Source organism: Ruditapes philippinarum, unplaced genomic scaffold (assembly GCF_026571515.1).
Source record: "Ruditapes philippinarum isolate M1 unplaced genomic scaffold, ASM2657151v2 ctg4044_1_1_1_1, whole genome shotgun sequence".
NCBI classification, from domain to species: domain Eukaryota; kingdom Metazoa; phylum Mollusca; class Bivalvia; order Venerida; family Veneridae; genus Ruditapes; species Ruditapes philippinarum.
This window is the reverse complement of record NW_026863608.1, coordinates 1-115,749: the sequence shown is the minus strand read 5'-3', so window position 1 is coordinate 115,749 and position 115,749 is coordinate 1. Positions and strand designations below refer to the sequence as shown.

Genomic DNA, 115,749 nt, shown 5'->3' with positions numbered 1-115,749 from the left:
GGCATTATGTCTAGAGTATGACATTGTTCTAAATGATGTCTAAATATTACCTCTAATACATGGCATTATGTCTAGACTATGACATTGTTCTAAATGATGTCTAAATATTGCCTCTAATACATGGCATTATGTCTAGAGTATGACATTGTTCTATATAATGTCTAAATATTGCCTCTAATACATGGCATTATGTCTAGAGTATGACATTGTTCTAAATATGATGTCTAAATATTGCCTCTAATACATGGCATTATGTCTAGAGTATGACATTGTTCTAAATATGATGTCTAAATATTGCCTCTAATACATGGCATTATGTCTAGAGTATGACATTGTTCTAAATAATGTCTAAATATTGCCTCTAATACATGGCATTATGTCTAGAGTATGACATTGTTCTAAATGATGTCTAAATATTGCCTCTAATACATGGCATTATGTCTAGAGTACAACATTGTTCTACATAATGTCTAAATATTGCCTCTAATACATGGCATTATGTCTAGAGTATGACATTGTTCTATATAATGTCTAAATATTGCCTCTAATACATGGCATTATGTCTAGAGTATGACATTGTTCTACATAATATCTAAATATTGCCTCTTATACATGGTATTATGTCTAGAGTTTAACGTTGTTCTATATGATGTCTAAATATTGCCTCTTATACATAGTATTATGTTTAGACTATGACATTGTTTTAAATAATGTCTAAACATTGCCTCTAATATATGGTGTTATGTCTAGACAGACATAGTGTCTCAAGGATGATATGATATCTCAGATGACTTTGTTCTAATTATTGTAGGATATTGTGTCTATTAGTTGACAATATATCTACACATTATTCTTATTATGTTAAGTCTTAAGACAGTGACTGTCTAAAAGATGATGTTATATCTACATGTGACTTTTTTCTAATTATGTCTTTTAGATGACATTATATCCATATTACGAAATTTGTAATTATGTATGGACATTGTGTCTTATGACTAACTTATAACTTTGTCACAGTCTAGAAATACTGTCATCATTCTATAGATGCCTTTATTATATGACACAATGTTTGGACTATGACATTGTTCTATAGATGCCTTTATTATATGACACAATGTTTGGACTATGACATTGTTCTATAGATGCCTTTATTATATGACACAATGTTTGGACTATGACATTGTTCTATAGATGCATTTATTATATGACACAATGTTTGGACTATGACATTGTTCTATAGATGCCTTTATTATATGACACAATGTTTGGACTATGACATTGTTCTATAGATGCATTTATTATATGACACAATGTTTGGACTATGACATTGTTCTTTAGATGCATTTATTATATGACACAATGTTTGGACTATGACATTGTTGTATAGATGCATTTATTATATGACACAATGTTTGGACTATGACATTGTTCTATAGATGCATTTATTATATGACACAATGTTTGGACTATGACATTGTTCTATAGATGCATTTATTATATGACACAATGTTTGGACTATGACATTGTTCTATAGATGCATTTATTATATGACACAATGTTTGGACTATGACATTGTTCTATAGATGCCTTTATTATATGACACAATGTTTGGACTATGACATTGTTCTATAGATGCATTTATTATATGACACAATGTTTGGACTATGACATTGTTCTATAGATGCATTTATTATATGACACAATGTTTGGACTATGACATTGTTCTATAGATGCATTTATTATATGACACAATGTTTGGACTATGACATTGTTCTATAGATGCATTTATTATATGACACAATGTTTGGACTATGACATTGTTCTAGTTATGATTAGACATCTTGTCTTTCAAATGACATTATGTCTCGACTATGACATTGTCCTTATTATGAAATTTAGTATAGGAGCTATCTAATATTATGTTCCATAGCTTACTATCTATAGGAAACAGATCAAATATTATTTATAGCAAAACCTCACTTTTTATCCTTTATCAAATTACAATACCCTATTATATAATTGTATTTCTTTGTCTTCTGGTTTCAACACATTTTCCGTCTTATCTTACCTAACTGTCTTTCTTGGATAACTTACCAGTAATATTATTTATTGTCTAAGTCTATTAAGCGTTCTTTAGTTATTGATCAGAAACCATTTGGTCTATGGACCGATGGACAGACAAATGCAAAGCAATATACGCCCACTTCTTTGATAAAGAAATCCTGTTTTCCAAACTTTATGTTTAGTTACAATCTTAAGTTTTTTTACAGAGAGAATTGCAATTTCTATAAAGCATGAAAGCATTCATAAATCACCTCCTAAACTGGTTCATAATAACCTTTAATGTCAGCTGAATTTTTGGCCACTTTTTTCCATCTGATTTTCCCAAGGAAAGTTACTTTAATTGACTTATCTCATGGTAAGTGTACATTGATTTCAGGAACTTCTAGCACTTTTCTCCATGACTAATTCCCATTAAAGTCAGAACTTACACTACCTATACATCACTATTGTAGGGAATTGAAGCAAAAATTAGAAACTTAAGAGATTCAAATACTTTCAGACCCCAGTTTCAGTTTCTATGTCATTTTATCTTAAACTAATCGTTTACCAAAGAAAGAGCTGGCAGAACAAATTATAACCAGGCTTAATTTGTGTGCGGTTGACTCATGTGAAGTAGTTTGATACCACAATGATATAACTTTGCAGAATGTAGGACAAAACCCCACCAGTTAAAACCCCACCACTCAAAATTTTATAGAGTGGACAAAACCCCACCACTACATTTCATAGAGTGGACAAAACCCCACCACTAAATTTTACAGAGTGGACAAAACCCCACCACATCAGTCTTATAGAGTGGACTAAAGTTTCTTGTAAACATGTTAAAAACAAACAATTGTGCATCAGCAGAAACTCTAAATAATGTGTAAACAACTCATCAATAAGGAGTTACAGTTTGTAACACCTTTTTTGCAATCAAAACATCAATAAATAATCTGTTCTGTTCTTCAGGGATTAGAATTAAGTTTTTTGTGTACAGTTTGTAACACCTTTTTTGCATATTGCACATGCAAGATGTACATGCATTGTTAATAAAATTGTTCATTCTTATATTACACAAATGTTATATTGAAATTAAAAAATAAAATGTGAAAAATATGTGTATATTATATATATTATAATTCATCAAATCTTGCCAAATAAGTGGTGGGGTTTTGTCCACTCTGTAAAATTTAGTGGTGGGGTTTTGTCCACTCTATAAAATTTAGTGGTGGGGTTTTGTCCACTCTATAAAATTTTGAGTGGTGGGGTTTTAACTGGTGGGGTTTTGTCCGTCTTCCAACTTTGCAACCAGCGGTATAGTCTTATAAGTGGTTCATAAGGTTAAAACACTTATTGGGATATTATCTTATTGGAAATGGTCAATTTCTCTCCCAGAATATTGGAAACAGCCTGGTGGATGCTCCCAGATGTTGCGTAATTGTTAAAGCTGAATATAAGGAAAAGGACAAAAATCTTTTTTGATTAGGAAATTTTCATTTTGAGGCATACAATAGTTAACTAATGGAAATATTCTCAATGGTGATTGAGTCAATTTCACGAAGTATTGGACTAAATGTTTGGTTTGTACATATCAAACGTTCAACTCCTCATTGCTTGATATAGATGTGGAAAAAAATTAAAAAATATCATAGCAGGTTTGGTAGATCTGAACTTTTACTAACACTTTGTATCAAAGTTGTTCTTTCATTTTTATGAAAAGTGTCAGAAAGTTTATGGGCTTTGTTTTTAGTTGTTTTTTGGTTTTTTTTCACACAAAAATTTACTCAAATTTTGACATATCATGAAAATCAATAAACTATTTGTTACAAAATGTTATTATCATATATTGAAAGTTAGCAATAGTATCTTACGTTCTGAAAAGAATGGTTATAAAAATTGACAAAGTAAGAACAAGATCAGGAGAGCATTAATAGACTGTAACTGTTAATATATAGTATCATCTTTGACAGTATTATTATCTCTTATTGTAAACATATTTCATGTTAAACACCCCTTTCTTCTCTATTCTATCCCAAACATTTACTTATAAATATATTTATGATACTGCTCCATGTTTTATAACCACAAATTTCATTGGACAATCTGATATATTATCTATATACATGGCTCCAGCAAATGTATGAACTTTCTTCAATTTTAATCAAAGAAAGTAAATATATTTGTTATCTGGTATTTGTTTCCAATCTAATTTTGGGGAACAAACAAATCTTTACCATTAAAGCTTCATGGTACACTACCATTCACAATAAGGTTACATTTATTAAGTTATAAGTTTGTTGGCATACCAAAGAAAAATCTGAGTTTTGGAGTATCTCTATTGTGTAAAATTCATTACTGTAGCCTTTTGACACATAATAATCTAAGAGAACATACTAATATATAGCCAGAAAACTTTTTATAAGCTTACTTTACCATTTATACCTGGATATATAAACTGAAGAATTTTCCATATAGATTTAATCACTTTTTTTTCATTCATTGATTTGATCATAAATTAGTTGTTCAAAGATTTTTATTCTTACAATTCTGGCATCAACCAACAAGAGCCACCGCCGGGCGGGGGCAACGCTCAACTTCTTACTTTTTCTAAAAGCAAACAAAGAAACGCTTGAACAAATCTTAACATTTCCTTTTTATAAATTTAATTGGTCTGTCTTGTCACATTAGCTTTGTCAAAGTATTATTTAATCCTTTCCATATTATATCCCCATGTATATTACAGAAGAAAAAAAATAAAAAGATATATATTCAATAAATTAACCTTCAAGGTCAAGGTCATAAAAGAGCCAAGGTCAATTTGAGTTGTATATACATGAAGGTCTTGTCCTTAAGAATGTTCTGTTATAATATGAAGTCAATCCATTCAATAATAGCAAAGTTACAGCCAGTTACAGCCAAAAAAATGAAAATTTCAATAATTTGACCTTCAAAGTCAAGGTCATTTATGAGTGAAGGTCAAGGTCTGTCTGGTTATTTTAAAGGGCTATCCTTGAAGATTATTATGTTCAAGTTTGAAGACAATCCATTCAAAAATAACAAAGTTATAGCCAATAATTATAGTGAGCAAGAACAAGCAAAATTTGGACTTTTGACCTTGAAGGTCAAGGTCATTTATGGATGAAGGTCAACGTTAGTGTGGTCTACTGAAAGGTCTTGTCCAAAGGGTTGTTGTGGCCAAGTATGAAGACAATACACCAAGAACTAAAAAAGTTATGATCCAGGTACAAGTTTGGGGACGGCAATGGCACCGGCAACTGCAACCCCGCCAGGACTATAACAATACCTCTACTCTTTTTTTAAAAAAAAAAAAACAGTCGAGCTAAAAATGTTTAACAATCAAGGATCTTTCTGAGGATGCTATAAACACCAAATCTGACATAGATTCATTAATTGCTTCTCTCTTCCCCTCTGAGTGTGCCCGCCACAGAGAAAGCACAGGGCATCGGCAGAAGATTCACAGCTTGGCGGGTAGTGCACCCGTTAGCGTTTAGCGGGACTGCTACTTTGTCAACAACTGCGGACCAGCTGCCGGTGTCCTGACTAATGCCGAGGGGAGTGGCCCTACAAAGTAGGCTTATGGTCAACGAGGATTGTGTGCTAGGGTGAGTGAGCCCCTGGCACGGTTAGATGGCTTGAGCGGCAGGCCTTTTGCTGGCACAAACAGCCCTTTTCAGGGCTACCCTTTCATATTGTCTCAGGTTACTGTACATTAAGATTCTCATTGACCACCGTACAGTGACCTACTTTTGGCTCAAAATTCATATCTCTGGCTAATACTTCGTGGAAATTGCATGGAGATAAATTATCACCAATTTGTGCTTCAAAATTAACTCTTTTAGGGCATGACTGGTGACATGTCCGGGCTCCGTACTCAACAGCGAAAGCTGCATTTTGTGCCCTTACGGGCGGATGGACCTTCATTAAGCATTACACATACACACGATTCATTAATTGATTATGACAAGATTAAGACACAAGATTTTCATACTTAATAGCTTTTAAAACAAGCTAACTGGTATGATACAAGATTATGAGTACACATATTGGATGCTACAAGATAAATCTGAAGAAAATCTGTTCAATATTTTATAGTCATAAATAATAGTTGACAATTAAATGAGCATCAACCAAACATTAGCCATTATATTACTTAAAGTCAGTTAAAATTATGTCATAAATGTACCACATGACATTTTGTGATCTGTGTCATCAGAATACCAATACAAAAGAATGTTTCTTCAAAAGGAAAGCCAGTACATTTTAGTGGAGTGAAACCATGATTGTGCAGTTTCACTTTACAAAAGAAATACCTTTTTTGTGTCCGCAGATACCATGTGGTATAGGCACCTTGTATGTAACTATGTATCATCAGGAATGAATCTGGGATTATGATACATAATTTTTTCTATTTTAGTTTTCATTGACATCTTATGAAATTTCATGACACTTTCTCATTGCAAAATAAATGAAAAATTGGATAGAGTATAACTACAATCATCCCAGTAAAATAAGAGCACATAAAGAACTGCTTGACTTCACTGACATGAGAAAATTACCTTCATTTAAATCTTATCATTATGAAGCCTACACTTAAAATGACAAAGTGCCATCTTGTAAATCTTCAAGTTTTTTGTTGTTTATGGATATAATTTCAAGATTTAAATATTACTGTTTGAAAATTGGCAACATTGGGGGCTCTCTAATAACGTTTTTAAAAAATAAACAATAATCAACCTCAAACCATCACCTAAAGACTGATCACTGTAAGGTGCAGGAAGTACTGTACTGTAGTCAATGTTTTTTAAATGAGGGTCAATCCGCCTGTTAAGGCACTGAACACAGCTGGCACTGTCTGGTATAGACCCCACCCTTATCACAGTCATGCCCTTAAAGAGTTAATTTTAAATCACAAAACAAGCAATTTCCACAGAATATTTGACAAAGACATCAATGTTGTGCCAAAAGTATGTCACTTTATGGTGGTCAATGAGAACCTAAATCTACAATAACCTAAAACAATATGAAAAGGAGGTAGCCTTAATAAGGGCTGTTGGTGCCAAGCAAAGGCCAATATGCCTTTAAGCGGTCACTTCGTGCTAGGGGCTAATGCATATTAGCACCTGTTGCTGCCTACTTTGTCAGTCCACTCTCTTCTGTTTTAGTCAAGACATGAGCAGATGGTCAGCAGGATACAAGTTTCAGTTTTCTTTTTTGTCATCCAAGTTTTCCAAATCTTTTGCCAATGCACAGTGCCTTCTCCATGATATGAACTCTGAGGGGCAGAGAAAAGGGGTACATGGGAGGTACAACACCAGAAAATTTTGAGAAGCACATCTTAATTGTCTGTCCGGTTTTCTATACATCGTTTTAAGACATGTTTGGTAATAGTTTCAAGGTTGATTCACCTGGCTTTCCAGGATAACTTGCACTTAATTACCAATTTCTTCACATAACATCTGAATTAGCAGTAAGAGAAAAATTAATGACCAGTCTGAGATCAGTTGACAGAGAGAAATTTCACCTCTTCTAACATCAAAATAACAAAGCCCTGGAAAAAAAACATTGGCTATCCTTATTGAGCTCAAGGAGCATTAAATATCTAGATCATTCCAAACATTTAGTATTCTCTACATTGAAAAAATATGTGTATTCCCATGTGTTGAAAGCTATATTAGGAAGTGTATATATTGTAACCAAATGTAAGCTTTTTGAAACTTCTTATTTTGTCTGATAACGTGTTTGTTATGTTAACAAGCTAAATGTCACTTGATCAATCTAAACAATTAAGCTTACTGAAATCTAATTAATGTAAACAAGCTTACTGCAATCTAACAAATGTTAACAAACTTGCTGCAGTCTGATGAAGGTAAACAAACTTGCTGCAATTTGATTCATGTAAACAAACTTACTGCAATTTGATTCATGTAAACAAACTTACTGCAATCTGATTAATGTAAACAAACTTACTGTAATCTAATTAATGTAAACAAACTTATTGTAATCTGATGAATGTAAACAAACTTACTGTAATCTGATTAATGTAAACAAACTTACTGTATAGTCTGATTTTATTGACCCGTCAAAAAAGAATACTTATAGCCTCATTTAAAAATTCGATCCCCCTTCGGGTTTTTTTTCCGTTTTTTTACGAGAATTTAATATGGATATATCATAAAATTTTGGGAAAAATTCCCCCCTAACTTTTAAAGAAAGGGTTTGTAACATCCCCCAAAAGCAAGTGGGTTTAAATAACACCCCAAAGTAGAGAGGTCGGGTTCGATCCCCTTTTTTTACATTCTTTTAGACTTATTCTCTCTTTATTTTAGGTATATTTTAAAGAAAATTGTCAAGCGCTTGCAAAATTGTCTACACGGAATGAAACAACTAAGAAACACTGAATTGTCACATTTTGTATTGTATTTTACGGCACTGAAATTACATTTATTGATTATAATCCGTATGAATTTTCAGTATCAATTATATACAAAAATTTAGTATTTACAAAAGAGTACAAAACATATTAAAAACAGAACAACCATAACTTAAAAAAATTTGAAAATGGTTATGGTTAAGAAAAAAACCATGGACTTACACTGTCTCGATCTTACATGATGTAGGACATTTTGATTTTATATACCCGTGGTTTACCCTATTGCGCTCAGTGTAACTAATTTATAGAAACTAGATGAATTTAATCACATCTTACTGCGTACCTCTCACGGAATTTACCGAACATTTATCGAATATTAATATATTCTGTGCATTGACCGTATAATGAGTATGGAATTGACAGGTTAATAAAATCAAACAATAATCTGATGAATGTAAACAAACTTACTGTAATCTGATTAATGTAAACAACAGTTTAACAGTAAAACTTAATCTTATCAAGAAGACATATTCACTATGCTAGCGTCAGACAGAGATATATGGGAAATGACAAGTTTATTGCCTACCATGGTTTCTCATCTATTCAAAGCAATTGCTTCTAAATTATTTCTATGGATTTTCTATACAACTATTCCCCATTAATATCAGAGATATAGTTTTTTCCTGAAGTTCTAAGTCTAACTGAAGAATATTGACCCATTATTTTGAAATTTAAGAAAAATCTGTATACATGTATAACAAATCACTTGATAAGGAGAGATAAATAATACAAATATCGAATCTTATGTGATATTTAAGCTCAGTAGGAAAAGAATTATGTCTCAGTATTCATGAGTTTTGGTATGACTAAAAGTCTTGATGTAAGTATGCTCAGGGTTGCATGCTCTCTAAAATGAAAAGACTGGCTCTGCCAAATTAAGCAGTCATAAATAACCATATGCAATTAAAATCTTAAAGACTTCTTTTGGTGAAAAAGTCTGTTTACATGGTGGTTGATGATAGGTTAGATGACCAAGAAAATCATAAATTTTGAAATATTTTGATTCAGCAGACACACAATGGATGTCGTTGACAATGGTGCAGTATATATTTGCACATTTTACAAAGAAGTCCATCAGGACAGTGCAAGCTGAAATTCAAAGTGTATTTCAAAATTTAATTTTGTCAGTTAATTTCTCATTCTGGGAGTTCATGAGAAAGTCTCTCCCAAACAAATGCAAGTAAAATAAACATGCCAAATCTTTACCCTGACATTGCTTAAAGCCATTCTTCATTCACTGCTATCTCAATTATTTATTTGGAGAATTTGGCAGCTGCTTGAAATGATACAGCCAAGTACTAATATTATATAATTCCTGTTGGTATGGCTAACTTACCCTGCTAAACCAAAAGTGATTAGCCTACAGCCAGGCCAGCCTGACTACCACTGTGTAGTCTGACCAGGCTTTTTACTGTTACCTGACAAACTTCAAATTTTCATCTGGATGTTCCTTAAACTGATAATAAACAGATGAGTACACTATGAAGCAAATACAAACATATATGACAAATTGCTTAATCTAGAACAAGAGCACTGCATGTGGTGTAAACGCTCATCTGTTAAAATAATCACTTTTGTGTTAATAAGGGACATAACTCACAAAATAGCTTTCAGCAATATGCCTTTTGTCATAATAAGAAAGTATTTTAAGTTTTTTTATAGATATCTTTAAAAATTGTTAGAGTAATGTGTTCATAAATGTTTTTGTACAATGACAATAACAACAACGACCAAAAAAGCTTAACTTTTTTCTTTAAAACAGACAAGCTAAAAAAGCTTATGAATGATATGTATATAAAGCTATAAGATTCACACCCACAATGTTTAAGCTTTTTCAGATTACTGTGTAATAAGGTCTTCTTTTTTTTAAATTTCTGTACTTCATGCAATTGTTTTGTTTTTCAAATTCTTGTATTATTTTAATATAGTGTTTTCAGATTTCTATTTTTTTATTATATAGATCCAGTATTTTCTATAAAAGTTACAAAAATTTTGTTTTATGTGGTGTTTTTTTAGACTTTTGTACAACAACAATTTATACTTCACATAAAAAATTGCAGCAAACAAATAAAGCAGGTTTTATCACACTAGGGAGAACAACTTACTTTAAACAGAAATCGAACAGTCAGTATAAACACAATTACTTCTTTCTTTTAATTTTGTTTCATTAATACAAATGTTCACTGCACATGCAAATAACATCTCTGAATCTGTCTGACCATACTGTGCTAGAAAAGTGTGATGTATAGAAAGTTTATAGAAAGTCTTAGGATTATATAGGAAATCACAGTATTTAAATCATGTGAAGATAAGCCAATTTGTCAGTTCTGCCCTATATATCAAGAGAATCATTGATAACACTCATGGATGCACCCCTATATCAGTGACATATATTTTTTTAAGAAAAAACAAATACTCAATTTATAGTAGAGAATTTCAATTCAAATTTTAACTATAGAAATGTGTCCATAGGACACGGCGGCTGTGCCCCCCCACTCCACTGTTTTGTCAATCTTATGACTCTATGTCAATTTTTTTGGGCTACATGTGCCACAAGTGAAAACTAAAAATCTTTTACTTAGTATAAAGGGAAAGAACTTTAAAAATACTGAATAATTATATCCACAAGCGAACCCCAAGGTGCATAAGTACACATGCTGATCAACATTCCTGTAAAGTTTCATGACTCTAAGGTCAAATACTTTTTGAGCTACTTGCGACACAAAATGAGAACGGGCGGACGGAAGGACAGATGGACGGACGGACAAGGGTAAATCTAAATGCCCCACTTCCCTAAAGTGGGGGCACAAAATATAAACAATTTATTACCAACAATTCATTCAATACAATAAAATTTATTCTAGATTCTCATCTCACAACAAACATTACTATTCACAACAGTAGAAAACAACCCATATTTGCCAAGTTAGAAACATGGCCTTACTATGAGGAAAAAATATGAAAATCTATTTTTAGCTTCAGTAGCCTTGATCAATACAACCACACACCATAACCACGTCTCTGTGAGATAGAACAGGGAATGTGAGGCGTTTACAAGACAACCCAGGTTTAAATCCTGGCCATGGCACCTATATTTCACATTGGTATTGGTTTACATAATTAATAAAGACAAACTTCACATTGAATGATGTTTTTCCTTTAGAATTCTTATAAAGGTTCATGTGCCATTCTGCTCAATAAAAAAACATTGTAAAATATACATGTATGTATTTACATCACAAAACAATGAGACATCCTTTATTATGATTTAAAATTTTAAATTAGTTTAGAAGTACAGTTATTGTTAATGTATGTTTTTATTTTGTAATTGTTAACAGATGCAATTTCCTTACACAAAATAAGACAAAATACACTTGTTTTATCATTAATTACACTTTGAATGACTTATTTATGCAAGTTCTTTTTTATTTTTTTTAACCAGACATAAATCCAATTATTTTCAAGGGAAGAAATATTTATACTAGATTTTTAAGTTCTTGAGTTGTCAAAGATTCAAATATCCTTTTACAGCTGTATTCAATACTAAATGTCTTATAAAAAATATGCTGAAATAAAAACTTCAATTTAATGTTATAAAAACAATTGAATTTTTTCTACATTTAACAAAGACATGGGAATAATCTTTTTAACACTTAAACAGTATTTCAGTCAAAATCTGGACTAAACATTGGCCCTGTCAAGAGTTACAAAGGTTTGATTCTGTATCAACTTGTTTTCTTCACAAGTAACAGTCAACTTCTTCACATAGAACATTTGAAACATTGGTGAAAAACACAATATTGTAGTCAACCAAACATCTTAGAATATATAAGCCAGTTAAGTAACCTTACAAGTGCATGAGCTTTAGAAACTAGAATACATTGTAGACTACCTTTACTTTAATAAGCTGCCGAACTGTTTACTTTGTATCAATAACATTGTAGATGAAATCAATTTATAATTAGACAAAAAATGTAGCAGATTGCATCAATAATGTTATAATCAATTATCTGTCAGAGAGATCTACTGATAGAGAGCCTTGTTACCCCAATATACAGTAATACAAAAATCAGCAAGTCAATTATATAATAATTATCATGAATAATCTGAAATCCTTTAGATCCAAGAATATAAAATTTTGTGGTTTGCTGACAAAAAGCAATTTTGTGGGGTTGTAAATTCGTGGAATTCAGTTGCAAGGTAAAAAAAATAGGGGCCATAAATTTGTGGAAATAAAAGGAAATAATATTTAGCATTTGTGCTACTGAATTGTTGACATGTGCAAAAAAATGTGATCCCTACCTGTCCAAACAACTAAAGATGTGTTCCTATGGTAATTAACTGACAATCCATCTTTTCAATTAACAAGACTTAGTGTCAATTATATTTTATAATCTGTTGCACAACTGTTTTGTTGTTAAAGGGGTGTCAACACTGTCTTTATGAATTTAAAAACATGAGAAAACATTGACCTTTCACCTGTGATGATGCAAAATTATTTTAGCTACAAGACATTTGAATGATGTAAAGTTTGAATGTTGTGCTTGCTCATTTTGAAATGTGTTTTTATGTCTGTTTTAAGTTTCAGCATACTGACGATAGAAACAATCACTGATATTTTTATATCAAATACTTATGTGCTGTTTATGTTATATTGTATTTGTGAATGATTATAGAGAATACATGGTTGATGTGGGGATGGAGAAGGTTTATCCGGTGAGCGAGAAAGTGTCTCTTGGGAGCTTTAACGAACCAAGATTCACTTTCCCAGCGAACCGGATAAACCTTCTCCATCCCCACATCAACCATGTATTTGATTTATCCTGTTTTTTATCATGTTTTTAGAATAATTAAATGGTTTCATTCTTCTTTTTTCCCGATAAAATAACATCTATATGCAGTTTTGTTTTGCTGCTAAATATGTGATGTAATGACAGGAGATAGATAAGTTTATCCGGCAAAGCTTTATCCAGCTGATGATATAGACAGTAGCAGGATAAAATAAATGTTCCTTTCATGGCTGTTCTTTTTACTTAGAAGTAGTAGTAAAACCATCAGAGAATCATGAATAAGGTTAAAGAATGCAACAGACAAAAATCTAGTAGTCAATTTACTGTAAAAGGAATTTACAAATTTAAGATTGCACTAACGGAAGATGGATGCCAGACAAATTGTGATCATAAAAGCTCAACTTCAGCAGTTTCTCTGGTGAGCTGAAAAAAATCAGCATGTCCCTAAATCGTTTGCCTGAAAACTATTGACAGTGAATGACCTTGAACTTAACCCAGTACCTGCACCTGAATCTATTTAAGCTATAAATAAAAATACGGAAGAGCACGATTAATTGACGGATAAGATAATTTCATTTGCATATGTTTACATTGCAAAATTATCCAGTTCGCTATTCATTTTACATATCGCGACATTTCATTTTTGATAATCAAACACTCATACCACTCGGAATGTTCAGCTATTATGGCCGACGAAATGCTCGAGAAGTTGCAATTGCCCTTTCACAAAATCTGATTTTATTCCATAAGGGTGTCACGCTTCGGCACGGACGCCAATCATTAAATGACCTTTAGATTTGGAGCCAAGTACATTTTTGGTAATCTGCATTGCCCATTGGCCTGAGATTAATCGAATCTTGACATACACAAATAATTACCTGCACATTAAGGCAATTATTACTAAACAAATGACAAACCTCAGTAAAAAGTTATTAAAGTTATAGAAAATAAAACATGTTTATACATACATATACCTCAGATTTATATAAGACATCATTCACAGTTTTATGGTATGAGCATCAGCTGTATATAAGTAATCCCTTTGTGAGCCATTCAATTAATAAATGATATAAAACTTTGCATAAAGCATTGTTACGGAAAAACTGAATCAAATCAGGATAAAAGAACTCTATCATGGTAATTTACAAAACCATTTCATTGTGTATCATATAGACAAATTAAACTCTGAACTTGTCACAGCATCAAGACTATAAGACAAATAATTATAGAAAGGCAATCAGATTGTTATTCTATCAGATATCAATTTGTCAACTTTGCGTCTATTACACAGTAGGAGATGACAATCAATTCAATTAAACAAATAACAATTAGTGCAAGGAAATAGTGATGGGGAAAGGAAGCTAGATTGTTTTATTATCTATCAACCATTAATGTTGTGGGTTGCTTTTTATCATTTTATCCCACTAAGCACTTAGTTCTGACACTGCTATTTTGACAAATGCATCTCCTGATGCTGAGGAAAGGTAATTTTCAGAATTATACTATAAAAGACAACAACTCCTGCAACCTCTCTCATTTAACAGCCACTGTTCTACTTTTCTCAGGTTTGTTCCAACCCATATAAAACCCACTACTAGTATGCTACCTTTCTCAGGTTTACTCACTTTGAAAACCCTCTAATAGTATTTAATTTTTTTCAGTATGTTATCTTTCTCAGGTTTGCTCCCTTTGAAAACCCACTATTAATATGTTATCTTTCTTTGGTTTGTTCACTACTAATATGTTATCTTTCTTTGAAAACCAACTACTAGTATGCTACCTTTCTCAGGTTTACTCCCTTCGAAAACCCAGTACTAGTATATTATTTTTCTCAGGTTGGTTCCAATAGAAAACTCACTACTAGTATGTTATCTTTCTCTGGTTTGTTCACTACTAATATGTTATCTTCCTACTAGTATGCCAATTTTCTCAGGTTTATTCCCTTTAAAAACCCACTACTAGAATGCTATTTTTCTCAGGTTTGTTCCCTTTGAAAACCCACTACTAGTATGCTAATTTTCTCAGGTTTGTTCCCTTTAAAAACCCACTACTAGTATGCTATCTTTCTCAGGTTTGTTCCCTTTGAAAACCCACTACTAGTATGCTAATTTTCTCAGGTTTGTTCCCTTTGAAAACCCACTACTAGTATGCTAATTTTCTCAGGTTTGTTCCCTTTAAAAACCCACTACTAGTATGCTAATTTTCTCAGGTTTGTTCCCTTTGAAAACCCACTACTAGTATGCTATTTTTCTCAGGTTTGATCCCTTTAAAAACCCACTTCTAGTATGCTAATTTTCTCAGGTTTGTTCCCTTTGAAAACCCACTACTAGAATGCTAATTTTCTAAGGTTTGACCTTTTGAAAACCCACTACTAGAATGCTATTTTTCTCAGGTTTTTGTTTTTTGTTTGTTTCATTTTACGCCTTTTCCCAACAATATTTCAGTCATATAGGCGGGTAGTTTCCTCAACATCGTTCCTGGAGAGTAACACCAGTACTAGACTACCTTCCTCCATGCTAAACTACCAAAGTTCTCAGATTTTCTCCCTTTGAAAACCCACTACTAGTATTCAAATTTTCTCAGGTTTGTTCCCTTAAAAAAATCCACTACAAGTATGCTACTTTTCTCAGTTTTTTTTTCTTTTGAAAACCCACTACTAGTATGCTAATTTTCTCAGGTCTGTTCTCTTTAAAAACCAACTACTAGTATGCTAATTTTCTCAGGTTTGCTCTCTTTGAAAACTTACTACTAGTATGTTAATTTTCTCAGGTTTGCTCCCTTTGAAAACCCACTACTAGTATGCTAATTTTCTCAGGTTTGCTCCCTTTGAAAACCCACTACTAGTATGCTATTTTTCTCAGGTTTGCTCCCTTTGAAAACCCACTACTAGTATGCTAATTTTCTCAGGTTTGCTCCCTTTGAAAATCTACTACTAGTATGCTTATTTTCTCAGGTTTGCTCCCTTTGAAAACCCACTAGTATGCAGTTTTTCTCAGGTTTGCTCCCTTTGAAAACCTACTACTAGTATGCTTATTTTCTCAGGTTTGTTCCCTTTTGAAAACCCACTACTAGTATGCTAATTTTCTCAGGTTTGTTCCCTTTGAAAACCCACTACTAGTATGCTAATTTTCTCAGGTTTGCTCCCTTTGAAAACCCACTACTAGTATGCTAATTTTCTCAGGTTTGCTCCCTTTGAAAACCCACTACTAGTATGCTAATTTTCTCAGGTTTGCTCCCTTTGAAAATCCACTACTAGTATGCTTATTTTACCAGGTTTGATCCCTTTGAAAACCCACTACTAGTATGCTAATTTTCTCAGGTTTGTTCCCTTCGAAAATCCACTACTAGTATGCTAATTTTCTCAGGTTTGTTTCCTTTGAAAACCCATTACTTGTATGCTAATTGTCTCAGGTTTGCTCCCTTTGAAAACCCACTACTAGAATGCTAATTTTCTCAGGTTTGCTCCCTTTGAAAACCCACAACTAGTATGGTAATTTTCTCAGGTTTGTTCCCTTTGAAAATCCACTACTAGTATGCTTATATTCTCAGGTTTGTTCCCTTTGAAAACCCACTGCTATAATGCTATTTTTCTCAGGTTTGTCCACTTTGAAAAACCCGCTTCTAGTATGCTAATTTTCTCAGGTTTCCTCCCTTTGAAAACCCACTACTAGTATCTTACCTTTCTTTGAAAACCACCACTAGTATGTTATCTTTCTTTGAAAACCCACTACTAATATCTTATCTTTCTCAGGTTTGTTCCAATAAAAACACACTTCTTAAATTTGTTATCTTTCTCAGGTTTGTTCCAATATAAACCCACTACTAATATCTTATCTTTCTCAGGTTTGTTCCAATAAAAACACACTTCTTAAGTTTGTTATCTTTCTCAGGTTTGCTCCAATATAAACACACTACTAATATCTTATCTTTCTCAGGTTTGTTCCAATATAAACACACTACTAATATCTTATCTTTCTCAGGTTTGTTCCAATAAAAACACACTTCTTAAGTTTGTTATCTTTCTCAGGTTTGTTCCAATATAAACACACTACTAATATCTTATCTTTCTCAGGTTTGTTCCAATAAAAACACACTACTAATTTCTTATCTTTCTCAGGTTTGTTCCAATAAAAACACACTTCTTAAGTTTGTTATCTTTCTCAGGTTTGTTCCAATAAAAACACACTACTTGAATATCTTATCTTTCTCAGGTTTGTTTAAATAAAAACACACTACTTAAGTTTGTTATCTTTCTCAGGTTTGTTCCAATAAAAACACAATATTACTAGTGGTTTCTTATCTTTCTCAAGTTTATAAAAAAAGAAAAGGACACTGCATTTCAAAATGAAGTTTTTTTGTGTTTCTTACAATGAATAAAAATTAAAATTAATTGGCTTATTTCATTGGCATCAAAACAGTACCTTTTTCTACGAATAATTTGGGTGGTCCAGTTTTTTATTATAAATCATTACCTCAGAACTATCATTTCAGCTGTAAAAATAATATATTTGTTAACTAAAAAAAGTGAAAAGAAACCTATAATTTGAAGGTGTTAACTGAACAACTTGTTCCATTATGGTTCAATGAAGCCTCTGAACTGTCTTAACTACATGAATTTTTTACATCATGCAACAAGAGCTATCAGTATATGCTTAAAGAGGTTACATAGATTTTACAGATAGATAGATTGTGAATCCTGCAAGCATCTATCACTGACTAATGCTATATGATTTATACAGTAGAATATCTATTACAGAGAAATCTTCTATATCTATTGCATATTTATGGGTGATTATCCTTGTGGTGCAATTATATACCAGGAAAGGGCAAAAATAAAAGTACAGAATGCAGTTCATCAAAGTAAGGATATTATTATTTAGATAGAAAGCATTGGATGCCATGTGATTTATGAAATGTTTGTTTTAATGCTGATTAAAGTCTATGCCACCAGTAACAGCCAGATCAGCCTTCATGTCTGTGCGATCTTGTAAGACTCTGTGCATTTGGTAGATTTATTTTCGTATTTTAATACTGAAATCCCTTTAACTTTCAATGGATTATTCCAAATGCAAAGCTGGGCAAGTCCATTTCACATATATTGTTAAGAAATTGAGCAATCCCATTAAAAGGTCTGTAGTGTATTATTTGTAAAATCTGGCTAGTATAGTGACATTGACATAGTATGGCATAACACAATAAATGACAATCATTACAATTGTAGAAAGCAATGAACAAGGGTTACATATAAACTTACCCCATGAGATATGCTTGCATTTGATTGGACAGCCATTGTACAAAAAATTCTAAATATGTTGGAGTTTTTTTTTTAAGATGTTTATTTTCTTTACTACATGGTTGTAACAAAGAATCTTGATATATTTAGTTTCACCTCTACATCTGGATATTAATGTTTTGCATACAATTTTTGTAACAATCTATGATAGTTCATTCTATAAGTATTGATGTGATATACATGTTTCTTAATATCAACTAACACCTCTTGTATTCTGAATTGTACAAAAAAATTAAAGCAATAATTCATGCAAAATTAATACTAGAATTTATGCAGCTCATCAATTGATGACATTACAGATGAAGTCTCAAAATGTAGAATTCAATTTATACTATTGCAGACTTAAAAAGTCTTAACATCATTTTCATAGACTGGCAAGGGACATCATTGTTTTTTATTACCGAGACATATCATCTCAAGGGAAGATAATTCTATGGTTCGAATGAATGTACATCTCCTATATTCATATAACTGTCTAATCCTGGGAGGTCAAAGCAATATTTTTTTGTTATAACACAAGCATAACATCTGTCAAAACATCAGATGCAGTAGCTTAGAACATCAATAAAATGACAGGCAGACAATAATCTTTCTTCCACATCACATAACAACATAACACTTTTGATTAAGTTTTTTGACAACTGTCAATTATATGTTAATACAAGATTTTTTATTTCTACCAAAAAAGTCATTCTCCAGCAATTTTGTATGATGTCATGCAAGATTGACAGATACTATTGAGTAATATGATCTTAGAGGCTACTAAGGATTATCAGGCATTCTATCATTGCCATGATGATAAAGAATAAAGAACCTTTAATGACAGAAATTATTCTCTCTCCAAATTAAATCAAAGGAAAAAATAAGAGACAAAAATCATTTGTTATTTGACCTTTGAGGTCACTTCATGTGCTTAATACAAATTCGTTCGAAAGCAATTGGTCTGACTAGTTTCCAAGAAATCAAATTCCCATGATGTATAAAGGAATGTATTCTGTAGAAACTAGAAAATAGTATTTAAGAACATTTAATGGCCAAAACTTGGTGTTCTTTCTACAAAAATTTATTGGAGGTTAGCTTGGTCATACTTTCTTTGTGGTTATTTTACCATCATACAAAATTCACAGCAAAATTTTCAAAGATATGATTGCCAAACAGAAAGCCTAAAGGATGAAAAACTATTCTGAAAGGAAAACTTACATTACATAAGAGTTGGCATAATCAAGTAAATATATTACAATACCCATGTGATTTGATTTTAGTTTTCTTTGTTACTGTGGTAACATCAGTGTTAGAAAAGACATTGCTTTACAAACATGATGAGCACAGCAAACTTAACTTCAATAATGCTGTTCATTCATTACCAAATGCTTGACTTGAAACTTAAGGCACCATGCTGAATTACTTGAAAATGAATTTTATAACGAAATTGAACAGTTTGCATTAAAGTACAGTCTATGAATTAAGACTTTGGATTTTTGTTGAATCTTAAAATTTCTTTTATTGAAAACATCAGTATCTGATGCATTTTTTTTTTTCATAAAAAAACTAATAGCATGTTTTCCACACTAAATGCACTTTTGGAATATCAAGGGATGTTTACACTATAACTGGATATCTGATGGTGAAATGCATGCTGTAACCTTAACAAACTGTATACTCTTAATGAAATTGGTATGTACAAACATTACCATATTTCTTATGCCAAACATCTTAAAATAATTGCACTAGGTTTTGTTTTGTTTACACAATTCCTTTATCAAGAAATAGCAGACAAGATATTCCAGATTGCCCAGTCTTATCATTCTGTATATACAAAACTTCTGTTTCTCCCTCCACAATGTTGATATATACACACCACTCTACCTGTAATTAGCACTTAAAAAATAAACTGAACTTTTCATCCCCAGACATTTGTTTGGCAATGAACATAAATTTTGCGAAACATTTTCCTTTGAATCTATATGGTTTTTTTGTGTGGGGGGGGGGATTCATGAACTGTCATCATATCTCCACATCCTTTGTATTTTATAACTTTAGTCAAACCAACATTGTGAAAGTCTTAAAACTCACTGACGTTTGAACCTCAGCCATTAAATATACAGATTAGCAGCATAGAATAGCACAAGGGTAAATCTAAATGCCCGCCACTAAAGTGGGGGCACAAAAAAATAACCTGTGTGAGTTATTCAAGTTATGCAAACCTCAGCCATTAAATATACAGATCCACAGCATAGAATAGTAAAAAAATAACTTGTGTGAGTTATTCAAGTTTTACAAACCTCAGCCATTAAATATACAGATCCACAGCATAGAATAGCAAAAAAATAACCTGTGTGAGTTATTCAAGTTTTACAAACCTCAGCCATTAAATATACAGATCCACAGCATAGAATAGCAAAAAAATAACCTGTGTGAGTTATTCAAGTTTTACAAACTAGCTGCATTATTAAAGATTTGTCACATGAAACTACAATGCGGTTAAAGAAATAATGCAATGCAAGTATGGAATAATTTACCTTTATATATTAAAGAGTCTTCGTCTCTATATGCTTTTAAAAGAAATATGAAAAAATATTTACTTGATATACAATTTAAATGAATCTGATGTATGCATGTGTCTGTCAATTTAAATGGTTGTTGTTTATGTTTTTGATGTGTGTACATATTTGTGAATTTCATTATCTTGTTTAATTGAAGGCCATATTGTAAATAAGATATGTATTTCTTAATATGTTACCTTCATGAAATAAAGTGTTTATTATTATTATTATTATTATTATTATCATTATTATGTTGTTGTTGTTGTTGTTGTTTAACCTTTAGCCTGCTGCTGGCACAAGCCATTTAAGTGCAGACTAAGAAACATCAAAATATCTGTGCCATCTGATCATGCTTCAAGTTTCCCTAAAAGGATCAGGACTGATAGATGGACAAGTGCATATAAAATAGTTAGGTGGTAAGGATTAAAGAGATTTTAGGATCAATCCTTGCACATCATGCTATCACAAAAGTTTACTCCTGAGCACTTTATGCTCACACAAACTATAAGCCTAGTGTTAACGCTATATATATATGTCTTTCCTAAAATAGATTTCATCCTAAATATTTGCTTCTGGTGAGCTGTGCAGTCAAAGTTGAAAATCAATATTTCAGATAATCAAAAACATTCAAAACGAGTTGTTTTCAAGTATAGTCATTCTGTATTTAGAAAATAAGTTGATGAATATTTATTGAAGACAAATTATTTCTATCAATTTGTATCATCTGACAATTCAGAGGATCACATTTACAAGAAACTCAGAAAACCTCTTGGGAATAATATCTTATCAAATTTAGATCTACCATTACAAAATGGAAGAAAATACATATGTACAACAAAAAGCATTAATGCCTCAGTAAAATGTGTACAAGGGACTACGGAATAAACTGCTGAATTCTATGATTTAATTTTTATGCAAAAATTACATTTCTGCATGCAGAGAGAGAATCTTATATTATTATAGAGAAATATTTTAATTACTGCAGACTACTAAAAGAACTATACCTCGGTTAAAGAAAAGAAACATCTATACTCAACATTCAACATATACGATACATTTTAAAATATTAAAGTTTAATTTTTTTTATTTAATATTTCTATTTTATTTTATTTTTTTCATCATAAAATCATAAATTTCATGAAGTGTAAAAGTACAGATGTTCAAAGCTGGCTGGAAATTCTGTATCCCTGATGTATACTTGAAAATAACATACAACAATCTCTAGTACAAGAACTTTTAAATCTCCGCACCATTTCATTTATTCCGTTCTTTATAAAATGTTTATTATGTCTTATAGGAGATTACATCATAAAAGTGACATTGTTTTACAGAATTAATTGTTTCTTTTCTATTGTAATTACAATACACAGGATGAAAAGCACAACTTCAATCAATATCTAGAATAATTTTCTTCACAGGCAAACTGTTCTATTATCATTTCCCTCTAATTCCCTACTGTAGGCTATCATAGCTTGATGTGACTCTTTGTTAATACTTGATTCACCCAGTATCGATGAAACAATAACAAACCAACAAGGTGTTTATTTTAAATGGGATGTCGATTGTAAGGATCAATTTAGACGTGGTATTATAGGTATTTTACCACGATTTAACGATATTTTAAATAGCAATGTTGCGAATTCTATTGAAATAGAACAAATGGTTCTTGATTTTTCACATTTAGTTTCCGATGTAGCAGATCCATTATTTAAGCATATTTTTAGTAATGGTAACAACCGTTCATATCCAGAGAGCAAATGGTTTGATGCTGAGTGCGCTCAGGCGAAACGTATATTATATATAGATGCATTAGCTATATTTAATAATAATAAATCGACTGAATCTAGGTTTTCACTTTGCAATAAAAAGAAATCTTATAAAAATTTGATACGTAAAAAGAAACGCGCATATAAAATTAAAATGGCAGATGAACTTACCCGTCTGAAAAACAGTAAACCTAAAGATTTTTGGAAGCATTTTAAAAACAAGCGAGAGACTACTGACTCACAAATTCCTATTGATGATTTCCGCGATTATTTTAAAGGGATTTTTACTGATATTCAAAACACTTTTATAGAACAAGTTGAAAATTTCAATAGCAACAATGATTTCAATATCAATAATGCAACTTTCGAGGAATTAAATACTCCTATTACATGTAATGAGGTACTGTCAGCAATTAAACGTCTTAAAAGTAACAAATCATCTTGCCCAAGCGATAATTTGTTAAACGAATATTTTATCTCTACGGCAGATATACTTGTTGGGCATATTACAGATTTATTCAATAAGATATTTGATTCTGGTCACTTTCCCGAAATTTGGTCTCAAGGTTTTATAGTGCCATTACATAAAAAAGGTCCAAAAAATACCCCGAATAATTATCGTGGAATAACTCTCATTAGTAATTTTGGAACTTTTGGATTACTTCTGTTCTTACTAGAAGAGTTGAAAAATGGTTTGATGATAACAATTTTTTATCAGATGCACAGTTTGGCTTTCGTAGGGGTAGTAGTACAGTCGACGCGGTATTTGTTTTACACAATTTGATAGAACATGTTTTAACTCAAAAAATGCGACTGCCATGCGCTTTTATAGATCTCACGAAAGCGTTTGACTCTGTTTATAGAAACGCTTTATGGTTCAAATTGTTCAACATGGGTTTTGATGGAAAAATTTTAAAAATGTTCCAGGCTATGTATACTGTTGTTAAATCATGTATTAAGTATTGCAACACATTCTCAGACTTTTTTGAAATTTCAATTGGTCTTCGTCAAGGCCTGAATAATTCTCCGGTTATGTTTGCACTTTTTTTAGAGGACTTAGAACTATATTTACAAAACAGAATAAATTGTGGTTTGTCAATTTTTGAACTTTGTATCATTATTTTACTCTTTGCTGATGATATGGTGTTAGTAGGACATTCTATAGAAGATTTACAATCCAGTCTAAACTTATTATATGAATATTGTACATACTGGGGTTTACAAGTTAATACTTCAAAAACAAAAGTCATAATATTTAGAAAAAGGGGCCCTTGAGACAGAACGAAAACTTTTTTATAATAATGAACAATTGACATAGTTAATGATTTCAAACTATTTAGGAGTAGTTTTAAATTATACGGGTTCATTTGTTTTACATAATCAATATATTATTGGGAAAGCCATAAAAGCATGTAAACGTCCTACAAAATAATAATAATAAGGTAGAATTATCACCATATATTTCTTTACAATTATTTGATTCTTTTGTTGGCTCTATTCTGAATTATGCATGTCCTGTATGGGGATTTTTCTAAGTCAAAAGATATTGAAAGTGTACATCTCAAATTTTGCAAATATATTTTAGGCGTTAAGAAAAGTTCCAGCAATAGTGCTGTATACGGAGAATTAGGAAGATACCCTTTATATATAAACAGATATGTTCAAATGATAAAAATATTGGTTGAAAATTTCAAATACAAATAATATTATTTTAAATACGATATATAATAACTCATTAAAACAATGTTTAAATGGTGTCAAAAATTGGACATACAATGTTAAACTAATATTAGAAAATTATGGTTTTGCAGATGTATTTTTGAAACCAAATGAAATAAATATAAATGCATTTTTGGTACATTTTAAACAAAGAGTTTTGGATTGCTTTAAACAAAAATGGCAAGCAGATTTAAACAATAATAGTGTTTTAAACACTCTTTATATTCATCTAAAAACAGATTTAAATTTTGAAAATTATTTAAATACTATCAAATCTAAATATCTAAGGAGTAGTATTACGCGTTTAAGAATTTTCTTCGCATAATCTTAGAATTCAAACAGGTAGATATGGTAGGAATAGAATAGATAGACAGGAAAGATTATGCCAAGTGTGTCAATGCTCTGAGATTGAAGACGAGTATCATTTTATTCTTATATGCAGTGTTTACCATGAATTAAGAATTCGATTAATTAAACGTTATTTTTATCACAGACCCAGTATGTACAAATTCATAGAAATGCTTAAGTCAAACAATAAATCTGTTCTTAACAATCTTAGCAAATTTATTTATTTAGCCAATAAGAAAAGAAATGATTTATTGAATTCATATCCTAGACTTTAAGGCTATAACTATATTCATTATATTCACTGTTAGACACTTTATTAGTGAACAATTGCTGTTATTCAATATCTTATTCATATTTATTAGAGCTTATTCTCCATATTGTATAAACTGAAACATTAATTATACTCTTTCATTTGAATACCAACCGTGACAAAATGTTTTATATGTATTGATGTATAACGAGATACATGTAAATGTATAAGTTAAATAAAATTTTCTTCTTCTTGATTTCATTTAAGTTTCTTACAATAAATAAGTACTCAAATCAAAATAAGTCAATTAAATGCATGAAAATGATAAAAGTTTGATAAGTGAGAATAAGTATTAATTTTAAATGATAGTCGTTTGGTAAGCAAGAATAAGTATTAATTTTAAATGATAGTCGTTTAGTAAGCAAGAATAAGTGTTAATTTTAAATGATAGTCGTTTGGTAAGCAAGAATAAGTGTTAATTTAAATGATAGTCATTTAGTAAGCAAGAATAAGTATTAATTTTAAATGATAGTCGTTAAGTAAGCAAGAATAAGTGTTAATTTTAAATGATAGTCGTTTAGTTAGCAAGAATAAGTGTTAATTTTAAATGATAGTAGTTTGGTAAGTGAGATTATTTAGTGTTAACTTGAATCAATAATAGGTTAATAACTAAGAATAAGCATGATTTTAACAAGAGGTGAAAAACTGAAAAAAAAATGAGAGTTTCAGTCCCTCTCTGACTTGTCTACTGCTTTTTAACGTTAATAACGATTGGTTAATTAAAAACGATTGGTTAATTATAACTTAGTCATCTAATGAGTGAGCGTGTAATGTTGTATTTTCGTTAAACAAATTCAAATGGCTTAAAACGTCAATTTAGATGAAATAAACCTAAAAATCAACCAACAAATTTTAAAGGTATATGAACACTTTGGGTTTTGCGAAGGTAAGTTATCTGTCAAAGCAACATGTAAGATATGTTTAGTTGACGTGTCATGTCCGAAGATGGTAAGTACAACTCATTTAATGTGACACATGAAAAAGAAAGCACCTTGATCTGTTTAATAAGCCTAGTTTAAGTTCGGAAAAAGTCAGTGTAAGTGTACTCTTGGTGAAACATAAATATTTATGTAAGAAATAAGAAATGAATGCATTCCTTTTCTAAATATATTAAAATGGCAAAGTAATTTTCCAAAGTGAATAATAAATTTGCAGCCTAAAATTGCTGTCTCCAGAAAACATAAAACTATTTTATCGGTCTGAAAACACATTCACAGAAACTACATTTTTTACTCATAAATTTTATAAAATACAAATTGGCAACTTTGTACCAGTGTCTCCAGTGACACTGACTTCTGTTATATTGGTGAAGCAAAACAGACCTACTGTCTCCCACAATTTGACAAATAAATATTTTACCATTTACAAACAATATTTTTCTTCAGTAAAGATAACTCATTGACGCAGATGAAACATTTAAAATGTAATATCAAATGGGCATGGTGTTTTTTTTCTCTCTTTCTTGGTTTGCAATATCTTCAATTGAAAAAGTTTTATATCAGTTGAACAATCAAGACAAATGGAGACCTTCTCTTCTCATTCTATTAAGTGCTTTCTCACAAGACGTCATAGCTGCCAAAATGCACAGTTTCAATATGTTCATTAAACTTCTTTTTCTTCAGTTTTCATTAAGATTGGAATAAAAATTTAACTTTACTCTGTTACAAATGAAAATTCATCAAAGAAACCTTTATTCACAGTGAAGATATGACATTTTTCAAATATTGGCTTTAAATAAAACAGCTCTTTGTCCACTTTTCTTTCTCTATCTCCACAAACTACCCATGTTTTTATTTGTTATACAAACAGTGTAAAGGTCCTATGCTGATCTCCTCACTTTATTGGTAAGCAAGATATTAAAGATCCTGTAACACAAATTTTTTCATGGTTTTATTTCATAAATATGATGCTCAACATTAAGAATTTGTCAATATTGTAAGTTCCAAATAAGCATTATTTATAAAGATATTACCCAATTTAACATTTCATGTAAATAAAAGGGAGGTAATTAGGCAATTTAATTTTCTATAAATTCTAAGTCAAATTTTTGCAATAAGAAATGAATGCCTGTAATTTTATTGATTAATAAAATGTGCACAAATATTTGCAGTACACATTTTACATATTCTTCGATGTTTGAAAAATTGTTTTATTTGCATAAATAATGTTACATATTATAAGTTTTTGCTAGTGTGGTATTCATACAGTAAAAATATCAATCACAAAACATACAGGATCTTTAAGCCGTTTGTCATGCATTATCTTTACAGAAAGCAGCAAAGTAGAACCAGACACAATCTGTGAACTTCAGTTACAATTAACTTGCGCATATGAAAAACCAAAAGCAGGGGTATACACTCCTAAAATCACTCAGCCACAATGACTTATAATTATGTGAACGATTTTTCATGACAACAATTTTGTTTACAATTCTTCTAAACCTTTATCTTAACCTTTAACATGATTAATATTATAAAAGGATCTGTCAAGCGTTTATAACCATTCATCAATTTTAGGGAAAATTTAAAAATACGTACTGAGTAGCAAACAGTGCAGACAATAATTAGATAGCAAAGATTATGCTGGCTGATCTTGGTCTGCACTGGTAACATTGGTAGAATCTATCGCCATCACATGGCTAGGGGATTATCATTTTTATTTGTTTGGGTCGTCAGACCAAACATATAATGATTGCGAAATTTCAGACTCTGATGTTCTTATTTGCAATGCCGAAAGTAGTCCAAACACCTCGAAGTGGTTACTTCCCTTCATATGTACATTAATGCCGCAAAATTAAGGGGAGATCACTGTGTCAAGATTGTCAAATGACAGGCGCATTAATTTTCCTAAAAAAAATAGTTCCCGACTGGTCGAAGATTTCTAATATTGTGTTATTCTTATAGATATACATGCTCCATGATTATTTACTTCAGTGTTAAACAACAGGTTTACCGTGAACAAAATATATCGAAATTAATAAGGGTTACAAACTCTAATTAAGAATAATATGGTATTCTTCAGGCTATTATAATTCCCCGTGGTCGAGAGGTTTACATGCTTGCTTTAGTGGTCCGAGAGTTCAAATCCCAATTCAGACAACTTTTCTTTTTTTTTTTGTAATTGATTAAGCCAAATAAACATTGAATTGAATATCAGTGTTGAAATTAGTCTTATAGCCAATTTACTATAGTTATAACACTGGAAACAGAATTTGGTGACACTTTACAAACAAACTGGTTTATAATCTCACAACCTTCACCTCTTTGACATTCTGAGACCCAAACAAATTCAGTGCCTTCTGTGCTTTGATTTTTCTATTTGCCATTTATGGAGTGAGTAATTTATTTGATTATATATAAATTTTCAGTAGAATATTGTTTCACTACAAATAATTCTAGTAGCATAACTAATATAAAAGGGAACCCTAATGTTGCTATCCTGGATTTTTCAGCACAAATTCCTTAGACAGAAAACAATTTAACCAAATAATTCTTTTTATTTTCTATAGACAGGATAACAATAAATCTCGTAACGAACAAAAAAAGCTTGATAAATTTTCCGAATGCAAGCAGAGACCAAATAAATTGCATGTAAGAGAAGATTGTTCATCTAAATTGTCTGAAAGGGTTATTAGAAATGTTATACAATTAAAATTTGAATTAAACAATAACTGACACCTTAACGCAATCTGTTGTCACAAGATTCCATTTATTTCAATGCAAAAACTTTCCAATCTGTATCAAAAAAGGGTAATCTGTCTCAAGGAAGAATATATATAACACTTAGTCCAATATGAAACAGGTTATTTGAATTGTTATTCATCTCGAACAGCTATAAACAAGGGAGGTAACACAATATCTGCATTTTTGAGCATGAAATATTGTTCCCTCCCTTGCAAGCATTACTATACTTTGGTAAGTAAACTTGTATATCATTTACAAAAAATTTGGATGGATTATTAATAAAGCATCTAAGTTAACTGTTTAGTAAACTACAAGCAGTTCTTTCAAGATATTTTATGCTACAAATTACATACAATTGTACTGTTATTTATAAAGAAACTCGTATTATTTAACTGGCATCTGATTATTTAAAGTAAATAATAACATTGGTGAAATATAGTATCAATGTATTTCAAGTTTAATGCAAGTCCATCTACCCATATGACACGAAATGCAGTATTACTGTAATAACTAAAGACAAAAATAAAAAGATTTAACTCACTACAGTGTTGATCACAAAGTAGAAAAATATTGCTTTTTTAGATGATTTTTACATTTGTAAATAAATTGGTGTAAAGACTTGAATAAGATGTCTTAAAGTGCATTTGGGCCAGTGAAAAGGCAAGATTTTAGCATTTAATCATTCAAGCGCCTTGTCTAGTATAAACTGGAATACAGTATTTAGTGTGGTGCTCCAACACTATTTATTCTCCCCATGATTTGTAGTTTTAAGGGTGAGTAGAAATGCCCTCCTTATCCTACAAATATCCAAGTGAACCAGAGCCGTTCCTAAGACAGTTTGCTCAATTGTTTTCAGTGCTTGACAGTAAGAAAAGAAGCATAAATCTGAAAAAAGGTAACTAAGGGTTATTGGACTTGTGCCCATTAATATCACAGAGATCAATTGTGTGAAGTTTCAACCCTTTGGAGACATCAACTTGTATGCAAAAACTTAACCAAAATTGACAGGGACACAGACCACGACACTTGAGTGAGTAAAATAGCTCTCCCAATTCCTCCAACGGTCAAGCTAAAAATATGTGCTTTATATTTGAAAGAATATTAAGGCAATATTGTAAGGGTAAAGTGTAACACAAACACTGTAAATAAAGTCATGTGTGTACTATATACAAGCCAGGTCTAACTTGTGATTTTTATACCACACAGCTTTCTTTTTTTATTTATACTCAAGTATTAAATATCAAAATCATAATATAAATAATCTTTGTTATTACAAGCTTACCTTGATAATATACCCCAAAATATGCTTTATTCTGCATATTCTTCCACAGCTCCAGTCATCTCATTGGTTTTTCATTATCAAATCCATTGCTGCAATACTCTAAAATGAAAATCACATAGCAGTAAACTGGTCCTAAAACAGAATTATAATCTCTATAACAGATCAAATATGAAATTAACATACTAATTTTTTTTAACAAGAGCGATCAGTAATCACATGTGTCGCCTCATGATGGCCAATTTCATGTTGGGACAAATTTTGTGACAGACGGACAGACAGACGGACAGTGCACAACTAGACTAACCACTTTGTACTGATCATTCCTGTAAAGTTTGGATAAAATTGCACCAGTAGTTTATGAGGAGTAGTGTGGACAAGCTTTTGCGTATCTGGCAACACAGAAAAAAACACCTTTTTATCAAAGGGCCATAACTCGGCCAAAAATCATTCAACCGGAAAACCCGTGCAATATGCGCAAGGACTTGAGCTACAGATCAATCCTGTAAAGTTTCATTGAAATTGCATAAGTGGTATAAGAGAAGTAGTCTGGACAAACTTTAAAAATAAAAATTTTTAAAGGGCCATAACTCAAACAAAAATCATTGAACCGGAAAATGCTGACAATATGCACAACTAGACTTGGTACTGATCATTCGTGTAAAGTTTGGATGAAATTGCACCAGTAGTTTATGAGGAGTAGTCCGGACAAGCTTTTGCGTATCTGGCAACACACAGAAAAAGAAACCTTTTTATCAAAGGGCCATAACTCGGCCAAAAATCATTCAACCGGAAAACCCGCGCAATATGCGCAAGGACTTGAGCTACAGATCAATCCTGTAAAGTTTCATTGAAATTGCATTAGTGGTATAAGAGAAGTAGTCCGGACAAACTTTAAAATTAAAAATTATTAAAGGGCCATAACTCTGACAAAAATCATTGAACCGGAAAATCCTGACAATATGCACAACTAGACTTGGTACTGATCATTCCTGTAAAGTTTGGATGAAATTGCACCAGTAGTTTATGAGGAGTAGTCCGGACAAGTTTTGTGACGGACGGACAGACAGACGGACAGACAGACAGACAGACGGACAGACAGACGACGGAGAAGTGATCCCTATATGTCGCCACTACTCCGTAGAGGCGACACAAAAATGGATTTAGCCAGCTTTGAATTTGGACCTTTCCATTTAAAGTTCAAGGCAGGTTCATATCAAAAATGCGTTTCATTTTCATTTCAGGAAAAGGTTTATGAATAAACTGCAAATATAGACTAGATGATAGTCAATTTTTTTATCTTATATGGACATTAATTAAAAAAAAATGTTAGCAAGAGATGTGCAGCATGAAAGAGATTATCTTATTAGTATGATAATAAGTGCAGAGTTTGACAAAACTTTTATAATGACTTTTATCACACTATAAATTCATATCATTTAGACATATAAGACAAAATATAAGACAGAATTATAAGATGAAATATACGACAGAGTTATAGAACTTTACAGAAGTTGGTCAGCCAAAAATATAGACCCTACTAAGTTTTCATAGAAAATGTGCAAACTGGCAGTTATATACATGTATAAAATATATCCTAGCATTTAAAGGTCTAGGTCAAACTTAAGGATAAAACCTAGAAGGCCATTTTAACTTAATCGTTTAGTTAAGTAATTTCAAAGTTAGAATGATTGTATTTAACAAGATATCAACAGAGTTATATTACTTCAGATTAAAAATTAAACTCATGAGGCTAAATAAATGTAATGTAATGAAAGCATTTGACATTGAAATTATTAAGGTTTATAAAGGTCAGGTAATCACAGAAAAGTTTTCTATCTTGTTTCCACTTATCAAATTTTATAAAACAATAATTCCATTATAATATTCATATTCATTGAAAATATATATATCAATCTTTAATATAATTATGTAATTAAATAAATAAATTTATTCCAACTTACATGATTTAGTTCTCCATATGCCATTTCTGTCATGAATATGTGTATCAGCAAAAACAGTTATTTCAACACAGATATCTGTTAGCACACATATCTGTCATCATCCATTGATACAGATATCTGTCAGTTTGTGTTAGTGTGTGTGTGCACTGGTACAGATATCTGTCATCATCATGTGGTACAGACAGTTGTCAGTTTGTGTTTGTGCACTGATACAGATATCTGTCAGTGTGTGTGTGCACTGGTACAGATATCTGTCATCATCATGTGGTACAGACAGTTGTCAGTTTGTGTTTGTGCACTGGTACAGATATCAGTCAGTGTGTGTGTGTGTGTGCACTGGTACAGATATCTGTCATCAGCCATTGATACAGATATCTGTCAGTTTGTGTGTGTGCACTGGTACAGATATCTGTCATCATCATGTGGTACAGACAGTTGTCAGTTTGTGTTTGTGCACTGATACATATATCTGTCAGTGTGTGTGTGCACTGGTACAGATATCTGTCATCATCATGTGGTACAGACAGTTGTCAGTTTGTGTGTGTGCACTGGTACAGATATCTGTCATCATCCATTGGTACAGATGTATGTCAGTTCGTGTGAATTGGTACATATATTTGTCATCGTCAGATGGTACAGATATCTGTCAGTTTGTATGTGTGTATTGGTACAGATATCTGTCAGTTTGTGGTATGTGCATTGGTACAGATATCTGTTAGTTTGTGATATGTGCATTGGTACAGATATCTGTCAGTTTGTGGTATGTGCATTGGTACAGATATCTGTCAGTTTGTGGTATGTGCATTGGTACAGATATCTGTCAGTTTGTGGAATGTGCATTGGTACAGATATCTGTCAGTTTGTGGTATGTGCATTGGTACAGATATCCGTCAGTTTGTGGTATGTGCATTGGTACAGATATCCGTCAGTTTGTGGTATGTGCATTGGTACAGATATCTGTCAGTTTGTGGTATGTGCATTGGTACAGATATCTGTCAGTTTGTGGTATGTGCATGGGTACAGATATCTGTCAGTTTGTGGTATGTGTATTGGTACAGATATCTCACTTTATCAGTAAAAAGACAGTTGATATAGATAGTTGTCAGTCTTTGTATACACATATATCTGGTTTGTATATGTGTGTCAGATCAGATATCTGTCAATTTAGGACTATAACTATATCTGTCAATGAGTGCAAATATATATGTAATTGTGTTTATATATATGTTAGTATGTGTATACTCATCAGTAGGCATGTTTTTGTTGGAATTAATATTTGTACAGATATTCAGAGTACTAGTATTTAAATTTGTACTTTTGTTGAGGTAATAATTACATATAAATATACACAAAAATGTCAACTAATATTGCATGATTTACATATTAATATAAAACAGAAAATAAATATATAAATGATTATTAACACATGCTATAAAATCCCTCTGGCATTCATTAGGTTTAAGCATATTTTATGTAGAGATTGGATTTTAAGTCATTTTCTTTCTAAAGTACATGTATATAAAACAGGTATCAGGTTTTATTTTACTAATACAAATGAACATGTGTGCACCATTTCTCTACTTAAATACATACAACTAGCTAAACTTATCATCACTTAAATACAGAATTTCTATCAAAAAAAGATATGTTTTTTATCACATCAAATCTTTTAGTTTTACACCAAATAAATCATACATGTAGCACCAAAAAAAATGTTTATTTTTAAAATAATGTGGCTACTGACTCACCCATCGTTGCTTACACTTTCAAATTTCACCCTCTGTCCAATCCACATTCATTTTGTCCTGAAAAAATGTAGAGAAAAATTCAAATCATACACACCAGTAAATTTATAAATTTGATAAACAGTGTTTATTATATTTAGCCAGCCCAGATCAAAAAAATAAAAGGAAATAAAATCTTGTTTTAGAAGGTGGGAGGAATGTAATTTAAGCTTTTCTATTTGTACTTTTTTACCTAATCTTAACATCAAAAGTTGAAAATTAACTTCAAACAAAAAAGCAATTTACTTTGATTATGTGCAATATTACAAAGTATGCATATGTAGAAATTACTTTAGCAAAAATCTAAACATCAGGCATTTATCTTTTCTTTACTTGTTTTTCTGCTTTTTACGCCAATTTTAATAAATTTTTGGTCAAATCTTGTCAGGCTTTCGTAGATAACTAACCAGTGATTACTAATTTTTCCGCAAGTGACCAAATACTTAAATCTCACATAATTTTAAAATCAGAGTGAGAGACAAATGACCTTGAACTTAATGTCAGAAATCAGTTGTCATGGAGAAATTAAGCCTTGTCTGAGGATTGGACCAGTGACCCCTGCATTATTAATCCAATGCTCTCCCTATAGATTTAGTGGGCGGATAATTAAACATACTACAGACACTTAAAAAAAGAAATCATCTATACAAAAGTACATTATACACTTGTTAACAAGAAACATGGCAATGCCATGAAACCAGGTTTTCAATTATCACCATTGTAGATAAAAATGTTGTATTTGAAATACAAATACAAGCAACAAACAATGTAACTACGTGCAATGTCAAACATGAATAATGTAGGAGGAATTGCGCACAGAAGAAGTGTTCACTATCTATATTCTGTATAAGGAAAAAAAACAAAGGGCCATAATTAGGTAAAAAATTATCCAATCACAAAACCCCGACAATATGTGCTAGGGCACTTGATGACAAAGCTTCAGAAAAATCTGTGAAAGTTTGGTCAAAATCTGTTGAGAAATGTAGGAGAAGTTGCGCACTGTAGAAATTGTTCACTATATATTCTATATAAGGAAAAAAAAACAAAGGGCCATAATTAGATCAAATATTATCCAATCACAAAACCCTGACAATATGCGCCAGGGCACTTGATGAGCAAGCTTCTCTGAAAGTTTGGTCAAAATCTGTTGAGAAATGTAGGAGAAGTTGCGCACTGTAGAAATTGTTCACTATATATTCTATATAAGGAAAAAAAACAAAGGGCCATAATTAGGTCAAATATTATCTAATCGCAAAACCCCGACAATATGCGCCAGGGCACTTGATGACAAAGCTTCTGTGAAAGTTTGGTCAAAATCCGTTGAGAAATGTAGGAGGAGTTGCGCACAGAAGAAATCGTTTACGCCCGCCCGCCGCCCATCCGCCCGCCCGCCCGCCCGCCGACATACCTCAATCTAATAACCAGTTTTTTCCTTCGGAAAACCTGGTTAACGGAAAACCTGGTTAAAAAGCTATTATTTATATTATTATACACTTAGAAAATTAGCTTTTATACATTTTCAGCTGTTGTTTATAAACAGGAAGGTATCCCAAAGTGGTTTTATACTCACTGTAGGATTTGTTAATAAACAGATATTTTCCTCCAGTGTTTACAGAGGTTTCAATAATCATGACCTTGTAGTCATGTAAAATCTTTGGCAACATGTTATATGAGTTTGACACAAAGCTACTTTTAGACTTTTTTCCAGCCAATATTAAATTGTACATATCTAGCCTATTAAAACTTAATCTTCTGGAAAACTTTCCCTGCTGCCAGTATAGAATCAGCCGCCATTTATATGCAGACTGACCAGGCTCTTTATTTAAATATTTCATCTTAATATCTCCAAAATTAAAAAAAAATTGAAGCTGAGCAAATTCATTTAGGAAGTTTAAGACTGTTCAGTGTGAAGAAATGACCTGAGCATTTAACCTCAAATATATTGTAACCTCTGGTTTTTAATAAATTTTATACATTGATGAATATGAATACAAAGTCTGTGTTTTTTTGTCCATTGTTGATAAGTAAACAACAATATCTTAACTCTTAACTTACTCAACAGTCTATCCAAAGTTATCTAAATTTACAACAAAAGTGCATAGATTACTCAGGCACCAGAGTCCTTAAATAATCATAAAATAAATTAAATTATACCCATATAACACAAACTGCCCAAAATATTATCAATATTATCATATACATTTGTATAATGTGAAAATTATATATGATAGTATATACGAGGGTGTGTCTGAAAAAAAATTTTGATAATATTTCCGGCAGTTTGTGTTATATGGGTATGATTTAATTTATTTTATGATAATTTAAGGACTCTGGTGCCAGTGGCATAGATGTACAGACTGGCCTGGCTCTATACTGGTGGCAAAGGCTGGTCAGTTTTGATTACATCAGGTTTAGGCTAGCATCATTTATAAAAGCTGTTTCCCCATTAGCAAATAATAATATAATTAGTGTTAATCGTATGCAAGAATGTCGAATACACATATTATGTTACATTTTTTAAGATATTTATAAAACATATTACTGAAACTATAAAATAAAAATCCATACCTTTTAAACATCCTAATGTAAGTGTTCATATAAAATATATGTTTACATCAATTCTGTTAGGTTTTTTTCTAAGCACAAGTTTAAGAGTACAAAAACTATATATACTCTCCTTTAACATTGAGAGCGATTTCTATCAGTTGATGTATATCTTAATTGCTGTAAAAGCAACTTGTAAAGGTAGTTAATGATAGGTTTAATTTTCATTGAAAGGAAGTACCAGTTATATAAATGTCTAAATTGCTATGAAAATAACATATCTAACTTGTGAAACCTGAAGATGTTTATAACAATATTTCTTCTCAATTTGTATGAGGAATTTTACGAGTTATTTTACAAAATATATGTACTCATATATCATCACTGAGCAAAAAATCAAAAACTTAAGTTGAGGTTTTTTTTATGAAATATATATATTTTTAAAGTAACTTCCTTTATATAACATTGTGAACTGTTACTGCTTCTTTTTAAGACAATAGCAATCTGTGATCACGTGATGCCTCATGATTGCCAGTTGCATGTTGCAGCTATAGTGTAGTAGCAGACACAAAAATCAAAATTGGCAAACATGTTTATTATTCAAGGGCCATAACTCAGACAAATATCATTCAACTGGAAAACCCATACTCTGTAGGATGACATAAGAAAGGCATGAATCCAGAAATTTATAGGTCGGGAGGCTTATTAAAGTTTGAACTAACCAAACTAGGGAGAATTGATGTCCTCCCCCATACAAGAAAATGAACTTAAATGTTAAATGATGGCTTGAGATAATTTCCCTCGGTCAACTCTGAGTCTGATAACAATAAAGATAATTGTCATTCTACAGTACAAATCATGTGAATAAAACAAAACTACTTATCAGTACAATAACACTATTCAGAACTTATATAACACTTAAAGACAGCTGCAGTACACAATGTTATAACATGTTTGATTTAAGGCAAACTTGTTGGCGTAATCCAAATTAATTTGCTGATATTTGATTCCGTGATACAGTATGTGGTTATTAAGAAGCTATCACCTGCTATCCCTGTAGGTGACTAAGTCACTTCAGGTTGTCGCATGTCTTCAACTATTACCATTAAACTTATAATAAAGGAAGGAAACAGCTAATTCTTTTTTTTTGTTGTGTTGTATTTTAGATTCCTTTTTTTTATTCAATTATTCCTCTTGGTAAATACGACTAACGGTGTATTTGTAACATTCATTTTATTTTGTATATTTATAGGTTTTCCAAGATGAAATGTGGCATTTTGATAAATGCATCGTCATTGATGTACATATACATCAGATATAACAATACACATTGTTACGACTGACAATTATCATAATATATATGCAACAATAACTATTTTGGATGATAACAAGAGAAATATGATTGAAAATTTCAGATTTTTAGAATTTTTAATGCATGTTTTAACAGTAATATTTATTGCATCTCCACTTACATATTGTTTTAATATGATTGTATACAGGCTTATAAGTTGAACCAGACTCATATCCCGATAATAACCCCAAAAGCAGTAATGTGCATCAAAATTTATTTGATTGATTGGTGCATTAGTTTAAAAAACTTTTTAATGTCACAGGTCCAACATTGTAAAGGTCATATGCAGACTTTCCAGCTTTACAGAAAAACAACCTCTCCCAGACAATTCCCCTCCCAATAATTTCAGGCCAATTTTGACAACCCAGCCAACTCCCCTCCCTTTATTTTTACAGGGCAGACAATGCTCCTTCTATTGTTTTTTTCATCATGAACAATTCTGTTGTTTTTTTCATTATGGACGATTCCCCTCCCGTAATTTTGATAGAACAGAAAATTCAGATTTCAAAGCTTAAACACTTGTTGATCTAGTGTGTCAGATGCGTCTTTTGTACGCCCTTTTCACTTATATCCCAAGCAGAACAAATTACTTCCAAACAATATGAACAAAGTATATCTAGAACTTTATCAAATTTCAAGCAAAATTAAATAAATTGATAATCAATTGGTTGTGCAAATGAAGAAAACACAAAACTACATGTACTTGTCTGTTTATCATACTCTGTGTAAATTCCCTTTATCATCAGTGTTACAAGTGGCGGCAATGATTAAAGACTTATAGGTTAATTAATTAATTATGCTAATTAAACTAAGAATTAACATGTTCATGAAGGTTTCCATTAATTAATCATTTCAATATTTTTTTCATAATAACTTTTATAAACAAGAACCGGTTGAACCAGGTGATGCTCCCTGAATAGGTTTTAGACACAGGAAAGTATACCTCTTGTAGTGTCAGAGTCATGTCACAAAGTTCAAAAAGTGTAAAAATTAACAAAGGGCAATAACTCCAAAATTAAGCAAGGCAGAGTTAAGGTTCATCTACCATCTGCACATCTTCCCAATGAGATCTATCTACCTGCAAAGTTTCATGTTGATATCTCTTATAGTTTTAGAGTTATGTTCCAGACAAAGTTCAAAGTATAAAAATGAACAAAGAGAAATAACTCCAAAATATCTTTTGCACCACACTTCTAGCCAATGAGATCTATCTACCTGCAAAGTTGCATGTTGATATCTCTTATACTTTTAGAGTTATGTCCCCATAAAAGGGGAGATAATTGAAAAACTGAACTAAATAGAATTATGGTTCTTTTGCAATGCAAGTCTACCCAATGAGATCTATCAACCTACAAAGTTTCATGTTGATATCTCTTATAGTTTTAGAGTTATGTCCCGGACAAAGTTCAAAGTGTAAAAATGAACAAAGGGCAATAACTCCAAAATTAGACAAGACAGAGTTATGGTTCTTTTGCTGCACTTACGTAAATGAGATACTTATGCTGACTAATTTCACTGTTGATCTTTTAGTTTTAATTAGTCACAAAAGTTCAAAATGTAAAGTACACACTAGTAAAAAAGAATGAACAGGATCAGGAATTCTGTTACGCCATTATCCCAAGTACAACAAAGTATTGCTGTTGTTTACTGCGGAAGACGGACGGACAAAGTGGAGACTATATGCTCACCCTTTGGGAAGCATAATAAGAGCCAGTTGAACCGGTGATGCTCCCCAAATAGGTTTTGGACACAGAAAAGTATACCTTTTCTATATACCTTTTCTAGTTTCAGAATTGTCCCGGACAAAGTTCAAAGTGCAATAATTCCAAACTTAGGAAAGGCAAAATTACTGTTCTTTGCACTACACTTCAACTCAATGATATCTTGATATCTCTTATAGTTTAAAACTTATGTCCCAGACAAAATTCAAATGGTTAGAATGTACAAAGGGCAATAATTCCAAAAAATTGGAAAGGCAGAGTTACGGTTCTTCTGCACTGCACATCTACCCAATGAGATTGATGTACATACAAAGTTTCATGTTGATACCTCTTGTTGTTTCAGAGTTATGTCACGGACAAGAAAAGCGGACGGACCAACAGACAGACAAAGCGGTGACTATATGCCACCCTTAGTGGAGCATAAAAACTAGAACTCTGCGAGACGGATGTGTTGCCTTGTCAACAGTTTGCTGTCAGTTAGGCATTTTCTTCTCAAATATTGGTTATTTATAAACACTGCTCTTGCAATGTACATGTACCTTTATGAACTGATTGTAACAATGTTTTGTCAGGATTAATAAAACTGTTATATTATCAAAAATAAAAATACCATGGAAAAATTTACACTGACAGATCAAATCATTGACTCTGTGATGGATTCTTGTACACTGCACTTCAGGTACATGAAAAAAGCTTGCATACAAAATTTAAAGTCAATCAAACCTACAGTGACCAAGTTATGCTCTGGACAAGCCTATTACGAGGATTGATCAAAAAGTTTTTGGCCTGATGTACTTCCGGAAGTAAGAGAACCAAACTAATGGTCTTACTTTACAAAATAATTGCCATCTTCATCAATGCACTTTGCCCACCTGTGCTCCAACTTGTTTAACACTTCAAAATAGAACTGTCTATTTGGTCCTCAAAGAACTCATTGACCGCCTCCATGACACCTTCATTGCTTCCAAAACGTCTACCACAAAGCTTGGTTTTCAGTTACGGAAACAGGTAGAAGTCAGAGGGGGCCATTAATAATAAGTCTGGAGAATATGGGGGATGGGGAAGAATTTCAAAGCCGCAGTAGAAGTCATAGCAACTTGGGATGTGTGAGCTGGCACATTGTCGTGCAGGAGCAGAATGCCTTGAGTCAGTTTGCCCCTCCTTTTACGCGCAATTTCTTGACGCAGACATCTCAATTTGTCTGCATAGAATGTACCATTTATGGTACTAGCTAATTGCTCAAGATAGTCAATCATGATTATCCCCTGACTATCCATCATCTTCCCTGCTGATGGCGCCCTCTTGAATTTCTATGTAGGGAGTGAGCCAGGGTGCTTTCACTGCATGCTCTATTTTTTGGATTCTGGATGGAAGTGATGGACCCATGTTTCATCCAGAGTTACGATCCTGTAGATAAAATCAGGTTCATCCTCGTAGCGAGACAAAAGATATCTTGAAATGTTAAGCCTGGTCCGTTTCTGGTCGTCAGTCAACTGTCTGGGGACCCATCTAGCTCTGATTTCAACTTCTTCCATTTGGTCTAAATGACACACCCCTATACAGATCAAAGTGTGTTTTATGTTACTTAATCTGTGTAAAACCGCATGTAACTCTGCCAGTAATCTTCAATAAGATATTGGTATTAAAGTATCGTGTGTAAATGTCAGTGTAGTGGCTAGAAGTTTATTGGGCCGAGAACTTTTTGATCATACCTCGTAAGTATGAAAATTAACAAAGGACAATACCTCAAAAATCATGAAGTGCAGTGCACAAGTTCTTGTGCACTGCCCTTTGTCAATGAGATCCATCATCCTATGAAGTTCAAGTCAATAGCTCTTAAAGTGTAGTAGAATTGGCTTGGACAAAATTATGAAAAAAAAATAAAAAAATCATGAAGTACAAAGTACCACTTTTTGTGCTCAAAGAGATCTATTATCCTATGAAGTTTCAAGTCCCTAGCTTTTATAGTTTAGGAGAAATGTCCTGGACAAAACATAGTATGAAAATAAAACAAGTGCAGAGTAATGACTCTAGTGCACTGCACTTCGGGTCATTAAAAGAAGCATGCATAGTCAAATCAAGTGACTAAGTTTTGCTCCAGAAAAGCCTTAGGTGTGGCTGCCGAAGCCATCAAAAGTAACCCCTATACGTCGCAATTTTCAAGGTGATACAAAAACAATGGGATATGTTATTGATAACAATATTTTAATGATAAATTTTTAAAAGTCCTGTTGTTCTCATTCTCTCTACAGAAGATTTAGAAAATAAACAGCAAACTCCTTGATAAACTTTGAGAACATAGATAGTTTATTAACTGTTTCCACAGTGGTTTCTAAAATAAGACAACAAATGGCGAATGATTTGAGAGGGGACCGATAAGTTGTTATGAAGCCTGCACATCACACCAGCCGTCAAAAGACCGCAGGTATAAGTTTAGTCCTATAAATATCATGACGTGGCTTTAAGATATTTTTGCTTCTGGCCAAAGCAACTATTAGACGTCAGGCTTAACCAACATAAAACTATAACAAGCCTGTAATGTCTAATATATTGGACTAAAACTATAGCAAGCCTGTAACGTCTAATACACAGGGGGCCCACACAGTGTTTGAATGGTATACAGTATAGAATTTATATACATATTAAAAGGTTATGACTTAAATCTCATTTTAAGGTCACCATCAATCAGTATATACCACCCAAACACTGTGTGGGCCCACAGTGGTCTAATTTTATGGACTATATATAAGTTTGACTACACTTAACTTCTTAAAGGATTTTGTTATCAAAAAAACACTTGCAATCAATATATCAGTGAAAAATGTTTGAGGGAAAGAAAAGGTAAATTACCGTGTCAGTTCAATCTTTGAATAAACAAATTGACAGCCGAATAAAAGTGTCCGAATAACGGCTAGTAATTTTCTAATTAGTGATAATAAAACGATTCGTCCTACCCATTATTCGTCCTCCAATGGATCTTTTCATTTAGTCGTCGCTTCCCTTGCTATCTAAAACAGAGATAGCGTGGTAGCCCTTGCAATTATAAGAAATAGAGGATATTGAATGAGTGTAAGTTCAATACTGAATTTATTGCACGAGTTGAATAAAATTATATTATGCGAGCCTCTGGCGAGCAAAATATTATTTTATTCAACGAGTGCAATAAATTCAGTAATGAACTTTCACGAATTCAATATTCTATTTATCACATACCCAAAATAAAGACCGTTTAAAGTGAAATAAGAGTCATTTTTCATTGACGCGCCTATAGTATAACGCTAACATTTAGCGCGTCTTTACAGTATGTTTGTATAACGCTAATGACGTCACGTCAAAATATATGCACGGCCGTGCAATACCATATTTACGGAGTCGCAAAATCCGCACGGATGTGTGATAATTAAGAATATTTATGGTCAGTTCTCTATTATTCCCTATGGCACATTCGGCAGAGGCTGTTTTCAAATAATATTTGATAACAAAATTTTGTAAAATTTCCTTCACAGAAAATTATTTGCTATGGTATCTATATAGCATTGTATACACACCGGTCTCAAACACAATGATATATATATAGAGCTATTGTCCCTGTTACTTTTATAACACCATTGTTATTGGAAATATATACATTATTTATAGTTGGGATGACAATACAATGGACCGTCAAACTTAAAATTTTTCTTATACAGTAAATTCGTTAATACGAGTACAACCAATGAATATCTCAATTCATGCTCTAAAAATATAATGACTAAAATTATATTTTGCAGGTTATGTGATGAAAAGAAATCGTGTATCAAATTTACTGCAAGCCTATACAATTTAAATGTAAATGGGTTATTGTAAATACGCACATTTTAATCTTCCTGATTCAGTTCACTATACTGATCATAATTGTTCATAGTTTGGGGACCTTCTGTTAAAAATGTGTCCGAGTTAAATCGTATACATGTACATATACATGCACAGTGCGTTAACTAGAGTGCAGGTATCAGTTACCCGCACTCTAGAGCATGCCCATTGATTGGTTCATTTTTGCTGGGGTTTACATATTGTGACGGCAGAGAAAAGGGAAAACGACAGAAATATATCATATTCAGATGCTCGATCATTGGTTACTTTTTTCCGGGGTTTCATTTTGCGACAACAGCTAGGGAACGTGTTTTTATGTTTGACGAAAGAACATCAAAACACTCAGTAATCTGATTAATACTCGGGGGCTACGACCCCTCGTACAAATCAGATAGCCTGTTGTTTCGATGCTCTTTCTATTATTTTTTGCAAGCTTCTAAAAAAATCTGAGGAAAACAACAACAACAAAAAATCTACATGAACTGCATGTATCAACACTTGGGTTAACAAAGTAGAAAATCAATGAATGTGTGCAATCTGCCCAATTGTAAATTGGTTTGAAAACAAATGGATAAACGTTAGATGCCGGGGTGGCTAAACAACCGGGAGACCGTTAATAAAGAATAAGAAAATGAACATCGTCATTATGGTGTGATAGTTCCACGTGTATCGCTTTTATGACAAATTTGACTTTTTCATTGCTCATGAAACCTACTTTCCAATAAGTATTGTATTAATTAGAAAAACACGCTCAAAACATGCTAAATTAAATTGGTCTGGCATTGCCATTGTTAAAATGGCGTATAAATATTAAGGATACGAATTAATGTATATTTAGAAGATTAATAATATTTTTAAACTAAAATTTTGCACACCTATGTGTGTGAATGTAAAACAATTAATTGAATAGTTCTATGTGGAAAAACTCAATATGATTAGTTTGGTTTGGTTTATACAAAATTTATTTTAGTTCGATTGTGTAGGAAGCTATATATAAGCTTACAGACACACTTTCGAATCTGTTCCTGGAACCAACCAGTACTGAGCAATGAGTGTAAAGTTTCTTGCCCAAGGAAACAACGACTTGCCCCTGACGGGGTTTGAACCCATGCGGTTAGCGATCATTGAAATTATAAATCATAAAATGATCAGTTTTATAATATTCTATTGCAAATATAAAATATACATCATTTTTACATCAATATATCTACACAATATACAAAAGGTTGGGCCAAAAGTTTTTGCAACATTATCGTTGGCCCTTTCCTGTAAGCATCAGTTTCAAAAAGGACGCGCTTGTTGCAAGTTATAAGCTTTACAAATCAACATTAAAGAGCAAATATGCATTAAGTACATTAATTTATACTTATACATTTTTGTTTTCAAAGATGAGCAAAACGTTTGAAGAGAAAAGAAAAGCTGCTGTTCTATCCAACAGTTGTGTGCCACATGACACTAGCCACTAACCAATCCATAATACCAATTGTGAAGCAGATACCCATTTGTAAGTATTGATAAAAACACAACACACGCACGCACACATACTAGCACGCACGCACGTACGCACGCACGCTTGTTATAATAAATGAAAAGAAATTAAGTAACCATCTTTGTCTCCTTGATCTGGGACTTAAAATGATAGTAAGTCCCTGCCTTGATATAATTTTGAACATGCTGAAATAAGCACTTTGAAGGATGCCAAAGAGTAGCAGTTTAATAAAAAAAAATAAAAAAATGTCAAAAAACAACAATTTTTCACCAAAATTATGTGTAAGGGCACGTGTCTACATGGAAAAACTAGTTTTTGGGTAATTCCAAGGTTTTTCATCATTTTTTGTTAACCTTATCCCTTATATAAGCGTGTTTTCACGGCTTTTTGCCTTCTCCTTTTTTTTGAGGCCTCAAACAGTGAAAAAATGCCCTATTTAAGCCCCAAACACTGTTTTTCGTTTAAGAAATGTTGTTAAAAAAGGTGACCACTTTTTCGGCGTCGTCCCTCATCCAAATGTTACATCAGGGGGTTGCCAGATATTTCATAGATTCAGAAAATTAAAAAAAGTGAAAATCAAAAATTTTTGCATTCCATGACACATATAATATATACATGTATATCAAATGAACACTAAAGTGATATCTGAATTAACAATGAAATATACTATGCAATCAGTCTAAAGGTAAGACAAATCATCAACTTGAACAGATATAATTATGACTTATTTCAGACCAATGAAAATATAGAATTAAATGAACACAGATCAAAAAACGCCCAACCCATGCCAAAAATAAAGCAAAAGCAAACAAAACAAAATGATTTACAAACTTACATACAAAGTCATCAAAATTCTGTAGACCTATCGAAAGAAAACGGTAAACATATATACATGTGGATATACTAAGAATTCAATATATAAATTAAGCAAATATATAAATTAAGTTAACACAAAATACATATGTACATTATACAAAAGCAATTGAATATAAATTATAGCACAAAGAGAAAACCAGAGTAATTCACCCTTTCAGGTCCTTACCACAGGTTCTCGAGACTCTGAGAAGTTAATTCCTTCTCAAGAAATCAAGCCATACAGGTAACATGACTACTGTTACACAGCACTAGAACCAATGAAATATGATTACTATTTCGAGAGGTTGTCATCAACACAATTTACAAAGGAAACATATTCTAGAAAACATTTGTAAATATATAATTCTACAAACTCGAACTATATTTCCGTGAACACCAATCACAAAATAACATCCTACTATGAAAAATAAATATATTACATAGCAAATTTACCCTTAAGAACATGATACACTGTATTAATAAAAACAGATTTGAGCACAGCATCTCCTTCAGAATTAAGATGTAAACCTTTATCCCTAACTGCAAATAATTCTCACCTAGGGAGACCAAACATATAAAAAGGTCTGTAGGAAGCTACAAATTGACATTTTTTGCGTTTGCAAAGCTCCTGTAAACCCTTATTGACCTTCTTGAAAAAAGATCTGTATCAACCAATATGTGTCTAAGAACTGTAAAATCATGAGGATTTTCATTGGTCATTTTAAAATTACAAACTGAAGTCGGTGAATCTCATTGGTCATTCTGAAATAAAATGTAAAGGACAGTTCTAACCATTCTAAAATTAAATGTAAAGGTTTTTTTCTTATCATTCTAAAATAAGATTTTAAGGATAGTTCTAAGATAAAATGTAAGGGATAGTTTTGCCACTATAAAATAAAATGTTGAGGATTGTTCTTAAATAAAATGTACAGAAATGAGTTTAGTTCTTAAACTTATTGGTTAATTTGTAAATTTAAACGTAAAACAAGCAAAAGGGACACCTTAAATAAAAGTTGTACTACTTTGAAAAAACATCAATATCAATATGCTATAATTTTATTTCAATGTTTACAAAATGGGTATTTTCGTGGCTACAAGAAATGATTATTATGTCATTATTATGCAAGCATTGCTAGCACTATTTTTGTACTGGAAAACAAGCAAAAGGGACACCTTAAGTAAAAGTTGTACTGCTTTGAAAAATCATCAATATCAATATGCTATAATTTAATTTCAATGTTTACAAAATGGGTATTTTCGTGGCTACAAGAAATGATTATTGTGTCATTATTATGCAAGCATTGCTAGCACTATTTTTGTATTTAAAACCTGTTCTAAATTTACAAATTGACATTTTTTGCGTTTGCAAAGCTCCTGTAAACCCTTATTGACCTCCTTGAAAAAAGATCTGTATCAACCAATATGTGTCTAAGAACTGTTAAATCATGAGGATTTTCATTGTCATTTTAAAATTAACAAACTGAAGTCGGTGAATCTCATTGGTCATTCTGAAATAAAATGTAAAGGACAGTTCTAACCATTCTAAAATTAAATGTAAAAGGTTTTTTTCTTATCATTCTAAAATAAGATTTTAAGGATAGTTCTAAGATAAAATGTAAGGGATAGTTTTGCCACTATAAAATAAAATGTTGAGGATTGTTCTTAAATAAAATGTACAGAAATGAGTTTAGTTCTTAAACTTATTGGTTAATTTGTAAATTTAAACGTAAAACAAGCAAAAGGGACACCTTAAATAAAAGTTGTACTACTTTGAAAAATCATCAATATCAATATGCTATAATTTTATTTCAATGTTTACAAAATGGGTATTTTCGTGGCTACAAGAAATGATTATTATGTCATTATTATGCAAGCATTGCTAGCACTATTTTTGTACTGGAAAACAAGCAAAAGGGACACCTTAAGTAAAAGTTGTACTGCTTTGAAAAATCATCAATATCAATATGCTATAATTTAATTTCAATGTTTACAAAATGGGTATTTTCGTGGCTACAAGAAATGATTATTATGTCATTATTATGCAAGCATTGCTAGCACTATTTTTGTATTGAAAACCTGTTCTAAATTTAGTAATCGATGAAATTCTATTCTGATACATGTATCTGATTTATAAAGCAATATTTAATTTTCCTGAAAAAGTGTTATCTCTGAAGATCCCCACAAAAAAAGCTTGATTTTTTTGCAAATCAGCAATTTTTTTACACTTTGAATATCTACTGTACCATTCAATTATAGCAAAATACAATCGATTTTAGTTTTATAAAACATCCTGACCTTTTATAGTATATATATAGTATATATATATTATAGTATGGGGGGCAGGTTTTATACAGAAAATAATGAAGGAAAATATTTAGTGGTGTTGAATCAAAAGTTATCAAAAAATTTGACTTCCGCTTCCTTTCTACGCGGAGTTTTCCCAAGTGGATACATCATTGTAAGTGGGCCTGCTTAAATCTTCTTTAATCGTCGAATTTATTGAATGACAGCAAATTGTACTGTTTTTAATTGACATGAAAAACGTTTATTTTAACTTTTCGTTGCAGAAGGACGTCCGTTTCTCAACATGGCTGGTTCAGATACGGAAGGGTAAGTTGAAATATTGTAAAATATTGCATAGGAAAATTATAGATCATTTGCTACCACGGAACAGTAAAATTTATAGTTCTGGCTTCCACAACTTTATATGTCGCTTTTATTTTGACGTGGCGACTTTAAAGTTATGGGTCAACCCTACAGTATTTGCAAAGGCTACCTTGGGAACGGGAATTAGTCAACCCGGCCCCATGTACAACCCGGTCTCAAGTCAATCCGGCCCCAAAATTGATTTTCAGAGAATATTTTATTAAATTGAATTGAATTTATATTACATCCGTGCTTACTCTGTGTGTTTTATTTTTTCACATGTACCTCTACAAAGAGCTGTCCGCAACACAGATATAGATCCGAAATCGAGAGAATAGAGAAACGTTTTGATATTATTAATATAGCACATCAATTTTTCTTATTGTCTTTCTATCTTTTTTCTATTCAGGAAATGAATCATTATCAAGATAAACAGCACAAGAGAATTTATTCAAATATTTTTTATTTAAATCGTCACCTTTTCTTTAAATAAGTTGTAAATTAAACAATAAAGCACATTAGTTAACTAGTTTTGATGACAACGGCTAATGTGATTTTAGATGTAACAAATCTTTTTTTTTTAACTTGCAATAATAATTATTCACATTATTTCTTGAGTAGAAAAAAGTAAATGAAGAAAAATTAGTGGCAAATAACTAATTATAAAAATACAGCGATTTTTTCCCCCTATATAAGTGGTACCCAATAAGGGACACAATCACAAAAGCACCTTCACAATTTTCAGACCCATTCACAATTCTGATGAAATTTCACAATTTCGATTAATTAAGCCTTTAATAATGTATTATCAGGTCTAGGATTTCATGATATTTATGGACTGTCCGTAAATTTACAGACAGTCTTGAAATTTAAAGATTTTTCAATCCATAAATTTACAGATATTCAATGTGTAATTTGCTGTTTTTAGTTTTACAATAAAATCCGCAGCTTAAGACAAGTTGTTTTATTGCTTGTTTATATTTACAAAGGTAATGGGGTGGGTTTCATCTTTGTATGATGATTTTGAAATTTTTGTTAAAAGTGAAAATTTAAAGTCATCAAACTGTTCTGAATCTTAGCATACTATTACATTTAATCATATAATACCTAACCTTATTCATTTTAACCTGCGGTTTTAAATTTTAATGCAACTTCTACTATTTTCTTACTTAATGTCTGTAAATTTACAGACAAGAAAATCTGTAAAATTATGGATTGTCCAAAAATTTACAGACAGTCCGTAAATACCATGAAATCCTAGACCTGATTATTTCCTCTCTTAACATAATGATGCTAAAATTTTGCCTGTTGTGCTTTGTTTATCTTGAAATGCGTTTAGCCGACCATGATTTCTGTTGCATTCTTAAAATTTTCCTTTTGTTTAAATACGAAACTTCTAGGGACGAGTCAATACCTAAACAAGCGTCTGGCAATTTCTGTAAACATCATTCAAAATGTCTCGTAACAGTAAAGCTTTAGATATTAAATACAGTTAAGTCAGTCACAAATTATATGTTCTTACTGCTTAATAAGACATTCACAATCTAAAGTAAAAAATCGCTGAAATAGGGCTGGGTTGACCAGATATCAGATTGAATTTGGGCCGGATTGACTATTTTGGGGCCCGATTCACTTGGGGCTGGGTTGACTTAGGGCCGGATTGACTTGTACCGGAATTTGGCAGTTTGTGTGCAGTACATAAAAACCTATTAAAATCACTGTTATTAATCAAATTTGGGTCAAATAAAAATAACATTTGATAAACAAATCCATTTTGAATCAATTCATGTTTGTTTTAAAATGAAACTTCATTTCATTGATGAAAACAAAGTAGTTTAAATGACATGAGGTATAAAAACTTACTGCCAGTAGGTTCCAACTGAAGTGTAAAACTGATTGTCTTAAAATTATATATTGCTTTGTCAATATCTCTTTTGCCAACGTAATGACAGAACTTCAAAGTAATGATACCTTGGTGAAATTGAATAATTAAATATTTACTTTTGTTTGCAGAGATGAAATTTCCACTGGGGCGGGAGCCATGGATACCATGACCGCCCTTCAAGAAGTCCTCAAAACTGCACTGATCCATGATGGTCTAGCACGTGGATTACATGAGTGTGCCAAGGCACTTGATAAGTATGTGTAATTGTAACTAAAAAAATATTTTTATGGTATGTCCAATTTAGGAAACATGGAATTTTAGATATTAAAATGGTTAAAAAAGAATAGAGGGTTAAAATAGGACTATCATGTTTTCACAAATAGAGGAAGGGCTGTTCGAACATTATAATTTTGAAAATTGGAAAGAGAAAAATTCTTGTAAATTGGACATAAAGTTTTAGCAGTTGAAAGCCATCCTTGCGTGGCCCTTGCAGTAGGGAAAACAGGCCTGTCAAAGAACATTGTTCAGTAATTGACCAAGGTGAACAATTCTTTAGAGTGATGAAAGTACAAAGGAATTTGCTTAAGCTTATCCTGAACGGAAGATTCCTCACAATGAACCTTCAGGTTTGACATATTCTGCTTGTCGTCTTCTTTCAAGCATTTACATTGAGAGTGATTTGAAGAGTTTCATAAAATTTTTGTTTAATTTTGCAGACGTCAAGCTCATTTATGTGTACTTGCGAGCAATTGTGATGAAGCTATGTATTCAAAGTTGGTTGAAGCTCTTTGTGCTGAACATGGTATTAACCTCATTAAGGTAAGTATTGCAGCTGGTCTTGCTTATTTGTTTCCATTCTTATCTCAGTTAATGTTTTATATTCTATAGGACAATTTTACCCACCTTGTATCTGCTTAAACTAAATATATTAAGATATTCACTTGAAATTATCAGTTTTCATGGTCTTCATTATAGGTCACTGATCAATAACTTTAACTGGAGCATGAATTTTGAGTTAAGTTTACCGGACACATTTGTGAGCTTAGAAAACTTTGTTTGAAGGTTTTAAATGCAATTTACTATCTCCACATCCTACTGAAAGTGTAATTTGTAATCTTTTCTGGATTTTCTTGATCATTACCGACATCTGAAACTTGTATTAAAGCTAGTGGAAAAGTAGAAAAAATAATGTTTTATCACACACATAAATACTGTTGTACCTTGTTCCATTTGGTTTAACATGGATTTTATACATTAAGAATTTTAAGTGATGGAATTTCTAAACAGGTTGATGACAATAAGAAACTTGGTGAATGGGTTGGCCTGTGCAAAATTGACAAGGAAGGAAAAGCCAGGAAAGTTGTTGGCTGTAGCTGTGTTGTTGTTAAGGTGAGTAATTTAATCACACCACTTCTTCAATTGTATTGAAGATAAAGGTTTAAGTGTACTTCAGCAGTATTAAAATTTTGTTTAAACGTAAAAACAACATGTTGTCAATTTATAGTGTTCCAAATTAAAAAGGGTTTTCATTGCAAAGTTAATACAGTTGCTGTTTTGAATCACATTTGTGGATTTGAACCTGTTGGGAACTTTGGATGCTTTCATGGGAGGAAGCTTTGGGTGTCTTGCAGATTGGTTAAGGTTGTTAACTTCAACCACTTGACATTCACCAGTGGATTTAAAATCGGAGAGGGACTCTGGGTTCTGTCTTGTGAGGAAGCTGTCTAGCTAGCTTAAGAAACGTTAGTGGTTCTACTCAGGTGTGTCTGAAATAATGCAGGTAAGGGTACCTGAGGTCTTCCTTCACTAATAAAGCTTGAAAGTCACCATTTGACCTATACTATGTTGGACCGGGTGACATAAAACCCAACAAAAAGAATGTGAGGAACTTAATGATTTTTTTTGTGTGCGTGTAATTTTCAATAAAATTTGGGCCAGCTTTAAAAAAAACCATGTTTCAAAGTTAAGTGTAAACAACTTTCCTTTTGCTTGGTTATAACATTTTGTTGGCAGCAGCTATTATTGTGAATATGACGTGAAAGTATAGTTAATCTCTTATTTTAGGCCTTGAAGTAATCTTATTCAAACACACAAAAAAACAGAGTGCGTCATAGGCACCTATTTAACCCAATTTTCAATTTCATTCCTATTAAGCAAGCTACAGTGCTGGGGTAATTTTTGATAAAAGATGGCTGTCAGTCTTTCAGTTCATTAAATTTATCAACAAGCTGATTTAAGTGACAATGTGTAAAGTGGAAACTGCCTGGATGAACAGCCTGCTGCCCCCCTCCCCATTGAAGTCACCATATGACTTAACAGTGTTGTATCTTGCAAAATAAACTACAGTTAACAATGATGATAAAGAAACAACTCATGCTTCCTCATCTGAAAGTAGTGTTGAGATTTGTTTATAAACCTATCTGAATGTTAACTGTATATACCAATCTAGTATTGAGTGTTTTCCAAGATTTTATTAATAATTGTAATACTTTTTTTCCAAGATTTCATTTATAATTGTAATACTTTTTGACATTACTGAGAAAATACATTTTTTTCAATATTTCCTAAACTTCTAGAGGGAATGTGCTGAAACTTCACACACATATTTTCTCTTTCTGTGAATTATCTATTATGATGTACACAGGTCCAATAACTCGGTTATCTTTTTACATGGTTACCTCATTTATTATTGCCAAACACTGAGAATAGTCGTGCACTGTGTCTTGAGGACGACTCTGTTTATCCGAGTTCTAAACATTCTATTAATTGTAGTTCAGCAAAAACACTCACACTATTGAGTTATATAATTGGAACCATTTTTAGAAATGTCTGGGGGAAAAAACATCCTTCCTATAGTGGTCAATAAACACATTGGTATATTAGGTTCTTCTTGTAAGGCACATGACAAATATTGTCATTGCTGCTAGTCCATAGAAAAATTCAAATGAATGAAAATGACCAAATCGTTTGGCCTTTCTCAATGTTTAAATGATAAATTATAATGAAATTGACAAATGTGTATTATAGTGACATGCTAATTTTGAGCTGTTTTGAAATGTACGTGTTTAAACATTAATATATTAACCAATGATGAAAAGCAAACAACTCATGCTTCCTCGTCTGAAAGTAGTGTTGACAATTTGTTCTAACTTTTCTGATGGTCAATATGTTTCTTGCCGCTTCTAACATAGTACCTATGTATCATGCCATGATCTTGTCTGGTTTTGAGTCCACAGAAATTGAGTTGTGTAAGAATTTAGAGGTTTTAAAGTGGGAGTCTTCATTGTTACGAATCTGTCCAGTTATCAGTCTGTGATATTGGGGTTTAAAAATTAATGTCATCATTCGGGCAACCAGTTAAAAAAAATCTGGTTGTCCGAAGTAAAAACTGGTTGCCAGAATCTTTTCATCAGAACATCTCCAAGCAATTATTGATCAAATCTGCAAACTTATCTTCAGTGAGAAACAGTCATAAATTTAAGCAAACTTATTGTTTTTGATATCTTTCATTTTATCACTATTCGTGTCATTTTGATTAATACTTTCTGCAAATTTTTACTTGTCAATTGGGCAAGTAATTAACTTTAAAAAAAAATGGTTGTCCGGACCAAAAAATGATTGTCTGGGGCAATAGGACAACTCAGAGCAACAGATAAGCTTTAAAAGTGAATTGGGTATTACTCCATCATTTCCTTTGGAATCTAATTGGGTATTGGCTCAATTTAATTGGGTATTCCAAAACTCGATACCCTATGATTTCAAGATCAATTGGGTATTCAATTATGAAGATATGAATTTTATGGTTTCAATATCAATAAAATTTAAACGGTTTTAAAAAGAAAATAGGATTAACAATTTACTAGAATTTTTCACAATTGTTCTATTTTTAGCTCGACTATTCGCAGAATAATCGAGCTAATGCAGTCACCCATTTGTCGGCGTCAGCGTCCCTGTGGTTAAGTTTTTGTATGTAAGCTGTTATCTCCATAACTACTGAAGGGAATGGATTGAAACTTCACACACTTGTTCTCTATGATTATCTAAGATGATTGGCACAAGTCCCATAACTCTGATTTGCTTTTTTTTATAATTATGCCCCTTTTTCGACTTAGAAATTCTTGGTTAAGTTTTTGTATGTAAGCTGGTATCTCCATAACTACTGAAGGGAATGGATTGAAACTTCACACACTTGTTCTCTGTGATTATCTAAGATGATTGGCACAAGTCCCATAACTCTGATTTGCTTTTTGTGCCCCCACGTTAGTGGCGGGCATTTAGATTTACCCTTGTCCGTCCTTCCGTCCGTCCGTCTGTCCGTCCTTCCGTCCGTCCGTCCGTTCACTTTTGTGTCGCACGTAACTCAAAAAGTATTTGACCTAGAGTCATGAAACTTTACAGGAATGTTGATCAGCATGTGTAGTTGTGCACCTGGGTATTTTGGTCTGGATATTTTTAGTATTTTCAGAGTTATTGCCCTTGACTTAGTAAAATTTGGCAATTTTCAACTTGTGTCGCATGTAACTCCAAAAGTATTTGACCTAGAGTCATGAAACTTTACAGGAATGTTGATCAGCATGTGTAGTTGTGCACCTGGGTATTTTCGTGTGGATATTTTTAGTATTTTCAGAGTTATTGCCCTTGATTTAGTAAAATTTGGCAATTTTCAACTTGTGTCGCATGTTACTCCAAATGTATTTGACCTACAGTCATGAAACTTTACAGGAATGTTGATCAGCATGTGTAGTTGTGCACCTGGGTATTTTGGTCTGGATATTTTTAGTATTTTCAGAGTTATTGCCCTTGACTTAGTAAAATTTTGCAATTTTCAACTTGTGTCGCATGTAACTCAAAAAGTATTTGACCTAGAGTCATGAAACTTTAAAGGAATGTTGATCAGCATGTGTAGTTGTGCACCTGGGTATTTTTCGTCTGGATATTTTTAGTATTTTCAGAGTTATTGCCCTTGATTGATTAACATTTGGCAATTTTCAATTTGTATCACACATAGCTGAAAATGTATTTGACCTAGAATCATGAAACTTTGCGGAAGTGTTGGTCAGCATTTGTGGTTTTGCACCTGGGGGTTTTGTTGTGGATATTTTTAGTATTTTCAGAGTTATTGCCCTTGATTTAGTAAAATTTGGCAATTTTCAACTTGTGTCGCATGTAACTCCAAAAGTATTTGACTACAGTCATGAAACTTTACAGGAATGTTGATCAGCATGTGTAGTTGTGCACCTGGGTATTTTGGTCTGGATATTTTTTAGTATTTTCAGAGTTTATTGCCCTTGACTTAGTAAAATTTTGCAATTTTCAACTTGTGTCGCATGTAACTCAAAAAGTATTTGACCTAGAGTCATGAAACTTTACAGGAATGTTGATCAGCATGTGTAGTTGTGCACCTGGGTATTTTCGTCTGGATATTTTTAGTATTTTCAGAGTTATTGCCCTTGACTTAGTAAAATTTTGGCAATTTTCAACTTGTGTCGCACATAACTCAAAAAGTATTTGACGTAGAGTCATGTAACTTTACAGGAATATTGATCAGCATGTGCAGTTGTGCACCAGGTATTTTCGTCTGGATTTATTTAGTATTTTTAGAGTTATTGCCCTTCACGTAGAAAATTTTTGCAATTTTCAACTTGTGTCGCAAGTTTCTCAAAAAGGATTTGACATAGTCAATAAACCTTATAGGCAGGTTGCTCAGCATATTTTAGATTTGCACCTGGGGTTTGGCTTGTGGATTTATCCAGTATTTGTAGAGTTATTTCCCTTGACTTAGTAAAAAGATTGACAGAACAGTGTCGCGGTGGGGGCACCCGTGTCCTATGGACACATTTCTAGTTTTCATAATTATGCCCCTTTTTTGACTTAGAAATTCTTGGTTAAGTTTTTGTATGTAAGCTGGTATCTCCATAACTACTGAAGGGAATGGATTGAAACTTCACACACTTGTTCTCTGTGATTATCTAAGATGATTGGCACAAGTCCCATAACTCTGATTTGCTTTTTTACATAATTATGCCCCTTTTTCGACTTAGAAATTCTTGGTCAAGTTTTTGCATGTAAGCTGGTATCTCCATAACTACTGAAGGGAATGGATTGAAACTTCACACACTTGTTCTCTGTGATTATCTTAGATAATTGCCACAAGTCCCATAACTCTGATTTGCTTTTTTACATAATTATGCCCCTTTTTCGACTTAGAAATTCTTGGTTAAGTTTTTGCATGTAAGCTGGTATCTCCATAACTACTGAAGGGAATGTATTGAAACTTCACACACTTGTTCTCTGTGATTATCTAAGATGATTGGCACAAGTCCCATAACTCTGATTTGCTGTTTAACATAATTATGCCCCTTTTTCGACTTAGAAATTCTTGGTTAAGTTTTTGCGTGTAAGCTGGTATCTCCATAACTACTGAAGGGAATGGATTGAAACTTCACACACTTGGTCTCTGTGATTATCTAAGATGATTGGTACAAGTCCCATAACTCTGATTTGCTTTTTTGCATAATTATGCCCCTTTTTCGACTCATGAATTCTTGGTTAAGTTTTTGCATGTAAGCTTGTCTCTCCATAACTACTGAAGGGAATGTATTGAAACTTGAAGAGTTTGTACCTTTTCGGACAATTTTATGTATTCATATAGGTAAGCATTATTATAGTAGATGAAACACCCTTGTGACAAATTTTCGAATAGTCGAGCTTTACTGTCCTCCGACAGTTCTTGTTATATAAAATGCTCATGTTATATTTCATAATTAATATTTTTAACAAATTCGTTTTCTGACTGATTTTTTATTATTTACAACTGTTTTGTTTCAAATCATTTTCCCTTTTGCACGACGCCATATTGCTTTCAAAGCGTCTATTGATACAGCTGGGACCTACTTATTTACGGTCTCCGCAAAATCAACGGTCTCTGCCGGTCTTTAAAGACCGTCGACCTGAGTAGACAAATCGACGGTCTCGTGGCTTAGTCGGTCATTGGAGACCAGGGACCGTCAAAGACCGGAGACCGTTGATTAGTTAGCATTGATTCGGGAATATTCGGATAGCAAGCATATCGATATATTTTGTCCAAAACAACGAGTGTACGACAGATAAATTTTGCGGTGATGAAAATGACAATGCGCACGGGTTTTTAAGACGATTGCGTATTTTTTTTTTTTTAATGGGTTTTGATACGCATTCTTAAAAAATCAATTGCGTATTTTCTAAAATTAATTGCGCAAATATGCACCTTATCTGTTGCTCTGCAACTGCTAATTTCGCAGACTGGTCTATGATTCTGACCATATGTCCTCTCCTTATAAAGCTAATGAAGGTTATTTGAAAATACTCCACAACTTTTTTATTGTGAATTAATTTAATATTGTAAATTGTGTGACAAATCATGTTAACCGATGATGAAAAACAAACACTCATGCTTCCTCGTCTGAAAGTATTGTTGAGAATTTGTTTTAACTTTTCTGATGGTTAAACTATAAAACTATAAACTAAAATGATTCAAAAAACTTTCAGCTGGAAAAATATTGAACTCAAGATATTTTATTTTCAAGGAGTTCAGAAATTTTTAATTGAAAGCTATGAATTGTTACCATGTCAGTTACGTAAATGAGTCTGCATTAGAAAATGTATAAATTAGTTGTATTTAATTTTTTGCTTTTTGTGTATACAGACAAAATAGAAAAATGTATATACAGACAAAAATAGAAGAAACTTGTAACTTTCATTTGCTGCAAGATCTGAATATATGGTTATAATAACTTTCATACCTAATTTATGAGGGAAGTTTTGTCTTCACTGGTAAAATTTCTATTCTGTCACTAAGATTTTTGGCGAAGACTTTGGCGTTTCACTGAATTAATACTTTTGTTAAAGTAGTGCTACAAGAAAAAGCATTGAGAAAAGTGATAGTTTGTAGCCACTTGAAAATTGATAAATACTTGAAAATTGATAATGTATTTATTCCATCTAGATGAGCCATGTTTTGTTAACATGAAACTGTAGACACTTATGTTACAGTTGATCTGCTGGGCTTTCTAATTGAGTTAACCAATGATGAAAAACAAACAACTCATGCTTCCTCGTCTGAAAGTAGTGTTGAGATTTGTTTTTACTCTTCTGATGGTTGACTGTATGTTTTAGATAAATTTCGAATGAGAGCCCTGAAACCCTTGGATAAATTTCGAATGAGAGCCCTGAAACCCTTGTAGCAAAGCTATTCTTGCATATCAGACAGGGTTATCTACCGTTTACACCTGTGCTAGAAAACTATCTTACACCCCCCATGTAAGACAAGTCTCGTGCTTTAAATGACATCATTGCCGCGAGCAACTTATGAATGAATTGCCTTCTTAGGTTGACGTCACTAAACAGTTATGAATGAAGTTGTAAGTTCATACACTACTATAAGAAAAAAGTGCATAATGAGAATATCCGTTTTCATAATTTCTGTTCTGAAAATAATTGATATATAGTATGCAAGAAAAAGAAACAAACACCGGCTGTCGGTACAGACCGGAATATCTAGCTCTCGGCAGAGCCTCGTTACCGCCGTAAACAGTTGCCCTCAAGCTAGATATTCTGCTCTGTACTGGCAGCCAGTGTAAGATTCTTGTATGATATTCTTGTTTGGGGAACTTTCTGTTAGTTAACTGCACTGAAAGGCATACCCATTTATTGGCTCATTTTGTCTGGGGTTTACTTACTGTGATGGCATAGAAAAGGAAAGCGATAGAAATATATTAAAATGCTTGTTCATTGTTATAAAGGGAGACACAGGCAAAATGTTCATTTCTTAGTTTTGAATTTTTCATTCATTATTCTGGAAATGCCCTCAAAATGAATATATTATAGACAGACAAAGGAACGAAACTTTTCTCCATATAAAGAATAAAATGGTGGTTTCCTAACTTGACCCGCATGGGTCAGGTTAGAGCGCTAGCATTTCACATTAGTTGTCAAAGTGAACTCTAGAAACGTTAAAGAACATGTCAAATGAATGACTTGGGCTTGTTTCAATCAACAATATCCACAATATCTGTTATTGTAACTTCAAGGGTTTGTTCTAGTCACCTGACTTGTTTTAAAACTATTTTGTGATTCTATTGGTGTCTAAATTTTGTTCAACATATATAGCTATATTTACGCTTCAAACCCAAAATATATAGAATTTAAACAGAAATTCTTGCTGAAACTTAATGCTAAGTCATTTTTTTGGGTGATTTGAGTACATAAGATAATTTTATAATTTTAATATTTTATATTTTTGTCATTATTTTGCCTGAATATCCCTTTAATTCTTTTTTCAGGGATTTCATACTGTGACAACAGGGAACATGTTTTTATTTTTGCCTATAACCCGGCAGTCTTTTTTATACCCCCCCTCGTACAAATCAGATAGCCTTGTGTTTCGATGCTCTTCCTATTACTGGTCTAATACCACATCTATTTGATGTTATAACAGTTGATTTAAAGGAATGTTTAACATTTGTATTTTCAGGATTATGGAAAAGAATCACAGGCCCTTGATGTTCTCAATGACTACTTCAAGAGCAAGAAATAGAGATAAAAGAAAACGTAAAAAAGAGAAAAAAGTAAAGAAAAAACCTGTAAAATTGTAAAATAAAAGTGCAGTTTTGAGGCAAACATCTGGTGTTTTTTGTTATTATTAGCTTGACTATTTAAGAATATGTAGAGCTATTGTAGTCACCCGAGCGTCGGCTTAACCGCTTAATGACTTCTGTAAAGTTTTTGTAATACCTCATAAATTTGTAAAGTCCATTGACATATGGCTTTGAAACTCACCATCATGACCCCCAACCAGTAGACAGGAGGAGGAAACTATGTGAAGCATTTTGACAGAATTATGCCCCTTTTCAACTTGTAGTTGATGTTCATTTTTGTAATATCTCAAATATTTTCATTCAAAGTCCATTGACATATGGTTTTGAAACTTTGCACACTTGTCCCAACCTGTAGACAGTAGGAGGAAACTGTGTGAAGTATTTTGACAGAATTATGCCCCTTTTCAACTTCTAATTGATGTTAGTTTTTGTAATATGTCAAATATTTTCAAAGTCCATTGACATATGGCTTTGAAACTTTGCACACTTGTTCATCATGACCCCAACCTGTAGACAGGAGTTAACTGTATCAAGCATTTTGACAGAATTATGCCCCTTTTCAACTTGATAATTTACATATAAGTTAGCATACATACCACCTCGGATATTTTCATATTCTATTGACATCTGGCTTTGAAACAAGTTGAAATTGTATACTCTTCTTTGAGAGCATAATAGGACTCTCTCCAAGAAATTTTTAAGAAAAAATAGAGAATTTTACATTATCAAGGCTCTTTTACTATCAACACACTAAGATAACAAACTATGATATTTTATACACCAAGAACAATAGATCAGGAGGGCAATGAGCATATCACTTAAAATATGCCTATTTGTCAGATTTTTTGAGAACTTTTTTTTTAACCATAACTTTAATAACCTTTTATTTTGACCAACATTTTTTTTTAGGTAAGATCTACAAACCAGACTACTTGGGAGTTCTTGGGGTCAAGTCTCACTAGCCAGTGCCCCTGCTAGGTACATTCGAACATGGTACCTGCTTCTTTCGTTAATGAGTTTATAATTGGACCATGAATAATATATTGGCTTTTTCCTATAGCAATTTGCCATTCAGTGGCTCAGTTAGTAGCCGCTCACTTGCTCACAATTGGTAATAACTGGTTACTTGTCTAGGCAAAGTGGACGGACGAATGAGATGTCTAGGTTGTCTTTAACCCAAACACACTTGTAACAAAAGTGGACTCTTCTAGAGGCAAAAATGAAAGCTTTTAAGTTTCAAACTACAAGGCCCAGAGTTAAAATATTGGCATTGCCATGTGGACCTCTACAGAAGAAGAAAAATCACGCCTCTGTGATCCTCAATGACACACCCTTGCATTCGCTTTGGTTATATTATATAGGCTTGTTTTTAAAATCTGCGACACATTTTCATTGCACAAATGATAGGTCTTCTACAATTAAAAGTTGGCCCCGCCCCGGAGGTCACTTCGTTTATGTAGGTTTGGTAGTATACAATGCCTAGAGCTTGGATATTTAGTATGATGCATTACTTTGTGGAAGTTTTAAAAAAAGCAATCATATTGAGTTGAAAAATGACCATGCTCTGTGAATTACTTAATTTATATAGGACATTGAAATATTAAAGATCCTTGGGGTATTGTATAGTCTTGTTTTGAAAAAATATGCTTTTTGCATGTGGCATCACCTTGTTGTCCTCAAGATAAGACACAAATCATCCCTTGGGTCATAAATATGACCCAGCTATGGGGGTTCATTACACTGCTCACACATAAAGCAAAGACTATTTATTTGACCTTAATGTTTTTCATACAGAACCTCTTAATCATTGGTTCGGTATTTTAAAATTACCCCACAAATATGGAAAGCTCAACACCATAGGACAAAGTCTTTACTTTCAGCAAATGGGAAACGTGAAGATAAAATTTGCTATATGGTAAACCAATAATCTCCAACTATCCGGAGTCTTTCTATGGCCCGGAACTTTTTATCTAATTAAAAGACCTTAAATTTGTTTGGCATGTTGAGTAGCAAGTGGAAAAATTCGTTCGCCGTTGCCGAATTCAGTAATACACCATGAAGAACAAGTGGTATATCTACGTACATCTAATGTCACTGCCTGATAAAATAAGGCAGCACAATTGTTCAGCTAAACCATGTAAAACAAAACAAATGCTACAGTACTAGTATTTATGAATGTAGATAATTTATTACATGTAAACACCAGCTTCGTCACGTTTATATATCTCATACCGGACACTCCGTTGGTCGAATTAAAATGTCGTGAACCTGAAAACAGAATAGATTTTCACGTGATGCAAAAATTAAAAACACGAGGGGTCGACTTAATGTAATTCATAGTCGTAGGGACAAGAAAAACTATAAAAATTCATGTCGTTAATTTACAATATAAATTGCACATACACATTAAATATAAAAAATTTGACAGGTTATGATACGAGCCGCTAGGTGAGGGTCATATTTCAAATAACCGTTTACATTTGTCAAAAATCTTTATAACGAATTCATAATTGTTATTTGGGTAAAAATGTAAATAACTTAATAATTTGACAGCATTCGTGTCACGATTATCAGTTACAAATAAATAAACGTTTTTTCCCGCTACATGTATACTAAACATTTTTACCGTGCAGCTAAAGCAATCAATTTTCTGGAATGGCAACATTTGATCTGTGAACATTGCTTGTTTGATGACAGTCTTCAATTGCTAGCCTACTAAATAATGTTAAGTGAAATGGTCAAAGACTGGACCATGAACGGCAAAATTATAAATAAATATTGCAGGCTTGGTTTAAACTGGGTCTGTTCACAGGCAGCAGTGGAAACGCAAACCACATGTCAATGCTCCTGCACGAACTTAAGCAGAATTCGTACCATTCTATGAAGAGCGGCGTACGGTCCCAAAATAAAAGTTTGCACTAAATGTGTTAACAATTGGCGGAGCTAAATAGAATGAAGTAAATGAAAGGGGATCGGAGATGGTGAATTCTGTATATCAGTATTTAAAAACCAGCCAACATGGCTCCATTTCAAGGTGTCCGCTGTACAGAATCACTGACTTACCTGAACATGAGAAGGTGCTGCTAATGCATAAATGACGCTATCGGTGACGTCATCGGCGGTAAGTGGCTGAAATACATGATGATTGCTTCGTAGTGTAGTGATAATTACCTTTTTGCATGAATTAAATTAAGTCTAAATAAAAAACGAAGTCAGATAAACATAATTATACCATATAGTAATTACAAGTACAAAATGTATGTTTAGATATAAAACAATGAGTGAAAACGGTTTTCTATTTTCAGTACGTATTCAGCATCTGTTTTTTTGTAAAGTTGATTCATATTTAAGAGCTGTTTTGCTTTAGATATATTACAAAAGAACTGCATGGGAATATCCAATTTATTTAAAATCATATTCAAGATGCAACTATGTTATAAACAAGTTAAGACAGTAGTTCAATAAATCACTCTTGAACCCCTATGATGTTCCTTTTGTTTCCATTTGATTTTGAATCAGCAATTTAAGTAGTTCTACAGATAATGTTAAAACCGAAACACTTTGAGAAACCATTTATATTAGGTACATGGGCATGTTTGTAATAAACTACATGATTATCATTACAAACCTTTATTTGAGCTCCTAATAGCATTACACATTTTTAGAACACCATATACACACCGTATTACCGGCCGCCCAGTGATGGCAGATCACTGCAGTGATTGCAGATACCTGAATTTACCGCTCGGTACAGGTAGATTATAAATTTGGTTGGTATTATTATATTACACAAATACGGCCAATTTCATTGCTATGAAACTATTTTCCATTGACTGTAGTGCTATTAGGTCATTTTGGACTCGTTTTTTCCTGTTTGTAGACTACTAATTTGAGCAGGTTAAAAGTGACAGCTTCGGAAAAATCCGTGAAAATGTCTGTTTTTGTTCAAAATATCTCAAGTTTTAACTAAATGGCAGAGTGAAGGTGTTTCACAATTTTACCATGCGAAAGGATGGTCATGAGTTTATCTTATACATGACAATGCCTCCTCTCCCAAAAGCGAGTGATAAAGTTGTAAACCATTCACCTTATTCTCCTGACTTCTTTTTTTTGTTTCCCAAGCTTAAGAAAATACTTTACTTTCTGGTAAAAGAGGTTCTGGAGGTCCCTTGGCAGATTCCAAAAAATATTATTTTACAGTTTTAAGAAACTGGACTGAGAAATTACAAAAACGCTTTTCACTTTGAATGTTCGAAATAGAAATCATTTTTATAAAAAAAAGTGAGCCCAGTGACAGAATCCAGTGAATGACCCTCGTACGAGCGTAGTTTCCTAGTTCAAGTACTTATATCTGAGTTATCACAATACTTATCTAGTATAAATTACCTGATAAACCGAGTAGGCTTTGTCTGCAAATCCTGGTTGATCTGAAAATATTCTACTCAAAAATTCTGTCTTAGCCATTCCTGGGCTTATTGCCTGAAATTAATCACCAACATAAATAAACCATTTAATACTGAAATACAAAATGTAGAAGAAAAAGCTCCAATTCTTTGGAAGCTACATATGAATCTTCATACTCAAGATCTGTTTTGATTACCTTGGCTACAAAAAACAAAAAGGCCTGCTAACAGGGGGATTTGTTATCCTCGACTTACTGGTTTGATCCCTGGGCGAGGTTTGATTTCTCCATGCACATAGAGTCTTATGGTCACTGGTCTTTAATTGTTGATTCAGAAATCATTTGGGATAAATAGTCGATCTCTTGTGAAGCAATTACTGGTTAGTCATAAGGTCTACAACTGCAGAGATACGACCAAAGTCTGTTAAAATGGGGTAAAAAACAACCAACCAAACAGCATAACTTGTTCAAATGAGTAAGTGTTTACCACGTTTTCAATTATTATTAAGACTTAAACAATTGTTCTAACAATAAATATGTACTCAGCAGCCTTACAAGATTTTTTTTCAACATAAGTTTTTTAAGTTTATTTATAAAATGAAAATATAACAAGAGGGCCAAGATGTCCCTAGATCGCTCACCTCACCCATCGAACTCATCCGAGCTATTACCTAGACACACATTTCATGACAGGTGAGTCAAAAATGTGACCACTAGTGTTAACAAGGATTTTCTATATTTAAGCAGTTTGACCTAGTTTTTGACCCCGGGTGAACCATATTCGAACTTGACCTAGAAATCATCAAAACAAAATTTCAGACCAATTTTTAGGATATTTGGATCAAAACAGTAGCCACTAGAGTGACCAAGATTGATGACAATTGAGTCAAAAATGTGACCATTGGAGTGTTAACAAGGTTTTTCTATTTCTAGCTCCTGTGACCTAGTTCATTCGAGCTATTACATAGACAAGCATTCTGACAAAGTTTTAATGGTGATTGAAGCAAAAATGTGACCGCTGAAGTGTTAACGAACAAGTGTGGACGGACGACACACGACGGACGACGGACAATCAACGATCCTTAAAGTTCACCCTGAGCTAGCTCAGGTGAGCTAAAAAGTTAATTTAACTTTTATAAAAACCGTTTAAACAAATTATGAGAAAACATGACATACCGTTACTCGTATATGACTTTTCAATGCACATACTTCATTACGAAGACCCTCAGTTAGTGCTTTTACGGCGAACTTAGTGGCAGCATAGAAATGTGCGTGCGGAGCATTCGGGGTCACTCCGTGACCGGCCATACTGTAGTATGTAAAAATGTAAATGATCATAAAATATCTTTAAAAACGCATATACTTTCAAAGTTGAGACCAAATTGTTTTACCTTTCAAAATTTTTACTAACAAAATACGATTGCGCGGCAATTCTTCTTAAGTAAGTTTATTAGAAGATGACTGAATTTGACCATAACGATTTTTTATTTAAGCTGAAGTTACATATTTTTATCATGAGATGAATGAAATGGAAAAGGCTGCAGGCTGTCAACTATCCAATACACTATACACTATACTGTATATTGATATTGATACAGTTGAAAAGCATAGTCATAACCTTTTAGATTTTAGCTCAGGTGTCTGCCACTTTAATGAAATCAACAACTGTGTATTCTTCTTTGATTAGAGGGAGAAAAACAAATTTCACTCTTGCTTTTTAATTTCACCTCATCGGAGTCTAGCTGATAATGGTTCAATACACAATTTCTATCTTGAAATGTAATATGCCTAAATCACAGACACACACATACCTGCTCATAAGAACAATATGGCCGTCATCTACACCACGTTCTCGCATAGATGTAACCGCCTCTCTGGTACAAATACAAAGCCCTAATACGTTTATCTTAAAACAAATCAATTAAAGTAAATATATCACACAATGTTATTTTGATTGCATATTGAGGAACACAAACATTAGAACGGTCACATGATATCATCTTCAACCTTTATAGCTCATGGAAAACTTCAGTGACTTCTATTTAATCATTTCAGACGTTCGTCATTTCACTCTTTGATTATCAAAGTCCCAGTAAAAGCTGGACAGACAAGCCTTAAAATCCCTGCTAAATGCCAATAGCTGGGGTTATTAACTTATTTTATTTTATATTTTAATATCCCTTCGTGACACTTACAGACATATAATGAGAGAAAAAAACGTCTTAGTTACGGATTATATTAAACTTATAAATATAAGTGCAAGTTCAACTTACACAGGCTTCTTTTAGCGAAATGATGGTTGTTCTTTAACACTGCGACCTCCTTTGAAATTGGATATAAGGTTAAAACTTACATCTAGCATATGTCTCCACTGTTCTGTTGTTCCAGACAATAACGGTGCGTTATATGAAAGACCAGCGTTATTAATACACACATCTACTCCGCCCAGATCTTTCTTGATCTTTTCAAACATGGCCAGAATTTCTTCCTCTTTAGATATGTCACATCTTATTGCAGTCAAAGATCCCTTCGAGTCTTTTAAACTTTCTGATAAGCTCTGTAAGGATTATATAAAATTAATAACATAAATGGAGATGTAAAGAACTAGATTAAAATGCGACGAAGAAATGATTTAAACTATAGATCATATAATTAAACTGCATGTATAAATTTATATTATAATATTTTTCATTGAAAAACATAATCCAATTGTTATTTTGTCTAATAGTGTATAACGTTGAGAAAAAGCAAATATATAATTATTATATAAAATACGAAATGGATTACACTAATATAAGTTTCTTATAGCTTATTTTGTCAGGTAGATCTAGTTAACGTTTTAAGTTTACCGCCCTCGTTATACCAGTTTGACCCATATCGGGACATTTATGCTAACGCAACGTAAATAAAACGTTACTGACCTGTATTTTTTCAATGTTTCTAGCACATCCAACTACTTTCATTCCGTGTTCAACCAAGCGTTTGGCAATTGATTCTCCAAAGCCAGCCGAAGCACCGGTTACAAGTGCAACACGTCCAACCCATTTTTCCATTTTATGACGTTTATAAAATATCTAAAAGTAACTGACATACAAACTCAGAGTTGTTTAAATATCTATCGCTGTTAAGTCGCTGAAGTGAGACGCCCATACACTATACACAGTTGAACTAAAAGTTGGACATTGCAGTTTGAGTGCAAACTGAATTAAGGGTAGGCAACTCTAACTGCAGATGTGAATGTGTTTTGCGGAATATTGCTACAATTCTAACAATTTTAATAAATTGTCAGTTTTAAATGCAGATTAGAACTCAATTATAAAGTAAATTAAAGAACTATATTTAAACCTGATAGCAAAATGCATGGTTGATTGTTATAGAAACTAATCAGTAAACAGTCAATTTTATCCTTTGTCAAAATGCATTTTCTTTTTAAGTGCATCGTAATGTAGAAATGTCAAAGATTATTTTAATTGTATATATAAGTTGCACTTTTGGAAACAAAACAGTATTATTCTGATATACAATACACATTTATCAGCAATAAACAAAACTGCACTTGTTTAGAAAAATGAAATAAATAATTAAACGAAACGCTGAAACAGAATTGACAATAAGATATATCGAACTATTAAACAAGAAGTATCTTTAAAAAGATACTCGGCCGAAGTAAAGCTGGGTAACTTGCATATGTTAGTTCTTATAGTTTTTTTCATGCAAAGTCATATAAAAATGTTAGCATAGCTTTCATAACAATTACGTAATAATTTCTTGTAGGGATATTAATCTTGAAAAATGGAACACTTTAAGATGTATGTGTTTCTAAACCAATCTGTCACGTTTCAGTAATCGGACTTAATTTCTAACACCTTCATCTACGCAGTCAATTAAGGCAATTATTTCTATAAATACCTGATAATTATGCAAAAATATATATAGACCTTAATTTTACAATACGGTTCTTCAATAGTAACCGATGTTGAATTTCGCGCATGCGCATTCTGCGTAGGGCAAAAGCGCAGTAAAATTGAGAACATTGTATGATACTTTAAGGCTTTAATAGCCGTGATTCCATGTTATGTCAACCAGAAACAGTAAGTTTGGGATGACTTAAAGCGGTATGTACTTAAAACGTTAATTGATATTTATAACAGATCTAATAAATATGCGGGACTAATAATCCAATGGTCAAAAGGCGCACACACAAGTCGTCTGTTTAAGGTATCATTAGACGACTTTTTCATCTGTTATTAAAATTAAAACAGCAGCGTGTTAAAGATTAAATTTTATTACCCCTGTATTACATAATATTACACAATGTGTATTGTACACTTCCTTTTGGATTGGTCAAACAGATAGACACGCGACGCGGTTGTTTGTTTCCAGCTATAATATCATTCAACCGGAACGTTTCAGTACCATGACATAGTTAATCACGTGCAATTATGAAATTGTAATTTAAGTAACTTTTATATATACCGATCTCATCAATGTTTATTGATTTTGAGAAGTGACAATTAGTGTGACTTGCATTAAAAATATTAACAGGTGTTACGAGGAACAGGATAAAATGTGTGTTATTTCACTTTCCTTAAAGATTTTGATTTTTTTAAATATTTAAAATATATTTATGTGACTTAAAAATTATCTGCTTTGCATCTAAGTCAAATAAAAGATAAAATCATGTAAACTGAACACTAAAAATGCATTATCACCGTTCCTGTTCTGACTTTTTTCAGAATGATAACTAACCTTGATTTCATATGTTATAAAATTTCTTTTATCTTTTTATGAACTATTTCAACAACAATTTAGTTGACTCCCATTTGAATAATAGATATAATTCCACATTTTCTTAAAAAAATCTCAATGTCAGGTCCGTGACCGTAAGGGGAAATTCTTAAACAATTTCCTTTTCCATGCCTTTGTATCGCAATCTTGGCCACAAAGCTATAAAGGAATCTTTTCTATTTTTGTTAAAAGATAATTTATATAATTTTCTGCCTCTTACCTTAAACTAATTCGGAATTGTCTATGAACTTCTTCTATATTTCTATATTATTCTATGCGCTTTTTGCCCTACACAGATTGCGCATTCGCGGGAAAATACTACTTCCGATCGATTTTTCATAGCAACGGGCCACGTCGTAAAAAGGTATATATAAAATATAAACATTATATCGATTGAACACAACAATAATCATACAATATATGACATTTGTATCATAGTTTGGAGACCTTTCTGTTGAAAATGTGTCAGGGTTAAATCGTATACATATATATGCACATGCAGTGCGTTAACTGGAGTGCGGGTATTAGTTACCCGCACTCCAGAGCATGCCCATTGATTGGCTCATTTTTGCTGGGGTTTACATATTGTGACGGAAGAGAAAGGGAAAGCGACAGAAATATCATATTCAGATGTTCGTTCATTGGTTCATTTTTGCCGGGGTTTCATATTGTGACAACAGGGAACGTGTTTTTATGTTTGACTATGATACAAAAGAGAAAGAACACCAAAACACTCGGCAATCTGATTAATACTCGGGGGCTACGCCCCCTCGTACAAATCAGATAGCCTCGTGTTTCGATGCTCTTTCTATTACGTATTGAACTTAATATGGTATGGATACCTGATAAGTTATGATATTATTCTCATTATTTTGGACAAAATTTAAAACTCAAATCTTGTGTAAAATATATAAACTCAATAAATTTTTATGTAAAATAAACTGTTCACTAGAAATTGAAATGCGATTTGAATTGCAAGAAATATTGTTAAACACAATTCAAATATCTGAGAAATGTATCTAGAAAGTTAAAGATCTGTCCTGTATGTTAAGTTTTAGAAGTATCCTTTACATTTTATTTCATAATGGCGAGAATTATAGTTATTGAATCCTAGATTTCGTTTTCAATGAAAACCCTTCTTAGTTTCGGTAATTCCCTGTAAATTTTTCAGGAAGTCAAACTGCAAAAGACCGGCCTTCGGCCAGTAAGTAACTTAATTGCTCGTAATCACTATGCTTGTTTGTTTTGATAATTTTTGTTCGTTTGTTTATGTTTTTACTTTTAACCTGTTGAGTACCCTGTTTAATTAAAATAGAGTTAAGATGCCTGTCTACGCACCGGTGGTCTACGACACAATCTTATTTCTCGTGGTATTGTCGCCTATAATTTCAATACCATGATCAGAGATAATTGACAGATTATCTTTATCTCTGATATGATATACCAGTTCATATAGCTGAGCTTAATTTCTTTCAAATGATTCAAATGGCAAACAATGAGTATGTTTTCAGATACAGTTTTCAACTGTTAGTTAATGATGCTAATTTCAGATTGACATAAACAATATAAAACAAAATACATCTCCGAATTTAAGATTTGTGGACTTTGAGAGGATAGGGTTGTGTTGTAATAAGTTTTCGTGTTTGTTAAGTTGAACATGTCAGATATAAAGAGAATCAGAAGTTTGCCAGATAGTTACATTTATGTTACCTATGATTATAGAATTGTCAATTTGATTTCGAAATAATTGACATATAAAAACAACCAAAAAATTGAATAAACAAATTTCTGTCAAAACAGTAATAACTAATAAACACAATGATCTGATAGCATGCATATTTAATATAAGTCCTCCGATTCAATAAATTTCTTCTACAGATCCCTGTCAAATTGGCAGTCTTGTCGTATCTCCAACCACCACCAACCAACGAAGAATAGGTCAAGGACTTCGACTTCTACAGTTAAGTGGAACGGCATGGACGCTGATAATCTCGGGCATATGGTTAAGTCCGAGCATGAATAAAACCACGCACACACACACACACACGCGCGCGCGCTCGCACGCACGCACACAATAATTACGGATCGAAAGAAAATATAAAGGAAAACTGTTTACAATATATTATCATCATTAAATTCACGTATTTTACTTACCTTAAAGGCCTATTATGTCCTTAAAATACATTAATTTCTTTTTTAAAAAAAAACTTTTTATTTTTCGTACCATGTTATAGTTTCAAAAACGATATTCATTAGCCAATTATCTCAACCATATTTTCCTTCAGTTTCTTGATTGCATTATAGTATAGTTATAATGATTAAGTATTTTGTATGGAAGTCAAAATACTACTTTGTTTAGACTTTGCTATTTGGATGATCAATAATTTCACATTATTATTGGAACTGGCTGTTGTAGAGAGATGACTGTTGATGAGAGGTGAACGTTAGGGAAGATTGCACTGTACTTTTTTACGCAGAACAAAAGGTATTAAGTATTATGTAACAGCTGCCAAATTTTTTTTCTGGTCCATTTGAATCATTGATACTATATTGGCAATTCTGAAACTGAAAGTATTTTTACAGAAAAAGATGGTGCTAGAGGGTGTTAGAGATATTGCAGTTTTCATTCCCTACCATGAACTCAATCAAACAGAGTTGGTTGTATTTTTCTCGAGCGATCACCTCTTCACACTACTAGTATTTGTATTTCTGATATTGGCAAGAAGAGTGATCAAAACAAGGCATTTTAGAATGTGTTCACAAATAAGAATGCATTTTATCACATACCAGTCTCGATTTTGCGGCTCAGTAAAAACGGTACTGCACGGACATGCATATATTTTAACTGACGTCATTTGCGTTATGCAAACAAAGTGTAGACAAGCGCTTGATGTTAGCGTTATACTATAGGCCCATCAATGAAAAATGACTCTTTTTCACTTTAAACGGCCTTTATTTTGGGTATGTGATAAATAGAATATTGAATTCGTTTAAAGTTCATTACTGAATTTACTGAACTTGTTGAATAAAATAATATTGTGCTCGCCAGAGGCTCGCATAATATGATTTTATTCAACTCCCGCAATAAATTCAGTATCGTTTCATTCAGTATTGAACTTACACTCATTCAATATCATCTATATACTACATGTATACTTATTGTCCAACACGGTTCACAATTTTTGCAGACAATCTACATAAATGAATATTTGCTACATTATTTCTCTTCCTGACTTTAAGTGAGCTAGAGTAGCAAAGCAGGGCATCTTGAATTCTATTTTCCATTTCCATGCACTGCCCCAATAGATTCAGTGCTGTTTCTTTGTGCACAAGGACCGCACTTTCTGTCTCTATGATTCTCATAAGGTTATTTAGTGCTTCTTGTTGATCGGCATGTCTCTGTAGTCGGCCATAAGTCTTGTATTTCAGAAAATAGAGGTAAGGGGAAGAATCTACTACTGCCCAATCCATCCAATAGTCTTCACTCTTCTTTCTTTGTAACAAGTCTTCCCTAGTTGATCTGAACATTTCATATTGTAGTTCACGAGGAATGCAGTTTATTTCAGCAGGTGTAAACTTGACACAAAATGCTGTATTTTCTCTAACACCACTTGCTATATCTTTAAAATATGTAACTTCTAAAAACTCTCTTTTAACTTCACAAGAAAGAGAAGTGTAACAGCCGCAAGATGGTTGAACATCATAAAAGTCGTACTTTCTTGTAGTTTCTCGTAGAATAATTTCTGTTCTTACCATATCTCCCATACAATAAAAAACAGATGCTAATTTCAGACTTCCTGCAGAAACATCAGAATTTACACCGCAATATAACCAGTCAAATGCTTCAGATGATACTCCATTGTTTGATTGAAGATCTAAAGATGCTATAATGGTTCCCAAACATGAACATATGGAAGGTACCAGAACGCTAACTGCTAATTGTTCTAATGTATTGCCCTCTCTGTAGACTGCTGTATAATTTTGAAGATATCGGAGTAAAATCTGCCGTATTGTTGCTGGTGAGTTATTCAAAGACTTCATCAAAACAATATTATGCATTTGATTGATATTTTGAGGTGTAAGCAGTATTTGAGAAGACACATTTTTTACTAATATTTCATAATGTGTAGCATAAGAAGGCTGGGCAAGATGACGTAACATGTTCAGTTTGGTCTGGAGTCTTGTACCAAGGTCATCCAGCCGTATCCCAAACAATGCATGTCCATTACTCTGCAATATATCACTTAGTTTGTCTAGCAGTTTACGTTTGACTACAATGGAAAGTTTTCCTGCCATCAGATTGTTTCCAGGTATAATGAAATGTGGACAATTACTATCTATTAAACTAGTGTACAATCTATGTAAACAGTATGATAGACATTTCAATAAATTGAAATTCTTCCATAGATTGTGTTCCGTATTTTCTATACAATACAGGAGAACTGTTTTACACATGAAGCTTGAGAGATGGCTTTCACCTTGTAAGTTGATATACGTTTTAAGTATCATTTTCATCAATATATAACATCTTATTTGTGTGATATTTAAACTATACATCAAACTTCGTTCAGCTAACGAAGTGGAAATTCTCCACTCGAGTGTCTCGCTGTGACCGAGCTTACTTGCGACTGGAACAACAAAGCACCCGTTTTTCTCTGCAAATCTCTTTATTTCTGATGTTGGCCAGACATTCGAATCACCTCTATGTAACCATTGTCTAGCTTCTTTTGGCCAAGATTTACAATGGTAGGCTAGAACAAGGTCTGAATCTCTGACAACGCCTGCCCCTTGTTTTACCCAGGCTGGACCATGTTTAAATGAGTCAGGTACATGTGTCACAGTATTTTTTACCAATACTGTGTCGCTAGAAACTTTAACACAGTGTTCATTTTCGACACGTGTATAAGGCACAGGTACATCATTTCTGAGCACTTGAAGAAAACAATAGCCCGGAGATGTATTCTCATTTTGAATCATCAGTAGATTTGTTAAGCCAGGTTGCCACTCAGTATAGTCTTGTATGACATTCCAATCATTATCACTACATAAAGAATCCGAGTCAGAATGGATTCCTACTGTTGTTGTTCCCTCTGAGAGACTTCCAAACATGTATTTTGACTTCCTTAAAACACTGTTGTATGCTATAGTTTCCATTGTTTCAGACAGTAGCAGTGACTTTCTCCATTTCATAATCATTGTTTCATTTACTCCGATATCATCAAGAACTTCCGATAATTTCAACGATAAATCATGATAATGATCAGGAATGTGAAACATTCTGGAATAAAATAGAGCTTCAATTTTAAAAAGAGAATACTGACTTCAAAACTTTATAGCAGATAGAGTGATAAATTCTGTTATTTATGATCACAGGAACTTGAAATTCTATCAATATTAACGATAATATGCAAAATATACCCCCCATATTATATATTTAATTATAGTATATTGGGGTATATTTGGATATTATCATTAATATTGGTTATCTGATGAATTTCAAGTTCCTGTGTTTTTGATATAAAAGTGTAATTATAAAAAAAATTCTCAGTAAATATTGAAATATTCTATGTTAGACTGAAATTACTTGTGTACACTTTGAAGTAAACAATTAAAAATATATATATAAATGACCTTTAAAACTCTTATTTGCAATAAAAAATGAAAATTACTTACTTATTTGCAAAACAGTTTAACACTATTGAATCCAAAATTTCATTTAAAAGTGGGATAAAGTGTCACATGTCCTCAGGGAAATTTGATACAGAAAGTAGACCCACTGAAAACTGTAAGAGTCTCTTGTATGCTATTTCAGATTATTGTCCTTGTATTTGGTAAAACAAATTATATAATGAGTTATTGTCTTCCTGTTATTCATCAGGGCCATTTTGTTGTTATGCAGTAAGTAGAAATAATAATAAGTAGTAATAGTAAGTTGTAGTAGTAAAAGTAGCAGCCGTGGAAGAAGATGCAGCAGCGTAGTAAGTAGTAGTAGTAGTAGTAGTAGTAGTAGTAGCAGTAGCAGTAGCAGTAGCAGTAGCAGTAGCAGTAGCAGTAGCAGTAGCAGCAGCAGTAGCAGTAGCAGTAGCAGCAGCAGCAGCTTAGTAAGTAGTAGTAGTTAGTAGTAGTAGTAAGTAGTAGTAGTTAGTAGTAGTAGTAGTAGTAGCAGCAGTAGCAGAAGCAGTAGCAGCAGCAGCAGTAGTAGTAGTAAGAATTCACAGCAGAAGAAGGAGTAGCAGCAGCAGCAACAGAAGAAGAAGTAGTAATAGAAGTACGTCGCAGTAAGACTATTTAGTAGTATAAGAGTAAATAATGTTAGTATTTGTTTTAGAAGTAGTTGTAGTAACAGCAGCAGCAGCAGTAGTAGTAGAAGTGATAAAGATAGCAGCATATAGTAGCTGTATGTAGTTTTTAAAAGTGTAAAAAGCTGCCTGTAGTGAACAAACCAATAAACTTCGTTCTTGATGTAAATAGAAAATTGACCACACATTATTACATGTAATTATATTTCAAAAAGGCATTAATAAAGGTTATGTGTCTTTTTTTTTCTCGTGCATTAAAATCTGCAGAAAACCGAGGACGCATTTAAAGCCATTAGGGATGTTATATGCATTAGCGCTATTCATGCATAAATTCAGCAATGTCGCGTTTAGTAATATCATCATTATCTATAAAGAAATCATTTTGTCGTGTTTTCCACGTGCTAGTGTGACGCCATTTGACAGTTATGTTTTGATAATGATACTTACAAGCTTATAAGTACGGAAGAGCATTAGTGCCAGGTGTATGTTTTTTATTAACTCGAAATTTCGAGTTAGTAACTCGAAATTTCGAGATAGTTCGACTTACTAACTCGAAATTTCGAGTTACTTATCTCGAAATTTCGAGTAACTAACCCGAAATTTCGACTTACTATCTCGAAATTTCGACTTACTAACTCGAAATTTCGAGTTACTTATCTCGAAATTTCGACTTAGTAACTCGAAATTTCGACTTACTAACCCGAAATTTCGACTTATTTACTCGAAATTTCGACATACTAACTCGAAATTTCGAGTTACTTATCTCGAAATTTCGACTTAGTAACTCGAAATTTCGATTTAGTAACTCGAAATTTCGACTTAGTAACTCGAAATTTCGACTTATTAACATTACAAGAATGGTAAAGTTATTAGTTAGATGATATAAGATATCGTAGGGAGTGCCGTTGAACGATGGAGATGGAAGAACGGGTGCCTGGACAAAAACTTTTGAAATGAAACTTAAACTTAGTAATGGCATGTACACATCCGACCTAAAAAAACACAAGGCTTCCTTTAATTTGTACGTTCAGGCGTTCTTCACACGTTTTATCTGTTCGAACATATCTTTTCGCTAATCATATTCTTCTCATCCCTGTGAATAAAACGCTCCTATACTTCACGTGTGGGACATCTGAGGAAAGTATCGCGGCGTGGCCAAAATAGGGCGTGCTGAGGCCTTTGTCAAAATTGTTGGACTGACTATATTTCTTGTAAAATCGGATGCTTTTATATTATTCCAATCATATATATAACAACAAGCTCCACTTTTATCAACTTTTATCAACACAATATGAATCAAAGTATTAGTAAATAATGAATAATGTTACAAAAACATTATTAGTATAAAGAAACGTGACAGACTAACTGGCGTATACACGCCATTTAAAACTTATTTAACACATGATATTGCACAGTTTACAATAGGGTAGGTTTTGGACTTGTTGTTTCTCCACATGATGGTTGTATGTGTGCTTAAGAAAAAGAAACATCCGGTTAACACGGAAATGTGGAAAGTGTGATTTTACACCCCCGCCCCCTCCACAATAAGCGAAACATATGGACAATTTGACCCTATTAAATTGCTCTGTCAAATAAATGTTAAAGGTGCTCTTTCAATGTGCAACAGCTACACACTAAAGAAAGTATCTTGAATTCAATCCTTGCTTTCACCGGCAACCAATAAAAGTCGTGCAATGTTAGTCGAAATTTCGAGTTACTTAGTCGAAATTTCGAGTTACTTAGTCGAAATTTCGACTAACTAACCCGAAATTTCGACTTATTAACTCGAAATTTCGAGTTAGTATGTCGAAATTTCGAGTTAATAAGTCGAAATTTCGGGTTAGTAAGTCGAAATTTCGAGTGAGTAACTCGAAATTTCGAGATAAGTAACTCGAAATTTCGAGATAAGTAACTCGAAATTTCGAGTTAGTAAGTCGAAATTTCGAGTTATTAAGTCGAAATTTCGAGATAAGTAACTCGAAATTTCGAGTTAGTATGTCGAAATTTCGAGTTATTAAGTCGAAATTTCGGGTTAGTTAGTCGAAATTTCGAGTTAGTAACTCGAAATTTCGAGTTAATAAAAAACATACACTTGGCACTAATGCTCTTCCGTATATAAGCTATATTGAGTCACGCATAAAAAAATGCTATAAAGGCGCGCGGTTACGTGATGACCTGCTTGCGCAGATTTTATGCAAAAATATAAGTAGAACAATTTTACGACTACAAATTAACGGAACAGGGGTTAGTATCTCGAAGCTATCGTTAGCATAACGACTATCGTATACCTCTCGTTAAGGTTTTCACCGCTATCTCGACGCTCTCGTAATTAACGAATAATCGTTAACATGTCCAATTATTAACGGATGCCTAGAGGGTGTCGTAAGGCTCTCGTTACTATCATTTTGATACAAAAGTAAGAAAGGTGCGATTTTAAAGTACATAAAAAATGAGAATTATATCATTTTATTGATAAAAAATGATGAACCGACATAAATATAGTATTGTATTTCTTTTTCTCATGAATTTTCACAGGCCCGTAATAGATTTTATTGTGTAAATTCACTCAAAGAACTCTTTAATACAATTCCATAAAAAATATCATTGATTATTTGAAAGAGATAAACTTGTATTCTTGGATCTAATTGGCTCATTTTTATTGTCATTTACAAAGTTTTACATAACATTTTAAGCCTATTATAGCATTCGGCACGATATGGCCAGTTATGTGTTGACGACCCGTAAAAATCCAAACAAACAAAATTTTTCTCACATATCAAACATATGTAAACAGTAAAGGTTCTTTACAGTTTAATTTAAGACTTATATTTGAATGCGGATGAAAAAAAAACATATCATAACTTAAACAGCGAAAGGAATAATCTCCGTAATGTGTAATTTTGCACAAGAAAATATAAATAAATATATGCATACATCATGCTGAAAATTCAACAAAATTCAAACTTGTTACAGAATTATATTTCGAAAAGTAAACTGTGACGTTTTAATTACACCATGAAGAAAAGTGCGTTACGTCAGCTGCAAAAAACGGGTACCACAAAAAGGGATGTAATATATAGAAATGTTGTTTGTTTATCATTTCATAGTCAACAAATATTTCACTCGCGAACACCAGTTGTTATAATTTAACTCGTTATATTTTAATTTATTATACAGCAAACATCCTTTGTTTAAAACAAAATGAAAATTTATCCATATTAATTAACAGCAGCCATGTCAGGGGGTCGAACGTATAGCGGTGCGATACTCCTTTAAGCGAGGTGATTTTATGCGATACGCCCTAATGGCGGATTTACCTATGTAAACACACGTCAGAGTGAGTGTTTTTTATTAAGTATTTCATAAATCTTTGATTACAATTGCATATTTTGTATTGAGGATGTGAAGATAGGACCGACAGACATTTCATCAAAATTACAGAGGCCTAAATTCATAACTAAAAATGTTATTGAAGGTAAACTGACGGAAACTAATTTTGGGTCGGTGAATAAAATCGCTTAATGCAAGCTTATATTAATATAGTTAATTTCTTTTTCTTCTTTATTCTATAAGAGTAATCATAATTGAGTTGCATAGCAAGTACCTTTGTGCTCCGATATACATAGACGCTTACTGGTCAAAATATTTAAGTGTACGCTGAATTTTGGTGCGATAAAATAACTGTACGCTGTTAAAGGTTCGATATTTTTCATTATCACATCTGCTGTACATGTTTTCCTATGATTATACTAAAATATCTACCATATATTTGCCCATTTCCGGAATTCTGAAATCTTCTTCTTTCCTTAAAGATTTACTTGAAATAAAAGTTTTGTATAACCATCTATATAGGTGTTTGAATAATTAATAATAATTACCCTGTGATAATTAGGAGTTGGAAAGAAGTAACCTTTACTCTAAGATCTTAGATAAAAAGTAGGAATTTGACCAAAATATGTAAGAATGAATTTAAGAAACGAATTAAGAAATCTTGTATAAATTAACTCACTTTCAAAGCAGAACATTTCAGAAAAATAGCAGTTAATATGTGAAATAAGGGCTGTTTTACTTCATGAGGTTCTAAGATCGTTTGTACATGCTGCTGTCAAACTGATAGTTTTTTCATATTATAAATAGAATTGAACATTTCAAACAACCTATAAACTACATTGAAAGTACATTTCACTGCTGTTCTAGAGATAGAGACTGAGAACCAGGTGGTAAAAATCTTTAGGTGGTAAAATTCTTTTCTAAAATCTTGCTTAGAACAGGCTATTTTTGTAGTGCACATAATTGTGGCCTGTCAGGAAAAAACACAAAGCTACAATTTCAAAATTCAGTCTGTCATTGGACACCAAACAGCTCAGTGTCTTTCTTAGGAACAGCTGATGCTCACATGTGCAAATACACAGTTGTAAATGTTGCAGAGCAATTAAAACATTACAAATTGATTAACGAACAAATCTACTGCCAGATAGGTAATTAAGTACCACAAGTACAAATGCTGACACATGTGCAAATAAACAAAAAAGCTTTTGAGTATATAATATTAGATTGAGTCACACTGCTTATGGAGTAGTATATAAATAACCATGGGTTTGTGGGTTACAGTTAAAATATCATCCCATGGAAAATACTGTTAGCCAAGGTGTTAGCCGAGGGAAACAGTTTTTTAAGAGGGTTGATATTTTTACTGTTACTCACAAACGCTTGTGGGTTATTTATTTTATTTCCCGAACAGATACTGTTATCTATTATACTTTTATTCACATAAAAAAACACTTGCCCAGATTTTATACTGTTAAAAAGTGCTGTTGGCCTGTAACAGTACAAATCTCTTGGTACACTTGTTTTAACAATAAGAGTAACTCCTAGTGGAAATGAATATTTACAAAAAAGTTAGGGGTTATGCTATACATTAAATGTTGCAGAGAAAGCCAGTTTTGAAAGTAAAACTACTGGCAGATATGTTAAATCACTAAAAGTATGAATGCTTTCATAAGCAAATACACAAAGCTGTTATATATACACTGGTTATGGAGTAGTATAATTATATATTCAAAGCGACAGAGCTAATGACAAACATCAGAATTACTGAAATACAATGGTGTGCTCTGTATATAATATATAACATCCAATCCATAGAGGAAATCAAACCAGTATTTTTTTTTTAATTTCAAGTTCCATTGTAAAAAAAATGGAAGAAACAAAACGAATATTATCGTGACTATTGATTACTTGATAGAATTTCAAATTTCTGTGCATAACTTATCTCATTTTAATGATTAACCTTTGTGGGAAAAGAATGTTTAAATTAACTATACTATAGTATAATACATTAATTGACACTGTTGTTTTAATTGACACTGTGGTTTTCATATAATTAACATACAAACTCAAAACTTGATTTTTCATCAAAATTGAATAAGAATGTACTGTAATGAGGACATGGAGGAAGTTGCTACAGAAAAACATACCAACATTTGTGCGTACAGTTGGTTTATTGGACCAACTATTAGGCGTACAGTAAAAAAACTGGAAATATTTTATATATTTTCGGATAGATATGGAAAACTACTCTTGTATATCGTTTTGTTTTCAAAAATAAACATGTTGGGACTTAAACTAATCAAATATCTCGTTTTAAAACGACTGATACATTATTCGTTTGCATGTGCATATCAGGTTGACGATTGAATTTGCAGCAACAAATACCTCAATAACTTCCTCAATTCTATAAAATTTAGTATTTTATTTTGACAATCATGCACAATTATAAGTTTTGATCAGCATGCACAATGCTATTCTTCAAAAAATTACAATAGAAAACAAATATTTGGAAAAAAGAAGCTCATACCCACTTTCGTTTTCGCTCCCGTTCGCCATTAGGGCGTATCGCATGAATTCACCTCGCTTAAAGGAGTATCGCACCGCTATACGTTCGACCCCCTGCATGTATATTTTTAGTAATACAGATTTTTGACAGGTTATATGGCCGTATATAAACGATAACCTGAGCCGCCAAGTGAGAATTATATTGCAAACAAAATTATATCAGCCATATATCCTGTTAAAAATCTTTATAACGAATTTACAATACTGCAGAAAAAAGAGAGATTTCTTGATAAATTGACAGCAGCTGTGTATATAATCTATATAAACGCCAATTAAAATTGACGTACCAAACTTGCAGTAACAAACGTGCAGTATTATTTAAGATTTTATAATACTGCACGTTTGTCACGTCACTTTTCATTGGAGAATCGTGACATTTTTATAGTTTTATATACACTGTTTCTGGCAATTTTCTAAGAAATCTCACTTTTTTTCTCAAAAAAAGGGAAGTTCGCGGTTTTATAAATTCGTTATAAATATTCCTGACATGTTAAATGGTTGTAGGCAATATAACCATCGCCTAGCGGGTCGGGTTATATTTCCAAACAGTCGTTTATATAGGGCAATATTACCTGTCAATAATCTTTATAACTAATAATATAAACGTCATGATTATCCAATGAAAATCGACTTTACATATTTAACATATATTTATGCTTATGACGTCATTGTAATGCGCATGGCGTCTTTGCAGCTGTGTAGCAAGTGGGATTTTAGAAAGAGTTGTTGTACATATGTTTGTCTAAAGGGTAAAATTTTATTATGTTTCGTGAAAATATAGTCCATATTTCACTCAAACGGAGAGCAACAATGAAAGCAACATTTTCAAATTTGAATATTGACAGTATACTTACACCCTAAAACAACATGTTGCTATAGCCTGAAGAATGAGGGATGGTTATCTGCCCCCAGATTTTTTGACTGGTATTGAGAAGTAGCTCCGCCAGAATGTTGGCTTTAACTATGTTAAGTGTTTAAAATATCTGACTACACTGGCAGCCGCTGCTGCTAAATCTTCAGTCTCTGCGGTTCTATATACAGTCGTTTTTCCTCTGTTTCTAGTATTGCAGTTTCTATGTTAAGTTCCCGCCCCGCCCCTCATTTTAAATCACGCCTGTAGTGTTTCATTGGAACTTTCAACAGGGGTAGTTCTAATGACTGTTCTCTTTTTTTTAAGGAACCGTTTTCGTAGGTTTACCACTATCACAATTGATATTATCAAGGCAATCGGGATTTTCATCGCAAAACAAGTCTATATTGTTAGACGACAGACCGGCGGATCCTGCATGTGTCGTGTGATTGTGTTCCGGTTTAGCATGATCGTAACCTTATATTCACCTTTGTCTACGCAAACTAATGATTCGGTGAATATAAACAAGAGCTGTACACAATTTTCGCGGTACATGTATTCAAATGATAACACAACACAATCGTTAATAACTAACGAGTAAGCAACGAACGATTGCTTAACTACTGCTTTCGAGATACCCGCGCTAGTCTCTCGTTAACCAACCCTCCGTCAATCGTTAGCACGTTCGTAAACGCAAATATAACGATAGCTTCGAGATACTTACCCCAGTTTTGTGCCTCTTGGAACTTCGGCTTTTGTCAGTTTTGTTTAATTCTCAAGTGTTTACGAACGAAACCAATTACTGTGATAGACACTGAAAGCCTTGAAGCTTTTCATTTCTATGCAATTAACACAACATATTTCAATGTCCTGATCAACTTAAGTCCTTATCAACTGAAGCTATATAAAGTAACTTGTTAAGGTGACAACAGACACTTTCCGTTATAACGTGATTTACCGTCCGTCTGGTATCGCTCGCACATGTCACGTGACTCTCGGTAAAATTTGAGGCACTCGGTGGGGGGAAATGGAACGTATTTGCGCACCGCTAGCGGAGTATTTTGAAGTTTATTATTATTATCATCAGCATTATTATTATATTATACCCGTGTCACTCTGTGTATTCGTTTATGAAATTCTGTTAAAATATAAATTAAAATAACAAAAAACTGAGCTTCTGACGGTCTTTTAAAGTCCATGGTAGATGTACAAATAAGAACGGGATATTATATATTTTTTCCTCCAAATTGATATAAATGTTTCAAATATTTTAATAGAAGTAAAAGGTATCACTCGATCATTATGATCTGACCTTCTTGGCTTCTATTATCATGAATATCATCTATGCATCTAAGCACAGCATAGAGATCCAGTTTCTACTGGGATATACAATAAATTCCATACTTTGTCCCAGGTTTATTAGTACTGTGTTCAATTTACTGGCGAACAATTTATTCAAAGCATTCACAGATAATATATTTTATTATCTTTTTTTTATTGATTCATAGAGAAATAATCATCCTTAGACAACCTAAAATGGTTTAGAAATTTGTCAGGGACACCTTACCACAAGTCATATAGGCGTTCACATGAAAAAATGTTGTCTGTTTTTGTTGTTGTTTTACTTGACATTGTTAGAAAACGAGGTTGAATGTAAAGCAATCCCTTGAATCCGTACAAAAGTCCATAAACTCAATGTAATATCTATCAGATTAACGGGACAGACAAATTATTTTCACACATTATGGATATTTTAGCAAATATATTTTTAATCAACCCCGTGGTCGTGCGATTTGCCGCTATGCTTAATTATTTATGTTTCATAGATTATGTTACGTACATTGACCGACAATTTCTTATTTTATAAAAAAGGCTAAATAAAAGGAAGACGACATTCGGTATTTGTACGATACATGAATTTACGAGTAGTATGGACCAGTATGGACCGGTCCCATTTCCCTCATTGATGCCTCAACAGGGGGCGGAGCGTTATCGATAATTGACAGGTTATGCGAATAGCAGATAAAAATGGTACAGGTACCGTTTTAAAACGTTTAAAAACACATTTTTTGGACTAACTGCTTCCAAAATTAAATCACGAATGTGTTCAGAAAAGATGGATAAATCTACTAAGCAAAAAATCTCATTTTAGGTATTTTCAGTGATAATTGACTCCGTTGTCACCTTAAGTAAGGAAAAATAAAATGTAAAGTAGAGATCTGTGGCATTCTATGTACTATGTTCTACGGACCTTATGTAAGCAGAGTAAGATGATAGATTAGGTCCTATCTGGACAGCAGGTTGTGTCTCCCATTGTAAAACAGTTTCCTGAGAAGTTCTTGTGCAGAAACTGTAGCGGCGTTAGCATATCAAATCCCAAAGAACCCAGGTTAAAGGGAACTGGTCTGTAATGGAAGAACTGTTTAAATAAATAAGTATGTTGGTATTATTCAGTATCATACGTGAAGACAAACCACGAAAAATTATATATGGATGTTGTTGGTACATGTAAGATACATGTACATGAATCGATATGATATATCAATATATAGCAGATAATAGTGTTCTAGTACAATAGTGTTAGTCATCATATATATGTTCATTCAAAATCACCCTATAGAACTATATCAACATTTGGTGTTACAGAAATATTTCATAAGAATATCCAAATAATATATTTCTATTGGTTTCATCAATATTTGAAATTCTTATAGAAAACGTATCTATTGTAGACCAATCCACTTTAATGTACCTTTTTGTCGGGCTATGATAATGTGAGATGACGTTGCATTTATTGTTATTGCCTAACGGCCTCGCCATTTTTTAGCAGAAACATCCCTTGATGTCGCCCCAGCCAGTGTTATATCCTCGTAACTAACTCGTTTTAATATGTACTATAACTATTACTGTAGTGATATCAAGGTATAAACATTTGTAATCAGATGTAAAATGTCAAATATTTAGCTGGTGCTAAAACAAACGAAACGAAAAACCATTGATTCTGATGTATTTATTTCCATCAATAACATGGAGACATAGTTTTAGTTTCAATAATTCATTAAACTATTTCTCCTTTAGTATGGGCACTCCGTCGGTCGAACTAAAATGTCGTGAACCTGAAAACAGAAGCAGATTATTTTTACAAACGCGTGACAAAAATATTAATTACAAACTATAGGACTTATCTATACTTTCTAATCACATTTTTTTTCAGAATATTTTTAGTAATACTTATAGACCATAGAAGCCAACATAATTTATATGCATATTATTCGCTTATGTTGGAAAGCTTGCAAGAAGTGTTTTTATTTGCTCCATTAAATGTATGCGCTATTAGAAGAAAAAAGACGTTCAATCTCAATGTTATTATACATGTATTTGCTGGTGTTTGTTTTTGTCCTACGGGACAACTAATGCCAAAAGTTTTTGCGCTGAGGATAGATGTTGTAATTTCCATGATCTCTGTGTGTTTAATGGCCATACCATACTATAAGGTATGGCCTCTGTTTATTGTTTTAACCAACAATACTTAAACATGTGCAAAGAATAGTACATACATCAATATTATGCAAATTAATACAATATAGAAAATACACATGTAGGAATAATAATTAATCGAGTTCTACTATAATAGTAAGAAATGTGAGGGTTTTGTAAGAAAAACGCACTGAAACATGTGCAAAGAATAGGACATACATCAATATTATGCAAATTAATACAATATAGAAAATACGCATGTAGAATTAATAATAAATCGAATTCTACTATAATAGTAATAAATGCGAAGGGTTCATAAGAAAAACACCCCCTTACATAATCATTAACATTACAAGTGTTACAGAAAGTATTGCATGTATAAAAAAGTAAAAACTGCCTATCTTTCTAACAATCACTGAAATATGTGGGTTACACTGAGACCCTTAAAATTTTGTTGTGGTGAAGGGGGTGGAGGAGGGTAAAATGTTTGCTTCCTCTTTCTACGCTTCTTAGTAATTGCTAACTGGTTCAAGACGATTTTATGTAGGGCTATTATCCGTTCAGCCGTCTCTACGAACGGCTAAAACCCGTACCTCCCGTGGCGGCGCATAAAGTTCGCTGATGCTATTCGGCATAGCTTATATTTATGAACCGCCACGCGAGGAATAACAAACTATCAAATTGTGTTTAATGGCCATACCATACTATAAGGTATGGCCTCTGTTTATTGTTTTAACCAACAATACTTAAACATGTGCAAAGAATAGTACATACATCAATATTATGCAAATTAATACAATATAGAAAATACACATGTAGGAATAATAATTAATCGAGTTCTACTATAATAGTAAGAAATGTGAGGGTTTCGTAAGAAAAACGCCATAAAAGCTAGAATTAGACTAGCTTTTCCCCACATTTCACTGCATAGGAGAGAAGACCAAGGTTAATGATCTTGAAACTTTAACCAATAAAGGGCTTATTTAACAGAGAATTCCCGAAGGTATAAAAATTGGTTAATGGTATTATTATTTTTTTTTTTTTTATTATTATTTCTTTTTTTTAACTGAAGCTAACCAACCTATGATATTTAATGAAATAATAATCAAACATATCCTTTGTCACAAGCCCCAGCAAGTGACCCGAATACATATACACAAAATATTATAACTATTGTCACCAGCCCAAGCAAGTGATGTTCATTATGTACAAATCAAAATGTTGACATTTTGTGTTGACTGCCAGGATCGATATGCCACAAAAATATTAACAATTTTAATAATGGTATTAACAATTTTAATAATGGATTGGTCCAGATTACACCAGCAACTAAAAGTCTTTAAATTAGTTAACAATAAAGTCTTTGCATCATTATAAACAATGTTCAGCATGATACCGGCCGTCTTTATTGTCTAATAATAGATTATGATATAATCAAAAGATTAACCAATAAACTCCAAATACGCTTTTATATAGAAAACAATTGTAGTAAACATTATAATAGATGACACAAAGTCGAACAACAAAAACCAACAATTGTAACAAACTTTATAAAAATGACACAAAGTTGGACAACAAAAACACCCACATTTACACATGTATGTAAAAATATAGATATTGTATATATAATATTGTATATAAAGATATTGTATATATCATATAAACTACTGATCATAAATATTTTTCAAATCGTGGTCGACTCGCCCAGGAAAAACCATAGTCTGGAAACCTGTGCCCTTTTATCTTGTGTCTAGTACCACTTGATGTAGGGCTACATCCTTGAAAAATATTTTACAAACCCTTTACTTCAAGTAAGTAGGCTGCTAAACATAAAAGTTAAGTTAATGCATTTTGAGTACAAAATGATAATATGCAAAATTAGAAAGTAAAACAAAAACAAAAGGAAACTTATATAGGTAAAAGTCCAAAAGTGTACGATTTGCGCGCCTCCTGCTGTTATTGTGCTGTCATAAGATCAAAGAAATATACAGTTGTATATATTTCAGACATATAAAATAATCAGTTGTAAATTCTAGACATATAGAACAGATTAATTAACGTTACAGTATAAGCTTGAAATACATATCTTTAAGAAATTGGTGATGGTTACTAATAAAACGAATAGTGACATAAAGATTACTTTACAATTTACAGACAAAAATATAGATAATTATGAAAAATCTTGTTGTCTACATATAAAAGTATATACATATAAAAATACACTTACTATCACTATTAGTATAAAACCAAGAATGTTAAAATTAGAGTCACTATAAACAGATCTTATCTTATCTCATCTTATCAATGTATATTTATCACAAACTGTTCTTAAGTAAACATGAAGTTCAAAATAAAGTTAGGATTAACGTGTTATTTATACATAGTTTATTATCACTCTTGTGCGTTAAACTACAAAAACATTTTGATTTGTTAAACTGATAAATTAAATTCAATATATAAGCTATAATTAACATTTCAGCAATATATAGTTAACATATACATGTACTTCAATATGTTAAACTAGTCTAACTGTGATTTAATTTATTAAGACATTTTATTCCTTAAGTGAATGCATAGTTCGAAAAGAACATACAAACTTTAGGTAATTGTTAATTCAATTTACAAGTTAAAATTAACATTTAAACACTACATATTTAACATACGCCCCAATATGTTAAACTAATATCTAAACAAGTACTGTCTCATAACAACATATTTATTAGGTACAGGATGCATAGTTTGAAAATAAAATACAATAAAATTTTATAATTAATGTATACATTATAATTAATATTTAAACAACACATACATGTAGTTAATATACACCCCCATATGTTAAACTAGTGTCGTAAACTGGGATTATCGTAATGCTCACATATTCACTCTATTAGATTAAAATCTATTAACTTGTAAATCGTTAATGCATAAATCTTGACAATGTTGTCAAATTAAATCAATTTCAACCAAAAAGTTATATCTTTCATTCTAGCATCTCATATTTAACATACACAATGATGCTGCAAATTAGAAATGTGTTATAGACACAATATCACTGTGTTACATACGTAGTCAATTTAGGGAATGTTTTAACGTCAATAACGCATATTATTGCTAATATACTTAGAATACATCACAATATGTTTAAATGGTGTCGTAAATAAAACAACACATTTATTTATCAACAAATATGTGTTAAAATAACAATGTATAGTATTTCTAAAATTTATAAAGAAACTCGTGATTAAATGAATAACATATAATGTAAATAACACTTTCGACGTTAATAATAAACACACGCTAGGATTGTAATTTTTCATAATCGTTACCATCTTATAAATTCAGTTGTACTGAATTAAATGAATATAATTCTTTAAATGCTTCAGAAGTAAGTTTCAGATTGATAAGTCTAACAAATGGACCTATTAAATGCCTATAAAATCATCCATACGATTTGTTACTTTTACGATTTGTGGTATTAATTAACACAGGTACTTAAACTACGCTACACTACAGTGATATTGATTACCTATTAACTAACATTGCATGTGTTCAATAGTCCTATCAGCAGTGTTATGTAACATTGTAATGATTATCATTTCTGCATTGCAGGCAGGCAATGGTATATGCTAAATTATGTAAATTATCAAACTTGCATGTAACTTGTAGCCGATATCGCAACGAGAACTTCCAACAAATAATTAATATTACAAAAAAAATTCATTTGTTGAAATTTAACTAAATTGTTATTATGTTATTATGACAATCAGTCACTATAAAATATGAGTTTGTCAGTATAAAAAAAAGGTGTGTTATTAATACTCTTTCGACTTTTAAATTTATGTCTAAATGAATTGTCTACTTATTACCATACACCCCAATATGGTAGCAGTGGGTAAAGTTCACAAGATATCACAGATCAGGTGTCAGTGTCTTAAAGTTGTAATCAAAATCCAGAAAGTCTCACCAATGATATTGTATACATGATATGTAAAATTGTCAAACTCCTCAAGGTGCCTCATGTATTTTATCATGTACTTATATGAAAGATTTATGAAATGGTTCACACTCAAGAAATGTTAAAAAATTGAAATATTTGGAGTCGGTTTGTTTTTGCATCAGTTTTATTTTTGAAGAAATCGTTTTTTTTTTTTGTTTTTTTTTTCAAATGCTGGAATGTAAGAACAGTCATCTAAGTGTTCCATCCGTCAGATTGTTTGTGGTCATGTTCAGGTTTTATTTCCTTTATAACAACTAATTATTCCCTGTATGTGGATGTCCTTCTTTAATGTTTTTGTGGTATAATCTCGTACACTGGTACTTCCATAATTTTGTATTTACTAGTAGCTGTAAGCAAAGTTTGTAGATTCTCTTCAAGGCTCTCCTGTAAAATAAATGAGAGAGAACAAGTACCTTGTTTTTCAAACAAAAACATAAATTCATTTTCAAAGGTATATTCCCTTAACTGTTGTTTTACATAGCGGATATGTATGTCGGTAGTAATTGTATTGAAGTATAACGGTCAGTTGATACGAAAATAAAATAATAATAATTATAATAAAACTGCCATATTTTATTTATTTAAGGTTTTGTTATTCATAACAAAATCAAAAACACTGACTACTATTATAATAGTACCAGATTAATATAATAATCTGGTACATGACATGGAGGCATGGCCTTTGCCGCTGAAACATTAAATATCAATTCATTAGGAACTGACTACTATTATAATAGTACCAGATTAAGATAATCTGGTACATGACACTGTAGGCATGGCCTTTGCCGCAAATATTTAAATTAAAAATAGTGACACTTTAATTTCTTAATAAGAATAAATCCATAATTTATTTAATTCCTAATTAATATATGCTTATGTTTTTAATAATTTAATTTCATGTTGCCATATAAGAGATACCACCCATTAAAATTCTGGCTATTATTAATTAATAACATTTATATATATATATATATATATATGTATATTTTTTTTTTTATCTATTATTGTTATTATTATATATATATATATATATATATATATATATTTTATTATATTATTCTTTTTTTTTTTAATTATTTACTTATATAACAAAATATATACATACATTTGTATATAGATATGTATTAAGTTTTAATACTTTGTTCACTTGTTTAATATGTATTCATTTTTTTATTTATTTACTTTTGTATTTAAATATTTATTATCATTATTATTTATTTTTATCTTTTATTGTTTATGATCATTTTACTTCCATTTGCTTAACCATACTGATAAAGTAATTAGCTAGCAATACAATAAAGCATGGACATCTTAGGGATGAGAATGTATATCAATGCCTACATCAAAGAATTCACAGTTCAATGTTACTATTATCCTGTTTGATGATACCAATATCTCTGCAGGGGTACTGAATTAAGCATGAACAAAGTTTTATGACCCTAACTTACTTCCAAGGCATCTTGCATCTGGCATTAATGACCATGACAAATTACTGCCAGACAGACAATTTCTCTATCTTCCTCTTTCATAACCTAAGTGCTTATGCTATTTAAAAAGATATATTCACACATTAAGTAAGTAAACATAAATTTATGGCGGTCCAGTCATTAATAACTTTTTTTTTTTTTAGAATGATGTTTAAGACTAATTGCTCAAAAACAATTTATTAAAGCCTGCGCTAAAGCCCTAAGGACTCGCAGAAATTATAAAAACTTGTGCTAAAGCTCAAAAGCTCACAGAAAAATAAAAACCTGTGCTAAAGCTCAAAAGCTCACAGAAAAATAAAAACCTGCGCTAAAGCCCTAAAGACTCGCAGAAAAATAAAAACCTGTGCTAAAGCTCAAAAGCTCACAGAAAAATAAAAATCTGCGCTAAAGCCCTCAATGACTCGCAGAAAAATAAAAACCTGTGCTAAAGCTCAAAAGCTCACAGTAAAAAAAAAACCTGCGCTAAAGCCCTCAATGACTCGCAGAAAAATAAAACCTGTGCTAAAGCTCAAAAGCTCACAGAAAAATAAAAAACCTGCGCTAAAGCCCTCAATGACTCGCAGAAAAATAAAATCCTGTGCTAAAGCTCAAAAGCTCACAGTAAAATAAAAACCTGCGCTAAAGCCCTCAATGACTCGCAGAAAAATAAAAACCTGTGTGCTAAAGCTCAAAAGCTCACAGGGAAAAAAAAAACCTGCGCTAAAGCCCTCAATGACTCGCAGAAAAATAAAACCTGTGCTAAAGCTCAAAAGCTCACAGGGAAAAAAAAAAAAAAAAAAAAAAAAAAAAAAAAAAAACCTGCGCTAAAGCCCTCAAGACTCGCAGAAAAATAAAAACCTGTGCTAACGCCCAATGACTCACAGAAAAACAAGTTATTTAAGCCTGCGCTAAAGCCCTAAGGACTCGCAGAAAATATAAGAACCTGTGCTAAAGCTCAATAGCTCACAGAAAAACATGTTGTTTAAGCCTGCTCTAAAGCCCTAAGGACTCGCAGAAAATATACACACCTGTGCTAAAGCTCAATAGCTCACAGAAAACGTGTTATTTAAGCCTGCGCTAAAGCCCTAAGGACTCGCAGAAAATATAAAAACCTGTGCTAAAGCTCAATGGCTCACAGAAAACATGTTATTTAAGCCTGCGCTAAAGCCCTAAGGACTTGCAGAAAATATAAAAACCTGTGCTAATGCTAAATGGCTCACAGAAAATATAGCTGTGCTTAAGCACAATGGCTCAAAGAAAACAAACATAATAATTTGAATAAAGTTAAAGATCTGTGCTTAATGTGATATGCACAGAAAGTGTTTCAAACAATTGAACATTATAATGGTAGACATTAAGTGATTGTGATCATTGTCTGTTTATATTTCACTTTGGAGTTTTTTGTTGTTTTTTTTTCTTTTAAATTTTGCTAAAGACTATTTATGGCTTATAAAAATTTATAAAATTTCTGCTATAGCCCAATGGCTCTCAGACAACAATAATTAAGTTAATTGTCTCTGTAAAGACTATACCGTAATTATTATCTTCATGATAACACAAATAATATTATGAATATAGTGACTCTACAAGCTATAATATTCTATTCTATGATATCATATTATTTATACTGGCTTTATTCCCTTCCACACTTCTTATCAACAGACAGGTTTTATGATGAACTAATATACCAAAAAAATAAAAATTAGCAATACTCCCCTACGACCGATCCTTGATTACCGATCTAACAGCTGACATGATGGCATGTCTCAAGGACCTGTAAAAGCGTCGCTGTCCATTGTGGTTAAGGTGGATTCCATCTTTCCGGAATATGGGAGTCTGTGAGTAAAACAGCCTTCTGTGCTTCCAGAATCTTGCTTTATCATGCATATCCAAAAGAGTTTGCAGGATTGATACTGAATGCAAGCGTTTGTGTTCAAATAAATCTGACGTAACTTTCGTTGGTCGAGCACGGGTGAATATTTCGCACACTACAACTTTCTCTACAGCATACTCCTGAATAATTAGAGCTGTAATTTCTTCAATTCTATTGGCAATGTCCAGAGAAGATTTTACTGAATCGACATCGTTACCTCCTAATTGAAGAAGTACGATGTTTGGCTCAACTTGTCTCAGAAAATCCCCAAATTTTAAGCTGAAATACGTAACTGCATCACCATCACATACTCTAAAGCCACCTATACCAAAGTGGACCACGGAACACTCTTCCAAATCGTAGTTTGCGGGATATGAATTTTGTTTAAAGTCTTCATGCAGCCGACGAATAAAACTGTGACCTAAAACAGCCACACGTATTCCAGTTTGAATACGACCCAATGCCATATTCCCGTTTTGACTCGGTGACAGTCGGCGATATAAACAGATAAAGAAAACAAAGTTTTTAAACAATCGGTGGTAATCACACCAAAGAAACAAATATATCCAACCTGGTACTTTCCAGATTAAGTTTTGTGTCATATGATATCCACAAATGTCCGTAAAATTAGCTATATAAAATCACTAAATATCAAATCCCTTTCTCTAAAAATGTTTGCTTCCTCTTTCTACGCTTCTTAGTAATTGCTAACTGGTTCAAGACGATTTTATGTAGGGCTATTATCCGTTCAGCCGTCTCTACGAACGGCTAAAACCCGTACCTCCCGTGGCGGCGCATAAAGTTCGCTGATGCTATTCGGCATAGCTTATATTTATGTATGTAAGATAAATGCTGCTGACGAAGGCCGCAAGATCGAAAGCTACGGCAAATTTAAATTAGCGTTTTGATTATATACGACAAGAGATTTTACTATATATATATGAGCCGCGTCACGACAAAACCAACATAATGGGTTTGCGACCAGCATGGATCCAGACCAGCCCGCGCAGTCTGATCAGAATCCATTCTGTTCGCTATCAGTTTCTCTATTTGCTATAGGGTTTGTAAGCGAACAGCATGGATCCTGATCAGACTGCGCGGATGCGCAGGCTGGTCTGGATCCATGCTGGTCGCAAACCCATTATGTTGGTTTTGTCATGACGCGGCTCATATATAGTTTGGGTAACCACAATCTGATCAGTAAAATATAAAGTGTGATCAAAGCGCCGCTTTTGTTTCATTAGGACTACTCATGTTCTAAATGTCCACTGTAATCGACTTACCTGAACATGTGTAGGTGCTGCTAAAGCATAGATGACGCTATCAGTTACGTCATCAGCGGTCATTGCCTGAAATATAATATACCTACATATATACCTACATATATAGATAGATAGATTTAACAGCGGTAAGTATAACCTTGTTGTCAAACGAATGTTATATCAGAAAGTAATATAAAACATATTTAGATATCAATTAACGTCTTTTGTTATTACAAGCCTATGTTCAGTCAAGGGAACATGACATTTTTTTCTAGATAAACATTTATCTTAGTTCCATTGTGAACAAACTTTGCGTCTAATCTGAAGAACTTTCAAGTCCGTTTTTTTTCCTGGGCTAACCATTACCACAATGTATTACCGGTCCTAGTGAATGACATATTGCTTCAGTGATGAGAAAGCAGTAATTTGTCATCACTGGCACCGGTAATACGGTGTGATTCAGCTGTCATATTAAGCTTAAGCTTACTAAAGGTCCAAGTACAGTTTTGACCTATGGTACCTTGGTTTAGGTGCAGAAACCTTTACCACATAAAACAGGCAAAGAATATAACAGTGAAACAAGGGTTGAACGTAACGCTGACTGTTTGATAAAAAGGCAATAATTATTGGCTTTCCAATGTTGAATGAATATGACTGCGATATTTGTATGATCTGTCCGACTATGTTGTTTGGTTACATAAAGAACAACATTCTAAAATACTATTTATAGTTACATAGAAAAGGTCTTAAAGTTTATATTTTCTCTGTAATCGCTCATTTAAAACAATCTAGTTTTATAACAGACAATATGTATATAAAAAGAAAATCACCAACTTGCATTATGTGCAAACTACAGTGACTGGCTAAATTCTCTCTTCTGTAAAATATGAACTTACCGATACACTTGTAAAGCTAAATTAATAAGTATATGTCTAATCTACTTGTTTTAACAGATAGAGAGATCTGTTCCAATTTACCTTATATCTTGAAAAAACTTCGTCTGCGCGCTCTGGTTCATCTGACCACATTCTACTCACAAATTCTGTCTTTGCCATTCCTGGGCTTATTGCCTGAAATGTACCACCAACAGAAACCATCTAATATCTATCTAAGGTTCCAGGTGTTTACCTTTTACACCTGTTATATATAGTAAACGTATTGTGATTGTTGTACTTTACCTGTTGATCTCCGTACTCAAGATCTGCTATTTTACTGTCGTCTGCAAACATTCTATGGGTAAATTCTGTTCTTGCCATGCCCGGACTGATTGCCTGTAAGACATATGCTAACCTATCTGTATGTGTACTATAGTATATACATGTAATACTGACCTGTTCAACGGCCCGTTACATGACAACATGGGTATCCGAGGAGATTCTAGTTAAATAAGGCTACCAGCCCGATAACGTCTAATTCTTATTTGACTGGTCAAAGTTAACGATTTAAGTGAAATGTTGCTTTCTTACTCACAAGTTGAAAGATTCTGTTATTCTGTATAAATTACATATGTATCACAATTTGTTGCTAAAACAACAACATGACTTTTGCTTTTGCTTTTGTTCCACTTATTCATTTGAAATTGAAATGAAAGTAGACAACAGTCAAAAGAAGTAAACGTTCCCGGAAAATAATATATTAAAAAGCATAGAAATGTCCGTCTGGTTGAAGATGTACCTGTATCCCAGAATATCTTTTATCAGCTTGTTCTAGATCATCTTTAAACAAACGATGTGAGAATTCTGTCTTGGCTAAACCTGGACTAATACTCTAAAATGGTGTTTATAAATACAAACAAAGTAATGGAGGAATTAAAATTGAGATGCCAAAATTTACTTTGTAACGTATAAAAATTTCAAGGTAAAACTAGATTTTTAAATGCTTAGATGTTAAAAGTTTATTTGTAACAGTATACGTTGTTGTACTTATCAGCATTTGCCATCAATTTAAAATAAAGTATTCATTTAACTAAATTAAATGTTGAAAAAATAGCAGTGTATAAAGCTATATCTCTTCTGCCTAAAGTCAATAAAATTCGTGTTTGAGTTTTGAAAAGGAACAATACCAAAATGCCTGTATGAAAGAAATATGTCCGTACATTACCTTGAGTATGCACGGAATCATTGCTAAATGGTTAAAAACCGACTTAAAATTATGGAATAATATTTTGTTCCGGAACACTTTATTCTGTTTACGCAAGTTTTAATTTGTGTTTAATTTTCTGTGTTACAATTCTTTCGAGAGTCGACTATAGATTATGAAAACAACATAGTTTTACCCTTATTTTTAATTTCATAAAAATATTGCATTAGATACATGCATGTATAGCTTTATACAATTTAAACTTTTACAAAAATCGTTAAAATAAATTATGAGAAAACATGACATACCGTTACTCGTATATGACTTTTCAATGCACATACTTCATTACGAAGACTGTGGTGCGGGGTTTTATAAGGGTGGTACTGGAGGGGGGTAGGTTTCCAGGTCCATGCTATACTTTAATAGATAATTTAGTCTGTGCCGTAATTTCTCTGTTTTGTAATAATCCGTTAACATGTAATTATTAGTTATCTATTCATCTTTGGTATTAATTTAAAAATCCTTTTGGCATCATATGTAAACACAAAACTCAGTAAGTCCATTTTTCTATTTTTAATATAGTTTCCTTTTATTTTCATATTTACATCAACAGTTCTGACCGGTCAAAATAACAAATGTATATGTACATGTCCATTAAAATGCATCGCAGAAAACTGCGGACTTAAACCGTCACATGTTAAGTGTCTGACTGCCTGAATTCTTCTATCTCAAAAAGTTCTTCTCATTTTAATTAATGCAAAAATAATTGTAACAAAGGTTTCAATAATTAAATAATGAAAAAAAGACCCTTAAACAATAATATTAACCAATGAAAATACATTTTATCAAATATGAAATTATAGATTTGACCAATAAAAATGGTTCGATTAAGACTGATTAACACGCCAGATGTCAAAAGTCAGCGGCCTGTTAATTCCTTTCTTTAAGTCAAACAGATAATCAGATAAGAAAACTTCAAATAAATGTCGTAGATAAAATTAATGATAATAATCACGTTGTCATACATGTGACGTAAATAAACATAAATGTGTCAGACACGTAAATTGCAATAAACATGTCAGGGGTCTGGCTAATTGATAATTTACATATTTCTGAATTTCAATAATTTAAAAACTTTTCATAACATAAACAAGAAAATATAATAATTTTACGAAAAGTATTTTGAAAGAATCAAATGAAAAAAATACAGCATAACATCACCTCCTCCTCTATTTAACTTTATTCCATAAAGTGAGACGTTCCTTATATATATTAAATTTAAACAATAAAAGTGATTGTATTATGCGCTTATGTAGATTGCTAATTCTCAACACATTGTTCCATTTTTATTAATCAAAGTTACTTTCTAAGTGGAATACCACAAACAAGATGTTTAATGTGCACAGATTATCCTGAATTAAATTTGGTGGAAATCCAAAATTTAACTTTTAATTCAATACAGCATTTGTTACATTTATTTTGCAACTTTCTTTTTATGAACTCACAAAAATTCTATTTATTAATCAACCTTAACATAGCTATACCTCAGCATGTAATAGGACATAATATAAGCTTTTTTGAAATTTTAAAATACCAGTATAAAAACCAGACATTATAGTCTATAAGTATTAATATCACAAAGCAAATTATATTAACAAAGTACATGCTAATTTATAGAAAAATTACAAGTTTTATCAACATCTAATGATTAGGTCTTTAAAGATATATATTTCATCTTTTCATGATTATACAATAATTCAACACCAATTCGTCAACGAATGCTTTATATAGACGATACTTCATAATACTTTCATTTTTTTTTCTACTCAACAATTTTAAGTAGCATCACCCATCATCAAACATAATGCAATTATCAACACATGAAACTCTTTACCAGACACCAAAGTGGCACATAAAATCATGATGAAGAAAATCATTCCGACCAATGACACTAAAACACAAGCAAACCACTACTTTAGACACCAACCAAACCAAATACATGTATCGTCGACACATACACCCATTCAGTAACCATAGATAAGACTTAAAAAAAGAATTCACACACACTCAATTCACTAACAGAAATTTACATACAAAATCTTATATATAGTGATGATGTCTAAAATAATCAGATGCAAAGTTAAAGCCATAAACTCAGAAATGACACTACAACCATATTTTTCATAAGAAAATAAATCATATGTCCACATTATCAATAAAATAAAGCCCAATTTTAGGTAAACATACCTTTAAGACAATACTGACATTAAGTATCTGAGAATTAAAAACATGTGAATTGATAAAACAAAATGTTTTGTAATTTATATGTTTTTCTTTCACCGCTTCATCTATCCATAAATTTCATCTGATAATATCCGGCATATTCTTCAACTTCAACGTATCTATTTCCGCGTTCGTTTATTGAATTTTCAGTTCCTATATTTCGTCTTGTTTTTTTTAATCATCAATTCGTCAAGTTTCGTCTACTTGTTTGGCATCAATGTTTCCTTAAAGTCAAATGTTCCTGGTTCCTGAATGTCCTTGAATGCCGATTATTTTGTCTATCACTTTCTTTCAATTTGTTTCGTGGGGAATAAGAAAAAATAGAGCATAACATCGTAACTCGCTTGGCTGCTGATTCGAGGTACCGAGATACTCGCCTCTCTTCTTCACCATGTGTGGTGCGGGGTTTATTATGGTGTTACAACAGGGGTGAGGTATGTTTCCGTGTTCATGATATTCTTTATAACGTTTAAATAAAACACTTCTGTGCCGTAGGTTTCAATGTCCATAATATTCTTTAACAAATAATTGTTTGTCGTATTTTCTCCGTAGTATAATATTCCGTTAAAGTGTAATAGTTATAAATGTCCACATTTTTATTCTTTCGATGGTAATTAAGTACAAACTCAGTAAGTCCGTTTTTCTGTTTTTAATATAGTTTCCTTTTATTTTCATATTTACATCAACAGTTCTGACCGGTCAAAATAACAAATGTATATGTACATGTCCATTAAAATGCATCGCAGAAAACTGCGGACTTAAACCGTCACATGTTAAGTGTCTGACTGCCTGAATTCTTCTATCTCAAAAAGTTCTTCTCATTTTAATTAATGCAAAAATAATTGTAACAAAGGTTTCAATAATTAACCAATGAAAAAATGACCCATAAACAAGAATATTAACCAATGAAAATACATTTTATCAAATATGAAATTAAAGATTTGACCAATAAAAATGGTTCGATTAAGACTGATTAACACGCCAGATGTCAAAAGTCAGCGGCCTGTTAATTCCTTTCTTTAAGTCAAACAGATAATCAGATAAGAAAACTTCAAATAAATGTCGTAGATAAAATTAATGATAATAATCACGTTGTCATACATGTGACGTAAATAAACATAAATGTGTCAGACACGTAAATTGCAATAAACATGTCAGAGGTCTAGCTAATTGATAATTTACGTATTTCTGAATTTCAATAATTTAAAAACTTTTTATAACATAAACAAGAAAATATAATAATTTTACGAAAAGTATTTTGAAAGAATCAAATGAAAAAAATACAGCATAACAAGACCCTCAGTTAGTGCTTTTACGGCGAATTTAGTGGCAGCATAGAAATGTATGTGTGATGCATTCGGAACCACTCGGTGACCGGACATACTGAAATGATCAGACAGAACAATAGTTAGTTAATAAAAACATGATTCAATATCACAAGTAACGTTATAATCAGAGCCTAAGTTAAAGTTTCATGCCAAATATTACTATATGTTTTCAATAAAGCATACATAAAATATAAGGCTTACAATTATGTTATGCTCAAACCCGTACATATATGGTCAAGAGGAAATTTAAATACATCAATGAGCAGTCCAGTCTGTTTGAAGAAACGCTGATAAAGTTCTAAGTGATTTAGAATGACCATTTATCTAATGAGTAATAATATTTTGTTATAGAACACTTTATTATCTGCTAAATAAATACATGTAAAATCTGATCATGTATCTCGCACTTGCTAACATCAACGTTATTATTCATTGCATAGACCTTCCATTATTCACTAGTCTTTAAATATCAAGTTATGGTCACGTATACTTTACTTTTCAACGCTGCAGAATTAATTGAACTGGAATAGATTATCTCAATATTTTAAATTATTCTTAAATATACTATGATTTAAAACTGTATGAGGAGTTTGCAAAAACGGAAATCGGTGACAACCATAACTGATTCACTGAGGGTACTGCTGGTAATTAAGGAGCTAAAATTTCTTGCAGGGAGTTGTTGTTTGAATTGTCATGAAATGCAATCTGTCAAGAAACATACCACATGTATGTAAAATAAACTTAATTATATTTTAAATCAAATAAAGAAAAATCATTATTGTTTGCCTTTAATTGTATTTATATCAAAATTTATTTTTAGATCAATTTAGTTGGCTTTACCAAATGAATATATTTTCATATCTTACACTTGCTAGCCTCTATGCTGGAAACGGTCGTACATTTGTATCTGACCTTTATTCTGATGGAAAAAAACTTGGGAAAACCTAAAAGCCTTCCAAGGTTTTAACAAAAGTAGTTCAGCAATTACTAGTATCTTTATCACTTATTTATACGCCATTATTTCGTTTTTGTTTGTTTATGTTTTTCAATTTTTACGGTTGTTTCAAATTTGTTGATTTCGATAAGCTATGTTTCCTTGTCTTTTAAATATTACTGCATCTGATATTTGTGTTTTAACGTGTGTTAATGAACTGTTAAAATCAAGGCTTTAAATATTCAATTAAATCTGTGGTTAAATTGAGAACTAGTTGCCGAGTCGGAAGGTTACTTGAAGCTCTTTCACTGGTAATGATTTTGTCTCTGACCGGCTGACAACAAAAGCACACATACCTGCTCATAAGAACAATATGGCCGTCGTCAACACCACGTTCTCGCATGGATTTAACCGCCTCTCTTGAACAAATACATAGCCCTAATACGTTTATCTTAAAATCAATATATAAAACATTATTTTGATATGGTATTAACAAAAGCAGACAAAATCAAAATAATTTAACATTTACTTCCTGAAAACCATTCAAGGTACATGTACATGCATTATTTCAGGCTTTCGCAAGCACCACAAAGCGTCAATAAATTACATACAGTGATTTGAAACATCATGGTGGTGTATCTGAACAGGGATGATTTGATCATCAAGCCTTTAACAATCCTAATTCTTAACCATTTGTTAACTTGGTCACTTCAATTTTTTTTTATGAACACAATTTTGACGCAAAACAAAACTTTTATAAATGGCACTGCTGGCGAAACAAATAGCTGAATACATACGTTTACAGTCAAAATTTGTAGAATTCTCTGCTATTATTTTGTTTGCGCATCTCATTCCTGATGCTGCTCATCTTAATTAGCGATCGCCTCTTGAACTATATGTATATAGATATAAGGAAAAGATAAAGAACTTACATCTAGCATATGTCTCCACTGTTCTGTTGTTCCAGACAATAACGGCGCGTTATATGAAAGACCAGCATTATTAATACACACATCTACTCCGCCCAGATCTTTCTTGATCTTTTCAAACATGGCCAGAATTTCGTCCTCTTTAGATATGTCACATCTTATTGCAGTCAAAGATCCCTTCGAGTCTTTTAAACTTTCTGATAAGCTCTAAAATGACGGATTAGATCTAATATGAAAATGTTAAAAGTGCATATAAAGTTGACACAAGATACAACCGTTGCATACTTCAAAGGAATATTACATGATACATGGCTAGTACCCAACATTTACATATTAAGTGTGGAACCAGGCTTTCTTATTTGGGAGACTGGGGTTGTAGGAGGGACCGCCAGGAAATAGTGGTTGTCAACGCAGCGTAGCTACGACTAGGTTGTATATACAGTGGCAGAGATTTGGAAAATTGCGCATTTTTGGGTCGTTTTTGTTCTGAAATACGTACACTGTATTCGAGCCAGTGAAAAACGTATACTAAATACGAGATTAAATCAATACAAAATGTTGACCCATATCTTTACGTATTAATTAGTATTCTTCTCAGACACTCCGAATAGATAAATACATCTACATCTAAATGTACGTTACCTACCTGTATTTTTTCAATGTTTCTGGCACATCCAACTACTTTCATTCCATATTCCACCAAACGTTTTGCAATCGATTCCCCGAAACCAGCCGAGGCACCGGTTACAAGAGCAACACGTCCAACCCACTTTTCCATTTTCAGATGAATATATTGATATGTTAAATACTGTACACGACTTTGAGCTTAAATGTTATCATTGTTGGGTATGTTATCTACACAGATAGCATAAAGACATTGTACATGTATCATGTAGTGACACTCGGTTGTTATAATTTTACGTCTGCTATTATGCCAATTATTTCTCTAATGAGAAGATCAACAATGACAATCATACGTTTAAAGCAACATATGAATCCAGATTTGTGCTCTTATATAAAGTTTTAATAAGTTAAAATGTCACGTGATTTAACATGGTTTAAGGCACTTATATCATAAATTACCTATTCTTAATAATCAGCTAATAAATATTAAAAAAAGAAGAGATCTCTGTCTTTCTTCTTTTATATCTTTGGAAATACCTGAATAATCTTATATGGTTTAAACATAAATTATTTTAGTTCGATTCTGTAGGAAGCTTAAATTCTAAGCTTATAAACACCCTTGGAATCAATCAGACTTCAGTATAGTACAAAGAAATGAGTGTCAAGGAAACAACGACTAGCCCCTAAATAATCTTATTTATAACACATTTTCCTTCAATAGCCTAATTTAAATGCAAAATTGTAAACTAAGTGCAAGTCTATTTCCCCATATAGCCTACTGGTGATGACACTGGAGTTACATCTTATATTATGTTAGGATACGTTTTTAGTTATTTAATTGTACATGCCCTTATATTGCAAAACATTTTTGCTTTGCTAGAATTCACAGATGAAACAATTCAAATTATGACTTTAAAACTTGAAAACGATTGTGATCGTGATATGACGCAAATGACTAATCAATTTACAACGATCGTTCGTGTGCCGGTGTGGCAAGACAAGGCTATCTTTTCTTTCGTTACTGTATATCCTTGTAGCTTTGTGTGAGAGAGTCAAGGAATTTTAAGCGCTTAATAAATAAATAAATAAATAAATAGATTAATTAATTAATTAATTAATTAATTAATTAATTAATTAAGATCAAAATGAAATACAAATTATGGAACAGATTGTTAATTTGAAATTTTGATATGATAGAGCCTTCTAACATTCCTTTGACGGCAAAGCATTAATTAGATTAAGAATTGCTTTCACGCATTTCGAATCACATATTAGCACACTAAAGTAATGTAATAGCACACTAAAGTAATGTAATCACGCCGTATTACAGGAGCCAGTGATGGCAAATTGATGTTACGATGACAGAAATTTAAGGTTTACCGATTACTTACCTGGTTGGTATATTGACATTACGCAAATAATAACAGTTTTCATTGCTAGTAACTTAATGTTCATTGACTGGGGATACTATCAGATAACTTTGGACTCGTTTTCTATTTCAAATTAGTATTGTTTTGAGCGGGTTAAAAATGGCATCTTCGGAAAAGTTCGTAAAAATGGTTGTAGTTATTTGTTCAAAATATCCCAAGAGTGATTGTGTGTTATACACATAAACAATCATCATTTAGGGTCACGTTTACAAACTTTACCCTAGTACTACTTTTCTTGATAATGTTACACTCGGTCTAAGAGAAAATGCTACCGTTGCTGTCAGACATGTATTTTCGAGACTGTCGAAGATGGCAGAGACAGAAAATCAACATAATTATCAGAAAATTTATAAAGTCAAACGTAAAAACAATTACAAGGGCTACCAAAATAGATAATTCCTAATGTCTATGTTTACAAAAGGTTTCTTTTTATTTTCTAAACTACAAAAAATATTATGTCGTTGTTATGCAAGCATTGCTAACATTTCGATATGTATCGAAAACTAGGAAATAACATATGCAAATTATCAAGTTTTACTTTGGCGGAGTATTTTTACAGATCTTGACGATACTTCTTGCTTACAAATAAGTCTTGAATTATACAACTTTACTAACGCAAACCAAGCGGCCGATCAGTTTTCGTCATTATAAGTTCTCTATGAAATTTCAAAAAGCTCATATACAATTTCACAATTTCTAGGAAAATCTTGAGATTACAGAATCTACTACTTATTTTTTTGTATTATTGAATTATTTTATTTCTGCAAAACGTGGACGTTTTAAAACGTTTTATATACATTAAATGTGGGAGTTATATTTCAACCTTTGTCTTGAATAACGCATTCGATTTCTTACCTACCTATCCTAGTTCTTAACCTGCTGAATTTTTGAAATGGACTTTTTTAAGCATCCATTTTCGTAACTCACAGTCACGCATGAACATATTTTCTGTCTTGAGAAAATATTACAAATGATAGTATAAAGGAACGATACGAATAAAGAAATTAATAAAAAAAAATCTTGATTTTCTGTCAAATGGGGACACGAGTCCGATATTACAATATAGTATGTCCAGTTTATAACCTACCTTTATAAATCAGCAAAATTTTAGATGTCTGTCATGATTGCAGCAATCTGTCATCACTATAGCGCCGGTAATACAGTGTCATGATTGCAGCAATCTGTCATCACTATAGCGCCGGTAATACAGTGTCATGATTGCAGCAATCTGTCATCACTATAGCGCCGGTAATACAGTGTCATGATTGCAGCAATCTGTCATCACTATAGCGCCGGTAATACAGTGTCATGATTGCAGCAATCTGTCATCACTATAGCGCCGGTAATACAGTGTCATGATTGCAGCAATCTGTCATCACTATAGCGCCGGTAATACAGTGTCATGATTGCAACAATCTGTCATCACTATAGCGCCGGTAATACAGTGTCATGATTGCAGCAATCTGTCATCACTATAGCGCCGGTAATAAAGTGTCATGATTGCAGCAATCTGTCATCACTATAGCGCCGGTAATACAGTGTCATGATTGCAGCAATCTGTCATCACTATAGCGCCGGTAATACAGTGTCATGATTGCAACAATCTGTCATCACTATAGCGCCGGTAATACAGTGTGGTTTTATCATTGATTTTAAATGCATGCGCACATTTTCATACATTTTCATGTGCATGCTTGTGAAAAAAGTTAATAGTATTAGTGTTATACATGCCCCCTGGTTAGCAAGGTTAGCATAGTTAGATTAGATGTATGGTCACTACAACACTGCATTGTTCATAGCATTGTTCCATACGAGCAGGGATCTGTGTAGCTTTTGCTGTCTGGATAGTTTGTCCACATGAAAGAATTCAAATACCCTTGCGCAATTTAACTCAGTGATATTCACTACTCAGCCAATAATAAAATAAACGAAGTCCTGCTCTATCAAATTTTAATTCACAAAAAATTTCAAAATATTTGGTTTTATTTTATACACACTAACCTACAGAACTATATATGCATCGGTAGTTATCCCCAAGGCTATGTATGGCTGTGAATTACTAAACTAAAGCGCTCGCATAGATTCTGCATTAAGTCAATATTGGGACTCAAAGGAAACACAAACACGAGCTACAGTCTAGCTACAATAGATATTGACTCATGTGAAACTATAATAGACAGTAGAAAATTAACAGTTGTCGACCACCAACTCGATATTTGGCTAAGACCGCCTTACATTTGAAGTGCGACGAACAAATAATGGGGTTTAATAGATTTTATGCCCACATAAAATAATTTATGTCATTGTTCTGTCCCTATACTCATTACTGTACAGAATATTACGGGTCAGGTTTTTAGCCGTTACGGGTCAGGTTTTAGCCAAGTACGTCTTAGCCAATCGATATCAAGACTTAAATCATGTGATGTTAATTAACCAATGATTACATTAGATCTATCACAAAGAAATAATTTTTGGCGAGGAATGATTCTCGCCTTTCTGTTTACTAAAATTTATCTATTTTTGAAGTCATAAGCTTTACTTAAAGTGAACTAATTACGTATTACTATGAACAGTTATCTTATTAATCTGCTGGGAGCGAATTTTAGGGACGGTGTCCCCCGTTTCATATTCAATTTCGTGACGAAAATGGCAATTCATTTCACGGCAACACGGGCAGGATATCGTAACAGGATACAATTTATTATCAAATGAACATTTCTACATTCGTTATTAAATTTTCACCTCATTTGAGACTCGGGAATTTAGACAGAACGATTGTAATCTACGATATGGATTTAATTTTCACAGACATATTTTTTTGTAGAAATGCAACTTTTTTGGGAGCTTTGAAAGTTTGAGACATCATCAGTCGGGAAACAGTTGTGCCGGCCTTTGGACACTGTTGGAACTAATGACATTTACAAATCAGAATTTATCCACAAAACGTTGCTCGTCATATTACAGATTTCGTAGATACCATACTATTTACGAGTCCTGAAAGTTACCATTGTTCAACAGTTCAAGTTTTGTACAGATGCCAAAACAAACATAAACGATCATACTTATGGCGAATAAATGGTTCATGGTTGACATGTCTAAACAACATTTACCTGTTTACACCAGATGGATGCCACCTGTTTACTCTGATCAGCTACGTCTCCTCAATGAGATAAGAACAGCAGCTTGGTCGCCGCCCCGAAGCATTTCATTTGTCAGACAATTTCAAAAGATAAGTATTTTGTGTACTATGTCTTTAAGTTATATTGTACTAAAGTCAGTATTTTACTGCATTGTCTGCCTGCCCTGTTAAACTATGAACAGATGAAGTCTAGGTTGTTGCTTTGTCTTAACAAATTAATATAATAAGCTTTGATTATGACTCGAAGTTGATCTACTTAATGAATTTATCAGTGAGTAAATTTCTTTATATTTATAATATATAAGGTTATTCATTGCCGGGTTTGTTGTTGGTCATCATTATTCTCCTAATGATAATGTACAAGAATGCAGTATTAATCAGACATAATTTTTCCTGGACACATAATTGAAATTCTATATTAGTCATGTTAGTTATCACTTATTTCCAATTCATTTACAGTTCACACAAAACTTCTAATTAGAGTAGATAATAGTACATGTTGATTTTCTGCTAGTCTACTATACATTTGTACACACATCATCATAGCAGTATTATTTAGCAACATGTTAAGTAACAGTCCAGATTGGGAGCGATTTAGCCTATTTCTTTTTTTAATTTACATTTTTTTGTTGACTCCAACTAAATACAGTAAGTGTGATTTAGTTTATAATTTCCATACATTCATGTTTCACTGTTTTGTTTTTTTTTCAGTCATTGAATTTAAGAATTCAAAATTACTGTTTCTGAATTCTAATTTTGAATTATTCTACTATACACTTAATCAAATTTTCTTTAAATTTAATTTTATGACCCTGAAGCTATTTTCACTGGCCTAGGACCAGTGTTAAATTCTATGACTGGTTTTAACAACAGTTTAAAACACGATACAACACAAGGTTTAATTTACAGTCCGTGTTAGTTGCATTTATACATATTCTAGTATACATGGCTTAATATATAGTTTTATGTCTGCTGGGACTTAGTTAATCATTTAGTACACATTTTCAACACAATATATAGTTGACGATCCATGTGAGTGTGATTTTGTTTATAATTAATACGCATCGTATGATAAATGAACTGTTGGTTTATAATCCATGTCTGCTTGATAAAGTTTACAGTTCACGACATAGTTTTATAATACATGTACATGTAAGTGTGATTTTGGTTTACAATTCGCACACATCCCATGATACATGGCTCCGGTTAATAGACCATGTCTTAGTGATTTAGTTTACCGATGATACACATGGTTTAGTTTACACGCATATTTTCTACACATGGTTTAGTTTACACTCCTGGTGAGTGTGATTGAGTATATCCAATTATACATTGCTTAAGTTTATAGACAATGTCTGCGTGATTTAGTTTACAGTTCACGCCTAATTTCTACACATGGTTAGTTTACAGTCCATGTGAGTGTGATTTAGTTTACAGTTCACACTTATCATATTATACATGGCTTAGTTTAAAGTCCATGTCTGCGTGATTTAGTTTACAGTTCACGCCTATTTACACATGGTTTAGTTTACAGTCCATGTGAGTGTGCTTTAGTTTACAGTTCACACATATCCTATTGTACATGGTTTAGTTTTAAAGCCCATGTCTGCGTGATTTAATTTACAGTTCACACTTATTTATTCACACATGGTTTAGTTTACAGTCAGTGCGAGTGTGATTTAGTTTATAGTTCACTCATAATTATCCTATCAGAATTAATTTAATAATCAATTACATTTCATACATTTAGTCTACCTTAATGACAAAATAATTCATATTTTTCAGATGAAACGGCCACAAATTCTCCTTACACCTGTTATTCAGGTCCACAACAAGGAAAAAGCCAAATACCAAGAATGTCCAGTAAATTCTGCAAAAACCAAGACTAGTCGAGGGAGCAATCATTATCGTTGAATTAATAGTGCAAGCGGACCTGGGACCTAAGACAATGCTTTCATCAGTACATTAGCAGCCTTTCATTACATGTTTCATAGTTTTCAAGGTTGAGTCAGATAATGAATAAACTGATGTTGGCATACATGTTTTACACAGCTTCAAGGAAATTCATATTTATTGCCCAAGACAGTTGAAATAACATAAGAAGTAATGGTATTCAGATTGCTGAGCTAATAATTACACCTTTTATAAACCAGAAATAGATTCTGTACTTGTCTAATGCCATAAATGACAAATGTTACACAATAACAAACATGACAAATGTTACATAATAACAAACATGGCATGTACATATTTGTATCGAAATAACCAAACTGGGAGGTAAAAACCGCCAGATTATGATAACATTGTAATGTAATTCAAATAGATTACAATCTTAACAAAAGTTATGTAAGATGAAAAGTTGAACCAAAAACCATCTACATAAATATAATAAAATGGATTGCTGATCAAAAACAATTGACCAGAAAAAATAAATATTTTCCAAATCGTGGTCGACTCGCCCAGGAAAAAACATAGTTTTGGAAACCTGTGCCCTTTTATCTTGTGTCTTAGTACCACTTGATGTAGGGCTCCATCCTTGGGAAAATAGTTTAAACATTCTATACATTAAAAAGTGTATAACATATGACTAGATCATAAGTATTTATGACAACAAATAGAAAAATATTTGAAAGAGATAATATAACATCGACTAGTTTTATAAATCTTTGCATGAACAATATACATATAATATTATATATATATATAGTGTATGTCATGAATAGTTGCACAAATAATTGAGATAAACAATAAGTGAAACAACTGATTCATTAAGAATAAATGAAATGGTATTTATATCAACATCAAAAATTGAAAGAGGAGGATGGAGTTGGAGGAGGTGGATTTTAGTAAACAGAAAGGCGAGAAATCATTCCTCGCCAAAATTATTTCTTTGTGATAGATCTAATGTAATCATTGGTTAATTAACATCACATGATTTAAGTCTTGATATCGATTGGCTAAGACGTACTTGGCTAAAACCTGACCCGTAACGGCTAAAAACCTGACCCCGTAATATTCTGTACAGTAATGAGTATAGGGACAGAACAATGACATAAATTATTTTATGTGGGCATAAAATCTATTTTATGTATTGTCCAGGTCAAGCAAATATAACTGGCAAGACGAACTTGTTTGGTATGAGATAAAACACAACACTTAGGTTGAATGAAATAGGGCATTTATTAAATGCCATAAATGACAAATGTTACACAATAACAAACATGACAAATGTTACATAATAACAAACATGGCATGTACATATTTGTATCGAAATAACCAAACTGGGAGGTAAAAACCGCCACAAAGGGATTACATGTGTTACAAACATACACAACAACCGAAGATTTCCATTTAAATAAATCGTGTATTTATAGAAAAAAAATAAAATTGAATTTTCTGTTTATTATATACTAGTATTTGACCTGGCGATTCGGAGGACTTTAATTTTGTGTATTGGCTGATTATAGAAGAAAGTAGTCCGTGAAGACACCACAGAAAATACGGAAAATATGTTTCACTGCAGTGGAAAACACTTACAGTGAACGTATTGAAAATTAAATAAAACGAGTAATTTAGCTTCATCCTCGGGCGAAGTCACGTACATCGAAACGCTTTGATATTAAATACATTGTGTATGAAACGATCGGTTGTCCACCTCTGATTCATGTGGAGAAGTTGGCAGTTATTTTTGGAGAAGAGGTTTATAATGGTACAAACATGAGAAACACTATGGTTATTTCCCGCCATTGTTTAAAAAAATGGAAACTTAAATAATTATTTCCATCGGGAATTGGATGATTTTGATAATCGCCTTCAGTATATTTGAGAGAGAGAAACTGATCAATAACAATTCAAAATTGACAGATTACAATTTTTATTTTTATAAAGTAACGGAAACAATCGTATGCGTCAGTCTATAAGCGTATAATTTTTAAACATACACCGATGTAGGCATAGGGATCTAACGTTACTCCAAAATTCTCCAAAATAGCAAAACGGACATACTTTTGAGATTGCTTGCAAAATAAACCGGAATGCGGTTTTCAGGTAACGTGAAAATCTACGGCTATCCTGGCCAAGAATTCTCCCTGTTGCCTGAAAATACTTGTTGCTTCGTTTGCATTTTTCGTGCCATTTATGTGCTTCAATTTCTGATTTGTATAAAAATTGTTCCCAGTCTTGTTTGTTTCCCTCCACACGCCCGACTAGTAACTCGTCTCCAAGGATATACAAACATTTGAAGAGATTTGTTCTCGATTCTGTTATATGTTTATAGAACAAAAACGTGTTATCATAATGTTCCGGTGTTTGATTTACACATTTATTAACATTAATGAATTCATCAGCCGGTAAAATGTTGACTACCACAATTTCCCCTGCAATTTCTGTATGAAATATCGGCTCTCTCTTTTTTTTCTTGAACATTCTTGGCATATTATTGACATTGTTTTTTATAAATGCTCTAACTGAACGAGGAAAATTACTCATTTCACCTTTGTATGATTTATCATTCTTTTTAGACTCATTTAGAATAGCAGTTTCGTCATAATATCCTCCAAATGAATTATTGGTTCCAGCAACCTTTTCCGTTTTTATCCTAGTATCACCCACTCGCTCCTGCCATACATTAATTATATAACTTTTTGACGTCTGAAAACACAATGTAACAACTTTTCACTTACATTATTACAGATACTACTTTTTCATCTGATCCAGCAAACGTTGTCGTCGTGGTAACGTCGTCACATCCTCTGATGACGTCATAAAGCAGTGTAAGTATTAACACTAAAAAGCGTTTCTTGTCACAGGGAAAAATATTTCAATTATTGTGTTTTGTCTTTCTCACATACCGAGCTATTTAAATAAATTAATTTTAATAACGGACAACAATTTTGATAAATATTTATTTCTACTCAAATCATCTAATAATTGTATAGGTCTAGATCTATTTATAATTCAGAAAGCCTTTTTTGGCAATTTTGTTATCACAAACAATAATGCATATACATGTTTTTATAATGTTTCGCCTAAAATCGGCTCAGCTAGATCTTTATTTATGAAAAAAAAATAGTTGAGAAAATATTTATTCCGTTATTCGGCTGCAAAACAGCCGAGTGTTATTTATTACATGCTTTTCGATAGTTTATAGAAATATATCAGTGAAATAAAGAACTGATAATTCACTGTTTGGAACAGTGAAATTACCACTGTTTTGAATTTTCACTGTTTTGAATTTAAGCCCGTTACGTTATTTCAGTGAAATACCAGCGTGCACAGTACAGGAAACCAACTTACTGACGTGACGTCGTTAATGACGCCACATTGTATTATTATTTGGCGCTTTTTTCATTTAGCATTAGGTTAAAATGTCTTTTTAAATGTTTCTTTGCATACAATAAAAAGAAAATTTGTTTAGTTTAGTGCCAGATCGAAATATACATTATTTCACCCCGTGAACGCCAAAAGTTCATAATTCAATCGTGGCTGTGCCACTCGTGAAATATACCTTTTGGTGCTCTCTCGTTGAAATATATTCCGATCTTACACTGACCTCTATATAATTTTGATTAAGACGCTTGAATAACTTTGGAATGACATGATTTATTTTGCGAATCGTAAATAATAATACAAGTACATTAAAGCATTCAAATACATCAACTTTACACTTCGTGACCTATTTTCAATTTCTTGCTTTGTTGCAAAACATTTTTATTTACATTTCTTTCAAAAGGAAAGACACTGTCTCTTATCTTCGTACACAAATAATGGACTGTACAACTGTCCGATTTCTTGTATTTTCACCGAATAAACCAGGCTTAAATTAAATCATTCGTAAACACATTGTCTCCATTTAAAGGGGAACAGTTAAGAGCTGTTGCATTGCATTGTCATAAACCATCTGAATTTTTCAATTTACCCGTTTGTTTACCTTCATCACTAGAAAACAAGTTAGTATTATAAACGACATGTATATATCTTTTAAAGTTTTGTATTTTTCTTCTGAGATGTTTGGATAGTGTTGTATGGACATTGTTCTGGCTAGCCGTCTTTTATATAGTAAACATTGGTCACATATGTGCTTTTTATTGTGGTTACCTTGGTAACAGGTCTGATGACTAATGCTTAACCAACTTTGCTCAAATTTACGGCTTTTTTGTTGATCTTTTGTTTATTAAAATGTCATATATCGTTTAACTGGGATATCAGCACTGTCTATCTGTAAATAAGACTCGTTATGTCAGATTCCGGTTACCTTGAATTAAGCGTAAATATAAAACAAGTACTCGTATGGACGTAATAGAATATCCGCGTAGTTACGCTTCCCATTTGATTTCATTTTTCACAACTACACTGATCTAACCAGACATTCATAAAAGAAGCATTTTTGTGCGGCTTGAGTGCACAGCAGACCATTCTACCGCAGTCATTTTACGGTTGCGTAAAACCTGGGTTGGCTTATTTTATGCAGCTGACAACAATACAACCTATAGGCGATCAGGTGCTTTAGACAGGGTTCGGGCACTAACCATTGTTTGGCTGTTGTCGATGCACTTCGCATGTCCAGTTTATGTGATCGCCAAAACTGGAGCCAGAGAGACAGCGCAAATTTTTCATGGTGAGGGTTCGACTATAGAATAAACTCGTGACATCAATGTAATCTAACCACTGTAAATTTTCGTATTGTCTAGTGACCATAGTTAGCATCCGAACCCTGCCTTAGAGTCCGACAGGACGGAGCAAAAACAAATATTATGAAGGAACAATAACATACTTTATGACGGAGCAATAGCAAACATTACGACGGAGCAGTAACAAATATTACGACGGAGTATTAACAAATATAAGGACGGAGCAAAAACAAATATTATGACGGAGCAATAGCAAACATTATTACGAAGCAATAACAAACAATATGACGGAGCAAAAATTTACATTATGACCGAGCAATGATTTGCATTTTGACAGAGCAGTAACAAATATTATGATGGAGCAATAGTTAATATTATAACGGATCAATGACATTGTGACGGAGCAATAACAAATATTACGACGGAGCAATAACAAATATTTTGACGGAGCAATAGAAAACAATACGACGGTGCAATAACAAATTATGACGGAGCAATAACTAATTTTATGACGGAGCAAAATATCAAATATTATGACGGAGCAAAATATCAAATATAAGGACGGCACATAAATAAATATTATGACGGAGCAATAGCAAACATTACGACGCAGCAATTACAAATATTAAGACGGAGAAATAACTCACATTATGACGGAGCAATAGCAAACATTACATTGGTTAATATATATCAAGAAGTATAAACAAATCCAGAAGAAGACAGGTTCATCATACAAGGCAAGTAAACATTTTATTTTCTTCGTATGTCAAAAAAAAAACGATTTCAATCTACTAACGATTAGAATCTTTTTATGAATCACATTAAATAAACAGTAAAATAATCAATATCTTTAAATATTCAATTCATGTTATTTAAATGGAACATCAACATGAATTTTCTTACTATCATCACATAAAGAAAAGTAGACCGTCATGTTCAGTTTTATTATTGTTATATTACTTCGTCCGTCTGCGAACAGAGTTTTACGAGTTTTTTTTAAAAAAAACTTTTTATCTAATATTACTTAGAGGTTAATACTTGGTTGCTGCTCGCCATTATGCGATAATGGCCCGAAGATGTGCATAATGGCCTGAGGGCCGCAGGCCCGAAGGACATTATGGACTCGAGGGCCATTATCGCATAATGGCGAGCAGCAACCAAGTATTAACGTCTTTAATACCTATGTCCGAAATACGGCATTTAGACATCGCCGCTAATCTTGGTTGTCGCCCTTTCTAAGAAACGGACAGTTGTCAATGTAAACAAATATCTATCATTCAGTTTAACTCTTCTATTTACTTTGAAAACATGACAAAACAAAATAAATATGAGACAATGTTGTTTTATTGTTGTTTATATCGATAAAAACTCTTTATATTTTTGTGATAAGTTTTTATGAACTTTTGTGCCTTCAAGAACGGTTTCTGAGACGATCAATGTCAACATCTAAATGCCATCGATCCGATCACAGGACCCCGAAATTCTATCCAAAACAGAAAAATAACGATTTAAAAAAAAATCCCCTATATATACTATAAAAAAACACAAGGAAGGCAACAAAAAGTTCCCCACCCACCGCTACATTTACAAGGAATATTCGTAAACACGCCCGGGTTTTACTTCCGAGCACACCAAATCAATAAAACACATTAAAATCTATCAGAAACACTGCTTACTCTTATCAACTATCCAACTTTTACGCCAACTAAATGAATTTATCACTGCTCTTCTCCAATCGTCGGTTCCATTGCCACTTCGGTACCGCACTGAATAATATAATCCGATAAAGTCCGTCATACCGTTATTGACCGGTTTTCGTAGACAGCATACACGTTCCCATGATGGCACATGCCGACGCGAGTTCTCTTGCCCTGCAGGGGCATAGTTTTATCATGACAGGATCATGTGGCACTGGTAAAACATACACTTTAAGGTAAGTCATTGTTCATATAAAATATAATTCTTTTCAATTCGATTCGATTACCAATCTTCGCAAAAATAATTTGCAAATTCACCAGGGTAAATTCCGTTGTCCAGATGTAGAAAATGTTTAAAGTCCCATTATGTCTCAGTAATGCTTTTTATTTTTATTTCTCAAAAGCTTTTTTATT

At 32.4% G+C, this 115,749-nt stretch overlaps 3 protein-coding genes and 2 long non-coding RNA genes across 10 annotated transcripts; 2 read left to right on the top strand and 3 right to left on the bottom strand.

Moving 5' to 3' along the window:
- Positions 1 to 32,316: 32,316 nt before the first annotated feature.
- LOC132722685 (uncharacterized) lies at positions 32,317 to 42,563 on the bottom strand. Of its 2 annotated transcripts, none has more exons than XR_009624646.1 (2): positions 42,443 to 42,563; positions 32,317 to 33,997 (listed from the first exon to the last, which is right to left on the bottom strand). It is a non-coding gene; the product is annotated as an uncharacterized LOC132722685 (long non-coding RNA). The 2 variants fall into 2 exon arrangements; XR_009624645.1 differs by lacking the exon at positions 42,443 to 42,563 and adding an exon at positions 36,545 to 36,892.
- Positions 42,564 to 48,126: 5,563 nt separating this feature from the next.
- On the top strand, positions 48,127 to 59,976 carry LOC132722684 (small ribosomal subunit protein eS12-like). The gene is made up of 6 exons (XM_060707208.1): positions 48,127 to 48,246; positions 48,356 to 48,398; positions 50,448 to 50,573; positions 51,036 to 51,138; positions 51,607 to 51,708; positions 59,831 to 59,976. The coding sequence occupies exons 2-6, from the start codon at positions 48,376 to 48,378 to the stop codon at positions 59,891 to 59,893; spliced, it is 417 nt and encodes a 138-aa protein (XP_060563191.1). The 5' UTR covers positions 48,127 to 48,246; positions 48,356 to 48,375; the 3' UTR covers positions 59,894 to 59,976.
- Positions 59,977 to 62,129: 2,153 nt separating this feature from the next.
- LOC132722683 (dehydrogenase/reductase SDR family member 11-like) lies at positions 62,130 to 102,925 on the bottom strand. Of its 5 annotated transcripts, none has more exons than XM_060707205.1 (8): positions 102,463 to 102,700; positions 101,820 to 102,023; positions 101,244 to 101,338; positions 99,923 to 100,008; positions 96,651 to 96,697; positions 95,442 to 95,534; positions 94,285 to 94,350; positions 85,184 to 85,304 (listed from the first exon to the last, which is right to left on the bottom strand). In XM_060707205.1, the coding sequence occupies exons 1-8, from the start codon at positions 102,592 to 102,594 to the stop codon at positions 85,263 to 85,265; spliced, it is 765 nt and encodes a 254-aa protein (XP_060563188.1). In that variant the 5' UTR covers positions 102,595 to 102,700; the 3' UTR covers positions 85,184 to 85,262. The 5 variants fall into 5 exon arrangements, with proteins under 5 accessions (XP_060563190.1, XP_060563189.1, XP_060563188.1 ...); XM_060707203.1 differs by lacking the exon at positions 95,442 to 95,534 and adding an exon at positions 95,241 to 95,333 and having other exon boundaries at positions 102,463 to 102,697; XM_060707202.1 differs by lacking the exon at positions 95,442 to 95,534 and adding an exon at positions 95,938 to 96,030 and having other exon boundaries at positions 102,463 to 102,694.
- LOC132722682 (uncharacterized) lies at positions 70,980 to 74,888 on the bottom strand. The gene is made up of 2 exons (XM_060707201.1): positions 74,818 to 74,888; positions 70,980 to 74,422 (listed from the first exon to the last, which is right to left on the bottom strand). Exon 2 carries the CDS (start codon positions 74,419 to 74,421, stop codon positions 72,301 to 72,303), a length of 2,121 nt encoding a protein of 706 aa, XP_060563184.1. The 5' UTR covers position 74,422; positions 74,818 to 74,888; the 3' UTR covers positions 70,980 to 72,300.
- A 3,214-nt stretch (positions 102,926 to 106,139) lies between the features above and the next one.
- Positions 106,140 to 106,833, top strand: LOC132722681 (uncharacterized). The gene is made up of 2 exons (XR_009624644.1): positions 106,140 to 106,553; positions 106,695 to 106,833. It is a non-coding gene; the product is annotated as an uncharacterized LOC132722681 (long non-coding RNA).
- The last annotated feature ends 8,916 nt before the right edge of the window (positions 106,834 to 115,749 follow it).

Bases quoted from the DNA above. Each gene is read 5' to 3' on its own strand.
- LOC132722682 (XM_060707201.1), bottom strand. From the start codon at position 74,421: ATGTTTCACATTCCTGATCATTATCATGATTTATCGTTGAAATTATCG.
- LOC132722683 (XM_060707206.1), bottom strand. From the start codon at position 102,594: ATGGAAAAGTGGGTTGGACGTGTTGCTCTTGTAACCGGTGCCTCGGCT. The intron at 66,914-102,462 runs GTAGGTAACGTA...TAATCCTTACAG, and splicing joins GAAACATTGAAAAAATACAG to AGCTTATCAGAAAGTTTAAA. The intron at 62,223-63,017 runs GTAAGTCAGTGA...TTCTGTTTTCAG, and splicing joins CAGCACCTTCTCATGTTCAG to GTTCACGACATTTTAATTCG.
- LOC132722684 (XM_060707208.1), top strand. From the start codon at position 48,376: ATGGCTGGTTCAGATACGGAAGG. The intron at 50,574-51,035 runs GTATGTGTAATT...TTAATTTTGCAG, and splicing joins TGTGCCAAGGCACTTGATAA to ACGTCAAGCTCATTTATGTG. The intron at 51,139-51,606 runs GTAAGTATTGCA...ATTTCTAAACAG, and splicing joins ATGGTATTAACCTCATTAAG to GTTGATGACAATAAGAAACT.